This window comes from Pleurodeles waltl, chromosome 9 (assembly GCF_031143425.1).
Source record: "Pleurodeles waltl isolate 20211129_DDA chromosome 9, aPleWal1.hap1.20221129, whole genome shotgun sequence".
Classification (NCBI taxonomy): Eukaryota; Metazoa; Chordata; class Amphibia; order Caudata; family Salamandridae; genus Pleurodeles; species Pleurodeles waltl.
In genome coordinates, this window is record NC_090448.1 from 966,348,056 (window position 1) to 966,492,234 (window position 144,179).

At 46.7% G+C, this 144,179-nt stretch overlaps 1 long non-coding RNA gene across 1 annotated transcript; it reads left to right on the forward strand.

Annotated features, from left to right (window-relative positions):
- Positions 1 to 29,106: 29,106 nt before the first annotated feature.
- Positions 29,107 to 117,013, forward strand: LOC138258747 (uncharacterized). The gene is made up of 3 exons (XR_011198545.1): positions 29,107 to 29,142; positions 46,854 to 46,907; positions 116,979 to 117,013. It is a non-coding gene; the product is annotated as an uncharacterized lncRNA (long non-coding RNA).
- The last annotated feature ends 27,166 nt before the right edge of the window (positions 117,014 to 144,179 follow it).

Consider the following 144,179-nt stretch of genomic DNA (forward strand, 5'->3'; position numbering starts at 1 on the left):
CAACAGATTGTGGCTACCACAAGTATAAATCTTGAGGCATGGTACAGAAATACATTAATTTAAATTAGAGACCCAGGATGAAGGCTGCCCATCAGGCTCAATAATACCCTGGACAGGGTATGAATAAGAGTAGCTTCCTGGCCGTGAGTGTGTGATGTTATAACAGCCCAGGAGACATGCATTATTTGGCCACTGAAGCAGACTGATACATTTCCAGTTTGTTTCAATATTCAAGGGAGACCTGATTGAAGAATGTGATAAAATAAATTGGTTTAAAAGACAAATAAACCAGTGCCATAGATAAGGATGGAAAGGGATGAATTCACAAGAACAGAGAAGAGGAAGACCAGAGAGGACCACAAGATGAGCCTAAATAAACATAATGATGACAACAAACTATAGATCACACATTAGATGCCTACATAATATTATAAAATAGTGAACAGATTATGCAGTTTTCACAGAATCAAAGTTATATACAAATTTAATTTAAAAATGGGATATTTCTTGGAAAAGTGTAAAAACTACATTATCCATTTGAGGGAGATGTTGAAAAGGATGGTTGCAGTGTATTGCTGCCTAAAACAAGGGTCCATAAAGTATTGATGCAATTCATATTGATTTAAAAAGAGAATAATACTGTCCAATAAAAGCAACAAAACACACAAAAATATCTATTCAAAATTAGGGTCCAATGGGAAGTATGTTGTCATGGCTTGTCTTTCCTTCAAGTGAGTGCAATGTTATTCCAGTCTTCTAAAGAGTTAGTGTCATGTTGAATGAAACTGATGTGCGGAAATCTACCCCGCTGTATGGCAAAGTCAGCACTTCAATTATCTTCCGTTAAATATCCTTTTCTTTGTGAATTCCACAAGCTGCCTTGTCGCATGTTCCCAGGTACACTTCAGGGAAAGGCAAGTGACCTATCTTGTTGTGTCCTATTTCCCCGAGTGGGATTCTACATAGCGTAGAATGCCATAAAGGAAAAATATTGCCCCTGTGCAAAACAACACATTTTTTACCTTATTCTCCAAGAGGATAACATTTGATCTGAGATGTACTCCTTGGTTGAATTAAATCTGAAGCCATTCCATGAAGGGAAAGAGTCGGGTGAGAGTTTAAGAATGCCCAGCCACACACGTTTGGTACAGTTTTTATTGCCAGAAGTGTGGGGACAGTAGGTGGCAGGAATTATGTGGGTCAACACAGATTCCAGAGCTTTATCGTACAGAAATCTGAGGAAGAAAATGGGTGATTTTAGCCAATGTGTGAGGTTTATAGATCATTCTCAGTAAGGTAACGGAGTGGTGTCTGTGATGGTCCCCATGGTGTTGAGTTTTCAGAAACTTATGGTCTTAGTAGGCACATCTTTAGAAATATTAAAAGTCAAAAGAAAAATCTTGATGTCTCCACATTTCATAATGAGGACCTTTGTGCCGCAGGTGATAAGTTCACCCCCACAACTGGGATACCATTTTTATTTGAAAAAGGTTATATAGTAGTATAAAATTTGTTAGTATTTATTGAATTTCTCCCCATTTGTGGCTTTGAAATGGAGGTCATTGTGCAAGAACGGATTTTGCAAACAACCTCTGAATTACATGATGTTATGATGCTATGAGTGACCTAAAATTCAGAGCTGAATGAATATTCATTATTTCAAATTTCAGGTTCTAAAACACATTTAAAAAATGCATAGCTTTCCTTCATACTCTTTTTTCATTCAATGAATGTTACCTTATGAGTTGATGCATGGCCAGTATATGGTGAGAAATCATTATAAGCTGCAGCTTGGTAGATGGCTCTAGGTATTAAGGTGGTCATTATGATCTTGGCGGTATGGGCCGCCATGCCGGCGGCCCACACCGCCGCAAGATGAACCCCGGCCCTCACTCACCGACTGGCTGCCTCAGTCAGGCGGTCGGCATCATCATCCGACAGGGCAGCGATGCTGCCCCTCGGATAATGATCCCGCAGTCCCCAGACTTTCCCTGGCTTGGTTTCCCTGCCAGGGAAAGGCTGGCAGAAGGGGCGCACCGGGGCACCCACGGGGGCCCCTGCAGTGCCCTTGCACTTGGCATGGGCAGTGCAGGGGCCCCTGTGCAATTCCCCATTGCGCAGGTCACTGCCCGATTTATGGGCGGTGATCTGCGCGACAGGTGCAGCTGGCACCCGCCGCACAGAGGCATTGGCGGCGGCTCCATGTGGAGCCGCCGTCAATGTTCCGGCCAGGCATTCCTCGGGGCTGGCGGGCAGAAACAATGTTTTCGCCTGTCAGCCCAGAGGAATGTTCTGAATATGGCCGGTGGGGTTCTGGAGGAGCTGGCGGTCACTTGTAGGACCGCCAGCATGAAAACGGTGGTTTCAACCGCCGTGTTCATTATAAGGGCCTTATTAGTGTTTTTTCACAATAAACAATCAATGTGTATCTCTATGGCCAGAAGTATCTGATGGACTTAAGTGGGTAGTACTTTTGTAGATCCGTCATTGTAACAAAAAATTACAGATGAATACAGCGTCACCTATTTTTTTTTTTCTCAATTATTTTCATTAGTTTTTTAATTTAACAATTAGTTATTTTGGAAAACCATGCACTATCTATATAAATGACCACTTGCTGCATACAGACGTTTGTCTACTTTTCTGAAACATAGAGCTTTACAGTTTCACCCAGGTGTTTCACACCTCTTTTCCCTACAAACTGCAAGAATATAGAAAGCACAAAATGAGGAAATATTCACTGTAATGTAAAAAATTCCAAACGCTGTGCTGAAAAAAAAAACATTTTTTGCAACTCTCCCTGTTCCTGAAAACTGGAAAGATAGCAACCCTTGTGTTAGAAATGGGTTTTTTGGTTGGCAGTCAGGTTACCCTATGTCCAAGGAAGAACCCTCACTCTAGTCAGGGTAAGTCACACACAATCCAAATTATCCTGTGCCCACCCTCTGGTAGCTTGGCACTGAGCAGTCAGGCTTAACTTAGAAGGCAATGTGTAAAGCATTTGTGCAATAAATCATACAATAACACAATATAGCACCACAAAAATACACCACACAGTGTTTAGAAAAATATATAATATTTATCTGGGTATTTGCAGGTCAAAACGATAAAAGATGCAATATGAATTTGTAAAGATATCACTGAAAAGTGATACAAAGGGGGTCATTCCGACCCTGGCGGTAGACTACCGCCAGGGCCAGGGACCGCGGATGCACTGCCAACAGGCTGGCGGTGCATCCTTGGGCATTCTGACCGCGGCGGTACAGCCGCGGTCAGAAAAGGGAAACCGGCGGTGTCCCACCGGTTTTCCGCCGCCCTAGGGAATCCTCCATGGCGGCGCTGCAGGCAGCGCCGCCATGGGGATTCCGACCCCCTTACCGCCAGCCTGGCTCTGGCGGTTTTGACCGCCAGAACCTGCGGTAACGGGTGTCGTGGGGCCCCTGGGGGCCCCTTCAGTGCCCATGCCAATGGCATGGGCACTGCAGGGGCCCACTAACAGGGCCCCACCAAGATTTTCAGTGTCTGCCAAGCAGACACTGAAAATCGCGACGGGTGCAACTGCACCCGTCGTACCCCTTCCACTCCACCGGCTCCATTCGGAGCCGGCATCCTCATGGAAGGGGGTTTCCCGCTGGGCTGGCGGGCGGCCTTCTGGCGGTCGCCCGCCAGCCCAGCGGGAAACTCAGAATTACCACGGCGGTCTTTTGACCGCGCAGCGGTATTCTGACGCCGGGACTTTGGCGGGCGGCCTCCGCCGCCCGCCAAAGTCAGAATGACCGCCAAAGTGTCTTAAGTCTTTAAAAAGCAAACAAAGTCTCTTTCAAGCACAAAGTACCTGGTTTGGAGTGGCAAATCTCCGCAGAGGGCCGCAGAGGAGGAGATACGTGGAAAAATGGTGTGTGCGTCGGTTTCGCCCCGTCACACATGGACTTGCGTCATTATTTATCACTCGGGGAAGACGTGCGTCGTTCTCCGGCACGCGGACCGTCTGCTTCTGTGGATCGCGGGATTACCAGATGTCCCAGGGTCTGTGCGTGGATTCCTCGGCTTGTTATCCGGCTGCGCGTTGTTCCGGGGGGGCTGTGCGTGGAATTTTCTTTCTCACAGCAGGCGTCGCGTCGGTTTCCTCTCTGGAAGTCGGACGGCGTTGTCCATGCGAGGCCGTGTGTCGAAGTTCCGGTCGCACCGCAGGCATCGCGTCGAGCGGCGTCTTTCCGGATCGGCGTACGGTGAATTTTTCACCGCGGAGCAAGCTGTACGTCGAAATTTTCGGCGCACAAGGAGTCCAGTTGAAAAAGAGAAGTCTTTTTGGTCCTGAGACTTCAGGAAACAGGAGGCAAGCTCTATCCAAGCCGTTGGAGAGCACTTTTACAGCCAGACAAGAGTTCAGCAAGGCAGCAGGCCAACAGCAAGGCAGCAGTCCTTTGTAGAAAGCAGTCAGATGAGTCCTTTGAGCAGCCAGGCAGTTCTTCTTGGCAGGATGCAGGTTCTGGTTCAGGTTTCTTCTCCAGCAAGTGTCTGAGGTGGTAGGGCAGAGGCCCTGTTTTATACTAAAATGTGCCTTTGAAGTGGGGGAGACTTCAAAGAGTGGCTAAGAAATGCACCAGGTCCCCTTTCAGTTCAATCCTGTCTGCCAGGGTCCCAGTAGGGGGTGTGACAGTCCTTTGTGTGAGGGCAGGCCCTCCACCCTCCCAGCCCAGGAAGACCCATTCAAAATGCAGATGTATGCAAGTGAGGCTGAGTACCCTGTGTTTGGGGTGTGTCTGAGTGAATGCACAAGGAGCTGTCAACTACACCTAGCCAGACGTGGATTGAAAGGCACAGAAATATTTAAGTGCAGAGAAATGCTCACTTTCTAAAAGTGGCATTTCTAAAATAGTAATATTAAATCCAACTTCACCAGTCAGCAGGATTTTGTATTACTATTCTGGCCATACTAAATATGACCTTCCTACTCCTTTCAGATCAGCAGCTACCACTTCAACAATGTATGAGGGCAGCCCCAATGTTAGCCTATGAAGGGAGCAGGCCTCACAGTAGTGTAAAACGAATTTAGGAGTTTTACACTACCAGGACATATAAACTACACAGGTACATGTCCTGCCTTTTACCCACACAGCACCCTGCTCTAGAGGTTACCTAGGGCACACATTAGGGATGACTTATATGTAGAAAAAGGGGAGTTTTAGGCTTGGCAAGTACTTTTAAATGCCAAGTCGAAGTGGCAGTGAAACTGCACACACAGGCCTTGCAATGGCAGGCCTGAGACAAGGTTAAGGGGCTACTTAAGTGGGTGGCACAATCAGTGCTGCAGGCCCACTAGTAGCATTTAATCTACAGGCCCTAGGCACATATAGTGCACTCTACTAGGGTTTTACAAGCAAATCAAATAGCCAATCATGGATAAACCAATCAACAGTACAATTTACACAGAGAGAATATGCACTTTAGCAATGGTTAGCAATGGTAAAGTGCCCAGAGTTCAAAAGCCAACAACAGCAGGTCAGAAAAAATAGGAGGAAGGAGGCAAAAAGTTTGGGAATGACCCTGTCAAAAAGGCCACGTCCAACACCTTGTTAATGCCATTTTTTTTTAGAAAAAACATGCTTTCCTGCACAGCACTTTTCCCCATTTTCCAACCAAAAAACCCTTAAAGTTTGCTAAGTTGTGGCTATTTTTTCCAGGCCTTCTAGGAGAATCCAGAAACTCTGGGTACTTTTAGAATCCCAAACATGTGGGGAAAAAGGGACGCAAATTTGGCCTGCATATCTTTTGCAGAAAAATGTTATGATGACCTCAGTACAAACTGCCACAAATATACACACACAGAGGGCTCAGAACCTAAGGCTCAATATTAAAGGGTTAAGAGATTAATGCCCTCATTACAACCCTGGCGGTAAATGTTGCTGACCGCAGTGCTGACGGCCGCCAAGATAACGTGACCGCGGCAGTATTCCGTTACAGCTATTATGACCCACACAGAGAAATCCGCCACTATACAGACACCCACACAAGTTCGCCAGACCAAAGGTCAGTGATAAACTGGCGGTACCAAAACCCACACCGTTACGCCAACAGAAATATGCCCACAGCATCAGGACCCACGAATCACTGCGGCGGTCTTTCAACCGTGGTAAACCATTGGCTGTTCATACCGCCGAGCTCAAAATACACACACTCTTACAAAACCACACCACATTGGACAATTCAAACTACACACTCCTGATATACATACACACACCACACCCACACACCCAATCCAATATAAAACACACACCCACAATACCCACAATCCCTTACAACGAAAAAAAATATTGCCAACTGACAGAGAGACAAGCCTGGAGCACCCACTCACAAAGGTGCGTTCCATCGTTGCAAGACACCAGGTAGCCGTACAGAGGACTGGCGGTGGACCCCTACCTCCTCCCCCGCAACTAACAACATGGGAGGAGCAAGTTTTGGCGATCATGCATCCTGAGGGCCTCGCAGAAGTAGCAGGAGGACTGGACTCTGGTAAGTCAAACTTTTTACTACCTTATCCCCCCCACCCTACCTGCATGCCGTCACTAACTCCCAACCCTACCCTCACCCCCATCACTCCACCACCTCACATATACCCCACCATCACAACCCACCCATCCCAATACCAAGCCATGCATGCAACAGCAACGCATGGACCCCCATCACAGACCTGCATGGACACCTATCACCACAGCATGCACACTAGTGACAATCACTTAGCCAAACCAATCACAACTCACACAAGCCAAAGCTGCCTTGCTAATAACAACCATAGAGGGACACATACCCATGCAAAAGATGGCACACGCAGAAACAATAACACTGCATTTACATCCCACAGGACTCCCACTCAACGTCACCGGAGAGGAGGTGCCAGCCACATCCAGCCCCCTCCCCAGAAGAGGCCACAGTGATGACAGCAGCTCTGCACGCCTGGATCACGATGACCAACCTGGCCCATCAGGGACCTCTGGACAGTCGGTTACCCTGCCACAGTCCCAACCCTCCACAGAGCCTTCCCACTCAGGAAACACCAGTACAGCACCCATTCAGCGGGCCCATACCTCTGTCCCCAGGACACATCAATCAGCAGTGTGTCCACCACTACAGGGACCCCAGGCAACCCCACAAACCCAAGACAATCAGAGACCTGGGGTCAGTGGCAGTGGGCACACGGTTCAGGGGACAGCGGCAGAGGACAACAGGGAAGCTGGGAGGACTGCTTTGTGATGGGGAGGACAGGCCCAGGGAACCCACTCTCCTCGAGGCACTTGCAGGGATCCTGGGAACATACCACCATTCCCAGGAGACCATGGGCCAGTTAATGTACAAGTTGCAGGAGACCCAGCGGCTGCAGGAGGGACAGTTCCAGGGGATCAGGGAGGACCTGAAGGACATCCACAACACCATGGTCACCATTGCAGGGGTGCTGGCAGACATGGCTAACAGCATGAGGGAGGCTATGGCACACCAACGGGCCCCTGACACTAGCCAAACTGAAGACCAGCCCTCCACCTCCGCTGGCGCTAGTGGACAGGAGGCTCCGCCACAGGAACAACAGGCGACCAGAACCCCTCCCCCTGTAGATCGCGAACCACCACGCAAAAGGTCCCTGCGATCCAGGCAGAAGCCAGAGAACATTGCCAAGACCCCCGCCAGGAAATAAGACTCTCCTGATTGTCACCCTTCTGTCCCACTCTGTTACCCTGTCCACCTTGAACTGCTATTGCTCCCCTTCCTATGCCCCATAGGACAATGCACCTGTGATACCAATAGACTGGGCTCTAATCTGGACTATCCTCCATCATCAACCCAGCCCATTGCAATACCCCTTCCACTTATTAGCACATAAATAAACACACTTGGAACTAATACAAGTATGGAGTCTGTCAATTGATTCAAATATGTATTCATTTAACAAGCTGTAAACATTGCAATTCAAATGTACAGTCATGTATACATAGGTATAACTTGTAGAGGGTAGCAAGGAACACACCAGGAGCCAGAGTGGGGCACAGAGATCTAAAAATAGAGATGCCAAAGGGTACAGTAGGTGGGCAGAGAATATGGAAAATCAGGCTGCCATGTACAATGTCCAACACAAAACTGCAATGGAAAGTGAAGTTACAGTGTCTTACCTGTGTGTCACTGGAAGTACTGTTGAATGAGTAAACTTCAGTTGTCCACATCTTCTTCCTCTGCCTCCTCTTCCTCACTGTCCACAGGCTCCACCGCTGCCACAAGACCTCCCCCAGGTTCATCTTCCTGCAGAAAAGGCACCTGGCGTCTCAAGGCCAGGTTGTGCAACATGCAAGATGCAACGATGATCTGGCATACCTTCTTGGCTGAGTAGTACATGGATCCACCTGTCAGATGTAGGCACCGGAACCTGGCCTTCAGGAGGCCAAAGGTTCTTTCAATTATCCTCCTTGTTCGCCCATGTGCCTGCCTCACTGTAATGTTCCTCTGCCCTTGTCCTGGCATTCCTCACTGGGGTCAGTAGCCATGAGAGGTTGGGGTAACCAGAGTCACCTGCAAATATTCGAGGGATACCTGTTAGACACGCACTTACCCTTAGGGATAACCCCACACCCATATACCTACATCAACTGGGTGGGGACCATGGGCTCACCTATTAGCCACACCCGGTTCCTCAGGAGTTGAAACATCACATATGGAATGCTGCTATTCCTCAAGATGAAGGCATCATGCACAAAGCCAGGATACTTGGTATTCACATGGGAGATGTACTGGTCCGCCAAACACACCATCTGCACATTCATGGAGTGATAGATTTTTCCATTCCTGAACACTTGTTCATTCCTCCGGGTGGGGGTACAAATGCTACATGTGTACCATCAATTGCACCAATGATGTTGGGGATATGTCCCAGGGCATAGAAGTCAGCTTTCACTGTGGCCAAATCCTCCACCTGGGGGAATATGATGTAGCTGCGCATGTGTTTCAGCAGGACAGACAACACTCTGGTCAACACGTTTGAGAACATAGACTGTGACATGCCTGATACCATGGCCACTGTCGCTTGGAAGGAACCACTTGCCAGGAAATGGAGCACTGACAGGACCTGCACAAGAGGGGGGATACCTGTGGGCTGGCGGATAGCTGAAATCAGGTCTGGTTCCAATTGGGCACACAGTTCTTGGGTTGTGGCCCTATCAAGTCTGTAGGTTAGGATAATGTGTCTGTCCTCCATGGTCGCCAGGTCCACCAGGGGTCTGTACACGGGAGGATGTCTCCATCTCATATTCATCCTCAACGGTTGAAGTCTAGGGAGAAAAATGGTGAGCAGAGGGTCATATTCACACATCTATTGAAATAATGATGCATTTCTTCCTTTACAGAAACAGTATGTGAATTTGAGAGTCAGTTGATGTGCCAATATCTAAAGTGACGCAGTTAGGTGCCATGGCCTGTGCCCCTCTGAAATGGTGGCTGCCTGACCTCTGAAGAGAGAAAAGTGAAAATGAGGTAATTCCACTGGCGTTGTGCGCCGAAGTGGTAGGCGGTCGACGACCGCAGCGCAACTTCGCATTAGTTAACATTAGGCCCTATGGGTTCCAGAAGCCAATGTTGATGTACGCGGGCGGTGACGGTACGCACCGCTGTGGACGTGACTGCCATTTTCTATCTGTACACTCACTTGCTACCTGACCTTCAACAGGAGACGACCTACACTGCAAGTGCTGCTGTGACCTGTGTCTGGAAGCGACAATGCCCCAAGTGCCTGGGGAAAGGGCCCCAGCCTTCACTTCGGAGGAGTTGGAGAAACTAGTGGATGGGGTCCTACCCCAGTACACTTTACTCTATGATCCTCCAGATAAACAGGTGAGTACACTGTGAGCCTGATGTGTGGGTCATGAATGAATGGAGTGCTGTGTGTGTAAGCCTCATGTAGGAGGGGGCTGAGGGGTCCTGGGCAGAGTGCTGCATGTATGGTGGTCAATGTCTGTACGTAAGGTGATGGAGGGATATGGTGGGCCATGAGTATGACAGTCTGGACGGTATGACTAATCCCTTTTCTGCTGTATTTTTCCTGCAGGTCAGCGCCTATCAGAAAAAGGGTATTTGGCGTGCCATCGCCAAGTAGGTGCAGACCCTGGAGGTCTTTAATAGGCAGAGCACCCACTGCTGCAAACGGAGGGATAACCTGCGCCGCTGGGCAAGGAAGACGGCGGAGTCCCAGCTGGGAATGGTCTCCCAACGAGGAAGATGTGCCCATCGTACCCTGACCCCCCTGATGTTCCGCATCCTGGCAGTGGCCTATCCGGAGTTGGATGGGCGCTTGAAGGCATCACAGCAGCCACAAGGGGGAGAGTACAAATTCAGAATCATGACTTTGCGCGCTTTAAGGTTTTACCTGGGTGGGGAAGGTGGGCTGTGGGTGTCCCTAGGCCAGGGCGAGCACTCCAACCACAACAGTGTAAGTGGCCATCTACTACTGGGCAGGGTCCTGATGGTTTCAGGTGTGCATCTGATGGCGTTATGCTATGTACCCCATGGGCTGGTGACTAGCTTTGTAACTGGTAGTGCATGGCCTAGTGCATAGGGCTGCTCCCTGTGTGTTGTGTACGCCAACAGTAGTGTTGCTGGCATTGACCAAGTGTATCCTCTGTCTCTCCCCCCTTCTTGTTTTGTCACCCTGTCCTTGTGTGCATTAGCATCATCTGGCGGAGGAGCAGAGGCACCGGCGACGGAGGGAGCTGCATCCCACATGGGCTTGGAGGCCGAATCCACCGACGGTGAGGGCACCAGTAGGACGGAGGGCGAGGGAGCACCACGATGGAGACAGGAGGGGACACTACAGACAGCGACTCCTCCTCCGATGGAAGCTCCCTGGCGGTGGCGGACACCTCTGTGCCCACCCCAACAACAGGTACAGCCGCCACCCCCGTACCAGCACTGCCCTCCCAGCAGCCCCTCAGCGTGTTTCCCATGCCCGCTTACCCAGGAGGGTGGGCATCTCCTTCGCCCCAGGCACATCAGGCCCTGCCCCAGTCTGCCCTGCTGCCCTCGGTGAGGAGGCTATTGACCTCCTGAGATCCCTCACTGTTGGGCAGTCAACCATACTGAATGCCATCCAGGGTGTCGAAAGGCATTTGCAACAGACAAATGCATACCTGGAGGGCATTCACTCTGGCGTGGCAGCCCAACAGAGAGCCTTTCAGGCTCTGGCCTCCGCACTGATGGCAGCCATCGTCCCTGTCTCCAGCCTCCCCCTCCAACTTCCTCTACCCAGTCCCAATCCCCCTCAACCCCAACCTATCCCAAGCACACCTTCAGACCAGCATTCACCCAAATCAACACACAGAAGTGGCTCAGGCAAACACAAGCACCACACTTCATCTCACAGGCACTCACACAAGCACCATCCCCATGCAGACACACCAACATCCACTGCCTCCACTGTGTCCCCTCCACCTCCTTGTCCACCCCCCTCCCAGTAGTGTCTCCACTCACACCTACATGCACTACATCCTCATCCACTACCTCCATCACCAGCACGCCTATCACCACACGCCCTCACTGGCAGTCACCACCCCCACATCCATGCACACGTCCCCTGTGTCCTCTCCCACTGTGTCTGTGACCCCTTCTCCCAAAGTACACAAACACAAGCACACACACACCCGACAGCCATCCATCTCACAAGAGCATCCAGCTCATGCACCTGCACCCAAACACAGCAGACTGACACCTCCTAAAACCACTCCCTCCTCCTCCACTCCCAAACCTTCACCCTCTTCCAGCTCCAATATCCCTAAGAGGCTTTTCCTAGCCAACATTGACCTCTTCCCTACCACTCCCCTCCATCCTTCACCTTGGGCCAGGGTGGCCAGAACCCAGGCTAGCACCTCAGCCACCAAGTCCACGTCTGCTGTGATTTCTGCAGCTGTCAGAGGCTCTAAGGGGGCACCCGTCATCCCAGCCAGTGTGCCACCAACCCCGGTCAAGACCAAGAAGGTTATGCCACCTGGCAAGGGCAAGAAGGGGACAGCATGTAGCAAGGGGGAAGGAGCCACAACCACCCAGCAAGGCCACATCAAAGACTCCAGCTGGCAGACCCAATGAGGCACCACTATCTGCCAAGGGCTGGAAGGGGCACAGAACACCAACCAAGGCACTTCAGGCGTTGGAGCCTGCAGGTGAAGGGCTGGTAGCTACCAGCACAACCGCCAGCACCGCCACCTGCACCGCGGCCAGCACCGCCACCTCCACCGCCGGTAGCACCACTACTGGCAGCAGCCCCAGTTGGCAGCCGTCCGAGACTGCAGGGGTAGGGGTGGAGCCTCTCCCCACCACTGGCAGCATCAGCACCTGCACCACGGCCAGCACCGCCATCTGCACCGCCGCAAGCACTGCCACCTCCACTGCCACAAGCACCACTACTGGCAGCAGCAGCCCCAGTGGGCAGCCGTCCGAGGATGCAGGGGAAGGGCTGGAGCCTACCCCCACCACTGGCAGCACCCCCACCAGCACTAGCACTACCACAACTGAGCAGCCGTAGCCACCGGCGGATGGATTGTAGTCCTACCTCCATGGAGTGTCATGCATCCTACCCATTGCAAATCTCGTGGGTCTGACACCCAGGTGAGGGACTGTCACCTGGCACTCCCCAAGTACTGCATCATTTGGCACACAGCCCCCTCCAGAACCAGTGGAATAAGGCAACCACTCACCCTATCCTTGGCAGGATGAAGTACACTGGGCACAAAGCCCCCTCCCGAACCAGTGGAAGAAGGCATCCACTCACCCTATCCTTGGCAGGATGAAGCACACTGGGCGCAAAGCCCCCTCCAGAACCAGTGGAAGAAGGCATCCACTCACCCTATCCTTGGCAGGATGAAGCACACTGGGCACACAGCCCCCTCCAAAAACCAGTGGAAGAAGGCATCCACTTGAGAGACTGTGGCTTTGCACTCCCCAGGACCAAGCAGTGGGCAAACCACTCACTTGAGAGACTGTGGCTTTGCACTCCCCAGGACCAAGCAGTGGGCAAACCACCCACTTGAGAGACTGTGGCTTTGCACTCCCCAGGACCAAGCAGTGGGCAACCCACCCACTTGAGAGACTGTGGCTTTGTACTCCCCAGGAGCAAGCAGTGGGCAAACTACCCACTTGAGAGACTGTGGCTTTGCACTCCCCACGGCCATGCAGTGGGTATGGAGCCCCCTACGGGATCAGTGTCGTAGTACCATCTTCCGGCTGAGGTGCCCTCTTCTTCCCCATCCCCCTGAGGTGCCTGTGTGTTTTTGACCTGATGCCCCTACAGTGTTCTCTCCGTTTTGAGGCATGAGTCAAATATGGGCTTGGCCTATGTATTATGGCCCAGTGGGCCATGGACTATTTTTGTGTGGACATTGTCCCTTCATTTTTTATATGTTGTACATATTGTACATACTGTTTATTCATTTCTGAACGTATTTCTAAGTATTTCGACTATTACACTCATTTGATTCCATTCCTTTTGTCCTTGTGTTATTCCTGAGGGTTATGGGGTGTATATGTAATGTTGTTGCATGTGTTTATGTGTATGGTGTTGGGGGTGGAGGTGGGGTTGTTGCGTGTTGCATGTGTGTCACTCTCTTTTTCCTCCCCCTCCCTTGTGTGCTAGGTGCAGTACTCACCGTGGTCGTCATCGCCGGCGTTGGTGCTCCCGGTATATGAGAAGATAAACCAGCATGGGGAAGATCTGCAGCTCGGGCTCCATGGTGTCCTGGTTCTTCCTTGAGTGTCGAGGGGTGAGTGGTTTCCCTTCAAAGTACTGTTCCCGCCGTGCTTTTGATGGTGTTGGTACCACCCTGGAAAAGCTGGCAGATGGGCGGGTTGTAATGGGGTGGGCGGTACATTGTCTTCCGCCTATCTGTTGCCGGTTACCGCCGAGGTGTTTGTTGCTACCGCCGTGGCGGTCGGAGTGTTAAAGTGGCTGTATGTGTTGGCGGTTTACGCTGTGGTCATGATTCCATTTTTTTTACCGCCGGCCTGTTGGTGGTATTACCGCTGCTTTAACACCGACCGCCAGGGTTGGAATGAGGGCCTAAGTTCTTTTTGAAACTTTGTTTTAAGTATCTGCACTTCTTATTTATGACTTCTTAAATACATGCTAGTCAAATATAAAAAGTACACTAATAACAATTCATTATAAAACCAGTAACAGTAATTCCAGGGCCACTGGATTTAAATACAACATTCAGTTCAGGATCACTAGATGAGTGTTGACACCGGAATGCTCCTGACAATAAGATTAAGAAAACAAACAAAATGCAGTCTGTTTTAAAATAGTCAGATGCACAAGTGAAAAACACAAACATAGCAGCCTAATCCCTGAAACATTTTTGAGTACAAAAAACAGTACTACTTTACAAATTCACAATGGCTATTCATTAACCATCAGGTGAAGATCTGCTCCTGCAGCAGCCCTGTCTCTTCGGAAAGGAGTTCTCCACCCACATGGGTAACTCCAGGTTCAGAGGTCTCCATTTTTGTTTGGTGTAGATGTGGGAGGGGCAAGGGGGTGGCTGGAAAATGTTGAAAATCTACTATAAAATGGGAGAAATACATAGAAATCAAAGGCAGACATAGGAAGGCATATATAAATAGTAATGCATACCCGATAAAAGTATAAGCCACTTGCTGTTCACATAAGTTGCAGCCCACATCTGTCCAGACTGTATTACTGAACACACATGCTCAGGTCTAATCCTGCCAAGCATTGGGTGAGTTACACACCTCACCTGAAATATCACTGCTACTGCAAGACTAGAAATCAATGTGTGGGACTAGCACTAACATTGCATAATGGGAACTAAAGGAAAAACATTCTGCATCAGAAAATGATATGGTATATTGATATGTTTCATTTACAATTTGTATTTTTAAAAGGTACACAAACATGCAACAGAAAATGTAATTATAATTAGAAGAGAAAAGGTAGTGCTGCAAGGCTTCTTTCAGTTCCATCACCCCTGCTAAAGGAAAAGGGTGGGGTCACCAGAGCAACCATCAACAAGTCAATCTCACTGCACCATCAATCACTCTCAGATAGTGTGCACATCTAAGAAGGAAAGTCAGAACTGATACCATTTTTCATAATGTTGTTGAATATCATTGTTGCCAAACCACTGATTTTGCGGAACTATTACATGTTTTCCTTTGCTGGCAATCTAAAGGCTCATATGGCAGCAGCAGAGCAGGAATATACCACTGGACATTGGATACAGCAAGACATGATTCCCAGTGAAGAGCCAGCTTGAAGGGCAGGGCCAAGATTAAGAGGAAGCCCCACCTCATGCTCACTGTCAGTCTTAGAAATTGGGTCTCTAGTTGGCAGTGGTTTGCACCCTGTCCAAAAAGGGACCCTCACTCTAGTCAGGTACTGACAGATGAAGTCTTTGATGTCCCTGAGACTTCTGAACAGGAGTCAAGTTCAGTTCAAGCACTTGGAGAACCTTGGAAAGCAGGATGGAGAGAGCAAATTCCAAACCTCTCACTCCCAGAACAGAAGCTGCAAGCATCAGGCCAGAACAACAAAGCAACAGGCAGATGGGCAGTCCCTCCAACAGCAGCACCCAGCTCTTCTTCCTGGCAGAATGTCCTCAGCCTAGAGGTGTTCTAACTATGTGGTGTCAGAGGTCTAGTACTTATTCCTATTTTTATGTTTGAATTAGGCAAATTTCAATGAGAAGTCTTTGTAGTGCACAAGACCCTGACTTTTCTATTTCTGGCCTCACACAGACTCCAGGGTGTCGGAGACTGATTTTTGTCAGGACCGGCACAGCCCTATTGAGGTGCAAGTGTCAGCTCCTCCCAGTGCTCTAGGTCAGGAAGACCCATTAGCCTGGTGATGGGCCATCAGGATACGCAAGGTACACCTCAGCTCCATTTGGGTGACTGTCTAGAGTGAATACAATGTAGTGAATCCTATCTGTTTTAAACGGAAGCAGGAGTTAGCATAGCATTCTGGCTTGTAGACACGTGCCCCCGTGCCCCCGTCACCCAGTGACTTTTACCCTACTTAGCTTGCTCTATTGTAGCACAATTATTTAATTATATCTTTCAACATGGCTGCATTGTTTTTACTTAGGCCAATGTTTTAGTTTCATGTTATCAGTGCCACTGTGCTAAGGCGTCACTATCAAGTGACAAAGATAAACAAATTGTAGGTATTCACATTAGGTACTTTCCCTCTTTGTGCTTTTGAGAGAATTGTTTATATAAATTGCCACCCCAAGCATGTCTTGTTATCTATTGTTTGGAAACAGACCTATGTCAGGTGTCCTATCAGATCTGTATAAATACATCTCACACAGACAGACAGTCAAAGGGATTCCTACCAGATGCCATTGCTGCTATCAATGCTTCACATTGCCTTGACGCTGGCCCAGTCTTCGTGTCCCCACAGAGTCTGATCTAAAGACCTCATTCCAAGGTAATGAGGGCTGGGAGACTCTTCTCATGGACACCGCATTGGCAGATTAGGTTTAACACACAGAGCTCTCTTTAGGTTAGGGGTTAGGTTCATCATGTTAGGGTATTAGGACATATCTCATATCTCATGTCATTTCATGTTATTTTAAGATGTTTGGGGTCTTTGTACTAATTACTCTCGTTTTCACAATTCTGTTTCTTGCACTGTTTATTTTCCTTATCATTGCAGCCCATGCAATTTATCGTAGATGGCAGTATTGTTAATAAAAACCTATTAAGCTTTTACTGCATCTCTCTCATTGCCTGTGTGTTTGATTGAGACATGTTCTTCATGTGAGAAAGGCTTAATGTCCATTTAACCATGACACGCCCTGAGATGTCACACTTTTGAGTCCATGCGTAAAGACTTCCACAAATCACCTTTTACTATGTGGGTTTTTGGTGGGGTGCTGCTGTGAGCCAGAAGGGTTGGGACAACAGTTGCGACTTGCTGTAGGATTGGCATAGTCACCTACAAACATAAGTACTGTCATCTTAAACCAGTAGTCTTGCCTAGAGCAAGAGTCAAACTATGACAACACAAACAGCCCAACTGTCATCCTGACCGAAGCGTGTATTCAACAGGCAGGCAGAGAATGGTTAAGCAAGAAAATGCCCACTTTCTAAAAGTGGAATTTTCAAATTCACCGTTCAAAAACCAACGTCACCAAAAAAATTTTTTTTAAATTGTGAGTTCAGAAACTCCACATCTCTATCCTCCCCCAATGGGAAATTAAACTTAAAAGGTATTTCAAGGCAATCCCCATGTTACCCTACGGGAGAGACAAGTCTTGCAATAGTGAAAAACAAATTTCGCAGTATTCACTATCAGGACATGTAAAACACACCAGTACATGTCCTACCTTTAAATGCAATGCAGCCTGCCCATGGGGCTCCCTTGGGCCTACGTAAGGGGTGACTTACATGTAGTAAAAGGATAGGTTTGGGCCTAGTAAGTGTGTGCACTTGCCAGGTCAAAATAGCAGTTTAAAACTGCACACAGAGACACTGCAGTGGCAGATATGAGACATGTTTACAGGGCTACTCATGTGGGTAGCACAATCAGTGCTGCAGGCTCACTAGAAGCATTTGCCTTACAGGCCCTGGGCACACATAGTACACTTTGCTAGGGGCTTACTAATAAATCAAATATGCCAATCATGGATAAACTAATTGTCAGTATATTTTAGACAGATAGTATGTGCACTTTAGCACTGGTTAGTGGTGGTAAAGTGCTAAAGTCCTCAAAGCAAATAGGTCAGAATGAAGAGGAAGGCAAAAAGTTTGGGGATAACCGTGTAAACAAGGGCCAGGTACAACAGTCAGCATCTTGATAGGTCTGGAAGCACAGGTCTATTAGAAGTTGGAACAGTGCTGAGGATCCTGCACTTGCTGCTGTAGGTGGCTTCTCAATGGCTTGAGGGGTGCACCAATATGCACGTTGACTGCCCCATTTTAGCGGATATACTGTGCTGCCTGAGGCATGCACAGTATGTCGCTAAATAAAATAGATTGGGTCTGTATGATGCGATCGTAGTCCAACAACACCCCTCACAAGCGCAATTCAGATATTCAACTACAGAGTGCTATGTTTTTAAACAATACTCTGTAGACGGATCGTTGTTCAGCCTGCGCCTCTCCCCCACCTCCTTCTCCTATCATCAGGAACTTGGATTAGAGGCCAAGAGGGCTGACTTGTGTACCAGCAGTATATAGATATACACATAGATAGATAGATATTATATATATCACACATCTTACAGCTTGGGTGCCAGTGAAAACAAACCAGCAGAGAAAAATTGTTATTTTATTTTAGACGCAAAACAAAGGATGCCACATTTTGACCACAATATGTGTGTGTGTGTGTATATATATATATATATATACATATATATATATATATATATATATATATGCATGCTATCGGCAGTTGACACTCGGTAGTTATGGTTTGGACCTAGTTTCTTTAGAAAAAGCATTTTTTTGTTTTGTTAATAACTTTGCCACCATTAGATGAATCTACACGAACCCAAAAACATTCAGTGCTCACTTCAGTATCTCTCTGGAAAGTTTTGGGGTGATCCATCAAATGGGGACTGAGAAAAAAAGCGGGGTGCCAAACAGCTTTTTCCCAATGCATTTTTCACCGCCCTGGGGACCACCACCTCCCCGCGGCTAGCAACTTTAAATGAGAAGGGGGTCAGTTTCAGGGTCCTGGCAACCGCCATCTCCCCAGGCTAAGTGTTAGCTGTGTGCAGGGGGCTGCACGCCGCCCCTCAACCCCACCTCACAGCCCCATAGTCCACCACCTTCCCAGGGCTAAGTTACAATTGTGTGCGGGGAGGCATGGATACTTCGGAGTGAGCTGGCTCAGTTTCATCCAGCGCCCCCCATCTCCTTGTTCTGGAGCACTGTGACTGGTATATATATACTTATATATGTTTTGACCCCGTTTGTCAAATCTTCATGAAACTTTTTTTAAAAGGTTGGTCTACCTCAGCTCCTTCTTGGAAAGTTTTGGAATGATCCGTCAAATGGTGGTCTAGAAAAAAGTGGGGTTCCAAACTGTAAAATTCCCATGCAGTTCCACAGACTTCTTTAGACACAGCTAGCGCAAAAACTGTCGAACGGAATTACACCAAATTCAGCAGGAAGCTAAATCTTGGTCTGTAGTGCTTTTTGTGATTTGGTGTAAATCTGTGCAATGTTTTTTGAGAAATTAAGGTTAAATAATAACTGTATATTTAGAGAGTTGGGCTCATGAGAGTCCGCAGTCCTCTTGTAGGAGCGCAAATAAAAGAATGGAGCCTGGTGATTGGTCGAGAGGCCAGTTTTTCACGTAATCTTTCATGCTGTCTTTTGAGAGAAAGCACTCTTATTGGCTGGCTGTTGGAATGTTAGAAATGAAATGGCAGACATTACTGTTTACTGTGTAAAACTGGATGTGTGGTGGAAATGAAGTAAAAAAGCCTTATAAGGGAGAAGAAGAAAGGCATGACGTCCCCTCAGATTTAGAAAGAAGGTGCCTAAGGGATAACAACAGTGATAAAAATAAATATATATTGTGTTAAAATAATTTGTATGATCTCATGGGACTCTCGCAGAATCGCGAATAGTAAAAAAGGGATAGATGAGTTCTGACTACTCTCCCTTAGTAGAAATGCATATTATGGTCATTGTTTTGAGAAGAAGTGTGTAAGAGATAAGTACTGTGATAAGTGGATGGTTCATTCCTCTTTTCCAAAAAAGTTACGATCTCACAAGTCTCTCACAGGATCTTGGACAGTAGAAAGGAGTAGGTGATTTTTGAATAGACAGTAGTATGCACAGTTGCTACTGTAAGAAGGAGTATTACTGGGGATGGTGTTTGTCAGAGAGTACTATTTACACCCATTGGCTTTGTACGACTTGTGAGTATGGTATAGTCTTTTCCCACACCATAGAATGAACATCCAATTTCAGAGAGAGGGGTTTTAGCAGGGAGGACAGTCTCTGGACAAAGCATTCTATACACACGTCATCCAAGAGAGAGGACTCAGTGGAAAGGCCAGTCTTTCTCCACACACCCTCCTACTCATACCCGTTATCTGTGACAGAGTTCTAACAGAAGAGGCCAGTCCATGTACACAGCCTAGTACACACACTGTCATCTGAGAGAGAGGTCTGCCAAGAGAGGCTAGTCCATGTACATGCTCTACTATGCACAGCCATCAACTGAGGCAGAGATCTGACAGAAGAGGCTAGTTCATGTACACATCCTACAAACCACACTTATCATCTGAGACAGGTCTCACTGGAGAGGCCAGTCTTTCTCCACACAGCTTACTCCGCACACTTGTCATCTGAAAGAGAGGTCTGGAAGGAGAGGGTGGTCCATGTACACATGCACCTACTCACAGCTATCTTCTTAGACAGAGGACTGACAGAAGAGGCCAGTCCCTGTACACACCCTAATATGCACACCGTCTTCTGAGAAAGAAGCTTAGAGGAGAGGCAGTATCTCAAGCCTAAGCATCTGGGATGGTCACAGAAGCAGTGGAGGCATTCATAATGGGTATGACTATGGCACTGATCGGATGCAGTCCTTTGGAGTTGGCATGGTGGGGCAGGGATCCGATAAGAACCCAGACTGGATAAACTTCATGTCACGACCTGAGCGCTTCTTACCACTGTATTCGGCCAGTCTCTGGGCACCACCAGGTTTCTTGCTTGTTCTGGATTGACCAAGATGGGGGTGACCCTTTCTAGTAGCCACGGTGCTGCTGATATTAGAACACCAAGCAGGCTGTAACCGCCAGGAGTCCCAGAGGAGAAAAAAACAAACTTGGGAAAAACCTCAGAACAAGGAGCTCCTGGAAAAGATATAAAGGAAAGAAAAAATGAGGCACAAAAAGTCTGGAACAAAAACTGCAGACAGGAAAAAGCAGGTGAAGTCCAAAATCACAGGATACAGGAGCACAACCGGAAGGGAAGTGTTTGCAATGCAAGGAACAGAAGACCACTGTGCTTATATACTGACAAACAGAAAGTGACATGGAGGAGGTATGAAGACACCATCTTGAATTGGAAAAAGCCACATTAAAGGAAATGGAAAAATAGCTGCCGTATACAAAGTAGGGAGCAAAGCATGCAGGGAAGGAAACACAGACCCCTGGGAAAGAGAAAAATGGCAAAGAAGAAACAAAAAAGAAAAGGAGAAAAAAAGAAGAAAAGAAAAGAAACAGTAAGAAACAGGTAAGTAAAACTAGGGGGGGTAAAAGGTGGGCGCAGCGTGAAACAGAGCCCAAAGGGAAAGTTTCAGGTTGATCTGGGCCCAAAAAAAACAGGTCGCTGGCCAAAAACAGCCCACGCAGGTGGAACGCCACTGGTCTTCGCGGCGTCACACTTCATGGTGGAGGCATTTTTTTATGAGGTAGTGACAGGCCATCTGGTTAGCACTGGTTCTTTGGATAAGATCAGGAGGTGTTTGGTGAAGCCTGTATGGTCTGGTTTTGGACTAAAGTTGCTGTAACTGGGAGTGATTTTGTTGCTGAAGAATTGAGAGAGATTGTTGCAGAAGTCCCGTGGTGGAGTGATCAAGTTCCAGGCGGCCAATGGTGAGGTGAAATCTTGCACATAGGTAAAGATTTATTTGCTTTTTTAAGCTGGTATTGATGCAGTCCGCCAGAGCAGTTCGTTTGGTGGTCCGGATCATTTGGTGGTAGAGTATCAGAGCAGATTTAAATGTCTTGTCTACATTGTCCTGGCCCCTTTGACATTTCTTTAAGGTTTGTAGACTTTTTTAAAATGCCTATGGCATTTGTTTGCTTACCCAAGTTGGGCATTGTATTGTATATCAACAGGCCCCTTGACATTACTGACATGTTTTTATTTGTTGCCCTCCTGCCTTTAATTTGACACTTTCCCGGTGGATGCAGGCACTATTTTTGTTTTTATCTCAACTTAGTTCAGATATGGACTAATGTGCATAAAATCACAATATTGCTCTCTGCAGTTACAAGCACCTATCTGGAACAAAGATGATTTGTATACTTGGTCAGATGATTAATTGTATGCGGAGGGAACAAAGGGAATACTTATTACCCCCATGGAAGTCCTCCTTGCCATAGTTATGAGTGGGCAGTGAGCTTCACTCCGCTGGTGGAGTTAACAGAGTTTTTCGCACTCCCCCCTCTGGCAGAGTGCGGAGTTTGGCAAAAAACTCAGCTACCCCTGGCAGCAGAGTGGAACTCACCGGCGTGTGTAGTGTCATGTGGCCCAAGGCAACAAAGTAGGCTTCACTTTACACTCGATCTAAAATGAAGACATTTCACATTTGCCCTGGGTAAGGAGGCCCCTACCTGAGGCTTTGCTTTCTGCCGGTCAGCATCTATTGCTGTAAGTTGCTGCTGAGGGGGGGTTGCAATGGCACCAGCTCTGGTTCCAGTCCCTCCCTCTTTTCACCATCCTCAGCAGCCCAGGAGCATGGGGCAGAAGGAGGCAGAGTATAGACCCTGGACCCAGACAGCAGTGAGACCCTCGTTTTGCTTTCTCTCCTACTCGCGAGCACACAGGGGCCGGGACTGGGCCTGGCGATTATTTGCATATGAGAGGAGTGTGTGCTTGGAAAAAAGGAAACTTACAGGCAGTGCTTCACAGAAAAGAACCTGTCTCCCCAGACTCCCCGAACTTTCTCAGATGGTCTGGGGAGACAGGTTCTTTTCCGTGGAGCTCTGACTGAAAGATTCCTTTTTTCCAAGCACAGACCCCCACCACATATGCAATAATGTCCAGACCCATTGTCCTCGCCTCCTGTGCCTCTTGTCTATGGGCATAGGGGGTGGGGGCCCTGGGCCTGGACATTATTGCATATGTGACAGGCAGGGAGATGGGGCTCTGTGCTCGGAATAAAGGAAACTTGCAGACAACTCCTTCGAAAAGAGCCTGTCTCCCCAAAGACCCTGAGAAAGAAAGTGGTATATGGGGGTATGGTGCTGAGGCCAGCAGGGAGAGCTGGAGACCGGGTGAGTGTCAGCTGGTGCTGGGCCCTAAAGAAAGGGCAGTCTGAGGCTGTGTGTAAGTGCAGAAAAAGCAATTGCAAGGCTGATGCAAGACAGGGAGTGTGCTTGGCCCTCAGTAACAAGTTTGTGAAGGAAAGCAGTTGGTGAAGGGAAGTGTGCAGGTGTGGTTAAGAGTAGCAGGCTCCAGGCCAGTGGGCTGTGTCAGAGCAGAGTCTGGAAGCTTTCACTACCTAGGGCCCTGAATGCGCCCGATCTCGGAAGCGCTAAGCAGGGTCGGGCCTGACTAACCAGGCTCGACCCTGCTTAGCGCTTCCGAGCTCAGGCGTATTCGGGCCAGGGTGCCACCAGGGCAGATCGCACTACGAGGCACGTGGTACTCTGCGGAATTTCACAGAGCTCTTAGTGAACTCTGACAAATTCCATGGAGTTGAACTCCGTGAGCTCTGCCCACTCCTAGTCATAGTCACATGTGAGGCCGTTCTGACTACCAGCAGACCTGCTCCGCTAAGCTTTATTTTTTTAATAAAATCCCTCCACTGCCCCTCCAGTTCCTGTTTCTGTAACCATAGGCTGTCCACTTTCCTGTGGACAACAAGTAAGACCCGATAGAGGGGTGTTTTGTACTGACAATGGGACCTGCCATAGCAGTCCTAATTAGTGCTTATGGCTTGCATTGTGCTCCCTGCTCAGGTGCTGTAGCTGGTACGGGGCCGGCTGATACAAAGAGGGTTCCACCGAGGAGCTTGCGAGTTCACCCTGCTTGCTAATTTTACCTGGTTCTCGTGTGAGCTCATGCATTCGAAAATCAGGACAGTGCATCGGCTGCAGCTCTGCTGGAGGAGGAGGAGGTTTTGACTGTGTTAAAGGCAGATCTCCAGCAGACGATTGATTAGACAGTGACATCTGAGATGTCTCAGCTGGCTGCTAAAAAGCAGAAAGCGATGGAGGAAGAGGAGGATGCAGATTCCTCCTCTAAAGGCAGATATATTCAAGGGGGACTATTTTCTGAGTTGTTAAAAAATATCAGAGCAATGTTGGAATTTCAGTCCAAAGTTTTTTTCTCGGGAAGAGTTTGTTGCCCAGTATACTGCTACTCCTTTTAATGGCTTTCCTATGCATGATACGATAAAGACTCTGGTCACCAAGGAACGGAATGACATTGATAAGACAGCTTTTCTGTGTTTTATTTTTAAACACTATCCTCTGGAAGGATATGAGGAGAGGTACCCTCAGGCCCCTTAAGTGAATATGATCTTGGCCAGCATGACATCTGCCACTTCTCTGGCATCTGTAGAGGCATCGCTGACTGGTTCAGCAGATACAAATGTGGAGAGTTCTTTAAAAAGGCCCTTTTTGCAGCATCAATTTTTGCCTGAAGAGCAGCAACCTATGCAGCCTATACTTCTCAAACTTTTTTGAAGGACTTTCAGCTAATTTTTTATTGTGTCCAAGAACAGAGGGGTCCTACAGAGATTTTGGCCAATATGGACATTTTAGCACAGTTTATTTCTGATACCTCCTTTGATTTTCTGTGGTCTTCGACGTCGGCAGGGGCATCCATTGCAGCTCAGCATATTTTGTGGCTTAAAATGTGGAAGATGGGGCAAGCACAAAAGTCACTCCTTTCAAAACTTGCCTTTACGGGGGACAAACCTATTTCTCCTCAGATTGAAGACCTAGTAAAGAAAGTAGAGGAGGAAAACAGCTGCTGCAACCTTTCAGGCGATTTCAAACTACAAGTTCCTGTTTAAAGAAGATTTTTACTCAGTCTCTTCAATATAAACAGCCCTTAGGGGCTGGGCTCGAGGTCAGGGAGCCGCTCCTGCTGGAAAGTCCCGACCACAACAAACACAAGGACTTCAACAACCCCAGGCAAAACAATAATTACTTGCCAACTGTGGGAGGAAGCATAAGCCTCTTTTTCAATCACAGGCAAATAATGGTGTCCGACAGAGGGGTGTTGCCAGTAGTGGAACACGGGTACCAGATACAGTTTCTGTCATGGCCACGGGATCCATTTTTTCTAAAGACATCTCTGTTCATCGATCCTGCAGGCTTTGACTTTTGGGGTCCAGTCACCATTCTGAAAGTGATAATTCGACCAGTTACTAAGGCGGAAAGGGGAAATGGGTTTTATTCTCATCTGTTTTTTCGTTCCAAAGGTGGACAGCAGTTTCCAGTTCTGGATCTGAAGTCTCTCAACGGATATGTGAGAAGGTGTATGCTCAAGTTGATGAATCTGATGAGAATAATTCCCCTGGTATCAGAAAAAAAAACAAAAAAAAAAAAAACCCACATCCAATTCAACAGCTTTAACACAATGAGTCCTTTTACATAACACGCAAATTTAGGAATACGCATTCATAATTTGCTTTGCTTTATTTCCTCTTATTATTGATTTTCTACACAATCAAAAAACATAGGTATAATATAAACTAATCAATATTGAATGATAAATCACTAGAAACCCTCCCCCAATACTTTAGAAAAAACTGCCAATTGCCTTTTCACACTTCACTCAAACACGCCAATCATACCTCATACTCCCTTAAAAACACATTATATAGCACCACACACAGACAATAAAAATATTTAAAAATTATTCATAATGTATACATTCACAATATTCTTTGTAGTGCAATCATTGAACTGGACTACTTATACTGCCCAACTTCTTTTACTTCCAATCACATAACATTGTACAAACAAACAATGACATCATGGATATTATGTATATACACAATCTTAGTGGTGTAAATCAGAAGAGTAGAGTGCCCTACTGCAGACACCCGTTTTGGTGCTAAGCAGGGAAGAAAACCGCGCATCTTCTTCAGGTCACATGCAAATGAACCAGTGATAATTCCTTTAGCCTTGAAACTTCTGACGACCTCTAGGTTGAGGAAGCCGGTTGCTTCATGTCCAGTATCGTGCTTGGATTTGTCAGTGGTGTTGGAAAATCTGCAAAAATCTCATTTTGAGCATTTGGAACCGGCAGGCATGGCTTGGCTTTCAGCTAAAGTAGCGTCCTCGTGGCCATCACCTAGCCTAGGTGGATTAGGGAATCCTCTTCCTTGGTAATCACCTATCCTTACCTGAAATGTTTCCCAGATAGGGTTGTCTTACGGCCAGATCACAGTTTCTGTCCCAAATTTCAATCAGTTTTTCATTGCTCACAAGAAATTGTCCTTCCGTATTTTCAGTCTGTGTATGACATTCCTTCTATGTTAGATGTACTCTGAGCTTTGCTGGTATACTTGGAGCGTATGAGGTAATTTCGATCTTCTCAGTACCTTTTTGTGTCACATGCTCCAGCATGTAAAAGGAAAAAAGCTTCAGGTTCAGCTATCAATAGATGGGTTAGGTGGAAGATTGCTCAGGCATGTTCTTCCATGAATGGTGCGTTACCGGAAGGTGCTGTAGCTGGATCTACCAGAGCAGTGGCTGCCTCCTTGGCAGAGGCAGGTCGGGGTTCACTTCAAGAGATATGGAGGGTGCCACTTGGGCCGGCTCTGATACCTTTTTGTGTCATTACAAATTGGATGAATGCATTAATTGTTGTAAATATATGTTTTTTCAGATACATATATGTGTGTCTTAATATTGTACTTGGGTACATCCTCACATATGACTGTGACGAGGAGGTGTTCCGGAGGGCTAATTAATTAATTACCAGTGATCTTATTACCATTAAGAAGTCCTCATCATCATGGCAGATTACCACCCTCCCATCCTTCCAGGACACAATTCTATGTGCTTGGAAACTACAGGAAGTGGAGAGGGAGGGGAGGGGTTTTATTTAAAAATAAATAAAAAGCTTTGGTCTATTGGGAGGCAGAACGGCTTCACATGAGACTATGACGCGAAAGACTTCCTAAGGGTAATGAAAATCACCACTAAGTAATTAATTAATTCTAGACCATGTCCCTAAAGTCCTTTCAGGACTTAGGCTCGGAATACCCCTTGTCTAACACATATCACCTAAGATACCTCCAACGACGAAGCTGTTTCCTGGGCAAATTTGAAAAGGAGAGGGTATGTATAATATTTGCTGATACATAACTATTTACAAACGTGGGGTAGCTAAAAGAAACTAACATACAGTATCTATGGAATACTGCTCGAGGAAAAAAATCTCTAAACCAATATCTAAAGTTCTTCGATCCAAACAGAAACCTTGTGTGCAGGCAGAACTAACAGGTCAGGATTGGTTTATTATCCAGTCATGATCGCAGCCTCAGTGAGACCAGATTTAAATTCAGCTAATTTAACATAGTTCATCACCAGCACTGGTTGCCATATAAACAATGCAGAGCCAAAATATCTGCAGATGTAATGTGCTGGAAATTATAGCAAAAAAAGGCAAGATGCCACATATCCTATGGTCCTCTGTAGAAAAGCAAGAATTTTGAACCTCAAGATGGAGAAGTCATCTACCTTGGCAGGCTTCACAGGAACTTGCCCTCCTACATTACACTTAAAACATACTTGGAATTAGTAATTGCAAGAAGTGATAGCGGGCGTGGTTTTACCAATAGCATATTACGCTTTTGGAAGTCGACACATCCACCATCCATGAAGGTCTGGAAAGAGGCAACGGCATTAGTTGCCTCACATGAAAGACTGATTTATAAGCTCAGTGACCAATTACGCATCTTTGAGGAGGTCTGGGGTTCATTCCTTATTTGATACTGGATATGCTTCCAGGCCCGACCCTTTGTAGATAGTTTGTTTGACTCTTTTCTCTTGTCACTATCAGAAGCAATCTGTGTTGATTTGGAGGTACCAGTTAGAGAGACTCAAAATTATTGACATCATTTTACAAAGAAGATGCAACCTGCCTTGAGATATTACCATATGCTACAGCACCAGCATGAGATTTACATGCATTTACTATCTCAAAGGCATGTGATTACTTTGTATAATACTCTGTTTTATTTTCTTCAATTTGCTTACAATTCAATAAGAATGATTGAAATAGAAAATATATTTGACACATGATTAATATGACGTCCATATTATGTTATAAAGTAATATGTTAAATATCCTGAGACTTATGCACAGAAAAATATGGTTATAAAGACTACATTTGATTTGGCTGAAGACATACCAGGATATGCCATCCAGCTGTTGTCTGTGGCCATTCCACATGTTGGTGCACTGGTTGGAGAAGAAGAGGAGGAGTGGGCAGGTGGCAGATGGGAGACAACACAGACCTTCAAACTAAAAGATGACTTGACATTGATGAGCACATTTGAAACTCATTCAATTTATTTGTCTCAACATATATGATGAAAATCCATTAATGGCTGTGTTGAGGTATGACAAACAAATACATTTTTCTATAGTGCGGGCTGACATTCATAGCAGTGCAGTATATCTGAGCAGCTGACAGGATGTATTGGGGGAGTGGCTAGGCAGTGTGAGAGCTCCGACGGATCGGAACCTAAAAGCGGCAGAGTCAGAGCATCCTGGCCCCTGGATGCCGGTGATGTGACGGGTACGGCAGCGGGGGGTGGGGGGGGGGGGGGGGCAGCGAGGGCGACAGCACCACTGGAGCGAGTGCTGGGGCCCGCAGTAATCAGGGTGCATGATGCCTTGCATGCCGGCCTTATGCCTCGGAGGCCCTGCAGAGATAAGGGCTGCCGGTGGGCCTGAGGTGCAGGTTGGCCGAGCTGCGCGGTGCGGTTTGAACAGTATAGCTTGCCAACCGCCCCCACCCCCCCATTCTTCTCTGGTGCTGATCGGCTGGGAGCTGGCTGGGTTTTGCCGCCGGGCCACGGATCCTGCTGGGGGCGATGGCGCCCTTGGGGTGAATGCTGAGGCCCAAAATACCCCAGGGCCTGTGACACTCTAAACTCTGGTCTTGTGCTTTGGAGGCCACGGGGCAGCAGGGGCTGCGGGCGGGCCTGAGGCGCAGGTCGGCTGACTTGCGTAGTGCAGCTCAAGAACTACCACTGGCCAGCCCGCCCCCCATGACCCTCCCACACTGCCCCGCCCTTGGAGGGGCCCTCTGGGGGAGCTCGACCCTCTCTCCTTCCAGTTGGCTGATGCGAGGGGCCTGAGATGGCTTGTGCTGGGACAGACTTGGTACATTGGAGGCCCCATAGCGGCGGCCAGTGAGGAGGAGGCCCTACAGGTACTCTGCAAATTTATAACTGCGACTGGCGAAGTGGGGGAGAGATACTTGGCTCTGGGGCAACAGGCATGGTTGCTTGAGTGCTCGCCCTTGGCACAGGCGCCCCTCCCCCCCATGGCCCTGGCCACCCCCGAACCCTATTTAGACAATGGGCAAAGGCGATCCCAAACAACAGAAGCTTGCATTTGACAAGCAGAAGCAGGCACCCCAACATAACGTGCCCACAATGTCTGAGACGGGGGCCTGCGCGGACGGGGACTCTGAAGTGCCCTACAACACCAATGCAATACTGATGGAGCTGCGCACCGGTTTCAGGGCCATCGTTGCTAGGTTTGATACCATAGCTAGCTGCTTGGATCGGAAGGGGAAGCGTCTTGACCTACACAATAAGAGAATGGCACATTCAGAGGACTGAATCTCTAAGATCGAGGATGCCACTGTCAAAATGGCCAAGAAGTTAGAGGTAGTTAGAGGTTTACGCACAGTCACCATAAAAAATGAAGACCTGGACGCACGGGGCAGACACAATAGTCTTCTAATCTTGGGGGTGGCGGAAACTACTAATATAGGGCGCATGGACCTCTTTGTCGAACGTCTGCTTACAGAATTGTATGATCGTGCTAGCTTTACCTCCACATTCATGGTAGAACAGGGGCACGGGTCCCTCTTGGCGCACGTGTGCCAGGAGCCCCCTGTGTCGTATTGTTGCACGCCTCCTACACTACAGAGATCGCGGCACAGCATTCCGCTTGGCCCGCGAAAAGACCCCACTGCAATATCAAGGAACCACAATCTCCATTTATCTGGACTTCACGATGGCGGTGCAGGAGGCCAGACGGAAGTTTCAAGATGCTAAGCCCACCCTTCATGGTCTGGGTCTCCGATATGGTATGCCGTACCCAGCCAGACTCTGTGTCGATGTCCAGGGCAAGGCAGGTTTCTTTGATAAACCAGCAGAGGTACTTGAATTTTGTAAAAAGCAGTCCAAGAAGAGCCCACGTTCAGCTCACTCATCACCTCAAAGGTCCCCAATCTGTACCCTGGGGGCATCCAGTCAAGACCTGTTCTCAGAGACATGACTACAGTCTGGCTCTTGGGGGGGTGTTGCTGCTTGGACAGCGGTGAGGCCCACTGGTACATTGTGTATCATGGCCCTCTCCTGCCGCCCCACCCACTGCCCTCGCAGGGGAACCTTAGACTCCTCAATAATGCTTACAATGCTTAAATATACCTATGCGACAGGGGTTCACCCTCGGATGTGTTGTCACCCCTCATGGTTGATACCACATTGTTTGTTGTAATGGGGTTGTTTTGTTTTTGTTTCACTAAGTCACTTGGCAACTTCTGCCAGGTGTGGGTGGGGGATTTGGGATAGTTGGGATTTATTTAATGTAGCTATTTTTAGACCACTGCTAGTTTGTTTTTCTGTGCACTCCCAGGGGACTTATGTGCACACATTTACCTCGAATCAATGACTGCTACACAGACTATAGGGCAACCCACTTTAAATATCACATTTATGTCCTGGAATATTAGGGGTTTAAATAAGTCACGCAAAGGGAAGCAAGTTTTACAATATTTAACCAGACATGGCACGTAGAAAGTCTTTCTGCAAGGGACTCATTTAGCGCCCACTCCTAGCTCTACATTTGCTAAACAATGGGGCCCTCACACATTTTACTCTGCCTCTCTAACTAAAGCTTCTACTCCCGAGGGGTCTGCATATTGATCCATAAAAAATTACCATTCCACCACCAACACACTATTGCAGACCCACAGGGCAGATTCATTTTGGTATGTGGTGTGCTGGCTGGTCATTTGATCGCCCTACATTAATATATATGCTCCTAATGTAGACAACCCAGATTTCTTCTCCACACTCCAGATGCACATAGACAGGGAGCCCGCGGACCATCTGATACTTGGAGGTGACTTTAATCTACTCCAGGATACAAGCCTGGACACCACACCCATGCACCCTGTGAAAAAAAACAATCTTTGAAAGTTCTACAAGATATATGCCATACCCACTCCTTGCGGGACCCCTGACGGTTATCACCCTCTGCCGCACTAACCTATACATTCTACTCTGCCCCTCATGACACCTGGTCCTGCATTGATTTCTGGCTTATGTCACCACAGACCTTGCCCTGACTTTGCTCTGTCTCCCATCTCCCTCGGACTCTTTCAGATCACTCTCCAGTTCGACTCGATTTATGCATTCCCTGAAAGGGCTATTTTGAGCACCCATGGCACTTTCCTTCTATGGCCCTACTAGATGAGGTGTTCTGTTCGGATCTCCGCACTGCTATTATAGAATACTTTACTATTAACACAGCCTCAGATACATCTAAAGCTACACTATGGGAGGTGTTCAAGGCCTACATAAGAGGGATCTCTATATCTAAGCACTCAGGTGTTCTGCGACCTATCCACCGGCATATTAGCCCTATTGAAACTGCACTGGCAGAGACGGACAGCGTGGCAGTCTCATGATGCGTGGGGGCAGATCAGCTTGCCCGAGCTAAGTTGCTGGACACATTTCGGGACTTGGCGGAACGTGGGGCCAACTTCTTGGGTAAATATGCCAGGGCGCGTTGGTATGGCAAGGGGAGAGGCCCAACCACACTTCTGCATGCCTTCTGCACCCCCCTAGGTCGATCTCTTATTTTCCTGAGTTGCAAGGGCCCTGCAGCTCGAAGACTTCAATGCCCTCTGAAGTACAAAGTCTACTGTTTAATTATTATCAGCAATTTTACATCACCTGCGTACAGAGTCACCCCCCTGAGATGCAGCGGTATCTGGAGGAGGTAGCCATGGTGTGGTTAAGCTCACCACAATAGCAGTATCTAAGTGAACCCTTCACGCCTGAGGAGGTTACGCTGGCAATTGATTAGTTGAATGGCTCTAAGGCGCCAGGCACGGATGAATTTGTTGATGTCTTTTATCAGGCATAAAAGCACATCCTGACCTCCCACCTTCTGAACATGTACCTGGAGGAAATGGAGGAGGGAGTGCTCCTGCCCAAGCTACGGGGGCCGTGGTCACTTTACTGTTAAAACCGGACAAAGACCCCACCCTCTGTGGCTCATACCGTCCTTTGTCACTTCTGAATTTTGATAATAAAATTCTGGCATAGATGGGGGCTAATCGGCTGTCCCTTTTGCTGGACCAGATAATCTCAGCAGCTCAATTGGGATTTGTGCCACACAGGTCCACGTCACTGAACTTGCGTACAGTGTTCGCGTCTCTTCATAGAGTTTCACCAAAGATACTAGCAGCGGTTGCCTAATTTGACTTGGAGAAGACTTTTGATTCTTTAGAGTGGCCCTTTCTAGAGGCCAGTCTCCATAAGCTCAGTATGCCCCGGGGCTTCATCTCATTGATAATGATACTGTATTCCTCTCCTACTGCCCGTATCCGGGTGAACGGCACACTGTCACATGCCTTTCCCATCACCAGGGGAACTCAGCAGAGATGCCCTCTCTCGCCCCTCCTTTCCATAGTTGTGATGGACCCTTTGGTCCGTCACCTCCAGGAAAAACATATACGTAGAGGATTGCAATTCATGACCGGACCTTTGTTGGTCTCCTTAAATGCAGATGACATCTTCTTGTTTTTCTGCCAACTCGTCACCAATTTGAGCCCGTTGATGGCAGAGATAGCTCGGTTTGGTGATTTCTCTGGCTTGCGGATTAACTGGCATAAGTCTGAGCTGTTTCCCCTCACCGAGGTGACTACCCCAGTGAACTGCAAGCTCCCTCTCTCCTGGCGTGAGGACCAGGTTAAGTATATACATCGGGAGAAGGATCATATACTCAGACTAAATTATGGACCAGCAATGGTAAGGCTAAATATGCAGATAGACCACTGGATCTGCCTCTCCTTGTCAATGGCCGGCCCCATTGCATTAATTAAAATAGTGGTACTTGTGCGGTTTTTATATCTCTTTATTAACATACCGATTCCCCTCACCAACACATTTTTCACTACACTACAGAGTTCTTTGACGCAGTTGATTTGGGCTCGGAAGTGCCCCCGTGTGCGCTAGGAGGTACTGACACTTCCGTATGAGTGTGGGGATTTTGTGGTCACCCAGTTTCAGTTATACTATCTAGCTGGCCCAATGCCACTAGGCGTACTATTGCTACCACCCGGATGCCCGGTTACCATATACAATACAAGAACGGGACTCTGTGTTCCCGATTCAATTGCAATCACTTTTGCCACTTGGGCATCCATTAGATCCTGCAGATGCCCAGCCGTTGGCCATGACATGCTGGGCTTGGCATCGATTGGCTCGCCCTCTATCTTATAACTTGCTATACTCAGCGGCGCTCCCTCTAGGCAACAATCCTCGGCTCCCCCTTATGGCGGAGAAGCTGGTGTTCTCTCCAGCTTGCCACCATGGGTGACCTCTTCCCCCATGATCATATATTCCCGCAAACAGAGGCCAGTCATTTTTAATCCACCACATACATGGATCATTTTGTCCTCCAACATTTGCAGAGCACACTGCGGGCACTTTTGCCTACTTACCCAGTAGCGGCCTCTGATTTTTTACCACTCACATTAATTATAACAGCAGACTCCAGCGCTGGCTTGGTTTCCGTGCATCCCTTGAGCTTCTCCCCATTCAGCACAGGAGGGTGCGAGAAGCCTGGGAGGTAGACCTGGGGCATCAGCTGTCTGATAAGATATGGTATGATTGTTGTTCTCAAACACGCAAGGTGTCTTTATTTCATAGACACAAACTTGTACCTTATAAATTTCTTTGTAGAATCTATGTGATGCCTAGTGCCTTGGCAAAAATAGACCCCTCCCGATCTTCTGCATGGCTGAAGTGTAAAGCAGAAAATGCTCATTTAACATGGACATGTGGCGGGGTGGCGGAATATTGGAGAAATGTTTTTAATACATTGTCATCTATGGTGGGTACCACTGTTGCCCCTGACCCCCTGATGGCATTGTTGGTATATGTTCAAAATATTGCTACACCTCTCCGACGCTTCACAGCCATAGATCTTCTCTTGGCAAGGTGGGAGATAGCTTTCATTGGGGTTCTGGGATGCTGCCTACGATGCGGGTGTGGCTTCAGAGCCTCATATACTGTGACACAACTAGCGAGATATATGCCTCTCTGCAGCCAGGGACCACTTGTCAGCCCTGGATGACACCGAGATGCTGGGCGACTCTGCCCATGAGCACCCTGCCGCCAATAGTGTGAGGATATTCGGAACGGAGACATTGCCGATGATTGCCTCTTTGACCTCTCAGTAAAAATAGTGCATAATATATGTCATCCTCCTATAACTCATATGCTACTGCCCTTTATGTGTTACACTTCTCTTTGTATGAGCTTCTTATGTGTATATGTCCCCCAAATGCGACTGCAAAGCGACACGGGTGGTGCATGGTTCTGTCCCTACTGGGTGCACAGCCTATTTTTTATATTCTTTTGGTTTGAAAAGCTGATAGGATGTATTTAGATACAGGGTCAGGTTGTCGCCTAGTCACAGTAGAGGCTATGCTAACCTTGTATCCCAAAGAGGAGGGTAATTCTTAGTGTGAGTGACATGCGAGTGATGTGTGCCTAAATGTGAGAGGGAGGGTAGTGTGACACGTGTGGGGAATTGTAATTTAGTGAAAAGATAGAGGGGTTAAAGTTCTCGTGTTGGGATATCCTGGAACAAGTTAAGCAATGTGCATGGTGGCGAGGATACGCTTAACAAGTAGGGGGGTGAGATGGAGACAGCATCAAGGTCTGCCTACAGGAAGAGCGTTTACCACCTGTGTCTTACAAATCTTGTCCTTCACCCATCTGCTCTCATTTTGGCACTTTTTTCAGGTCCCCCACACTCCATACCTCCACCCTCAAAGCACTGATAGAGTCTATTAGCACCTGCCACATGACCACCTTCTTTGGCCCACTGAGTGTGTATGGAAGCAGGTAATGCAGTTCCTTGTGGTTTCCTACAGCAAAGGCACATTTAATTTTATATCCTTCTGAGTGTAGTTCCTCATTCTCATTTGGGTGAACTGCATTGTAAGGTTGTAGTAGGTCGATGGGAAGTCAGCAAATTCACACAGTCCATGAGGAAAATGTAAAAGCTTGGGAGTGGCTGTATTGTTACATGCTTGGTGGTTGTTAAGCTACAAGTAGTAATTTTATGGTCATAACCTAAGTCATAAGATCTCAGTCCCTGGTCTAAGGGAACGTTATTTCCACCTGGAAATGGTGAATACCATATGACAGAGATTTCTGCAAAGGCGTGGGTAGATTGTTACATGTGCAAGGATCTTCACAGGTATATTTACTTATGTAGCTAGGGCCCATAATGTGTTTGATTGCTACCAGATTGTGAACAAATAAATGGGGGAACAATACATTGGAGGACTACAGTCTTCCTTACAAAAACGGTTTGCAAGCCTTATTGATCAGAGCTCTGATGACTGCTAACATTGAACAGAGCAGAAAGAAAAATACTATGGAAAATCAATATATACTATTACAGTAACTTTTCAAGTAAAAACAAAAGCGTTTAAGAGTTTAGAGAAGTGAGTTCAACAGGAAGGAATATAAGCCTATATTCAGGTTCATTATCAGTGATAACTGATATCCTAAAATTGGGGTGTCTCACAGACAGCGGTCCCTAGAGACCATGGATCAGTGACTCCACATTCAAGGGTCTACCAACACAAATGATAAGAGGGCAGTTCACAATCGTCCCGAAGACAATGGTGTGTGATCCCAGTGGGACAAAAGGCACACTCTAGGGCTACTCAGACTTGTTTGACCTGCCTCGCAAGAAGTCCAAATGGAATACTAGCCTCTGCAGCAAAGCTAGGTTAGAGGGCAACAAAAATGACAAACACCTAGGCCCGCAGGAAAGGTGCTCTCCATTTATATTATCATTCATCTCACCTCCCCTTGTAGCAGCAGTATCTGGAGGCAGCCCTTCGCCACTCTCTTGTGGAGGAAGGACATCTACGTGCTGTGTGCATCTGTGGAATACTTAAGCTGGCTGAGGGCTTCAAGGCATATAGATCAGAAGCAGCAGTGCGCGCCAAGAGCCGCAGCTGGCCTGAAAATGGGCAGTACTCGGTTCCGAATCCTGGTAGAACAAGCAGGAGGATCCACTCAGGTTTGTCTCCAATAAGTTGTACTGTACACCGGTGTAGAGCATCAGCTTTTTGTTAACAAGTCTTGCCATTTCGGCTCAACCTACTGCCAACCAAAGGCTACGCATATTTATAGTTCAAAAATCCAGTAAACCAGATTGGGACCGAAATCCTCTCTTCCAAGTGGATTCTAGGAAAGACATCATTTGCCTTCTTCCCAGACTGTACTTTATAATGGGCCAGAATGTGGCCACTACCTATATGCAAAGCACAAGGCTGTCTTTGGCAGGAACACTTGTGTCTTCCCTCCAGAAATGTCTTGAAGACAAAGGAAGCAGACGAAGATGAAATGAGGGATGGGCTGTCCTTGTTCTCTTTCTGCAGTAGCCATTGTCCATCTAGCAATTTCCATTTGCACAAGTATTAGGATGTTCGGGTTGAGCTAATGATAGTCCTAATGACAGTTGTCCTACTAGTGATAGGAAACCATCCCATGTGGCCATATCTTCTTTTGTTATCAATCATTAGTGCTAAGGCAATCCATAAAAACCTTTGCAAGCATGTACAATCATACAACAGAAAAATATGAAGTGATCTCATCTGTCACAGGCCCATGGATTTAGGCCCACATTTATCATTCTTTCGCGCAAGGTAATGCAGCAATACAACTGGACAGAGCAGAAGTGCACCGTACCTATCAAGATACATTGCATTCCTGCCCTCTTCCGGCTCTGGCACACAATCAGCAGCCTAGTGTCAACGCAGGTACGCTTGCATGATGGAGCAAGGAGGCCTGTGTTACAGGTAGGATTGTTTTTGTGCAGGAATGGGTACCTTCCTGCACAAAAACAATCCTTAGAGGAATATTCCTCTAAGTGTGCTGCAGAATAGAGCAGATATTTAAAGAGGAAACAAGGAGACCTCTGGTGGGAAACAAGTGCCAACTCATCAAACACGTGAAAGGTGATGGAAGAAATGCTTCAATAAACCTAACACTGGTAAACACTTAGGTTAGCATTCTATCTCCTCCCTCTTTTGCCCGCTACGTTACCACAGATTAGACACAGCCACACGCAAATCAGTCTTGGTTCTGCTTCAATAGTAAAATTCCAGCCCAAGCTGCCAAACAGGTCATCTGTGAACTGGATCATAAACAACTCAAGATCGATTTTGGCCTGACAGTGGGAGGATGGACAGCAGGATGGGAGGGACAAGCAAAGTGGGACAGGGTGGTAGGGGGATGGAGGAAGGGCACAAAGCAACAGACAGCTGGAAAAGAGTGGTATGGTTAAGCAACATGAAGGATGGAGGTGGGGGACAAGCAAGACCACAGATGGCAGAAGGGGGGAGGAAGGAGCAAGCTACACCACAGATTGCAGCAGGAGGAAGGGAGGGAGCAAGTAACAGCATGGACAGTGGGAGAAGGGTAGAAGGGCAATGGGGCAAGCAAGGATGTGGAGCGGGTTGATGGACAGCAAACACAAGCTTTCTTATGAAGTGCAACAAAGAAAAAAAACAATAACCTCCAGAAGCATGTGGCTAGAGGAAGGACATTGACAGCAGACACAAAGCTGCACTTGGTCTATCCTCCACGGACTGGACAAACACAAGAAGAGAAAAGGAAAGCAGGAGGCATTGACCAATGAGAAACAAGGAAACAAGAGTGACATTGAAGCTGACCAATGGTAAGAAATGGGAGAGCCTTGTGTTACTCCAGATTTACCAAGCACTGCAGGGCTAATCAAGGTGGCCTTGCATGGCTTGGTAAATCTGACTTTAGGGTTGAGTTGCACTTGCATTACCTTGGATGACACAAGGGCAATGCAACATTTTGATAAATCAGGCCCTAACTTTGTGTGTGCACGCATCCATTCACATGTATGGTTTGTGATGCAGTGGAGTGGTGTTGCCACATCATGTTGTAGTAGTTGCACATTTCTATTGATTTAACAGTGACACACCTAGTTTGTCATTGAGGAATGGGCAAATCCTCATACTCCTGTTCCTGGTGTCTGCAAGTCATCCACTTGTATTACTACAAATGAGTGACCAACACAAGCCTTCTGGCTCATTCCTGCTGCCTTGAATGTACATTCCATGTCTTGTAGCCCATCTCCCCTTAAAGATATGGTGGTAAAATGGAAAACATGAACTGGCCTAACCCGATGGCAATTAACACTTCATATTTAGCATGTAATAATGTTAGGGAAATGTAAATTATGCACTTGCATATCTGCATTTTTCATTCATGCCATGTGTTCTAAACATGACCTTGACTTGATCGTACTGATTTACTTTTGCTCTATTCATATAAAACCTACATAAGGAATCCATAAGCTTCTCTTAATTGCACTCCACCATACACAATTTATATCTGAAAGTGCTTCTTCGTTAACTGATAGGTATGTGTGTCTGCATGCATTCATGAATGTATGGCTGGAGGACTGTAAGAATGAAGGAATGGTTCACATAGGCAGACAAAATAGCAAATTAGTGAACTTAAGAAAAGGCTAGATCCATTGGCTTTTTAAAATTAAGATGAGAAGACTTGAAGACTCAGCGCTTGCCTTTTGGGAGTTCAATCAGCACAAGAATGTGTGTAATATTTTTCACTAGTACGCCTACAATGTCAATATGTGCCTGGATAGTATACAACTTTTGTGTGGTTCCTCGCTACATGCACTGTGCAAATGTCAAAGCTAATTGGTTTTTGCCAATACTTGGTTTAATTTTAGAGGGTGTGGCAACTTCCAGACATAGGCCCTCATTATGACATTGACGGTAAATGCCGCTTACTGCCACGCTGACCGCCATCAAGTTACCGCCGCGCTGGCGAATATCCGTTCACCATATTATGACACACACACACCAATCTGACAGAATACAGCCGCATACACAAATCCGCCACACCAAAGGTCAGTGATAAACTGGCGGTCCCAAAACCCACACCGTTACGCCAACAGAACAACACCCATCACATTATGACCCACGAATCACCACGGTGACATTCAACTGCTGTAAACCATTGGCGGTACATACCGCCGCGCTTAGAATGGACACCCACATACAAAACAGCACTACATTGGCCCATTCAAACAACACACACCTGACACCCATATCGACACCACACCCACACCACTGTAAAACACACACCCACATTACCCACAACCCTTTACCAACAACTATTGCCATCATGAGACTGAGAAGAGGAGCACAGAGACAACTAGACACACACACTACTCACACCCATACACCCCTCACGCACTCCACATCACACACCCCACCACATTACCCAACAAACCCTCACCAACACACATCACACAACACCTATTGCACCACAAAGGCAACCCCGTTTCACTCAGGAGGAGTTAAGGGTCATGGTGGAGGAAATCGTGAGGATAGAGCTACAGCTCTTTGGAGCACAGGTGCAGCAGATATGAATAGCAAGGAAGATGGAGCCATGGCGGAGAACTGTGGTCAGGGCCAACGCCGTGGGACAGCATCCAAGAACAAGGGACGACATCAGGAAGAGGTGGAACGACCTACGGGGGAAAGTACGTTCCATTGCAGCAAGACACCAGCTTGCCATACAGAGGACTGGCGGTGGACCCCCTCTTCCGCCCCCACAACTCACACAATGGGAGGAGCACGTACTGGCAATACTGCATCCGGAGGGACTCACCGGAGTTGGTGGAGGACTGGACACTGGTAAGACTACTTATAACAATTATCACCCCCATACCTGCAAGCCATCACACACCCTCACCCTCACTCCCATCACTCCACCACATCTCACACACTCCACCATCACATCTCACTCATCTCAATGCCACACCCTGCATGCTGTACCAATGCATGGGCACCCCCCCAGCCCTGCTTGGACACTCATCACCAAAGCATGCACAGCATAGGGAAACTAACAAAACCACAATACACCAACATACTCAAGCAAAAGCTGACAGGGGTACAACAACCATAGAGGGGAAGCTACAGAAGTACTAATGTCCGACTCCTGAAGCATAATACATCATTTACATCCCCACATGTACCCCAGCCAATGTCACTGGAGAGGAGGTGCCACCACTATCCAGTCCCCCAACAGAAGAGGCCCACAGTGATGACAGTAACTCTGGACTTCAGGATCTGGACGATCTACCTGGCCCATCAGAGACCACTGAACAGTTGGTCACCCAAACCCACTCACAGACCATCACAGAGCCTCCCCCATCAGGAACCAACACCACAGCACCCACTCAGCGTACCCACACCTCTTTCCCCAGGACACGTCAATCAGCAGTGTGCCCACCTGTACAGGGAACCCAGGCCACACCTTGCACACAAGACAATCAAGGACCTGGGGTCAGTGGGCACACAATTCAGGGGTCAGAGGCACAGGCCAACAGGGACACTGGGAGGACTGCTGTGTGCCGGGGGAGGACAGGAGCAGGGAACCAACTCTCCAGGAGGCACTCTCTGAGATCCTGGGAGCCTACCAACATTCCCAGGACACAATGGGCCAGATCCTAGACAACGTGATAGAGAACAGGTGGCTGCAGGAGGGACAGCATCAGGAGATCAGGGAGGACTTGCAGGGCATTAACAACACCCTGATCTCCATAGCAGGGGTGCTGGCAGACATGGCCAACATCATGAGGGAGGCAACAGCACACCAGCGGGCCCCTGCCACTAGCCAGTCATCTGAACAGCCCTCCACGTCTGCTGCCGCTAGTGGCCACCAGCATCCCTCCCCCTGCAGAAGGTGAACCGCCCCACAAACGTTCCCTGCAAACCAGACAGAAGCCAGAGACACTTGCCAAGACCACGGCCATGAAATGAGACTCTCCTGATTGTCCCCCTTGTGTCCCACTCAGTCACCTTGTCCACCTTGAACTGCCATTGCTCCCCTTCCTATGTCCCCATGGACAATGCACCTGTGCTACAAACAGACTGGAACAATACCCTGGACATTCCTCCATCATCACCCCATTCCATTGCACTTTACCCTCTATATATTAGCACAACAATAAACACCCTTGGATAAAACTCAACTACTAGTATTTCATGTATTGCAAATTTGTATTGATTGAAACAGCTACAACCATTGCAAATGAACAGTAAGTTGCATGAGCATAGAATTAATGACCTGTAGCTGGCTGTTGTGATCACACCAGGAGAATGTTGTCATATCACCAACATCTGCAAAATGAATATCCATAGGTAACAGTAAGTAGGGGAAAGAAGTGGGTAATGCCAATGCCACACAGAATACACAAATAGTCATAGAAATGTGAAGTTGCACTGTCTCACCTGTGTGTCATTGGAAGTACTGACGTATCACTGATGTTCTGTTGTCCACATCCTCATCCTCTGCCTCCTCATCCTCACTGTCCACAGGGTCCACTGCTGCCACAAAGGCATCTCCAGTCTCTTCCTACAGAAAAGGTACATGGCGTCTGAGGGCCAGGTTGTGCAACATGCAGCATGCCACTACTATCTGGCAGACTTTCTTGGGTGAGTAGCACAGGGATCCACCTGTCAGATGGAGGAACCTGAATCTGACCTTCAGGAGGCCAAAGGTCCTTTCAATGATCTTTCTGGTTCGCCCATATGCCTCATTATAACGTTCGTCAGCCCTTGTCCTGGCATTCCTCACAGGGGTCAGCAGCCATGATAGTTTTGTGTAACCAGAGTCACCTGCAAATATTGAGGGAAAACATTTAGCCACACACTATCCTATATGGCCAACACCATAGGCATACACCAACATATACTGGGTGGGAACGAGGGCTCACCTATAAGCCACACCCCGTGCCTCTGTAGTTGGGACATCACATTTGGGATGCTGCTATTCCTCAGGACAAAGGCATCATGCACCGACCCTGGATACTTAGCATTGACGTGGGAGATGTACTGGTCTGCCAGGCACACCATCTGCACATTCATGGAATGAAAACTCTTACGATTCCTGTACACCTGTTCATTCTGGCGGGGGAGGTACAAATGCAATATGTGTTCCGTCAATCACCCCAATATGTCCCATTGCATAAAACCCGTCCTTCACAGTGGTCAAATCCTCAACCTTGGGAAAACAATGTAGCTGCACATGTGTTTTATCAGGGCAGACAAGACTCTTGCTAGCACGATTGAGAACATTGGCTGTGACATTCCTGCTGCCAAGCCCACTGTCACTTGGAAAGAACCAGTTGCCAGGAAATGGAGCACTGATAGAACCAGCACAAGAGGGGGGGGATCCAAGTGGGCTGATGGATAGCTGATATCAGGTCAGGTTGCAATTGGGCGCACAGCTCTGCGATTGTGGCCCTGTCCAGTCAATAGGTGAGTATTATGTGCCTGCAGTCCTGTGTAGCCAAGTCCACCAGGGGTCTGTACACGGGAGTATGTCCTCCCCCCGTCCTGCACATAGGGGCAGGGTAGCAGGGACCCAGCCTAGCACCTCAGCCAAACAGTTTACGGGGACAGTGGTAGCACCACCTACTCGGGGTGGTAGGGATAGCAGACCAACAATACTGAAGGGGAAGGAGGCAGCACAACCTGGGATGAAAGGGAAGAGTCTGGCACCAGCTGGGAAGAAGGGGAAGGAGCCTGCACCAGCTGTGAAGAAGGGGAAGGAGCCTGCACCAGCTGGGAAGAAGGGGAAGGAGACTGCACCAGCTGTGAAGAAGGGGAAGGAGCCTGCACCAGCTGGAAAGAAGGGGAAGGAGCCTGCACCAACTGTGAAGAAGGGGAAGGAGCCTGCACCAGCAGGCAGAGTGAGGAAGAGCCCATCCAGCCCTGCTAGGAAGGGTAAGGGATCCCCAACCCATGACCAGGAGGAGAAGAGGCACTCTATGCCAGCGGAAGCTGTCAGCCAAACACCGCCACCACCACCAGCTGTCACAGGGCTCCCACCACCAGCCCTGATTGTGCTGCCATCACAGAGTGCAGGGGCTGACCAGGAGCATTCCCCAACCACCACCACAGTGCAGCCATCACAGAGTGCAGGGGCTGACCAGGAGCCTCCCCCAACCACTACCACAGTGCAGCCATCACAGAGTGCAGGGACTGTCCAGGAGACTCCCCAAACCACCACCACAGTGCAGCCATCACCGCCAGCAGACGCCATGTAGTCCACCCTCCCGGGGCTACTGTGTGGGCGGCCCCCTCCAGAACCAGTGGGCAAGTCACCCACTCAACAGCTTGTGGCCTTGCACTTCCCAGGACAAAGCTCAGGGCATGTTGCCCCCTCCAGAACCAGTGGGGAAGACACCCACTCAAGAGACTGTGGCCTTGCACTCCCCAGGACAAAGCACAGGGCATTTTGCCCCCTCCAGGACCAGTGGGGAAGACACCCACTCGAGAGACTGTGGCCTTGCACTCCCCAGGACAAAGCACAGGGCATGTTGCCCCCTCCAGAACCAGTGGGCTTGTTCCCGGATCCGGCTGAGGTGCCCCCCTCACCCCCTGAGGTGCCTGCCTATTTATCAACTGATGCCCCTGCAGTGTTCTATCTGAATTTGGGCAATATTCGAGTTGGGCCTTGGACTGTGCGCTGTGGCCATGTGTCCCCTTTGAACTATGGACTGGGCAGTGTCCCTTTTTTATACAAGTTTACATATCTGTTTCATGGCCAAATCGGATTATTGATTTTTTTGTTGAACTGATTACAATCACTTTAGTTAATTCCTGTTGTCCTTGCATTATTCTGCTGATTTTCAGGGTCAAATTGTTTTTGTACTGCAGCTGGTTGTGTGTATGGGGTGTGTGTGTCGGGTGTGTGTTGTGGGTGTGTATGTCACTCTCGTTTTCCTCCCACCCGCCCTTGTTTGCTAGGCGTCTGTACACACCGTTGTCGTCTGCGCGTGCGTTGGTGCTCCAGGTGGAGCATAACGTAAAAGATCATCGGGAAAACTTGCAGTTCGGGTTCCATAGCGGCGTGATTCTTCCCTGTGTCTCCAATGGTGAGTACTTTGACTTTTGTGCTCTGTTTCCGCCAGGCTTTTGATGGCGTTGGTACTGCCCCACAAAAGGTGGCGGTTTCCTGTGTCAAAATATGGTGGATGGTACTTTGTCTTCCGCCAGTCTATAGACGGCTGCCGCCGTGGTGACTGTTGTTTCCGCCTTGGCGGTCGGTGTGGTACATTGGCTGTCTATGGGAGATATCACCGCCATGGTCATAATTTGGTGGTAATTACCGCCAGCCTGTTGGCGGTGTTACTGCCACGTTATCACCCACCGCCAGGGTCGTAATGAGGACCATAATTTGCTACCACACACTTGCTATCACTTGCAGTTTACCCCATTCTGTGTGAGCATTGCGAGCAGTACCCAGCTTCAAAACTTCATAAGACAGGCAGTGGTAATGCCAATAGAGCTGCTCCTTTCAAATATACAAATATTTTTTAGTTTATTATTTTTTGCAAAAATATACTACATATGCTATGGGCACTAATAAAAAATAGAGTTGTTCTGTCTAAAGGTCGCATGCATATGTTTTCAACAAAAAGTTAAAACCCCATTGCAAAAGAATAATACTAATTTATACATATATCTTTAAGATATTAAAGAATATTAAATCCATACTTCCCTATGTGGACTTAACTTTCGATATTTTGTCCCTCGATATTAGTATGCCACAATGTTTTTGATGTTGATATTCAGTAGTACAGTCCTTCTTAGGCAGATGTGCACTTAGCAAAGGTGCCATCTGTCACAATGAAGTGGGCCAGTGACTGAAGGGGGCTGTTCCATGCTGTGTGCTGTGATGGTGGAAGCAACATGTGAATGATACCTAAACAGAACGATGGATGTAGAGGGCTAACCAAAACCCATCTATACATATACAATTGTTTATTATGATTTTTTTTGGAAAACACAATGTTGATAAGGCAGCTATTTCTGTCTGTAAACCAGACCTAACAATGATTCCAAGATAGCTGCTCATACATCTGTACCCATGCATGAAAACAGGTAGCCATCTTTGACTGGTGTTTATTATAGTTTCCTAAAAAAAAATCAAAGAGAACAAGCACTGATACAACCAATAGCTTGACAGCCAATGCCAGACAACTTGCCGTTTTAAAATATGGAACTACTTAATATTGTATCCAAACATACTAGGATGGGATCCTCGCAGCAGCAGATCAAAACTACTATGACAACTTACAGAGCTGGAAAGTGCTAGGCAACGGGCATTTGTAGTTGGAAAAACGTACACACTTCGGCCACAGCTGCTGCCCTCACCTTCACCATGCTCATCCACAGGACAGAAACAGAGACTAATAAAGCCTGCAGTCTATAACAATTTTTTATTATTTTATTTTATTTTACTTTTACATGGCAGTGTATTTTTTGCTGCTTTTAAATTGTAGTGTAAAATGAATAATATGGCAGCATTTTCTTGAAAGACACTCTTAAGGGAAGAACCCTCATGTTACCTGTTTTTTTTTTAGATAATATGCATCTTTGAAATTCGATTTTAAGTGCTTCAATATTTCAAACATTTGAAAAGGTTGACCAAACTGCAGCAAAGTAAATTGTATTTAGTAAAAATTCCCAAGAATCTTCAAGTATTACAGTCACAATGCTTGGAACAGACTTATTTACAATGTTGTCTTGTCAATTCAAAAATTCACTGGTTGTACTGTACTACAGTCGCTTGAAGAGCATTTTTAATGTAGAACGCTTTGAATTTCTCCATGTATTCTTGATTTTAATTGAAAAATTCCAATCATATGTTTTCTTGAGCGAGTTAAAAATATCACCCCAATGGCAGCCTCCGCCTGCCTGCAGCAACTAGGGCAGTAGCTGGGTGTTGTGGAATTTCGTTTGTCATATGGCCTTGAATGTATAGGAATGTTGTAAGGAAGGAGGGGCAAAGATACTCCCTAGTTGATCTTGATTGCAGGTAATCATAGGATAAGTAGTAGAACGACATTAAGAATTTTGAAGAAACACCCAGCGAAACTAAGCAGAAAACCAAAATAGGAAACACGCTTATGAGAGTACATAGCAGTCTGTGTAGGCAAACTAAATTTCATGAGGTCTGGAATGGTATGATACCTGGATACTCGAAGGTCTGTCTGTTGTCAAGATGCAATGTTGAGTCACTAGGTTAAACGCTCGTCAATCATGTCATTCTGGTCAGAGTCAGAAACAAAAGTATTCAGTAGGTACTCAAATAAGGTCAAGCCAGGGTCTCAGCCAAAACTTTCTGTGGACTCATATTGGAATTATTGGAATTTGGGGACCCTAGCCTGGTCATTTTCGATAATTTGATCTGCAAAACAATACATAGAAAATAGAGAAACAAGCATTCATCAAACAAATATACAACTAATTAAATATTGCATTTAATTCACAAACAAATAGAAAGGAATCTAAAGGTTATTTTTAATGGAAAGGTTGAATCTTTTCTGCATGATACACCTGCACTGCTCCTATCAATCTATCTAAGGAAACTAACTTACCTTTTACCATCCGATTTAAAATACCTTGACATTTGCAGAATGTTTTAAAAGTTTCAATTGTACATTTTGCTTCTTTACTCATATGCACTTTATTAATCTGTTAATATTATTTAATTCTTTAAGCAGTCATGGACCCTCTGAGAAGACTTTGCAGACCTCCGGGGTACCTGAACACAGGTTAGAACCACTGGAATATCAATTGTGGCATTTTATATAATCTGAAACAGAAAGATGGCAGCCTGAATGATTCTGTCACATGATTGAGTACAGTTTCAAATGGTTGTGTTGATTTGGGTTTTCTGAATATCTATAAAAGATTAATTGCTCTACATTTACTCCTTCATGTATGTGGAGTGGTCGAGTGGATGACCCCATGAGTAGTGCAAATTGCTTTTGTACATTGTACAAACTCACCGTTGCCTGGTCTCCCATGGACACATACTGCATGAGCTATGCTAAGCACAGCAGCATTATGGGCCTGATTTTGACCCTGGCGGACGGCGGAGGCCGTCCGCCAAGGTACCGCCGCTGAATGACCGCACCGCGGTCAAAAGACCGCAGCGGCCATTTAGACATTTCCTCTGGGCCGGCGGGCGCTCTCCAAAAGAGCGCCCGCCGGCCCATAGGAAATGCCCCTGCAACGAGGACGCCGGCTCAGAATTGAGCCGGCGTAGTTGCAGGGGTGCGATGGGTGCAGTTTGCACCCGTCGCGTTTTTCAGTGTCTGCTTAGCAGACACTGAAATACTTTGCGGGGCCCTCTTACGGGGGCCCCTGCCGTGCCCATGCCGTTGGCCCATGCCAACAGGGGCCCCGCGGCACCCCCTACCGCCATCCTGTTCCTGGCGGGCGAACCGCCAGGAACAGGATGGCGGTAGGGGGTGTCAGAATCCCCCATGGCGGCGCAGCAAGCTGCGCCGCCATGGGGGATTCTAAGGGCAGCGGTAAACCGGCGGGAGACCGCCGGTTTGCCTCTTCTGACCGCGGCTGAACCGCCGCGGTCAGAATGCCCTGCAGGGCACCGCCGGCCTGTCGGCGGTGCTCCCGCCGACCCTGGCCCCGGCGGTCTTAGACCGCCGGGGTCAGAATGACCCCCTATGTGTATATTTTTCATTACTGAGGCCATTCTGTGCTTTAGTTGCAACCAGTGGCTGATAGAGTTGTTATTGTCATCATCACCATAGTTTAATGGATCCAAATCTGCTTACTTCAGCAGGTCACCAATAACTCTAATAGCCACGACTCCTAATATTGCTTAGCTGCTATTCTATACTTGAATCCACTTAGAGTCCTAATTATTTACACAGATTATTTTGTCGGTTCTTATAGTACGTTATTACTGTAAAACATTTACAGCTGCCCATGCAGGACCTTTTATACATTTAGTCACTGTTTGTTTCCAGGAAATGAAAGATGCACAGGTGACCCCAACAAATGGGCTAAAGCCTTTTTCAAGGTAGAAAATGCATGGCAGTCTTTGCACCAATGTTCTTGCACCCGGCTCCCCCATCTTTGGGGGCGACGTACATACAGCAGATCATGCCAGGCTGGGTGCCTAGGTGGGGGCGGAGGCGCAACGCATCTCCAAAGTCGCCAACAAGGGACACAGCAAGTATACCTTGGGCCAGCATGACGCCAAAAGCACTTCTAGTGCTTATGGATCGTGAAACATTTTGTGCTCGTCGGCCCTGCCCATAAAACGGGCCACGGGGCAGCAAGCAGGTCTTTTCACTCCTGCTCGCTGAGAGCCCCATCTCACCATTGCACACCTTGTACATTGAAATTGTTGTCTCACCTACCTCCCCATGGCAACAGAGTTTTAGGCGGTTCATGTTATCTTGGATGATTTGTCTTTGACTTTAGTGAATCTTGGTCTAACCATTTGTTTCCTGGCAGGTCAGATGCCACCGTCTTTAAAAGCACATTGGCATTTTGCAACTGTCTTGCTAACTTGATGTCTTTTAGAGGGAGGTCAAGTTTTATATTATTAAGTGCATTAGCGTGGCAGGGTGAGATCATAATTGGTGGGGCAATTCGGTTGACCTTTCTTTACCTAAGCATCACAGCAATGTCACCTGGCCCTCCAAGCAGTGCTGGAAGGGAATCGAATCGAGCATCCAGGGGAATGGGGACTGTGAGTGGTCGCTGGCATATGGCCCTAGTGACCAACTACCCACGCATGTGCAGTGGGCATGACGTCAGCACTGCCCTTGGGAGGAGGACTGAGGGGTGTAGGGGGTGCACCGAGGTAAGTATCCTAGCATGCCTCCTGCACAAAATTTGCCCCAGGGTTCTCCAATAAGGAGGGACCCACTCCAGGTCACTTAGAAGGTGGATCCGAGACCGGGTGACCCCAAGGCGACCAGTCATGACCTCATCTGCAGCCATTGAATTATGATATGCAGGAACATGGTTAGATAGTGTTAGGTAACCAGATATTTTAGCGTCTCTGTTAAGGCTCTACATCTGCACATGTAAATAAAGCTGTAAATACTAAGGGTTACTGCGTATAATATTGAAATGTTGAGTGATTTTAAAGTAATTGTTTTTTGTTTTGTCAAAACAAAATGTGGCCGCTGGTTTATGACTCCTGACCCCAAAGATGTGTGTATTATTGTTTATTATGAACGGGGAAACGTTGGAGGGGGGCTGATTATGGGACTGGGAGCAGAGGCCTCGGCAGTACCGGGCCGTATAAAGTTGTATTCACAGTTTCAAGATCTCTGGACAGGTTCCTTGATTCTCAAGAGAGTGTAATGACACCCTTAGCATTTGTATTTCTGAGTTACAAATATCAGCAGCAAAAGGAATACATATCATCAGTAGAAAGTGCAAAGAAGTGGTAGAAGTGCTAGACCTGGAGGAGAATTCAATACTACCATCAAATCCAGTTAGCAGACAAAGAACCACCATAGGAATTTCCGTCAGTGTCAGACATTGAAGGATTTTCCATTACCACTCACCCTGAAATCATGCCCTAAGGATTTTACACCTACTATGAATTATTTTTCTCCAACTGATGAGGTTTTCATTATCATGAGTTAGTGCTAGCAAAAGCTAGGAATTCAGACGAATTAAAGTCCAGTTCCAACCTGACATGCTAATTATAATACCAAAGTAAATAAACTAAATAAGGGTGGAGGCTTGGCTCCACTTCCAAAAAAAACGTCAGTCACGCAAATGTTCTGATTGACTTGTTTAGACTTTAAATATTCAGTACTTAAAAGTCAAACAATCAGCAACGGCGGTGTTGGTAACATTTGACAGACAGGGTGCAGTAAATGCAATTAGTTTTTGTTTGCATAGTTCAAGTGGGTAGGCCACATTCTTGCCAATTACCTGCAGCTAAGTCACCATATAATTAATAGTCTACATTTCTATGATATCATCTGCAAGTATTGGGTAAGTGAGAAGTACTAAATAAGAATATAAAAGTAGGTCAACTGTAGGAGTGCTGAATGTCAATAGAAAAGTAGGTCAACTGAAAAGTAGCACATGTTGCAACAACCTTCCATCACATGATGTTTGGAAATATATTCCAGTTTTGATACTTTTCCAGAAACTGCAGAACAGGAGCAGGGAATATTTATTTTTAAATATTATGATTAGTAATTAAATAATTCCTGTTGTAACTCTCCTTAAAATTGTGTCTTGCAGGACTTGTTACTCTTCTTTAGACATGCCACCATGACTGCTTCCTAGACCTACACCCTTTGAAGGTTGGGACCAAACTAGCCAGTCCACAGCATGTATGTTCACCAGCAATTTTGGAATATACTGTTCCTAGCAGCTTTACTTCAGCGTTCTACCATAAAATTGATGTTTTAATTTGGACCTCCACGTACATTGACTTGATATTATCAGCTACAACAATGGTAAATAGGTGAGAGTTCAGAATAGTTAATCTATACGTCCCCATGTATGTTTACCTTAATGTATTGGTAGTCAATATAAGTGGAGCTTGACATTTTTGAACACTGTATTGTGGCATACAGCCCTGCCCTCACCTTGATGCCTACTGTGCCTCAGAAACCCCACCACCCAATGTGCACTCTCTAGGGTTGACTTCAGCCAGAAACTTGCTTGGATACCTTTCTGAGCTCACCACCAAAATGAGTGGACTTTTGGCATCTCTGGAATAGAATCATCTGATGCTGCTGCCCATGGTGACATCTCCGGCTGTGGCCTAGTAGTATCCAGTATAGTTAGAAAACTGGAAAAACAACATGCAGACCGACTATTTGTATGTTCTTTTTGAAGATAATTACTATAGACAAGAAGGTAGTACTACAACTAACCTCCTCTTCTACATCTCAGTATTGGGTGGAGTCTTGTTCAAGGTCTCCTTTTCCTCCATCTTAAAAGGGCTTCCAGAAAGGGGTGGCAGTGATTGTTGCTTCTATGATAACTCTCAGTCTCCGGTTCACCATCTAAATGTGCAACAAATGAAAGGTGAAGTTAAAAGGAAATAACTACAACCTTCAATCGTCTTTTACGTGCATATAGCTACTCTCAAACCACGCATGTGTGCCAAGGACACCCAGAGACTTAAACCATAGGAATACGCTAGAAGCCACCAGCATGATTACCCAAGCCACAAGAATAACCACATGCATGCTTATACTGTTTTGTTCAATGGATTCTTTCCCAAGTTAGAGAAGTTCTTGTCAATAGGTCCTCAACCTGTATAATCTTATTTACTGAAGGTCTAAAATTTAGGCATAACTTTTGATGCTGACCTATCCTTTATCCATTTAAAATAGAATAATTCACAGCATGATGCTACTCTGGGGATCCTTTAACTGCTATACGTTGTATAGAACATTAATATTGTCCCACCTGTGGTGATGCCCACCTTATCTATTGGAAATAAAAGCTATGTTGGCTTACACACCAGTGTTACCTCCAATCTAGAGCATGCCCCAAACTATGTCACCCACAATAAATTTTGACTAAAGAACCCTGTTTGCTTTTCAGCAGCCATGATATGCCCTAGAGAGGCTGCCAATCAAAGCTCATGGAAAGTGCAGTTCATATTAATTTATTTGTGGGTGATTCATAAAGCGTAAAATTGTCGTCTTATAGTCACTTTAGGGCGCTTTGGTTTTTAGACTGCAAAGCCTTTAATAAGAATGCCAAATTCACCTCTTAAATGTTTTCCATTGGTAAAAACACCCAAGAAGAGTGCTTGTTTCCAGGCTTGTGCTTCCCCTCCCCTACCACCGAAAGTGTATTCAGTTCTTTCAAAAAAATAACTTCGTTTCCAGTGGATGGGAGCAGACGTTTTCAAATTTATGAAAAAAGTACTGAGTCGATCTTGAAATTATATTCATTCTGTTCTTCCCATAAAAAATAATTGCATTTGATGCATCTTCATTAAACTTCAACACAACTGCTAGTCTAGTCATTTAATCAATTGGAAAATATGTTTTTCCAAGATTATTGCACTTCGACAATTTTTTAATTCTTGATCAGCAAGCTTCACACATTTTAATCAATTAATACTGTCAGGGCAAAGCGTCTGCTACAGTGTTCTCGCAAAAGTTTTCTTAACTCAGATCTTACATTAACAAGATTTAAATATTAAACATTGCTGCATCATTAAGTTAAATTCTACATTTAACCTCTATTCATCTTTAGTTCTCGAAGCCATTCTCTATGCTCGTCTATTGAAGTTTACTCGTCTGACAGGGCCAGAGGCTCAGGTTATGTTTTATTTTCTGAGCATTCACAGCAGGCAATTGAAAGCTACAACACCCAGCAATAAAATGTCATAGTAACAACTAACACATGATCTAATTAACCAATCCCAATCAGCACATCAGTGCATAAGCATTTTCTCCATATCCATTAGTCCTCTATCTTTGCTGCTTGTAACAGCTAAGAGCACTACCTTTCCATTATTTTGATATTTTAATATTATTATATTGAATATCATCTACTTATTACTGACTTTACCTGCTGGATATGAAGCACATGTCCTACGAGTGGCATCTGCCTTACTACAGAGCCCAGATGTGAGCAGATGCGCTGTGTACTGAAGAACCTGAGGTGCAACCACTACCACAGTATTAGCATGCAGTGTTCATATTTGAGCAGCACACACACAAAGTAGAGTGAGGGGCCACACCAGCCTGATATAGGTGCCCCTGCCCCCCACCCCCCATGGGAACAATCCCACTCCTCTATAAATAACTGGGGGACAGCTCCCCGAGGGCAACCACTGCACTCCAAGAGAAGCAATGCTCACTTAGGAGCAGTCCCCTATATACTTCTGCCTCCTCCATCATTGGACTGAAGGTCGGCCATTTTAGGAATATGCGCCTGTGTGCATTTCAAACACAGGAGAGGGTCATAAAAACCCAAAAGCCAGACTCCATTTTCTCTAGGCCAAGAATTCATTTCCTGCTCGATCATTGGCATGTTTAACTTTGACCTAAATATCATCTGTCCTTATTCTTCAAAGAACCTGTCAAAGTGTTTACTCATCGAGACAATGTGTAGGAAAGTCCCCTCTTTTTAGCATGGTTACCACCACTTTTTGCCTGATGTCAGTGTGCTTAGATCGTTTTCACTGGGATCCTACTAACCAGAACGCCAGTGATTGTGCTCTATCCTCCAAATTTAGTTGATTTGGTACTTCTTACGCCCCACAATTGGCATGACCCCAGTAAGTCCCTAGTATATGGTTCCTAGGTGCACGGGGCATTGGTACACCAGGGGTCCCCCATGAGCTGCAGCATATATTATGCCACCCATGGGAGCCCATGCAATCTGTGTCTGCAGGCCTACCATTTGCAGCCTGCTTGAAAAGATGCATGCACCCTTTCACTGCTAGTCACTACTCCAAGTCACTGTAAGTCACCCCTATGGTATGCTTTTCCAGCCCAAAAGGCATGGTGCAGGTCCCTGTGTGTGTGTGGGCACCCCTGCATGAGCAGAGATGACCCTCACAAACTCCAGTTCCAATCCCCTGGAATTCATAAGTGCGGGGAAGCCATTTTAGCTATGTACTGGCCACAGGTCACTACCTACGGTCCAGCTACATAATGGTAACTCTGAACCTAGGCATGTTTTGTATCAAACATGTCAGAATCATACCCCATTACTGATGACGGTATTGGTGGCATGATTCCATGCATTCTGAGGGCTCCTTAGGACACCCCAGTATTGCTTCTACCAGTATTCCAGGGTCTGTGAGCAGCCCATGCTGCTGCAGCTCCTCAAACAGGATTCTGCCCTCCTGCTGCTTGACCAGTTCAAGCAGGGGAAGGCAGAACAAAGGATTTCCTGTGGGAGAGGGATACTACCTCCTCTCCTTTTGGAAATAGATGTTATAGGGCTGGGGAAGGTTAGCCTCCCCACGCCACCTGTTGGCTTTGAAGAGCACATGTGGTGCCCTCCTTGCATAACCCACTTTGCACCAGTGCAGGGTCCCCCGGTCCCAGCTCTGGCACTAAACTGGACAAAGGAAAGGGAAGTGACCACTTCCCTATCCATCACCACCCCAGGGGTGCTGCCCAAAGCTCCTCCCGGTGGCTATTGGTTCTGTCATCTTGAAATCAAGATGTGTAGAGGCACCTGGGAGCATCTGACTGTCTAGGTAGCTGATGTCAGCAGAGTGACTAAGCCCCTTTTTGGGCTATTTAGGGACTCCCTTGCGGGTGGGTTCACATGCAAAATTCCACCAAGACTCCTCTGCAAAGACTTCTTCTTCTCCAGGTCACTGGAACTGCTGCTGGAGTTAACAAGAATTGAACAAGACTGCAACACAGAAACAACCTCTCCTTGCAACATTGTTTCCACGGCTCCTGTCAGCGACTTACAACATTTCCACAGCTGTGCATCCTCTGGGGTCAGCAAGACTTCTGCTGCACCAAGGAAGCAAGAAGGAATCTCCCTTGGAGTGAAGGAGTCACTCCCCTGCACACGCAGGCACCTAAGGCAACAACATCTGGCTGGTGGGATCTGCTCTCCTCTGGACTTGGGAAGATTCTCCAACGCAGGGGATGGTTCTGAGGGGTCCTCTGGGTCCTCTATGCCTTCTGTACAACTTGGGAGACAGTGAGCCCTTACGTCTTCCTCCAAGACAGAACCCCTGTGCACTGTGTCTGTTGTAGAACCAAGGCTTGTTGACACCTGCTCCAAGTGATCTTCAAGCTCCAAGTAGCCCTGGCTCCCACCACTACACCTCTGCAAAGGCAGTCTCCTCTCTGGTGCTCCAGCGATGTGGGACTCCTCTTCAGTTGTGCTGAATGGGCCTCACTGTGACTCACTGTGCCTGCTGCCAGCGGGTTGCTTGTGGGAACTGCTTTTTACCTGTGTACTTACCTATGCTTCTGCTAGCTGATTTGTCTACTCACGCTCATCCCAGACTTTCCTCCAAGGGTCGAGTTCCCAGGACTTTGCTGGTCCTCTTCAGCTCTGCAAATCTCCAGCAGCTCCAGTTGCATTGGCTTGTGCTAGTTGGTGGTCCTCCTGACCACTGACCTGTCTGTAATCCGGGGACCAACAAGTGACAGCTCCTACGTGACTTCAGGGACTTCTCTGCAGCTCTTGGACTCCGCAGCTGGGCTTCCTCCATCACAATCAACCCAGATCATCACAAACAGAAAGGTGGGCATTGCCTCCTGCCCCACCTGTACAGTCCTGCATGGATTGGACTCTATACCCTTCTTTTACATGTCCTCTTCATCCAGAATCCACCATTGGGTTCCACCGGCCTGGTCCTGCTTTTGCAATATTCTATTTACGAGACCCCATGTTTGCCTATGGGACCACCAGGTAACTCACCTCTTCTCTCCTGGTCACTGGTGGTCGTCTAGATACTTACCTCTTGGGGTTCCACTCTCTCCCTGCACTTGGCTGACTACTCCATATCCTCTGGTGGGGTACCCATTCTTGAATTCCACTTTTTTAGTACATGGTATGGCCCCCCTATAGGGCCCTTGCTATTTTATGCTATTTTCTAATACTTACCTGTGTATATTTTGTGTGTACTTACCTCCAGAAGGGAATTTGCATATAGTAATCTAGTTTGGTGGTCCTCTACTAAAGTACCTTTATTTGTGCAACACTGTGTGGTTCCTCTAATGTGTGATAAGTTACTGTGTGACTACTGTGGTATTGCAAGTGCTTCACATTCCTTCCTAGGTCAGTCTTGCCTTCTCACCACAGCTACCACTAGAGAGCCCTGGCTACCTGGACACTGTAACACTATCTTATAAAGGGTGCCTGGACCCAGGATAAGGTGTAAACCCATAAGTGTCCACCACACTCTGGGCCAGCCTCCTACACAATGTATTGGACAAAACACCTAATGCGACATCAGTCTGGGACAAGTTTCTTGTTTTCTCTATTTGAAGGTCAAATAGTGAATATTACATACACAATGTAGTCTGAATTGATGCACTTTTGCCATACTGGTTTATACTGATTTGTCTTAAGACTATCATATTGGTGCATACAGGTTGTGTATGAACATTAATGGTAATTCCCCCAAATTCCCCTTGTAAGGTAAAGGTCAAGGGCCAAGACTAAAAAAACCTCCATAAAGTGTGCACCGAGACAGAGAGGTACTTTGCCCCAGATTATCGCAAGAGATCCTGCCAGTGATCCTAACAGGGGCTGCCATACTGCCATAGCATCTATTCTTATGCTGAGAGCTGGTAATGAGCCGATTCCAAGTGAAGGTGAGCCCAGCTGTTGTGTGTTCTTCATCTGGGGGAACACTTTTTCTCAGCTTTCTGATAACTACAGCTTCTTGCTATAAACAGGTATGCAGTGAGCTAAATCCCACAAAACTCTAGATGCAAGTTAAGCTACTCCATGCTTTAATAATCTAGAGCCTAGATGTAATCTTTAGGGCATTAGGTTGCCAAATGACCATCCAACCATGTTAGAGCAACTTTTGCTTCCTCATACTAGATAGGGCCAACAGTGCCTATTTCCCCTGTTAGGAATGTTTAAATCAGCTCAAAGAGAAAATATACTTCACTGTTCACAATAACACTGTGAGATAGTGATATGGCTAAAGATCACGCTTATGTCAGGCAGGCCTGTGTATCTGAGTCCTTTGGAATGGATCTAGGCATTGCTGCTATGCTATGCTGGACATGTCTATATCCATGTCAGTAGAAGCAGCCACAACCAAGATCCTTCAAGAAAATAGAGGACTCCCAATGTGACCCCTTTAGGCTCTGAAGGTGCACCAGGCTGACTTATGCTGTGGGTGCAGGTGAATCGCCAAAAGGAAATCAGGTTTCCAAGCTACACAAAGAAAGATGAGCCCCTTCGATAAGCTGTGAAAGGCTTTCCAGAAAGCAAGGGATGACCAAGGGGGCAGAATTGCTGGGCACATCATTATCTTTTCACCAAGCAGAGACATTGATCAAAATCAGCTTTTCGGCCAGTACACGAGGGACACGTATGCTGTGACATTGGATGACTCAGATCAGAGGTACAAAAGATCAAAGGACTGGTATCCCTTGATGGGACCAACCCATACCTTAGACACAAATGGGCAAGCCATCCGAAGGACTGATATTTGAGAAGGACCTCTTGATCCTAAAGATATAAGAGATCCTTGTTCTTCAGAGAGTCAGCCAACCCCCAAAGTGACCTGCTACCTACAGCAAAGACTTTGTCAATCTCAGGACAAGGAAGTGAAGAACGGGCTGAGGGTGGAATGCCTGCGACCGTCCACAGAATGTAAACTGCAAGCCACACCAGAGCTTGGCAACAAAATGGTGACATTCCTGGGGAAGCTGATCAAACACTCTAAAAGGGGGTAGGTCCTGGTGCTCCTGATAAGACAATGTTGGACATCGCATGGCCCTAGCAAAGATTTGGGAGATGACAGAGGTGGCCAAGGGATCTGGAGAGCAAATTCACCCTCAGATCCTTTCAGGTTTGGCACTGCACATGATTTGCATGCTGGGCAATGTGAACTGTGCCTTGCTCGTAGATCACACATGTTCAATCCTGAGGCTGAGACTTGATAACAAGTTTGGGAGAATTAACCTCCATGGAGGTGGGAGGTGAAGCCAAAGATAACTTATTTAGTGAGCCCCTATCAAGGACATATCAAAATTTGTCCAGGTCTCTACAGCAGCTGAAAGGGTTTTTACACTGATCCTAGATCAAATCAAAGTTTCAAGGTGATCAAGGCCCCAGAATAGCAGACTCCATTCTCCACTCCAAGTTCAACAGGAGTCAAACTGGCAAAGGTGTCTGCAGAGGAGCCTTTAAGTCTCGAGGTAGATTTAAATATTCTTGCCTAGTAAAACTGGGCAATCAAATTGCATAATTCTTTCACAGATGGCAGGAGATTTCATCAGAAGCATGGGTCCTTCAGACTGTGAAGTGGTGAAAAATAAAGGTTTAGAGCTCCCCATTTCCGATAGTACTTCTGAACCCCATAGCTTTCTCTGAGGATATAGAGAAACTGATGGATCAGGAAATACTAAACCCAGAGGCCAGAGGGTCAATTGAAAGACTTTTTCTTCACCCATGATGGTTCCTAAACAATACCTTCTTGGTGAAGAGAAAGGCAAGGGAGTTAGATCAGTCATTAATGAAAGAGAATTCAATGGGTGGCTGGTACACAGGCATTTCAAGATGAAGGGTATCCCTTTTCAAAGGGATCTCCTCAGACAAGAAGGTTGGATGATTTGTCTTGACCTGAAGGAAGCCTTCTTGTCAGTCACTGATTTTTCTCCATACTGATATTTCCTTCAGTTTGTTTGGTGAGACCAAGTAAGGGAGTACACTGAACGTTTGTTCGTTCTTTGTTCTGTCCCACATTGCTTCTCAAAGCTTCTCAGAATTGTAATAGTCAGGTTGCAGATTGTGAGGTTCAGTCACTATTTTCTGTTCACTAATCTGCACATCACATATACAAATATATAATGTGTGTTGTTCATGCTAAGTTAGCCATTGTTAATGTAGGCCTGAGTTTAAAGTAACCACGGTAACCTGAAAATGTGCTTTTGGCTGCTGGGTCCTTTCTCTCTTTTCCTTGTTTCAGAAGCCACGCTGGATTAGTTCACGCTAATTAGATCGTTGCAAAATGTTTTGGTTTCCGTGAGAACTGATTATTTGTATGCATTCCATAGAGAGTGAATAGTGGATTTTTACAACTGCACCAGGGACAAGCTGACAGATGTATCTTGTTGTAGATATCACTTTCATAGCGTGATGGATGGTAAGAGGGTTGATGCCTGATCTTATGAAATATTTGACCCTGATTGGTCTTGTCTCCTTAAGAACTGAGGGGGGTGTTGCATACTGTCAAGAAATGTTTTAATTGTGCATTGCTGAGCTAGTTTGATTCAGGTATCCCTTCCCGCGCTCTTGAGATCAGATGCCTTATTTGCTCCTGCACAGAGAGTTAGGGGGTTATTACAACTTTGGAGGAGGTGTTAATCCGTCCCAAAAGTGACGGTAAAGTGACGGATATACCACCAGCCGTATTACGATTTCCGTAGGATATAATGGACTCGTAATATGGCTGGTGGTATATCTGTCACTTTACAGTCACTTTTGGGACGGATTAACACCTCCTCCAAAGTTGTAATAACCCCCTTAGACTCCTGCGCAAATCCATTCTTATTTAACTAATTAAATTTTTATTTGGTTCTGGCTTTAGAGGCTTTTATCGCTGACACCTTCTACTCTATTTCCCCCATTCAGTTTGCTTCTCAGTTTAGCAGCCTTTTCTCGATTTGCTAATAGCTACTGTAAGAAATTGTGTTGATGGTTGACTAAGGTGGGAGCCCTGGTCAAGCAGTAACCACAATCACTGTCAGGGTGAGGCACAAACCAACTCTAAATTAGCCTGTGCTCAACCGTCTGGTAGCTTGGGACAGAGCAGTCAGGCTTAACTTAGAGGCAATGGGTAAAATATTTGTGAAACACTTCAAACAGAAATTAAGTGAAAACACCACACTAAAAGGATCCCATGCCAATTTAGAAAAACTGAAATTTCTTTAATAAATTAAACAAGACCAAAACAACAACAATTTAATCAGTAGAATGAAAGATATGCCATTTTAAAGTTTTTAGTGAATATGGCACCAAAAAGCAAAAAGTGCCAACTGTGGCAATCTGGTCACGCCAGACAGGGAAAAAGTCACAAGTTCAGGCCAACTGCAATGGTGCGTGGGTCAGCTACAAGGACCCAGTTAGGCCTCCTGAAAACAGTACCTTAAATTCTGGTTTACAGATTGTTGTGACGATCCGCGTTAAAAACGCATCACACACTTGAAGCAATGCACTAGTTCCGAGATGCAGCGGTGGTGCTAGGTCCTGCATCATCACTAAGGATCCCATCAACAAGGGCTTGCAATACAAAGGCTGTCATTGAGGCTGTGTCATGCAGCTGAGGTGATGTGTCAGTTCCGAGGAGCGGTGAGTCTGCGATGCGTAGTCCAGCATTGTCATTGTGGCTGCTGTCAACAAATTATGCATAGGCCTGCACCGAGGATGTGTTATGCATTGCGGCTCCGATGGACTGTGATACAACACAGGCTTTTGCAACAGGTCCAATCCACGCAGCAGCAATGATTCATCGGTTCTGCTCGGGTTTGCAGAGCAAAGGAGATGCGTCAGTTCCCCTCAATACATAGAGCCTGGCAAAGCACCTTACACCCACTTCCAAAAGTTCAGGACTGGGGTGGCACCACTTGACCGGGAAGATTCACAGATGGCAGAGTCCAGGTGCAAGGTTGTTGAAAGCCTGTTGTGTCCCTGACGCTTCAGATCAGAAGGATTCTGGGTTCAATAGTTGCAGGTTGAGCCCTTCTCACTCAGGCAAGAGGGCAGCAGGTCAGCACAGCAGGACAGCAGTGCTCCAGAGCAGCAGTCCAGCAGAGTGGCAGTCCTTAAAAGCAGCATAGCAGTCTTTCCTCCTGGCAGAGTATCCACAGGTCCATAAGTGCATTGAAGAGTTGGTGTCTGAGGTGCAGTAGTGATACACAGTTGTGCCTTTGAAGTGGGGAGAAGCTTCTAGAGGCATTTCTTTGAAGTGCACCGGGACCCTGCCTTCCTGCCCTGGCTTCAGACTAACTACAGGGGGGTATGCAGCCCTTTCTGTGGAGGCAGGATACAGCCTATTCAAGTGTAAGTATAAGTGGAGCTAGATCCAGCTCCTCACGCCCATTAAGTCATACCTAAGCTGCCATTGTTTGTGGCTGTCTAGGGGGAATACACAGAGTCCAGCTGCTGTTAAATACACCCAGTCATGTGACCAGAGACATTCTGCAGGCACCAAATGATTAAGGCAAGAACGTGCCAACTTTAAAAAAAATGGCATTTTCAGAATTGAATTTTTAAATCTTATTCCACTATAAGTTAGGATTTGCAATTGTGATTCCAGAGACACCAAAACTTCATGGATTTATTTGCCTTCTGGCAGACCATGGCCTACCCTAGTGTTGTCTTATATGCATTAAAAGGGAGGGTTTAGGCCTGGCAAAAGGTTTATTTTACCAGGTCAAAACGGCAGCTTAAAACTGCACACACAGGCTCTGCATTGACAGGCCTGAGACATGTTTAAAGGGTCACTTAACTGGGTGGCACAATCAGTGCTGCAGGCCCATTAGTAGCATTTATTTTAGAGGTCTTGGTCACATTTAGTGCACCTTACTATTGACTTATAATTAAATTAAGTACACCAATTGTGGATAAGACAACATTACTATGTTTTTAGAAGAGAAAGCACAAGCACTTTAGCACTGGTTACAGGGGTAAAGTGCATGGATTCCTAATACTAGCAAAAACAAAGTCAGAAAAATGAAGGAGGAAGGCAAAAAGTTGGGTGGAAGACCATCCTAGTGCTGACAGGTCTACACAGGGTGTTTTTAGAGCTCCTAAAAAACAAGACCATGCATGGTGTGAGTAACAGAGCCAGCATGATTGTTGTTCATTAACAATAGCTACCACCAAGCATTACTTTATTGTTTGTTGTTTGTTGTTTCTTGAAATTCAAAACCTCCAGGTTTTATTTGAGATATTTTTTTGTAATACAATTTGTGTTTCATGCATTTTATTATGTTATCAGTTAAGAAATTGTGTGGACATTAATTAATACTTCAAGTTGTGGTACGGGATATGGTATTTGATTATGGTGTTGTAAAGATGTTTAATTGTAGTGCATTCATTAGCGCGACTTTAGACTAGTTTTGTTTGGTTTTATTCATTGTGCTGAGGTACTAGTTGTTAGCTTTAGTCAGAAGGTGTTACCAATTGATCATTTTTGTACTTTTGTTATAATGTTTAGTTGCAGTGTGGTTATTGGGTGATGTCTTTAGTTGTGATTTGGTGTGAATTCAAATTCTTGGCTGTGTTATGTGTGTTTGTTGGATTTTCTGCAGCTGTTGTATACTACTTTAGCCTTACATTATAATTCTGGGTGTGGACTGGTGCTGTTGTCATGTGGGAACTAGTTGATAACTTGTTTATACAGTGACTATTATTGGCATGCGGTTGTGGCCCAGATGTTCAGGTTTCATGTGGTAATTTGTTATGTTGTTTTATTTCTGGCACAATACCTGACTAAAGGGGCAAGGGACCACACCTCTATGTTACAGGCTTTCTTTGGCCTTCAAAGTCATCTTTATATGAGCGGCTCAAAACAAACTGGTCCAGTGTCCCCGTTGGATATAAACCAAAGGCCTGATTTATACTTTTTCAGCGCCACATTTGCGTCATTTTTTTACGCAAAAGCTTACAAAATATAATTGAATTTTGTAAATTTGTGCCACTTATGTGTCAAAAAATGACGCAAATGGGGCGCTAAAAAAATCAGGCCCCAAGGTACATAATGAAGGCCATAGTCTGATTTTCGATGGGTCTGACTTATTAGTCGGATAATGTTTATATTCTGCTTGGGCAGAGAGGCCCTGTAGGTTAAATGTCTTAAACAACTATTCTGGGAGGACCCTTCCCCCCGAAAGTTTAATTATTTTAATGCAGACATCCGCCTTATTTTTCCTTGTAGGTTTCCCTTATGTTTGTGTGGTTTTCGCCTTAACCATGAATTTTACTTTAAGATTTGATATTATCTTTAGAAAGTACAAGGATAGCCCTTTACGTTGGATAAAACGTGGGATGCAAAATAAATACTTATAAATAAGAAACAATGAAAGCAAGGGCTTTAGAATCCATGCATTTAACAATTCAGTACCTCACAACGAGGTAAAGTTTGAAACATGCAATGAAGTGAGTTTAAATTGTTAAACATACATAGGGAGTTTCCAAGAAAGAAGCATGACTACCATACAAACAAATGCTGTCCTATCAGCTGCTGAAACGTTCCAACGAAAAGCTACACCATAGAGCTAGAAGAAGGGACAGTGTTGAACCTTGGGAAGCCTCACACCTGCGCTATCCATTAAACATGGTTTTCAAACACACTAAAAACGCTTAGTAATATTAGAGTAATATGGTTATTTGATAATCCATGAAGAACAGACATCTGAACGTAAATCAGCGGTCAGCTCGACCAGATCCAGGTTATCCCAGTGTAAAATAATGTACCAGAATTTAGCTGTGCTAATAATGCCTTATTTTTTTACTTTCTTATATGTGAAATCCAACAGACATTTGTAATAATGGAGAATGAATACACACGTTCTATGCTTCTTCCTTTGAAGACTGTCCAAAATACACATTTGTGCAGCTTCAGGAAGCCCCAGAGATTTTCAGCATCTCTAAAAGAGTCCAGCACCCGACTGAATTAGATTTGATGGTCAGTGGCACAAGTGACAGACAGACTGAAAGGACACATTCAAAGACTTCCAAATTCACACAACCACTGAGAATTTATTTTTGTAGAATAAAAGTTCCACAGTCCTTCTGCAGTGTTATTAAGTGAAAATGTTTATATGAAAAGATCAGAGAAATATTTCATGAATTTCTTTTAGTATAAGTAGCATAGATTTACTGTATTTAACTCCACAAATATATAGGTTAGTTATATATTACCTTCTGTTGTTACCCAGTAGGTAGTTATATAAGGGCCAACTTTTCCCATAGACAATGTGCTTTTGTTTTGCTAATAACTTTGGCGCAGTTTGACGAATATTCACGACATTTTCGAAAGAAGGTTGCCACTAGCTTTAGTTGCTGTTTAAAAAGTTTGTGGGTGATTCATCAAGCAAGGGCCGGGGTAAGTGGAGGGTCCCAAAAACCTTTTCCCTATGCAGTGTCTTTGGGGATTTTAGATATGGCTATAGTTCGAACCGCTAAACAGAATTACACAATATTTGGCAGAAAGCTAGATCTTGCTCTACAGAGTCCTTTGTGTAATTTGGTGTAAATCTGTCCAGTAGTTTCAGAGTTATTAAAGATAAAAAAATATAGATATTTAGCAGGGCCAGACTGGGAAGCCAAAGCAGCCCTGGCAAATTTTGTCAGACCAGTCTCCATAGGGTGCATAGCAAGCAAGCCGGAATGCTACAATGGGGCTGGCGGGGTTCTTCCGTCTACAAGAAAAGTTTGGTAAAAATAGCAAACATAGTGCATTCTGCAGCATATTTTTATAATATATTCAATTGTATTTGTTTTTAAAGCATAGGAAATGATGACCTTACAGTGCACCAGGATATGGCAATCTTTATTGGGGTTCTTCACTGACTCTCTCAACATCACCCTCTAACAGTGCCTCTCATCTCTCCATAGCCCATCCCCATATGTATTCCATTTGTTTTATAGTTCCTCTCCTACCAACATAGGGTGCTGGAGCACTTTACATCACACACATATACAGAAACAATGAATCATATGTATGTAAATCAGTGTATAGAAAATGTTGACAAAGTGAACTTCAAGGTGTAGGATTCACACGCCATTCATAATGGTAGGCATTTATGAGAGTGCTTGGTCTGGAGATGTATAAACTTATGATTCAGAATGTAACACATTGGTTAGCATTGACTTTAGTAATAATTAAATTCTACTTTTTAGCAAAATTAGGATAATCAAAGACTGGTAAAAAACATAACTTTCTAGCCTGCACCATGCAGGTTGCATGCAGCTCTTTGCTAGCAGCTCATAGCTCACTGTGCTAGATTACGATTGTAACTTATGAACTGCACAGTGTAGGAGGCTGGACTGGCTTGTAGTGAGTACCAAGGGGTACTTGCACCTTGCACCAGGCCCAGTTATCCCTTATTAGTGTATAGGGTGTCTAGCAGCTTAGGCTGATAGATAATGGTAGCTTAGCAGAGCAGCTTAGGCTGAACTAGGAGACGTGTGAAGCTACCACAGTACCACTTAGTGTCATATGCACAATATCATAAGAAAACACAATACACAGTTATACTAAAAATAAAGGTACTTTATTTTTATGACAATATGCCAAAGTATCTTAGAGTGTACCCTCAGTGAGAGGATAGGAAATATACACAAGATATATATACACAATAGCAAAAATATGCAGTATAGTCTTAGAAAACAGTGCAAACAATGTATAGTTACAATAGGATGCAATGGGGAAACATAGGGATAGGGGCAACACAAACCATATACTCCAAAAGTGGAATGCGAACCACGAATGGACCCCAAACCTATGTGACCTTGTAGAGGGTCGCTGGGACTATTAGAAAATAGTGAGAGTTAGCAAAATAACCCTCCCCAAGACCCTGAAAAGTGAGTGCAAAGTGCACCAAAGTTCCCCTAAGGACAAAATAGTCGTGTTAGAGGGAAAATGCAAGGAAAACACAAATCAGCAATGCAACAACGATGGATTCCTGACTGAGGGTACCTGTGGAACAAGGGGACCAAGTCCAAAAGTCACAAGCAGCTCGGAGATGGGCAGATGCCCAAGAAATGCCAGCGGTTGGTGCAAAGAAGCTCTTACTAGACTGAAGAACTGTGAATACTGCAGGAACGACAAGGGCTAGAGACTTCCCCTTTGGAGGATGGATCCCCCACGCCTTGGAGAGTCGTGCAGAAGTGTTTTCCCGCCGGATGGACGCCAACAAGCCTTGCTACACGCAAATCGTGCGTTTGGCGTTTTTGGACGCTGCTGGGGCCCAGGAGGGACCAGGAGGTCGCAAATTGGACCTGCAGAGAGAGGGGACGTCGAGCAAGACAAAGAGCCCTCACTGAAGCAGGTAGCACCCGGAGAAGTGCCAGAAACAGGCACTACGAGGATGCGTGAAACTGTGCTCGCCGAAGTTGCACAAAGGAGTCCCACGTCGCCGGAGACCAACTTAGAAAGTCGTGCAATGCAGGTTAGAGTGCCGTGGACCCAGGCTTGGCTGTGCACGAAGGATTTCCGCCGGAAGTGCACAGGGGCCGGAGTAGCTTGCAAAGTCGCGGTTCCCAGCAATGCAGCCCAGCGAGGTGAGGCAAGGACTTACCTCCACCAAACTTGGGCTGAAGAGTCACTGGACTGTGGGGGTCACTTGGACGGTGTCGCTGGATTCGAGGGACCTCGCTCGTCGTGCTGAGAGGAGACCCAAGGGACCGGTAATGCAGCTTTTTGGTGCCTGCGGTTGCAGGGGGAAGATTCCGTCGACCCACGGGAGATTTCTTCGGAGCTTCTGGTGCAGAGAGGAGGCAGACTACCCCCACAGCATGCACAAGCAGGAAAACAGTCGAGAAGGCGGCAGGATCAGCGTTACAGAGTTGCAGTAGTCGTCTTTGCTACTATGTTGCAGGTTTGCAGGCTTCCAGCGCGGTCAGCGGTCGATTCCTTATCAGAAGGTGAAGAGGGAGATGCAGAGGAACTCGGCTGAGCTCATGCATTCGTTATCTAAAGTTTCCCCAGAGACAGAGACCCTAAATAGCCAGAAAAGAGGGTTTGGCTACCTAGGAGAGAGGAAAGGCTACTAACACCTGAAGGAGCCTATCACAAGGAGTCTCTGACGTCACCTGGTGGCACTGGCCACTCAGAGCAGTCCAGTGTGCCAGCAGCACCTCTGTTTCCAAGATGGCAGAGGTCTGGAGCACACTGGAGGAGCTCTGGACACCTCCCAGGGGAGGTGCAGGTCAGGGGAGTGGTCACTCCCCTTTCCTTTGTCCAGTTTCGCGCCAGAGCAGGGGCTAAGGGGTCCCTGAACCGGTGTAGACTGGCTTATGCAGAATTGGGCACATCTGTGCCCAACAAAGCATTTCCAGAGGCTGGGGGAGGCTACTCCTCCCCTGCCTTCACACCATTTTCCAAAGGGAGAGGGTGTCACACCCTCTCTCAGAGGAAGTTCTTTGTTCTGCCATCCTGGGCCAGGCCTGGCTGGACCCCAGGAGGGCAGCTGCCTGTCTGAGGGGTTGGCAGCAGCAGCAGCTGCAGAGAAACCCCAGGAAGGGCAGTCTGGCAGTACCAGGGTCTGTGCTACAGACCACTGGGATCATGGAATTGTACCAACAATGCCAGGATGGCATAGAGGGGGCAATTCCATGATCATAGACATGTTACATGGCCATATTCGGAGTTACCATGGTGAAGCTACATATAGGTAGTGACCTATATGTAGTGCACGCGTGTAATGGTGTCCCCGCACTCACAAAGTTCAGTGAATTGGCTCTGAACAATGTGGGGGCACCTTGGCTAGTGCCAGGGTGCCCTCACACTAAGTAACTTTGCACCTAACCTTTACCAGGTAAAGGTTAGACATATAGGTGACTTATAAGTTACTTAAGTGCAGTGTAAAATGGCTGTGAAATAACGTGGACGTTATTTCACTCAGGCTGCAGTGGCAGGCCTGTGTAAGAATTGTCAGAGCTCCCTATGGGTGGCAAAAGAAATGCTGCAGCCCATAGGGATCTCCTGGAACCCCAATACCCTGGGTACCTCAGTACCATATACTAGGGAATTATAAGAGTGTTCCAGTAAGCCAATGTAAATTGGTAAAAATGGTCACTAGCCTGTTAGTGACAATTTAGAAAGAAATGAGAGAGCATAACCACTGAGGTTCTGATTAGCAGAGCCTCAGTGAGACAGTTAGTCACTACACAGGTAACACATTCAGGCACACTTATGAGCACTGGGGCCCTGGGTTACCAGGGTCCCAGTGACACATACAACTAAAACAACATATATACAGTGAAAAATGGGGGTAACATGCCAGGCAAGATGGTACTTTCCTACACAACCCCCCCCCCCAAACGAAGGACAATAAGACTAGCCATTACCTGATGAGTCTTCATTGTCTAAGTGGAAATATCTGGAGAGTCCATCTGCATTGGAGTGGCTACTCCCAGGTCTATGTTCCACTGTATAGTCCATTCCCTGTAGGGATATGGACCACCTCAACAATTTAGGATTTTCACCTTTCATTTGTTTTAGCCAAAGTAGAGGTTTGTGGTCTGTCTGAACAATGAAGTGAGTGCCAAACAAGTATGGCCTCAACTTCTTCAGAGCCCAGACCACAGCAAAGGCCTCCCTCTCAATGGCAGACCAACGCTTTTCTCTAGGGGTCAACCTCCTACTAATAAAAGCAACAGGTTGATCCTGGCCCTCAGAATTAAGTTGTGATAGGACTGCCCCTACTCCTAATTCAGATGCATCAGTTTGGACATAGAATTTTTTAGAGTAACAAGGGCTTTTCAGGACAGGTGCAGAGCACATGGCCTGCTTCAGCTCCTCAAAAGCTTTCTGACAGTTTGCTGTCCATAATACCTTTTTAGGCATTTTCTTGGATGTGAGGTCATTAAGAGGGGCTGCAATGGAGCCATAGTTCTTAATGAACCTCCTGTAATACCCAGTGAGGCCTAGGAAGGCTCTCACCTGAGTCTGAGTGGTAGGGGGAACCCAATCAATAATAGTTTGGATTTTCCCCTGAAGTGGTGCAATCTGTTCCCCACCAACAAGGTGTCCCAGATAAACCACCTTACCCTGCCCTATCTGGCACTTTGAAGCCTTGATAGTGAGGCCTGCCTTTTGCAGAGCCTCCAAAACTTTCCAAAGGTGGACCAGGTGATCATCCCAGCTGGAGCTAAAGACAGCTATATCATCCAAATATGCTGCACTGAAAGCTTCCAGCCCTTGCAGGACTGTGTTCACCAACCTCTGAAAAGTGGCAGGTGCATTTTTCAGACCAAAAGGCATTACAGTAAACTGGTAATGTCCTCCAATGGTAGAAAATGCAGTCTTAGATTTAGCATCTTCTGACAATTTGATCTGCCAATACCCTGCAGTCAAATCAAAAGTGCTTAGATACTTGGCAGATGCCAGTGTATCTATGAGCTCATCTGCCCTGGGTATAGGGTGAGCATCAGTTTTGGTTACCAAGTTGAGACCTCTATAGTCGACACAAAACCTCATTTCCTTCTTTCCATCTTTAGAATTGGGTTTTGGTACCAGTACCACAGGAGAAGCCCATGGACTGTCAGAGTGCTCAACCACTCCTAGTTCCAACATCTTCTGAACTTCTTGCTTTATGCAGTCCCTGACATGGTCAGGCTGCCTATAGATCTTACTTTTGACAGGTAAACTGTCTCCAGTATCTATAGTGTGCTCACACCAAGAAGTGGTGCCTGGCACAATGGAGAAGAGTTCTGAAAATTGTCCTAGGAGATTTATGCAATTATCTTTCTGCTCAGCAGTAAGACAATCAGCCAAAACTACACCTTCCAGAAGAGCATCTTGTTCTGTGGAAGAGAAGAGATCAGGTAGAGGATCACTGTCTTCTTCCTGTCCCTCATCTGTTGCCATGAGCAGGGTGAGATCAGCCCTGTCATAGTAGGGTTTCAGGCGGTTGACATGGAGCACCCTAAGGGGACTCCTGGCAGTGCCTAAGTCAACCAAGTAGGTGACTTCACCCTTCTTTTCAACAATTGTGTGGGGTCCACTCCATTTATCTTGGAGTGCTCTTGGGGCCACAGGCTCCAAGACCCACACTTTCTGCCCTGGTTGGTACTGAACCAAAACAGCCTTCTGATCATGCCATTGCTTCTGGAGCTCTTGGCTGGCCTGAAGGTTTTTACTGGCCTTTTTCATGTACTCAGCCATCCTTGATCTGAGGCCAAGTACATAATCCACAATATCCTGCTTAGGAGCTTTTAAAGGTTGTTCCCAACCCTCCTTTACAAGTGTGAGTGGACCCCTAACAGGGTGTCCAAAAAGAAGTTCAAAGGGGCTGAAGCCCACTCCTTTCTGGGGTACCTCCCTGTAGGCAAAAAGGAGGCATGGTAGAAGGATATCCCATCTCCTGCGGAGTTTTTCAGGGAGTCCCATAATCATGCCTTTGAGAGTTTTATTAAATCTCTCCACCAGTCCATTTGTTTGTGGATGATAGGGTGTTGTGAACTTGTAAGTTACACCACACTCTTTCCACATGGCCTTTAAGTATGCAGACATGAAATTGCTTCCTCTGTCTGATACTACTTCCTTTGGGAAGCCCACCCTGGAAAATATTCCCAGGAGGGCCTTTGCCACTGCAGGAGCTGTAGTGGTCCTTAAAGGAATAGCTTCAGGATATCTTGTGGCATGGTCCACTACCACCAAGATAAACCTATTGCCTGAAGCAGTAGGAGGGTCAAGGGGGGCAACTATGTCAACCCCTACCCTTTCAAAGGGAACCCCAACCACAGGCAGTGGGATAAGGGGTGCCTTTGGAGTGCCACCTGTCTTGCCACTGGCTTGACAGGTTTCACAGGACTTACAAAATTCTTTTGTGTCCTCAGACATCCTAGGCCAATGAAACAATGGTACCAATCTGTCCCAAGTTTTCATTTGACCCAGGTGCCCAGCTAGGGGAATGTCATGTGCCAGTGTTAGGAGGAACTTTCTGTACTCCTGAGGAATCACTAATCTCCTGGCAGCTCCAGGTTTAGGATCCCTATGCTCAGTGTACAAGAGGTTGTCCTCCCAGTAAACTCTGTGTGAGTCACTGACATCCCCATTAGCCTGTTTGACAGCTTGCTGTCTGAGACCCTCTAATGTGGGACAGGTTTGCTGTGCCACACTCAGCTCCTCTCTGGCAGGCCCCCCTTCACCCAAAAGCTCAGCAGTGTCTGCTTCCAGCTCCTCTGGTGTAGGTTCTGCACAGGGAGGGAATTCTTCTTCCTCAGAAGTAGAATCCACTGTAGAGGGAGGGATAGTAGGAAGTGGTTTGCTTCTACTAGCCCTAGCTTTAGGGAGCACTTGGTCCATTGTTCCAGGATCCAAGCTTCCCTGTCCTTTTTGCTTTTTGGCCTGAGCCCTTGTCAAAGCAAAAATATGCCCTGGGATGCCCAGCATTGCTGCATGGGCCTCCAACTCCACATCTGACCAAGCTGATGTCTCCAAATCGTTCCCTAATAGACAGTCTACAGGTAAATCTGAAGCTACCACAACTTTCTTTGGACCAGATACCCCCCCCTAGTTGAGATTTACAACAGCCATGGGGTGGCTTTGTGTTATGTTGTGAGCATCGGTTACTTGGTACTGGTGTCCAAGTATGTGTTGTTCAGGGTGCACCAGTTTCTCAATCACCATTGTGACACTGGCACCTGTGTCCCTGTAGGCCTGGACCTCAACACCATTTATTAGGGTTAGTTGCTTGTACTTCTCCAAGTTATGGGGGCAAGCAACCAAAGTGGCTAAATCAATAGCCCCTTCAGAGACTAAAGTAGCCTCTGTGGTCTCCCTAATCAGACCAACCCCAACTAAATTACCAAAAGTGAGCCCAGCTACTCCCTTGGATTGGCTATTAGTAGGTTTGCTCCCACCACCACTGCTATTAGTAGGGACACTAGGTGTAGCAGTAGGGGTTGTAGTGGTAGGAGCTGTGGTGCCTTTCTTTGGACAACTGGGATCTGTTGTCCAATGGCCTTTTATCTTACATAAATAGCACCATGGTTTCTTTTCCTTGTTCTGATTAAAGGAGGATTTGGACCCACCACCCCCACCAGAGTGTTTTTGTGGGCCTGATGAAGACTCATTTTTAGATTTGTCCCCACCCTTGTCAGAAGACTTACCATCCTTCTTTTTGTTGCCATCTTTGTCACCCCCTGTATGAACTTTTCTGTTCACTCTTGTTCTGACCCATTTGTCTGCCTTCTTTCCCAATTCTTGGGGAGAGGTCAGATCAGAGTCCACCAAGTACTGGTGCAACAAATCAGACACACAATTATTAAGAATATGCTCTCTCAGGATCAAGTTATACAGGCTGTCATAATCAGTAACTTTACTGCCATGTAACCACCCCTCCAAGGCCTTCACTGCCTGGTCAATGAAATCAACCCAGTCTTGTGAAGACTCCTTTTTGGTATCTCTGAACTTTATCCTGTACTGTTCAGTGGTTAAGCCATAACCATCCAGGAGTGCATTCTTAAGAACTTGGAAATTGTTAGCATCATTTTCTTTTACAGTAAGGAGCCTATCCCTACCTTTTCCAGTAAATGATAGCCATAGGATAGCAGCCCACTGCTTTTGAGGGACATCCTGTACAGCACAGGCCCTCTCAAGTGCAGCAAACCACTTGTTAATGTCATCCCCCTCCTTGTAAGGGGGAACTATCTTATGCAGATTCCTGGAATCATGCTCTTTTGCAGGATGACTATGGGGAATACTGCTGCTGCCACCATGGGTATCTAAACCCATTTTCTGTCTTTCCCTCTCTATTTCTAAAGACTGTCTATCCAAATCCAGCTGTTGCTTCTTGAGCTTCAGTCTGGTTTGCTCCACTCTCAATCTATTGAGCTCCCTTTCTAACAATCTGTCATCAGGGTGGGTGGGAGGGACATTTCTAGATACAGAGGTATGATGGGAATGAACAGAAGGAGACCTGTCCCTTACCAAGGGCACCCTAACAGCTTGGCTACCAGCATAATGTGAGAGCACATCATCAGTATGATGTGATTCAACCTCTGTACCAACTATGCTAGACTGTCTAGTAATGGGCAGGCTGAGAAGTTTCTTTCCTGAACCTTTTCCTGGGGGAGTCCCTGGATCAGATTGAGAACCATTAGCTACTTTTTCTACAGATTGGGCACTTATGGCCTTATCCTGTACTCTAAGCATATTAATTAACAGTTCTAAGGAAGGATTCTTCCCTACACTCAAACCTCTCTCTATGCAGAGACTCCTTGCTCCTTTCCAGCTAAGGTGATCATATGCAAGTTTGGACAGTTCAACTTTTTGGCCTGTGCCAGACATTTTTAGAGAGAGTTAAAGTGATAGACAAAGAGAAAAAAGTTTTCAGAACTTTTTGGAAAGACAGAAAAAAACTTTTTAAACTTTTAAGAACTTTTTGAAAGTTTAGAAGTACTTTTCAGCACTTAGAAAAGAGTGAAAAGAGGAAATGCAAAACTTTTTGGCTATGTGTATATACACTGACCTTGTTTTGTATATTTTTCTCTTATGAAAAGTACAATGACAAGAGTGGTAAGTAGTCTCAAAGCACTTATCCCACCGCTGCACAACCAATGTAGGAGGCTGGACTGGCTTGTAGTGAGTACCAAGGGGTACTTGCACCTTGCACCAGGCCCAGTTATCCCTTATTAGTGTATAGGGTGTCTAGCAGCTTAGGCTGATAGATAATGGTAGCTTAGCAGAGCAGCTTAGGCTGAACTAGGAGACGTGTGAAGCTACCACAGTACCACTTAGTGTCATATGCACAATATCATAAGAAAACACAATACACAGTTATACTAAAAATAAAGGTACTTTATTTTTATGACAATATGCCAAAGTATCTTAGAGTGTACCCTCAGTGAGAGGATAGGAAATATACACAAGATATATATACACAATAGCAAAAATATGCAGTATAGTCTTAGAAAACAGTGCAAACAATGTATAGTTACAATAGGATGCAATGGGGAAACATAGGGATAGGGGCAACACAAACCATATACTCCAAAAGTGGAATGCGAACCACGAATGGACCCCAAACCTATGTGACCTTGTAGAGGGTCGCTGGGACTATTAGAAAATAGTGAGAGTTAGCAAAATAACCCTCCCCAAGACCCTGAAAAGTGAGTGCAAAGTGCACCAAAGTTCCCCTAAGGACAAAATAGTCGTGTTAGAGGGAAAATGCAAGGAAAACACAAATCAGCAATGCAACAACGATGGATTCCTGACTGAGGGTACCTGTGGAACAAGGGGACCAAGTCCAAAAGTCACAAGCAGCTCGGAGATGGGCAGATGCCCAAGAAATGCCAGCGGTTGGTGCAAAGAAGCTCTTACTAGACTGAAGAACTGTGAATACTGCAGGAACGACAAGGGCTAGAGACTTCCCCTTTGGAGGATGGATCCCCCACGCCTTGGAGAGTCGTGCAGAAGTGTTTTCCCGCCGGATGGACGCCAACAAGCCTTGCTACACGCAAATCATGCGTTTGGCGTTTTTGGACGCTGCTGGGGCCCAGGAGGGACCAGGAGGTCGCAAATTGGACCTGCAGAGAGAGGGGACGTCGAGCAAGACAAAGAGCCCTCACTGAAGCAGGTAGCACCCGGAGAAGTGCCAGAAACAGGCACTACGAGGATGCGTGAAACTGTGCTCGCCGAAGTTGCACAAAGGAGTCCCACGTCGCCGGAGACCAACTTAGAAAGTCGTGCAATGCAGGTTAGAGTGCCGTGGACCCAGGCTTGGCTGTGCACGAAGGATTTCCGCCGGAAGTGCACAGGGGCCGGAGTAGCTTGCAAAGTCGCGGTTCCCAGCAATGCAGCCCAGCGAGGTGAGGCAAGGACTTACCTCCACCAAACTTGGGCTGAAGAGTCACTGGACTGTGGGGGTCACTTGGACGGTGTCGCTGGATTCGAGGGACCTCGCTCGTCGTGCTGAGAGGAGACCCAAGGGACCGGTAATGCAGCTTTTTGGTGCCTGCGGTTGCAGGGGGAAGATTCCGTCGACCCACGGGAGATTTCTTCGGAGCTTCTGGTGCAGAGAGGAGGCAGACTACCCCCACAGCATGCACAAGCAGGAAAACAGTCGAGAAGGCGGCAGGATCAGCGTTACAGAGTTGCAGTAGTCGTCTTTGCTACTATGTTGCAGGTTTGCAGGCTTCCAGCGCGGTCAGCGGTCGATTCCTTATCAGAAGGTGAAGAGGGAGATGCAGAGGAACTCGGCTGAGCTCATGCATTCGTTATCTAAAGTTTCCCCAGAGACAGAGACCCTAAATAGCCAGAAAAGAGGGTTTGGCTACCTAGGAGAGAGGAAAGGCTACTAACACCTGAAGGAGCCTATCACAAGGAGTCTCTGACGTCACCTGGTGGCACTGGCCACTCAGAGCAGTCCAGTGTGCCAGCAGCACCTCTGTTTCCAAGATGGCAGAGGTCTGGAGCACACTGGAGGAGCTCTGGACACCTCCCAGGGGAGGTGCAGGTCAGGGGAGTGGTCACTCCCCTTTCCTTTGTCCAGTTTCGCGCCAGAGCAGGGGCTAAGGGGTCCCTGAACCGGTGTAGACTGGCTTATGCAGAATTGGGCACATCTGTGCCCAACAAAGCATTTCCAGAGGCTGGGGGAGGCTACTCCTCCCCTGCCTTCACACCATTTTCCAAAGGGAGAGGGTGTCACACCCTCTCTCAGAGGAAGTTCTTTGTTCTGCCATCCTGGGCCAGGCCTGGCTGGACCCCAGGAGGGCAGCTGCCTGTCTGAGGGGTTGGCAGCAGCAGCAGCTGCAGAGAAACCCCAGGAAGGGCAGTCTGGCAGTACCAGGGTCTGTGCTACAGACCACTGGGATCATGGAATTGTACCAACAATGCCAGGATGGCATAGAGGGGGCAATTCCATGATCATAGACATGTTACATGGCCATATTCGGAGTTACCATGGTGAAGCTACATATAGGTAGTGACCTATATGTAGTGCACGCGTGTAATGGTGTCCCCGCACTCACAAAGTTCAGTGAATTGGCTCTGAACAATGTGGGGGCACCTTGGCTAGTGCCAGGGTGCCCTCACACTAAGTAACTTTGCACCTAACCTTTACCAGGTAAATGTTAGACATATAGGTGACTTATAAGTTACTTAAGTGCAGTGTAAAATGGCTGTGAAATAACGTGGACGTTATTTCACTCAGGCTGCAGTGGCAGGCCTGTGTAAGAATTGTCAGAGCTCCCTATGGGTGGCAAAAGAAATGCTGCAGCCCATAGGGATCTCCTGGAACCCCAATACCCTGGGTACCTCAGTACCATATACTAGGGAATTATAAGGGTGTTCCAGTAAGCCAATGTAAATTGGTAAAAATGGTCACTAGCCTGTTAGTGACAATTTAGAAAGAAATGAGAGAGCATAACCACTGAGGTTCTGATTAGCAGAGCCTCAGTGAGACAGTTAGTCACTACACAGGTAACACATTCAGGCACACTTATGAGCACTGGGGCCCTGGGTTACCAGGGTCCCAGTGACACATACAACTAAAACAACATATATACAGTGAAAAATGGGGGTAACATGCCAGGCAAGATGGTACTTTCCTACACAACCCCCCCCCCAAACGAAGGACAATAAGACTAGCCATTACCTGATGAGTCTTCATTGTCTAAGTGGAAATATCTGGAGAGTCCATCTGCATTGGAGTGGCTACTCCCAGGTCTATGTTCCACTGTATAGTCCATTCCCTGTAGGGATATGGACCACCTCAACAATTTAGGATTTTCACCTTTCATTTGTTTTAGCCAAAGTAGAGGTTTGTGGTCTGTCTGAACAATGAAGTGAGTGCCAAACAAGTATGGCCTCAACTTCTTCAGAGCCCAGACCACAGCAAAGGCCTCCCTCTCAATGGCAGACCAACGCTTTTCTCTAGGGGTCAACCTCCTACTAATAAAAGCAACAGGTTGATCCTGGCCCTCAGAATTAAGTTGTGATAGGACTGCCCCTACTCCTAATTCAGATGCATCAGTTTGGACATAGAATTTTTTAGAGTAACAAGGGCTTTTCAGGACAGGTGCAGAGCACATGGCCTGCTTCAGCTCCTCAAAAGCTTTCTGACAGTTTGCTGTCCATAATACCTTTTTAGGCATTTTCTTGGATGTGAGGTCATTAAGAGGGGCTGCAATGGAGCCATAGTTCTTAATGAACCTCCTGTAATACCCAGTGAGGCCTAGGAAGGCTCTCACCTGAGTCTGAGTGGTAGGGGGAACCCAATCAATAATAGTTTGGATTTTCCCCTGAAGTGGTGCAATCTGTTCCCCACCAACAAGGTGTCCCAGATAAACCACCTTACCCTGCCCTATCTGGCACTTTGAAGCCTTGATAGTGAGGCCTGCCTTTTGCAGAGCCTCCAAAACTTTCCAAAGGTGGACCAGGTGATCATCCCAGCTGGAGCTAAAGACAGCTATATCATCCAAATATGCTGCACTGAAAGCTTCCAGCCCTTGCAGGACTGTGTTCACCAACCTCTGAAAAGTGGCAGGTGCATTTTTCAGACCAAAAGGCATTACAGTAAACTGGTAATGTCCTCCAATGGTAGAAAATGCAGTCTTAGATTTAGCATCTTCTGACAATTTGATCTGCCAATACCCTGCAGTCAAATCAAAAGTGCTTAGATACTTGGCAGATGCCAGTGTATCTATGAGCTCATCTGCCCTGGGTATAGGGTGAGCATCAGTTTTGGTTACCAAGTTGAGACCTCTATAGTCGACACAAAACCTCATTTCCTTCTTTCCATCTTTAGAATTGGGTTTTGGTACCAGTACCACAGGAGAAGCCCATGGACTGTCAGAGTGCTCAACCACTCCTAGTTCCAACATCTTCTGAACTTCTTGCTTTATGCAGTCCCTGACATGGTCAGGCTGCCTATAGATCTTACTTTTGACAGGTAAACTGTCTCCAGTATCTATAGTGTGCTCACACCAAGAAGTGGTGCCTGGCACAATGGAGAAGAGTTCTGAAAATTGTCCTAGGAGATTTATGCAATTATCTTTCTGCTCAGCAGTAAGACAATCAGCCAAAACTACACCTTCCACAAGAGCATCTTGTTCTGTGGAAGAGAAGAGATCAGGTAGAGGATCACTGTCTTCTTCCTGTCCCTCATCTGTTGCCATGAGCAGGGTGAGATCAGCCCTGTCATAGTAGGGTTTCAGGCGGTTGACATGGAGCACCCTAAGGGGACTCCTGGCAGTGCCTAAGTCAACCAAGTAGGTGACTTCACCCTTCTTTTCAACAATTGTGTGGGGTCCACTCCATTTATCTTGGAGTGCTCTTGGGGCCACAGGCTCCAAGACCCACACTTTCTGCCCTGGTTGGTACTGAACCAAAACAGCCTTCTGATCATGCCATTGCTTCTGGAGCTCTTGGCTGGCCTGAAGGTTTTTACTGGCCTTTTTCATGTACTCAGCCATCCTTGATCTGAGGCCAAGTACATAATCCACAATATCCTGCTTAGGAGCTTTTAAAGGTTGTTCCCAACCCTCCTTTACAAGTGTGAGTGGACCCCTAACAGGGTGTCCAAAAAGAAGTTCAAAGGGGCTGAAGCCCACTCCTTTCTGGGGTACCTCCCTGTAGGCAAAAAGGAGGCATGGTAGAAGGATATCCCATCTCCTGCGGAGTTTTTCAGGGAGTCCCATAATCATGCCTTTGAGAGTTTTATTAAATCTCTCCACCAGTCCATTTGTTTGTGGATGATAGGGTGTTGTGAACTTGTAAGTTACACCACACTCTTTCCACATGGCCTTTAAGTATGCAGACATGAAATTGCTTCCTCTGTCTGATACTACTTCCTTTGGGAAGCCCACCCTGGAAAATATTCCCAGGAGGGCCTTTGCCACTGCAGGAGCTGTAGTGGTCCTTAAAGGAATAGCTTCAGGATATCTTGTGGCATGGTCCACTACCACCAAGATAAACCTATTGCCTGAAGCAGTAGGAGGGTCAAGGGGGGCAACTATGTCAACCCCTACCCTTTCAAAGGGAACCCCAACCACAGGCAGTGGGATAAGGGGTGCCTTTGGAGTGCCACCTGTCTTGCCACTGGCTTGACAGGTTTCACAGGACTTACAAAATTCTTTTGTGTCCTCAGACATCCTAGGCCAATGAAACAATGGTACCAATCTGTCCCAAGTTTTCATTTGACCCAGGTGCCCAGCTAGGGGAATGTCATGTGCCAGTGTTAGGAGGAACTTTCTGTACTCCTGAGGAATCACTAATCTCCTGGCAGCTCCAGGTTTAGGATCCCTATGCTCAGTGTACAAGAGGTTGTCCTCCCAGTAAACTCTGTGTGAGTCACTGACATCCCCATTAGCCTGTTTGACAGCTTGCTGTCTGAGACCCTCTAATGTGGGACAGGTTTGCTGTGCCACACTCAGCTCCTCTCTGGCAGGCCCCCCTTCACCCAAAAGCTCAGCAGTGTCTGCTTCCAGCTCCTCTGGTGTAGGTTCTGCACAGGGAGGGAATTCTTCTTCCTCAGAAGTAGAATCCACTGTAGAGGGAGGGATAGTAGGAAGTGGTTTGCTTCTACTAGCCCTAGCTTTAGGGAGCACTTGGTCCATTGTTCCAGGATCCAAGCTTCCCTGTCCTTTTTGCTTTTTGGCCTGAGCCCTTGTCAAAGCAAAAATATGCCCTGGGATGCCCAGCATTGCTGCATGGGCCTCCAACTCCACATCTGACCAAGCTGATGTCTCCAAATCGTTCCCTAATAGACAGTCTACAGGTAAATCTGAAGCTACCACAACTTTCTTTGGACCAGATACCCCCCCCTAGTTGAGATTTACAACAGCCATGGGGTGGCTTTGTGTTATGTTGTGAGCATCGGTTACTTGGTACTGGTGTCCAAGTATGTGTTGTTCAGGGTGCACCAGTTTCTCAATCACCATTGTGACACTGGCACCTGTGTCCCTGTAGGCCTGGACCTCAACACCATTTATTAGGGTTAGTTGCTTGTACTTCTCCAAGTTATGGGGGCAAGCAACCAAAGTGGCTAAATCAATAGCCCCTTCAGAGACTAAAGTAGCCTCTGTGGTCTCCCTAATCAGACCAACCCCAACTAAATTACCAAAAGTGAGCCCAGCTACTCCCTTGGATTGGCTATTAGTAGGTTTGCTCCCACCACCACTGCTATTAGTAGGGACACTAGGTGTAGCAGTAGGGGTTGTAGTGGTAGGAGCTGTGGTGCCTTTCTTTGGACAACTGGGATCTGTTGTCCAATGGCCTTTTATCTTACATAAATAGCACCATGGTTTCTTTTCCTTGTTCTGATTAAAGGAGGATTTGGACCCACCACCCCCACCAGAGTGTTTTTGTGGGCCTGATGAAGACTCATTTTTAGATTTGTCCCCACCCTTGTCAGAAGACTTACCATCCTTCTTTTTGTTGCCATCTTTGTCACCCCCTGTATGAACTTTTCTGTTCACTCTTGTTCTGACCCATTTGTCTGCCTTCTTTCCCAATTCTTGGGGAGAGGTCAGATCAGAGTCCACCAAGTACTGGTGCAACAAATCAGACACACAATTATTAAGAATATGCTCTCTCAGGATCAAGTTATACAGGCTGTCATAATCAGTAACTTTACTGCCATGTAACCACCCCTCCAAGGCCTTCACTGCCTGGTCAATGAAATCAACCCAGTCTTGTGAAGACTCCTTTTTGGTATCTCTGAACTTTATCCTGTACTGTTCAGTGGTTAAGCCATAACCATCCAGGAGTGCATTCTTAAGAACTTGGAAATTGTTAGCATCATTTTCTTTTACAGTAAGGAGCCTATCCCTACCTTTTCCAGTAAATGATAGCCATAGGATAGCAGCCCACTGCTTTTGAGGGACATCCTGTACAGCACAGGCCCTCTCAAGTGCAGCAAACCACTTGTTAATGTCATCCCCCTCCTTGTAAGGGGGAACTATCTTATGCAGATTCCTGGAATCATGCTCTTTTGCAGGATGACTATGGGGAATACTGCTGCTGCCACCATGGGTATCTAAACCCATTTTCTGTCTTTCCCTCTCTATTTCTAAAGACTGTCTATCCAAATCCAGCTGTTGCTTCTTGAGCTTCAGTCTGGTTTGCTCCACTCTCAATCTATTGAGCTCCCTTTCTAACAATCTGTCATCAGGGTGGGTGGGAGGGACATTTCTAGGTACAGAGGTATGATGGGAATGAACAGAAGGAGACCTGTCCCTTACCAAGGGCACCCTAACAGCTTGGCTACCAGCATAATGTGAGAGCACATCATCAGTATGATGTGATTCAACCTCTGTACCAACTATGCTAGACTGTCTAGTAATGGGCAGGCTGAGAAGTTTCTTTCCTGAACCTTTTCCTGGGGGAGTCCCTGGATCAGATTGAGAACCATTAGCTACTTTTTCTACAGATTGGGCACTTATGGCCTTATCCTGTACTCTAAGCATATTAATTAACAGTTCTAAGGAAGGATTCTTCCCTACACTCAAACCTCTCTCTATGCAGAGACTCCTTGCTCCTTTCCAGCTAAGGTGATCATATGCAAGTTTGGACAGTTCAACTTTTTGGCCTGTGCCAGACATTTTTAGAGAGAGTTAAAGTGATAGACAAAGAGAAAAAAGTTTTCAGAACTTTTTGGAAAGACAGAAAAAAACTTTTTAAACTTTTAAGAACTTTTTGAAAGTTTAGAAGTACTTTTCAGCACTTAGAAAAGAGTGAAAAGAGGAAATGCAAAACTTTTTGGCTATGTGTATATACACTGACCTTGTTTTGTATATTTTTCTCTTATGAAAAGTACAATGACAAGAGTGGTAAGTAGTCTCAAAGCACTTATCCCACCGCTGCACAACCAATGTAGGAGGCTGGACTGGCTTGTAGTGAGTACCAAGGGGTACTTGCACCTTGCACCAGGCCCAGTTATCCCTTATTAGTGTATAGGGTGTCTAGCAGCTTAGGCTGATAGATAATGGTAGCTTAGCAGAGCAGCTTAGGCTGAACTAGGAGACGTGTGAAGCTACCACAGTACCACTTAGTGTCATATGCACAATATCATAAGAAAACACAATACACAGTTATACTAAAAATAAAGGTACTTTATTTTTATGACAATATGCCAAAGTATCTTAGAGTGTACCCTCAGTGAGAGGATAGGAAATATACACAAGATATATATACACAATAGCAAAAATATGCAGTATAGTCTTAGAAAACAGTGCAAACAATGTATAGTTACAATAGGATGCAATGGGGAAACATAGGGATAGGGGCAACACAAACCATATACTCCAAAAGTGGAATGCGAACCACGAATGGACCCCAAACCTATGTGACCTTGTAGAGGGTCGCTGGGACTATTAGAAAATAGTGAGAGTTAGCAAAATAACCCTCCCCAAGACCCTGAAAAGTGAGTGCAAAGTGCACCAAAGTTCCCCTAAGGACAAAATAGTCGTGTTAGAGGGAAAATGCAAGGAAAACACAAATCAGCAATGCAACAACGATGGATTCCTGACTGAGGGTACCTGTGGAACAAGGGGACCAAGTCCAAAAGTCACAAGCAGCTCGGAGATGGGCAGATGCCCAAGAAATGCCAGCGGTTGGTGCAAAGAAGCTCTTACTAGACTGAAGAACTGTGAATACTGCAGGAACGACAAGGGCTAGAGACTTCCCCTTTGGAGGATGGATCCCCCACGCCTTGGAGAGTCGTGCAGAAGTGTTTTCCCGCCGGATGGACGCCAACAAGCCTTGCTACACGCAAATCGTGCGTTTGGCGTTTTTGGACGCTGCTGGGGCCCAGGAGGGACCAGGAGGTCGCAAATTGGACCTGCAGAGAGAGGGGACGTCGAGCAAGACAAAGAGCCCTCACTGAAGCAGATAGCACCCGGAGAAGTGCCAGAAACAGGCACTACGAGGATGCGTGAAACGGTGCTCGCCGAAGTTGCACAAAGGAGTCCCACGTCGCCGGAGACCAACTTAGAAAGTCGTGCAATGCAGGTTAGAGTGCCGTGGACCCAGGCTTGGCTGTGCACGAAGGATTTCCGCCGGAAGTGCACAGGGGCCGGAGTAGCTTGCAAAGTCACGGTTCCCAGCAATGCAGCCCAGCGAGGTGAGGCAAGGACTTACCTCCACCAAACTTGGGCTGAAGAGTCACTGGACTGTGGGGGTCACTTGGACGGTGTCGCTGGATTCGAGGGACCTCGCTCGTCGTGCTGAGAGGAGACCCAAGGGACCGGTAATGCAGCTTTTTGGTGCCTGCGGTTGCAGGGGGAAGATTCCGTCGACCCACGGGAGATTTCTTCGGAGCTTCTGGTGCAGAGAGGAGGCAGACTACCCCCACAGCATGCACAAGCAGGAAAACAGTCGAGAAGGCGGCAGGATCAGCGTTACAGAGTTGCAGTAGTCGTCTTTGCTACTATGTTGCAGGTTTGCAGGCTTCCAGCGCGGTCAGCGGTCGATTCCTTATCAAAAGGTGAAGAGGGAGATGCAGAGGAACTCGGCTGAGCTCATGCATTCGTTATCTAAAGTTTCCCCAGAGACAGAGACCCTAAATAGCCAGAAAAGAGGGTTTGGCTACCTAGGAGAGAGGAAAGGCTACTAACACCTGAAGGAGCCTATCACAAGGAGTCTCTGACGTCACCTGGTGGCACTGGCCACTCAGAGCAGTCCAGTGTGCCAGCAGCACCTCTGTTTCCAAGATGGCAGAGGTCTGGAGCACACTGGAGGAGCTCTGGACACCTCCCAGGGGAGGTGCAGGTCAGGGGAGTGGTCACTCCCCTTTCCTTTGTCCAGTTTCGCGCCAGAGCAGGGGCTAAGGGGTCCCTGAACCGGTGTAGACTGGCTTATGCAGAATTGGGCACATCTGTGCCCAACAAAGCATTTCCAGAGGCTGGGGGAGGCTACTCCTCCCCTGCCTTCACACCATTTTCCAAAGGGAGAGGGTGTCACACCCTCTCTCAGAGGAAGTTCTTTGTTCTGCCATCCTGGGCCAGGCCTGGCTGGACCCCAGGAGGGCAGCTGCCTGTCTGAGGGGTTGGCAGCAGCAGCAGCTGCAGAGAAACCCCAGGAAGGGCAGTCTGGCAGTACCAGGGTCTGTGCTACAGACCACTGGGATCATGGAATTGTACCAACAATGCCAGGATGGCATAGAGGGGGCAATTCCATGATCATAGACATGTTACATGGCCATATTCGGAGTTACCATGGTGAAGCTACATATAGGTAGTGACCTATATGTAGTGCACGCGTGTAATGGTGTCCCCGCACTCACAAAGTTCAGTGAATTGGCTCTGAACAATGTGGGGGCACCTTGGCTAGTGCCAGGGTGCCCTCACACTAAGTAACTTTGCACCTAACCTTTACCAGGTAAAGGTTAGACATATAGGTGACTTATAAGTTACTTAAGTGCAGTGTAAAATGGCTGTGAAATAACGTGGACGTTATTTCACTCAGGCTGCAGTGGCAGGCCTGTGTAAGAATTGTCAGAGCTCCCTATGGGTGGCAAAAGAAATGCTGCAGCCCATAGGGATCTCCTGGAACCCCAATACCCTTGGTACCTCAGTACCATATACTAGGGAATTATAAGGGTGTTCCAGTAAGCCAATGTAAATTGGTAAAAATGGTCACTAGCCTGTTAGTGACAATTTAGAAAGAAATGAGAGAGCATAACCACTGAGGTTCTGATTAGCAGAGCCTCAGTGAGACAGTTAGTCACTACACAGGTAACGCATTCAGGCACACTTATGAGCACTGGGGCCCTGGGTTACCAGGGTCCCAGTGACACATACAACTAAAACAACATATATACAGTGAAAAATGGGGGTAACATGCCAGGCAAGATGGTACTTTCCTACACACAGTAATAAAAGGAGCTTGGTGACAAAAGCAATATCCCACTGAACTATGCACATAAAATACTGTTCTGTGATCTGCATAGTACATGTCCTTTGCAGTAGGCATATTAACCATCTGCGTTACTTTAGATGAGTCAAAACTGCCACTAGACAAAACCCCATTCTCTCTCCAGCAGGTATATAAATCACCTGAGTTATCTTGGCACTTTTATTATTATCTGAAAACTGGAGGATATACAAGGAACTCTGCAGTGCTTTTAAAACTGCTTCACTGCCACAAAACCGTCCCCTGTAACAAAAGCATCCCACCCTTCCAGCCTCCTGGGGAAATGCCCGATGCTTGCTACAGCCAGTCCGGCCTTGATATTTAGGGATGCAGGTCCTTTTAGGATACACCTGCGGAGGTTCCGCAGATCCAGACGAACAGCAAGGCCCTGATTAGCTGGCCTCAACCTGAAAGAAAAGTTGCAGCTGCCATTTTGTTTGTCGCTTGGCCCAGGGGAGTGAAAAATAAAGTGGGAAATCACATAAGGGGTCAAGATACAGGTATCCAGACCCCAGAGGACACATGGAGGGGTCCCTGAGGGACCCTTCATGGAAAAGAATTACCCCAAAATGTTTTTTGGGCAGATCCATGGAACTGTGGATCTACCATGGTGCTCAGTGTGGCCCCAGTGTAACTTCACCAAGGATCCACGGATCTTAAGCACAATGAAAAAAAATACACCCACTCACACACCAAACCCCTGCGGCGCATGGCCAACATGGAGTTGGGTAGATGACTGCAGGACAGGACCTGAAGCCAACAGCCGCCGTGCACAGCCTTAGGTGGTTGTATTCACATTCAGTAATTATATATTACTTTACATAAAAAAAAATACAAATTCACTGAAAAAAAGGTTACAGGGACGTTACTGTTAGGTTCACATTTTACCCACATAAAACCATAGAAGTTCAGCGGTTACAGTTATAGCTATACTAGTCTGAAGAAACTATGGGGGTCATTCTGACCTCGGCGGTAAAAGGCGCTTACCGCCGGTCAGAAGACCGCCATAACACCGCCGCGGTCGCGGTAAACCGCCACGGTCATTCTGACCCGCAACTGGCAAACCGCCAAAAACCCGACATCCACAAAAGTCCGCCACACCAACGGGCAGCGCAAAACAGGCGATGACCAAACCTCCACCGTCACGGCAACAGAAATACGCCCATGCCATTCCGACCCACAAATCCCCGCAGCGGTCTTTCAACCGCGGTATTCCATTGGCGGTACACACTGCCGCGGTCAAAATACACACACCTTTACAAAACACTACCACATTGGACAATTCAAAATACACACACCTGAGACACATACACACACCACTCCCAAACACCCAATTAAATATAAAACACACACTCACATCACCCACAAACCCTTACGACCACAATTGCGACTGAAGGACAGAGAGAGACAGCACAGCATAGAGTAGACCATCACACAGAGGCAAATCACAACATCACCCACACAATTTCCACGCACAAAACACCATACACCACCACACTCACCACACTCTACAACATATACACCACCCCTCACCTCATCCACACCACCCCATGGCACCCCAAAGACACCCCAGGTTCTCTGACGCAGAACTCAGGGTCATGGTGGAGGAAATAGTTTGTGTAGAGCCCCAGCTCTTCGGTGCACAGGTGCAGCACACCACCATTGCCAGGAAGATGGAGCTATGGAGCAGAATAGTGGACAGGGTCAACGCTGTGGGACAGCATCCACGCAATCGGGACGACATCAGGAAGCGGTGGAACGACCTACGGGGTAAGGTGCGTTCCATGGTATCAAGGCACAACATCGCGGTACAGCGGACTGGCGGCGGACCCCGACCTACTCCCCCAGAATTCACAGCATGGGAGGAGGAAGTCTTGCACATCCTGCATCCTGAGGGCCTCGCAGGAGTAGGCAGAGGAATGGACTCTGGTAAGGCAAATCTCCACTACTTCATTCCCCCACCCCACCTGCATGCCAAATCATACCCCCACCCTCACCCCCACCCCCATCACACCCACTCCTTGCAAATGGCTCACCATCACAACCCACCCAGCCCAAAACCTAGCCCTGCATGCCTCCCCAAAGCATGGACACCCATCACCAAAGCATGCCTACTGCACACACCCATCACCCCCACAAGCCACCGTCACAAAAGCCCCCACAAGGGAATGCCAGCCCTGGGGTACACGGCCACCCACCCATTACACGAAATGCCACACACAGAAGCAATAACCATACTCTTATACCCCTGCAGGACCCGAACGCCACCATACCGCCACGGAGGGTCCAGAGATGTCCATCCCACCCCCAGAAGAGGCCCCCAGTGATGACCGCTGCTCTGTCTCCCTGGACCCAGATGACCAGCCCGGCCCATCGGGGACCTCGGGACAGTCGCTTCCCCACAGACAGCCACAGGCTACACCAGACCTAACCTCCTCTGGGAACACCAGCACAGCTCCCACCCAGCGGGCCCATGCCTCTGTCTCCAGGACACGTCAATCAGCGGTGTGTCCACCACTACAGGGCACCCAGGTTGACCCACCACCCCAACAACAACGGGGACCTGGGGGCAGTGGTAGTGGGCACACCGTCCAGGGGACAGAGGCCCAGGGAAACAGGGGAACTGGGAGGGCTGCTGTGCGACAGGGGGAGGACAGGCCCAGGGAACTGACTCTCCAAGAGGCCCTCTCCTCCATCATGGGAGCATACCACCGCTCCCAGGAGACGATGGCTACGGTACTGGCCAGGTTCCAGGAGATCCAGGTACTGCAGGAGGAACAGTACATGGGGTTCAGAGAGGAACTGAGGAACATTAGTTCCGCAATGGGCACCATCGTCGTGGCCCTTAACCAGATAGTCACCACATTGCGGGACCATGTGGCACCACAAAGGGCCCCTGTCACTAGCCTGGACCAGGAACAGCCTACCACCTCCGCCGGCGCTAGTGGACAGGAGGCCCCCACACAACGACAGGCCACCAGAACCCCACTTCCTGCAGAAGAAGAACCACCCCACAAGCGGCACCTGAGATCTCACAAGAAGACAGAGTAGGATGCCAAGACCCCCGCCAGCAAAGGATACCCCCTGATGTCATCCCACTGTCCCACATTGTCACCCTGTCCAACCTTGAACTGCCCCTGCTCCATCCTTCCACAGGCATATGGACAATGCACCTGTGAGACTGAAAACTGGACTCTGCCATGGACATTACTCCACCATCACCCATCTCCGTTTTACAATCATGTTACTAAATGTAGCACTTTAATAAAATCACTTTTGCACTTAAAAAATCTGGAGTCTGCTTGTATTTTGAACAAATGTATTAGACATAACGGTGCAATAATGTTCAGTCACATTGTGATGACAACATACCACTGTCACACAGCTGCAGTCCATGGGCAAACAAAGCAGAGGTCACGCAGTGGGGCCCACAGCTCTGAAAACGGAAGGGAAAGTCACAACTCAGTTAACAGGAACTGGGGGGAAACTCAGACATTAGAGAGGCAGGAGACTTAAAGTAAATGTAAAATGGCGTGGTTGATTCGTACCTGTGTGCTACTGAAAATACTGTTGTATCACAGTGTCCCTGTTGTCTGTGTCGTCCCCGTCGTCTTCCTCCTCTTCACTCTCCACAGGCTCCACAGCTGCTACAACACCACCATCTGGACCATCCTCCTGCAGGAAAGGCACTTGGCGTCGCAAAGCCAGGTTGTGAAGCATACAGCAGGCCACGATGATATGGCACACCTTCTTTGGTGAGTACATTAGGGATCCACCTGTCATATGCAGGCACCTAAACCTGGCCTTCAGGAGGCCGAAGGTTCTTTCTATAATCCTCCTAGTTCGCCCATGGGCCTCATTGTAGCGTTCCTCTGCCCTTGTCCTGGGATTCCTCACTGGGGTAAGTAGCCACGACAGGTTGGGGTAACCAGAGTCACCTATTAGCCACACACAGTGTCTCTGTAGCTGTTCCATCACATAAGGGATGCTGCTATTTCGCATGATGTACGCGTCATGCACTGACCCAGGGAACTTGGCATTTACATGGGAGATGTACTGGTCAGCCAAACTGACCACCTGGACATTCATCGAATTATAACTTTTTCTGTTCCTGTACACCTGCTCACTTTCACTGGGGGGAACCAAAGCCACATGAGTCCCATCAATGGCACCAATGATGTTGGGGATATGTCCAAGGGCATAGAAATCACCCTTCACTGTAGCCAAATCGCCCACCTCAGGGAAAACAATGTAGCTCCGCATGTATTTCATCAGGGCAGACAACACTCTGGACAAAACCTTAGAAAACATAGGCTGAGACATCCCTGATGATATGGCCACTGTTGTTTGGAATGATCCACTTGCCAAAAAATGGAGTACTGACAGAACCTGCACCAGAGGGGGAATCCCTGTGGGTTGGCGAATGGGGGACATCAGGTCTGGCTCCAGCTGGGCACACAGTTCCTGTATAGTGGCTCTGTCAAGCCTGTATGTCAGTATGACATGTCTTTCTTCCATTGTCGACAGGTCCACCAGCGGTCTGTACACGGGAGGATTCCTCCATCTCCTCGCAAGTCCCAGCGGACGGTGCCTAGGAAGGACAACATGGACCACAGAGTCAAGCAACCCACAGGTACGTAACCACAGCTTGCACAGTACACGATTCGCTATGCATTGAATGGCTTGTATGATTGGCAATGCAAGGCCTAGGCCTGTGTGACGCTGTAGAAATTAAGCCATGTGGGCCCTTGAAATGGCGGCTGCCTGACCTGTGAAGTGTGACAATGGGATGTGAGGTCAATGCACTGGCGTGGCACACCGTGGCGGTACGCGGCGCAAAGCATCATTGGTTAACATTGAACCCTATGGGTCTCAGGAGCCAATGACGATGTGAGCCGGCGGACGCGGTACGCACCGCCGCGGGCGTGACCGCCATTTTCTATCTGCTTAATCACTCGAGACCTGATCATCCACAGGAGAGGACCTATACTGCAAGTGCTGCTGTGACCTCGTCTGGAAGAGACAATGGCTGCTGCGACTGGGGAAAGGGCCCCTGCCTTCACATCTGAGGAATTGGAAAAACTTGTTGATGGGGTCCTCCCCCAGTATGCGCTACTCTACGGTCCTCCAGACCAACAGGTAAGTACATAGGGAGCACGTTGTATGGGCTATGCCTGTGTTGAGTGGGGTGGATGTAAGATGGTGGGGAGGGGAGCGAATGAGGAATGCAACGCACGACTGATGAGAGCATGTGCCTCATGGCAAGGTTGGGGAGGGGGGACCACTCACATCGACCATGCAGAAAAGTGATGATGTTTCTTTTCCCACCCTGTCCATGTCACATAGGTCAGCGCCCATCAGAAGATCGACATTTGGCGTGCCATCGCCAAGGACGTCCGGGCCCTGGGGGTCCACAACAGACGGGGCACCCACTGCCGCAAGAGGTGGGAGGACATCCGCCGCGGGAGCAGAAAGACCGCCGAGGCTCTGCTGAGGATGACCTCCCAACCTAGGAGGGGTGCCACACGGCAATTGACCCCCCTGATGTCCCGGATCCTGGCGGTGGCCTACCCCGATTTGGATGGGCGCGTGAGGACATCACAGCAGACACAAGGGGGTGAGTCTCAGCACATTCTGCTATATCAGCGCACAGTGGAGGTGTCTGGGTGGTGGAGGAGGGCTGTGGCTATCTCGAGGCCAGGGCGGTTTCTGTAGGCTAGGCCCCTCCGTTAGGCATGGCCCTGTGCCCCCGCCCCCCACGTCTGTAGGGTGCTAAGTACAGCTATCCATGGGACGGGCTCACCTATGTGTTCAGTTGTCCTCCATAAACTTGTAGGCCAAGTCACAATAATTGAGTAGTGTACCCCAAGTGCGCGGCGTAGTGCAGGGGGCTTCTGTGTCTGTCCTCTCCGCCAACGGTGCCGCCAATGCATGCACTCAACATGTCTTTCTTTCTTATCCCCCCCCTTTTTTTTGGTTTTCCTGTTCATGTGTGCATTAGCATCATCAGGCGGAGGAGAAGTGGCATCGGCGCACGAGGGAGCTGCATCTCACATGGCCCCGGAGGGCCCTGCAACCGACTTCGAGTTCACCAGTGAGACGGAGGGCGAGGGGAGCACCACAACGGGGACCCGTGGAGACGTCAGCAACACCGACACGTCCTCGGAAGGGAGCTCCCTTGTGGTGGCGGCAACATCCGTGCCCACCGCAACAACAGGTACAGCCGCCACCCAGCGCACCAGCTCCGCCCTCCCAGCAGCCCCTCAGCGTTCGCCCCGTGCCCGCTCGGCCAGGAAGCCGGGCATCTCCTTCGCCCGAGGCACCTCAGGCCAGCCCCAGTTACCCCTGCTGCCCTCAGTGCGGAGATCATTGACCTCCTCCAGACGCTCATTGTTGGGCAGTCTACCCTTTTGAATGCCATCCAGGGGGTGGAAAGGGAGGTGCATCGGAGCAATGCATACCTGGAGGGCATTCATTCGGGTCAGGCTGCCCATCAGCGATCGTTCAACGCTCTGGCCTCAGCACTGACGGCAGCCATTGTCCCTGTCTCCAGCCTCCCTCCTCCAACTCCCTCCACCCAGTCCCACTCCCCTGTTCCTCTGCCTATCCCAGACACACCTACAGACCAGCCTGCACACACCTCAACACCCAAGGGCAGCTCATCCAGACATAAGCACCACAGATCACACAAGCATTCACTCAAGCAACATCCACATGCTGACATGCCAACAGCCACTGCCTCCTCTGTGTCTCCCTCCTCCTCGTCTCCCTCCTCCCTCCCTGTGACGTCTCCACTCACACATGCATGCACAACATCATCAGCCACTACGTCCATCACCAGCACACCCACCAGAACACTCCGCACACGTGCAGTCACCACCCCCACTGCCATTTACACGTCCCCTGTGTCCTCTCCCAGTGTGTCTGTCACCCCCTCTTCCAAACCACACAAACGCAGGCAGCCACCCACCCAACAGCCATCCACCTCACGACAGCCTCCGTCACAAGCACCTGCACCCATAGACAGCACACTTGACTCTCCTACAACCACATCCTCTTCCTCCACTCCCATACCCACTGCGCCTACCCTTCCCATTGCTCCTAAAAAGTTTTTCCTCTCCAAAATTAACCTCTTTGCATCACCTGACCCACCCCCTCCATCTCGTAAGAGTCCAAACAGCACCTCAGCCACCACAAGCCCTGCACCTACTAGGACCATAGTTCAGGGCTATTGGAGTCCACCAGCTCCTAGGGCCGGAACATCGGCCAGCAGCAAGGGGACAGCCAGCCCACCCCCTGGGAAAAGAACCAAAAAAAGGAAGGGCCGGCGCGACAGGCCTGAGACGGCTGCCCCCAAGGACACTACCCTTGCACCGTCACCTGGCACATCCACAAAGGGAGGCAAGGGCCCCAGAGATTCGGCGAAGGAGGGCAAGGGCAGCAGGGCGGACAAGTCCGAAAGCAGGCGAGCTGCCCAGGAGGGCCCCACCAGCCCCATTTCGGGTGTGACGGAGGACACCCACGGGCCCAGGACTCCAGCACAGGAGGGCCCCGCTAGCGAAAGGTCGGATGGCGACTGAGCGGGAATTATTGGCCAGATCCGGTTCCCCAGGAACACAAGACAAGCACCGCTGAACAGGGCCCCGCCGTGACAAGCACCGCTGAACAGGGCCCCGCCTTGACAAGCACCGCTGAACTGGGCCCCGCCGTGACAAGCACCACTGAACAGGGCCCCGCCGTGACAAGCACCGCTGAACAGGGCCCCGCCGTGACAAGCACCGCTGAACAGGGCCCCGCCGTCTCAAGCACCGCTGAACAGGGCCCGCCGTCTCAAGACCCGCTGAACAGGGCCCCGCCGTGACAAGCACCGCTGAACAGGGCCCCGCCGTGACAAGCACCGCTGAACAGGGCCCCGCCGTGACAAGCACCGCTGAACAGGGCCCCGCCTTCTCAAGTACAGCTGAACAGGGCCCGCCGTCTCAAGAACCGCTGTACTGGGCCCTGCCGTGACAAGCACCGCTGAACAGGGCCCCGCCGTGACAAGCACCGCTGAACAGGGCCCCGCCCTCTCAAGCACCGCTGAACAGGGCCCCGCCGTGACAAGCACCGCTGAACAGGGCCCCGCCGTCTCAAGTACCGCTGAACAGGGCCCCGCTGTCTCAAGAACCGCTGAACTGGGCCCCGCCGTGACAAGCACCGCTGAACAGGGCCCCGCCATCTCAAGAACCGCTGAACTGGGCCCCGCCGTGACAAGCACCGCTGAACAGGGCCCCGCCGTCTCAAGCACCGCTGAACAGGGCCCCGCCGTGACAAGCACCGCTGAACAGGGCCCCGCCGTCTCAAGCACCGCTGAACAGGGCCCCGCCGTGACAAGCACCGGTGAACAGGACCCCGCCGTCTCAAGAACCGCTGAACAGGGCACCGCCGTCTCAAGAACCGCTGACAGGGCCCCACCGTGACAAGCACCGCTGAACAGGGCTCTTCCTGTCAAGCACCGCTCCGCTGGGCCCTTCCTGTCAAGCACCGCTCCGCTGGGCACCGCCGCCTCTGAACTGCTCCGCTGGGCCCTTCCTGTCAAGCACCGCTCCGCTGGGCCCTTCCTGTCAAGCACCGCTCCGCTGGGCACCGCCGTCTCTGAACTGCTCCGCTGGGCCCTTCCTGTCAAGCACCGCTCCGCTGGGCCCTTCCTGTCAAGCACCGCTCCGCTGGGCCCTTCCTGTCAAGCACCGCTCCGCTGGGCACCGCCGTCTCTGAACTGCTCCGCTGGGCCCTTCCTGTCAAGCACCGCTCCGCTGGGCCCTTCCTGTCAAGCACCGCTCCGCTGGGCACCGCCGTCTCTGAACTGCTCCGCTGGGCCCTTCCTGTCAAGCACCGCTCCGCTGGGCCCTTCCTGTCAAGCACCGCTCCGCTGGACACCGCCGTCTCTGAACTGCTCCGCTGGGACCTTCCTGTCAAGCACCGCTCCGCTGGGCCCTTCAACTCAAGCACCGCTCCGCTGGGCACCGCCTTCTCTGAACTGCTCCGCTGGGCCCTTCCTGTCAAGCACCGCTCCGCTGGGCCCTTCCTGTCAAGCACCGCTCCGCTGGGCCCTTCATCTCAAGCACCGCTGGCCCATTGGCAGGGCCGGATCTGTGTCGGGCAGGGCTTCACGAAGCACTCTGGCCAACATGCCTCCTCCATAACCAGTGGAGTCTGTAATCCACCTGATGGACTGTGGCTTTGCACTTCCCAGGATGTGACAGTGGTCAACCCACCCACTGTAGAGACTTGAGAGACTGTGGTTTTGCACTCCCCAGGATGGTACAGTGGGCAATCCACCCACTGTAGAGACTTGAGAGACTGTGGCTTTGCACTCCCCAGGATGGTACAGTGGGCAATCCACCCACTGTAGAGACTTGAGAGACTGTGGCTTTGCACTCCCCAGGATGGTACAGTGCGCATGGAGGCCCCTTGTGGATCTGGCGTCGTGGACTCATGTGGCTGAGGTGCCCCCCTTCCCTTCCCCCTGAGGTGCCTGTAGTTTTATTATCTGATGCCCCAGCAGTGTTCTCTCCAATGGAATCGGGTCTCGTGTGTGGGCTTTGCCCATGTGTTTATGCACATTGGCCCACGAACAATGGAAGGTAGCCAATATGTGCCGGACTTTTGGGCTATGTATATATTGTTCATGTTGTAATATATTTTATTTAGATATTTCATATTTCACTTAACTTCAAATATGCTATAATATACTTCAATTTTAAGGATCAATTTATTTTGTCTTTGCATTCTTCCGGGGGTTTGGGGGGGTGTCACTCTGACTTGTTGCTCTGCATTGGTGTGTAGGGATTTGGGGGGGGTGGGGGGGTGGGTGTGTCGCGTATGTGTGTGCCCGTAACCTTTTCTCCTCCCCCCTCCCCTGTGTCGTAGGTGCAGTACTCACCGTTGTCGTCTGCGCCGGCGTTCGTGCTCCTGGTAGAGGAGCAGGTAGACAATAGCTGGTAGGATGTTTAATTCGGGTTCCATGCTGTCCAGATTCCTCGTGGAGTGTATAGAGGTGAGCGTTTTCCCGTTCGTAGTCTGTTTCCGCCGTGTTTTTATCGGCGGGGCTCCCGCACCGGAAAAGGTGGCGGATTGGTGGGTAGTGATAGGGTGGGCGGTACATTGTCTACCGCCTGTCTGTTGGCGGTGACCGCCGCGCTGTTTGTTTGTCCCGCCGTGGCGGTCGGAGTGTTAAAGTGGCGGCCTGTGTTGGCGGTTCCCACCAGGGTCAGAATTCCATTTTATTTACCGCCTGCCTGTTGGCGGGTTGGCCGCCGCTTTAACACCGACTGCCAGGGTTGGAATGACCCCCTATATCTTGTACCATTAAGTAACTTTAGCCCACAAGTTATAGTTTCTTAATATAAGTCTAACTATAATGTCCCTGTGACATTTGTTGTTATCATTGAATATATACACTGTAATTCGTGCCCTTGTCATGTACAGTTTTCATATTAATAATGTTATTGCAAGCAGTGACATCAAAGATGGCCTACAAGATCTCATCAATAACATAATATGTTGAGTAAATAGCTGTTTATGGCAAAGGCGCAAGTTATAGTTACGTTAGGGCACGAGTTATAGTTACTTGAAAGACTTCTAATTATAACGGCTGAATGTCTATGTTTTTGTGCGAGTAAATTCAGAACCTAACTATAACTTTCCTGCAACTTTTGTTTTTTTCAGTGAATTTCAGTTTTTTTAACATAAAGTAATTTTAATTAATATAACACTATGCCTTCAGCCTTGTGCGGCGGGGGTTCGTCGCAAGGCTGGGCTTTGCAACCAGGCCTTGCAGCCAAGTCCTTATAACCACCCAACCCTGTGCCTGTCTCAGTCAGTGGATATGTGAGTGGGTGTGTGAGTGTCTGAGTGGGTCTGAAAGTGGGTGTGTGAGTCTATGAGTGGGTCTGAGTGGGTGCATGAGTGTGTGAGTGGGTGTGTGAGTGGATGCCTGAGCCTCTGAGTTTATGTATGAGTAAATATATTAGTGTATGAATGAGTCTGTGGTTTTTTTTTCAAATTTTTCCATAATAGCAAATATTTTGCAAAATAATTGTGGAAATTAGGCCCGTATTTATACTCCGTTTGCGCCGAATTTGCGTCGTTTTTTTCGACGCAAATTCGACGCTAAACTAACGCCAACTAACGCCATATTTATACTATGGCGTTAGAGGCGTCTAGCGCCAAAGTTCCCGGAATGTGCGTCATTTTTTAGCGTGAACCCCTTCCTTGCGTTAATGATATGCAAGGGAGGCGTTCCCGTCTTAAAAAATGACTCCCAGGCCTTTACGTGGTATTTATACTCCCGGGCAAAAGAGACGCCCGGGAGTGGGCGTGGCTAAAAACGGCGCATTTGCGCCGCTTTTTAACGCCTGGGTCAGGCATGGCGTTAAGGGACAAGTGGGCTCAAAATGAGCCCAGAGTGCCCTCCCCTGCCCCCAGGGACCCCCCCTGCCACCCTTGCCCACCCCAGGAGGACACCCAAGGCTGGAGGGACCCACCCCAGGGACATTCAGGTAAGTTCAGGTAAGTATTTTTTTTTTTTTTTTTATAATTTTTTTTGGCATAGGGGGGCCTGATTTGTGCCCCCCTACATGCCACTATGCCCAATGACCATGCCCAGGGGACAGAAGTCCCCTGGGCATGGCCATTGGGCAAGGGGGCATGACTCCTATCTTTACAATGATAGGAGTCATGTTGATGGGGGATGGGCGTCGTTAAAAAATGGCGCAAGTCGGGTTAAGACGATTTTTTTGCCTCAACCTGACTTGCCCCATTTTAAGACGCCCTAACGTCATTTTTGCCTAACGCCGGCGCTGCCTGGTCTACGTGGTTTTTTTCCACGCACACCAGGCAGCGCCGGTCTGCTTGCGCCGGCTAACGCCATTCCATAAATACGGCGCCCGCATGGCGCTTCAGAATGGCGTTAGACGGCGCAAAATTTTTTGACGCTAAACTGCGTTAGCGCAGTTTAGCGTCAAAAAGTATAAATATGGGCCTTAGTCTTGCCAAATTATATTAAACATATTATATATATATATATATATATATATATATATATATGTATATATATATATATATATATATATATATGTATTACATCACATATTACATCACTCACGACATCTTTGATAACGTCATTGATGATATCAATGTAACATTTGCGCAAAATTTATTGCGAAGAAAACTCTGCATGGTGGGAGTGGGATTTATAGTTACCTTAGGGTACGAGTTATAGTTACTTGAAGTAACCATAACTATAACTGCTGCATTTCTATGGTTTCGTGCGAGTAAACTCAGAACCTAACTATAACCTCCCTTTGGACCTTTGTTTTTTTTAAGTATATGCATATATAAATCTTTATTTGCCTATATATATTCCACGATATTGTAGCTGCGGATATTCTAGCTACGATTTGGTGATATTTTTGAACACACATTATTCTGGCATGCCTCAGGGAATGGTGTTTTGAAGAAAATTCCTGTGTCCAAATAATGGCACATGAATAAAACTTAAAAAACATTTTAATGATATTGATGTTATAGACACCATTGCTGACTAAAGTGATGTGTCAGTATAGTCTGCAAACTCACAGAAGAATTATTTCCCCTGGAAGCACGACTGCACTTTATTTACGGGAAACCAAGTTTACTGGCTACTACCCTGGTGTGCCTTTTGGTATCCCTAGAATTACCCTTCATACCTGTAGTCTGAGGGGGTCCTGAAATCACATACAGGATCAGGAAGAAAGCACGGTTATAAAAGCCAAGCTCTGTATGGCTCTCATAGGGAGCAATTTGTATGGATGCCTGGATTCTAAATCCAGTAATTCACTGCTATAAGGCAGCACCAGTGTGTTCTCATTGCTTATTTGATGCAACTTAGAACTCATTGGTGAAAAACATCCCGTAATTCAATGTTACCCATTCATAATTCTATATGCGTTCTTGCTCCAGACCCATTTATAATTCTATATTATATTATCTTGCTCCAGTTTCCACTCCTTGTCCTTTCTCTAGCCTCTCAGTGGCAAATAAGAGGCTACTGGAAGGTGTCCAAGGAGTCCAATATGGGATCCCATCGGGTATCAAAGGACACATAATGGCACTTCTGCTACCCCTGCCATTTTGATGTATCTGTGTACATTTGCACAGGAAGGGCCCTAAGCCGTTTCTTTGGCCTAACTCCCCCATTGTATAACCAAGCTCTCCGGGAAGGCTCTGTGCACTGAGTGGGTCACACATTGTCCCTGATTCGGAGTAAAGAGTGAAATTCCGATCCCCGAACAAAATATGGTTTGCACAAGTATAGTAGTTGCAAGTTGTGAGGTAATATTGTGTACACTATGGGGCTCATTCCTAGATTGGCGGGCGGCGGTCGCCGCCCGCCAAGCGGGAACCGCCAGAAGACCGTACCGCGGTCAAAAGACCGCAGCGGTCATTCTGAGTTTCCCGCTGGGCTGGCGGGCGACCGCCAGAAGGCCGCCCGCCCGCCCAGCGGGAAACCCCCTTCCACGAGGATACCAGCTCCGAATGGAGCCGGCGGAGTGGAAGGGGTGCGACGGGTGCAGTTGCACCCGTTGCGATTTTCAGTGTCTGCCACGCAGACACTGAAAATCTATGTGGGGCCCTGTTAGGGGGCCCCTGCAGTGCCCATGCCGGTGGCATGGGCACTGCAGGGGCCCCCAGGGGCCCCACGACACCCGTTCCCGCCAGCCAGGTTCTGGCGGTGAAAACCGCCAGAACCAGACTGGCGGGAAGGGGGGCGGAATCCCCATGGCGGCGCTGCTTGCAGCGCCGCCGTGGAGGATTCCCTGGGGCAGCGGGAAGCCGGCGGGAAACCGCCGGCTTCCCTTTTCTGACCGCGGCTTTACCGCCGTGGTCAGAATGCCCCCGGAAGCACCGCCAGCCTGTTGGCGGTGCTTCCTCCGTCACCTACCCTGGCGGTCATAGACCGCCAGGGTAGGAATGACCCTCTATGTTTTCTCAAAAACAGACTTGGGCAAGTCATACCTACTGTTCTTTATTGCAGTAAAACACATAGGAAAAAAATGGAAAACGTGAAACCTGGTGCATTCATTTCCATTCCCACAGATTATATTTCCATTTGAAATTTTGAAATAGGATGTATTTACTGTAGGCGGTAAATAGCTCACCTTGTTCCACCCCTCTTGGAATCAGGGCCTTCTTTATTCTTGTCATGTCATGGTTCCAGGCAGAAAGTCGATGACAGAGTCTGCTCTTCTGACACCATTTTGAAAAGCTTATGTCATAGATAGAGATGCCTCAACTCGGCTACTAGGATGGTAAATTAGCCAGTGCGTGGTCTGATGCGGACTGAAGGTGTAAGCTGTTATGCCACTGCATCTCCTCTCGCAAACGATTTGGCAGAGAGTGGGGCACCCCAGCAGTTTCACACTGTACCAGATTTCTGGCACCCTGTCTGCGAGTGAGGGCGTCCATCCAGGGGTCTCTCCTAGTGCCAGATCTAATTCTGCGGGGATCGACAGCAAACAGGCGCCCGTTTCGGAGCTGGCAACTGCCATTGTATCCATACAAAGGGCACATGCTTTGGCATGCCCACTGCAGGGCCTGACGTTCCTCTGGTATAAACAGATAGCCTTTGAGTGCCAGGTTTCATCCTCAAAAGACACAGTGAGACAGAGTAGTAATTCTGCAAATATTTGTTCAGATGACAAAGCAGAACTCACCCCTGTAGGAATCCTCTTCTTCAAAGCAGAATTTGCTCATTTGTTTTATGTACTGTGTTCAATAAGAACTGTCCATTTGAATGTAATCCATGAGCATTGTATCTTTTCAACTTTCAGTTGTGTTATTTTCTGATCCCTAAGCGTTTGTGTGCCTGGGGAGGATCCTATACAACATCTCCCCTTAATTACTTAGTAAACAACCAGCCGACAGCATGCTTGTTTTTTATTTTTTTCTGACCATGTCAGCTATTTACTTGATTCAGGTAGAGGTAGACTGTAATCTTGAAAAGTGGTGGGGCGTAAATACCTGCAAGCCCAACTTTCTTTAGCAGCATTTGGAGGACAGGAGATTTTTTTTTTTTTAAACATGGTTAAGTTATGCATTTTAGAGGACTTCTCCAGCTGAGAATTTTTTTTTTTTTAAACTTGGTTAAATAGTGCATTTTATAGAACAATGTGATATAAACTGACTAAAAATCCAGTGATTCTAAAGGGGCGCTAGTGAAATATTATGGTAAATTTGCAATGAGCTAGCCAATTCTTGCCCTCCGAAGAGATGTTAAAGCTCAAACGGTCCAAACAATCTTTTTTTAAAGAAATTGGGAAATCAGTGGACTTTTCTGCACAATTTCCTAATAAATTCATTGATGGGTTGCATGTAATTTAATTAGTACGCCTGATTATGCTATTTCAAACAGTGTTGCATTGTCTTAAGGTGTATAACATATTTTCTTCACATCATTTCTCCAGCTTGCTCTGATTCATAGTAATGTACTATGACTGATTGACCGAGAATCTAAAATGATACAAATCTCATAATTACAGGCAGTAAACAGAATGGTAAACAAATCTGACCAGCTGAGACAGTAATGCTAATCATAAGTAAGATTAAATTTACAGGATCAGATAGCAGACTGGTTACACCAATCCTACATGTTCAAGGCCCAGACAGCAGCAGCAATACGCTAGAAAGCTTTATCAATAAAAATAATTAAATGCCTCCACACAAGCCAAGGAAAACTGAAGCCAGAGCAGTAAGTGACCTATTGTTCCAGGGAAACAACATCAGCGCTAAGCCTTTCAAACCCAGCAGGCATTATTCTTCAAATATGAGCATTAAACATATTTCTAAAATCCAATTATTTTTTCAAGAATGTTTACTTGCCCATATCTATAAGAACAGACCATTAATATGCAAACTTTGAATGTTGGTTTAAAAAAAGTCTCAATTCTCCAAGCAGAAGGTTTCAATTTTCATGACATTTTTTTAATCCTAAAATGCTAGATTCAAATTTTTAGAAAAAAAATGTTTGGTCCCCAAACATCGGTTTATCAAGAACTCACATTTACAACTATCACAAATGGATACATGCTGCCCTTGATGTCCATTTACCTTCGCCATCAACTACAATCAAACTCAGTCACATTACAAGGATGTTCATGACCAACGTGCCAGGGATATCTGTGGCCCAGAGATGTAAGTGCCCCAGCGGACCCAAATTATTGCTATATTTTCATACCCAAAAGTGGGGGTAAGGGCCACTTTTTTGTTACAGGACTGGGGCCCTTGCTAGACCAATAGGCTCTGGATTTCATAATGGAGAAATGTCTGGAACTGCACACACTAAGCATAAAGTATTTTTAAGGGAAACTTAAGCGAGTCTAGATGAGTGGATTGCTAATATGTCTGGGCAATTGTAACATATTACATTATATTTTAGACCATTATTTATATTTAATATTTGAAAGTCTCCTTTGCATCAGACACCCAGCTCCTCAAACACTGCTTGCACCTCATTGATACCAGCTTGTCCAGCACATACCTGGAGCATATCCAGAGCAAAACGGAACTCCTTCTGTTCGCCAAAAACTGCCACCAGCAGCTAATCAGAACATTGCTCAAGGACATGAATCTGAAGAGATCTAGATTCCCACTTTCACCCAATGCAAGTCACTCGCAGTCACCATGAACAACAACCTCACCATCAAGGAATACATTGTGAATAAACCCAAGATGGCCTGGTACCAGCTCTCTACTAAACTAAAACCATTGCTCCATAGAAAGGGACTTTAGAATATCCCTTTATGCCCTTGTATTCACACAATTCCGTTTCACAACCTCCCAAACTCTACACAGAGCCCTTAATGGCATCCTGCATGACGCAGCAACCATCATCAACAGGCTAAAGAAATATGACCACTGATGGAGCTCCTCTGGCTTACCTTGCTGGTCCACTCCATCTTTAAAACCAGCTAGAGTATCTGCAAAGCCCTCACAGCCAGCACCATGCGAATCTGTCTGACAAGTTCTCTAGTGGCTGCAGTCACATTCACAGCCATGACGCCATCAGACTGGAGACAAAGAAGAGCTAAAAAGGGCTAAAAGTCTTTCTCCGCCTCTGGTCCTAGGATCTGGAATTCTACCACTGCATCAATCAGAATGCCCCAATCCTGCTGTAATTTAGGAAAGACCTGAAGACACACCTCTCCAAAGAGCACTCCATCTCAATGCAATAATAGTCCACTTTTGCTCATACAAACAGCTGTTCCTCCAGTCACATATTGGTTGTATAATTTCCTTTGACCTACATACAGTGCTACACTTCTTTATGGCTAGGTTTGCACTACACAAATGCATACAAACTTATACCCATTACACCTGAAATAAAATTATGCATCTTGTTTCTGATAATTGTGGTGGCATTAGCAAGTGAGCTCCTCTAGTTTTTACGCATCTTCTTAGTATCACGGAAAGAAGAAAGTAAGGATTCCTCTACCAGTCAGTGTATTTCCTAGCCTTTCCCCTCAGGCTTAATCAAATATATTTCTCTGTGATCCAAATAGATTACAAGGTTCTTAGATGAAGTTAACTAATACCCAGCTGGGCATAGTATGTTAAGCAGTGGCCGAATTGAGGCAACCATATTCATTTCACATATTCACATGGATCAATAGTTGATGGAGATTTCACCAGAATCTGTGTTGATGGAGATGAAAGGTTCGAAGCACAGTGGCATTCGCGTTCACATTACACAGTTCCTCAGGTTTGTCTTAAAACAGACCATTACCAGTTGTGGAAAACATTTTAGATGCCACTCTTTCCCAATCAATCAAAACTGACTTGGTGGACTATTCGTAGTTTCTGGTGACATTGTTGGTAAAGAGACTATAGGAATAGAAATTGTAATAGCTATAAATGATGGTGTTTTACCAAATCGAGCAATAGCCATATACGTATTCCAAGGAGCACTTCTAGAACGCTTCTACTCTTCTGCCAGTCTTCTTCCGCACATGCAGGGCTCACTTGCTACATTTGCTCTTTATGCAACACTTGGATTTTTCACAATCACTTTTCCTTTTGCCAGATGATGTTGAAGGCCGGCGCCCCAACTTTGAAAATTGTTCTAGCAAGCCTGCTGAGCCCTTAGCAGGTCAGTCATATGCTCGTCATTTCACGGGTCCAGGCAGACACTTTATATTCGAGTCTGGGTGTCTGACAGCATGCTTGTGCCTCCGGTACAGAGGCCTTAATTTTATTGATATGATGGTAAATCGGGCAGTGCCTAGTCTGAGGCTTCAGACACTACTCATTTGGAGACTGTGGCACAGTTCTGCAGCATCAAGCTAAACAAGAATGCTGGTATTTATCCCTTAGAGTGGAGGCTTCAATCCAGTTGTCCCTCCAACCTCCAGGGACTGGGAGGAAGCAGACACCCGTTAATGAACTGGCAATTGGCACTTTCACCACTATCCCAGAATATTGCATGTGAACACATTTAGAATTTGGACGAGTGTGCCTGTGAACTGTCAGTGACCTGGCCACAGAGGGCATGAAATATCCAAAATGGGATCATAAATTCAAAACTGTTCCTAACAGGGGCCCCCAAAATGTGCTTGGCCCAGGGCCCCCAAAATCCTTAAGATGTCCCTGGCACATTTGCGCAAAATTATGATTGTAATTACCACATCCTGGCATGTCTATGCCCATTGAAAAGACATTTTGTGTACAAAGTTCATAAAACAGCATTGCAGCAAAGGTACAGAATGTTTAAACTCTAAGTATTCCTGAGGTTATATGAAATGCTACTGGCACTGTACATCATTTCTCTTTGTATTACAAGTGTACTCACATCACTTTCCCTCCAGTGGCTTACCAAAGGCCTCCATAGCCACAGTGGTGCTGGGCACGGGAGATGAGCTCCATGTGGCCCCCTCCACACAGCACCTGCCCTGAGTGAGTCCGGACAGGGCCCCCCGCCTTGTTCTTTGAAGGGGGGGCACCCTCCAGTTTTGTTACGCCCTCTGGCGCTTAGAGCATATTAATGTCACTTACATTGACATGTGTACTGAGGGGCCTGATATTTGCCTTCTGAGTGACATATTTTGTCTTACCCAGACACAGTGAGCCTGAGAAGCAATTCAGCAAAGGTCTAAGTTCCAATGAAATAGCATCCCTATAGAATTCTTCTGCATAACTGAATTGGCACATTTTATTCATTGCAGCGAAATAGAATAGTCCAGCAAAACGACATTCAAGGGTGCTGTGCCATTTTATGTTCTCTGTGTTGCAACCTGACCCTCTGGTGCATGACGTTTGTCACCATCCCTCCATGCCTGCCCAGTTGAAAAACAAAAACAACACGACTGACAGTTGCAATCACTTTTTCAGACCATCTGTGCTCCCGGCTCTTCCTCCATTCTTCAAAGCCATCTATATCTCCACTCTGTTAAAACACAACAAAGTATTAAAGGATCTGGGGTCATATCATCAACTCTCTATTCTAAACAGAGATTACAAAATTCCCTCCAGGATTCTGGCTTCCCAGTACTCCTGATACTGCCTGACTGCATCACAATTTCTGTATTGCCGATCAGATTACAATGGCAGATAAACATCTAACAGGCAAAATTAGATAAACGAAGGAATATATCTGCAAAATATTGCATCCAAGGCCTTCATTTCTTTCCAAATGTATTTTTACAGGCTCTGCTTGCTGGTACATATCTTTAGCAATGTAATCCATCTAACCCAGCCCTACCCTCACTAGGGAGATTCTTCTAAATGCCGGAATCATGCAATGTCTCGTCTGGCTAATAGGAGTCCACTCACAATGAGTACTTTTGCTACCAGGACCATTCCACTTCCTCAATGATACCCAGAAGCGCTATTGTGAGAGATGTGGGACCTGGCCCATCTTCCAGAGCCGTTCAGGCTAGTAGTTGGAACTTTGACAGTATTTAAACTCTATCAGTAGTAGTCGGGTCGAGATTGCAAGAGACAAAGGGGCCATTTTGGCCTCCATCCATTCTTGTGGTTTCTAGTTCACCCACACCCGCTTCGCACTTAGGTCCATATTTATAATTTTTTAGCGACGCATTTGCGTCATTTTTTGTACGCAAAAGGGGCGCAAACTTGCAAAATACAATTGTCTTTTGTAAGTTTGCGCCGTTTTTGCGCCAAAACGCGGCGCAAATGCAGCGCTAGAAAGGTATAAATATGGGCCTTAGTTCTCAGTTCAGTCAATGGATCAGGCTTATTCAGGATTAAGGATGTTACAAACGTTTTACAAAGCAGTTCCACTGCAAGTTAATGTTCAAGAGAATGGAGGTCCAGAGCAGGTTTTGAACTATTTTCATGTGAGGCAAGAGTGTTTCTCACCGGCAAGTATTTGAAGAATTGTTCCATTTACTGATTATTCTTGGGCAAGCTGTTCACATGATTTAATATGACTATATCTTCCTGTGTCACTCAAATACCGATTTGGTCCCTTTATACAAACCCTTTGAGTTTAGCAACCTATGGCAATCAGCTACTCTGCCAACAAGTAATTTCCTGTGTAAGTTGTTTTTACCATTTTGTCCATTACGGTGTTTGAAACCAACTCTGTTTTGGGTAGCGGGGGCCAGAGATAGTGTGTTTGTCAAAGGGACAATGAATGAATGAATGCTGAGTTTTGTAAAGCACACTGCTACTCCGGAGTGTCCTGGCACTGGAATAGAAGAGAGAGAGAAAAGGGATCCATTAAAGAGTACAAAGAAAGGTTTTAAGTTTCTTTCTGAAAGACCTTTCATTGTCTATTTGACGCAACTCAACAAGCATACTGCTACAGGCTTGCGCACCCAGGAGTGAAAATAATCTGCTTCCAGATTTTGCTTGTTTAACCCTTGGCACTTTGGCAAAGTGACTGAGGAATGATAGCAGAATTCTGAGGTGGGAGTAGAATTGAATCCTGGAGGACGGATATACAGGTCCAGAATGGTGCAAGGCCCACTGTATAAGGGTCAATATCTTGAACTGGATCCTTTTCTTAAAAGGAAGTCAGTGTAAGTTTCTCAAATGACACAAGATCATGGCTCACCTGGGTAGTAGAAGAGCCAAAAAAAGCTGATGCGTTCTGAACAGTTTGTAATGTCTGCAGCAGGTACTGTGGAAGTCCTGCATAAACGACATTGGCGTAATCCAATCTGGACATCACCAAGGCCAGGAGGACAGTGATCCTAAAAGGTAGGGAGAGAATTTGAAAATATTTTTTGGCGGTTCGAAGCAGACCGAAACATGTACCAACCACGGTATTAATTTGAGTTTGTAGAATCAGTTTGTCAATTTTAGCACCCAAAGTTTTTACTACTTCTAGCATTGTGCGTTGGGTGGAGGAACAACATCCAGTCAGTGGGCTTATAAATTGAAAGTGAAGTTGTGCCCAAAGCTGAGATTTTCAGTCTTATCAGTATTGCATTTAAGATGAATAATACCCATCCACTGGAAGACCACAGATAAGCAGGATTTGATGGCATCATTGTGGATTGGCTCGTCCTTCTTACAGGAGAAGAGTAGCTAGAAGTCTTCAGCAAAGGAAACTATCTTGGTCCTAAAAGACTCAACCATTGTTAACATAGGAGTCATATAGATATTAAAAGAAATTGGACTGAAAGCCGAACCCTGGGGCATGCCCACTGAGACACTACTCTTACTAGACGAGAAAGGTGGCAGCCAGACCTGTTGGCATCTGTCTTTAAGGAAGTATCTCAAACATTTTAGAGCTGTGCCCCTGATGCCTGTGTCACAAAGATGGGCAATCAGTCTAGAGTGTGGTACCATAGCAAAAGAGGCAGAAAGGTCTAGCAAGACCAATACTGTTTTTCCGCCAGCATCTGAAGTGAGTTTAAACTCTTCAGACCCTTCCAAGAGCACAGTGTTGGTGCTAAATTCAGGTCTGAACCCTTACTGGCTAAAATTAAGGAGTTTTTTAGACTAGGTAGTTGGAGAGCTGCCGATATGCAAACTTCTCTACTACTTTATCTGAAGCTGGCAACAGGGAGATGGGTCTATAGTTTTTTTTGTTAAATATTTTTATAGTTTTTTTATTGACAACATATACTGACACAATCAACATCTTCTGTTAACTATCCCTCCTCATTTCCCTCCCCGTATCAGCTCCTCACATTATGATTTCTAAAGTGTTCAGTTAGGGTTTCATCTCACTCGATCGGCTTGGATCAGAGTCAGGGTCGAACAGCATTCAGCTGGTTCTGCTGGTTAAGTTCTTTGTTGCTGTCTGGTTCATCAGATATTGGGTACTGATTCCGTTTCTGCATTTGGTTCCTTAAGGCAGTCTACCAAGCAGTCCTACGTCCTTGCTGACTCTACGGGGCCGCAGCCCCTCCCGCTTCTTGGTGTAGTGCCCTCCCTTCTGCTTCGGCCCATTGTATTAATGTGCTTTTCCAACTTTGTAGCTGTGGACCCCTTGGGTCCTGCCAGTGCAATGTAATTTCCCTTTTGGGCAGGATTAATGCGAAGTCAATATACTTATTTGTAATCTTTTTGGTTTTGGGGTGAGGAAATTCCCCTAGTAAAACCGCCATTGGTGAGGCCAGCAGCCCTCGTTCTGTCACTGCATTTATGCTTTGGAACACCCCTTCCCAGTAGTGTCCAATCTCTGTGCAACTCTATTCCATATGGACGAGTTCTGCATCTGGTTCAGAGCAGAGGGGGCATTCCCCACCTCTGGTTTTAAACATCTTTGCTATCTGGTGAGGAGTAAGGTATGCTCTGTGGAATATGTAGAGATGAATCAGTTTGAATTGGGCATTTCTAGATACTGTGTATATATGTGCTGTGATTCTTGCCCATTGATGTTCGTCTATGGGCGCCCCAATATCCTCTTGCCATACCATTCGTAGTTTATCGGAAGGGAGTAGAGTGTCATTTTGCAAGGCTTTATAAAGGGTATAGACCACTTTCCCCTCCCCACCAACCGTGCAGATAGCTTGACATCCTATGAGGGTGGGCGGTTCGGACATCCCTTGTTTCCAATGTCATTGTATAATTGCTACTAGCGATCTGTGTAGCAGAAATAACCCTGGGGGGACATCAAATTTTTCCATTAGGGCAGTGAAGGACAGCAATTCTCCATTGCTGTACCTATGCTGAGTGCAGCTAGTTTGGTAATGCCCGACACATCTTGCCCACCCGGGAGAGTGGCCAGACCGCATAGTGGTATGTCCGGTGTATATGGGGAGTTGATTCTTGCACGCTGTAGGCTGCGCAGCCAGCAGCTGCGCAGTACATGCAATTCTGGTGATTTCAGTGGGTGTTGCCCTATGGGGTTCAGTAGGATCCCTACAAGGTCTTGGTTCGTGGCGGATTCCGACAGTGCAGCATGGAAAGCCTTCGCTAACCACTGTAGCTGGCATGCCATATAGTAGATTTCAACATCTGGTGCTACCATTCCCCCTTCTACTGTGGGTCTTTGGAGCTTATGTAGTGCTAATCTGTGTCTGCCCGCTCCCCAAACAAAACCAGTCAGGATGGAATTGATGTCCCAAAATACTGAACGAGGGACGAGCAATGGCAGAATCAAGAAATAGTACATCAATCGAGGTAGGGCAACCATTTTTATAAGCGCTATTCTCCCTGCCACCAACAATGGGAGCGTTTTCCAAAACAGGACATCAGTGCGTAATCTCCGGGTCGCCCAGCCCACATTCCCCTCTAGCAGGTCTTCAGGTTTGTGGTATATGTTCACTCTCAGCTATCGGAAGGTGGCCGAGGTCCATTCAATCCCTTGTGTATTTCCCACCCTCGCTGTCCCCTCCTCCAGGGGGAAAATGTGAGACTTCTGCCAGTTGATCCTTAGTCCAGACATTTCTCCAAACTTCTCGAGGAGAGCCATCGCTCCCGGTAGTTCCCTTCCTGCATCATCTAAAAAGAGTATCATGTCATCTGTGTATAGCGCGATTTGGTGAGTATGTTCCCCAATGTTTAACCTCTTGTAGTAGGCGCCTGTTCTCGCCGCCTGCGCCAATGGTTCCATAGCTATGGCAAATAACAGTGGTGACAGAGGGCAGCCTTGTCTGGTGCCCCTGCCGACCACATATGGCTCCGATATTATGTGGCCTGTGCGGACACGCATTGTGGGTTTTGTGTATAGCAGGTTTGTCCATTTAATGAAACCCTAGCCCAAACCCATCCGCACCATTACATGTTCTAGGAAATTCCATCGAAGACTATTGAAGGCTTTTTCAATGTCTACTGCTACGATCGCTGCCCTATGCAGATTCAGGAACTTAGACTGTAAAATCGAGACCAATCGTCTGATATTGGTAGCAGTGCTACGGCGAAGGATAAACCCTGTTTGGCCTGGGTGAATCAGTGTTGGCATATAAGGCAGAAGTCATGTGGCCAGGATGTGGCTGAGTATTTTATAGTCCATATTTAGCATGGACAAAGGACGGTAGGAGTGCACATCGAGTTTTAAGTGGGATATCACTATGGCTTCATTAGTGTATGGGGCAGTACTCCGCTTTGTAGCGCCTCTGAGTAGAGTGCACCAAGTTGAGGTGCCAGTAGGTCTATGTATGTAATATAAAACTCTGAGGGGAGTCCATCTGTGCCAGGTACTTTCCCTTGAGCCATCGCTCCAACGGGCCTGGCCATATCCGTGGAGGAAATCGGTTCCTCCAGAGCTTGCAGAGCCGCCTCCCCCAGTCCCAGGAAGCGAAGGTCATCCAGGTCCTGCAAGTGGGCAGAGGGTATAGCCTCCTTCAGCGGGCATATAACAGGAAATAATAGCTTGCAAATCTATCATTTATTGCCCCCTGTCGGAAAAGCTGCTTCCCCGCCTGATCCTGAATTTCCATCACCAGGGAGTGCTGCCGTGGCGGGGCGGAGAGCCAGGCCAGTAGTGTTCCAGCTCTATCCCCTTCTGTATGCTGCCTAGTTATATATTCTTTATAGTCATAGCATCTTAATTTTTCAATCGCCAGTGCAACTTTTTCCCTGGTCTCTGCAAGCAGAGGGGCCACGTCCAGGGAACCAGGCCCCCTTTGTTCCAACTTTCTAAGCTCCCCCTCACTTTCATCAATTTCTGTCTCTAATGTCTTCCTGATCCCCACTACCTCTGCCATGCACTGGCCCCTAATGACCATTTTAAAGACCTCCCATTCCAGCGTGTGGGATGATGCGGTTTCGCAGTCGTGTGCAAAATAATCTTGGATTTTGTCTTTAATTGATTGTTGGAAGGTGCTATCTTCAAGTGACTCCACTTTGAGTCACCAATCCGGTATACAAGGGAGGTCCCTTCTCCAGGCCAGCATTAGCAATAAAGGATTATGGTCTGAGGCCATTCAGCATAGGTATTCTGCTGCTATTACTGTGCTACTGACTTCAGGGGATGCTAAAAAGAGGTCTAAACGGACATGTAGGTCATGTAAATGAGAGTAAAAGGAGTAGTCCCGCTCCGTGGGGTGTAGGTGTCTCCAACCGTCTGTGAAGCCCCAGTGTTGTTGCCAGTTAATGAACGTCTTGGCCAACCTATGTGTGGGGGAGTGTTGTAGCAGAGGATGGGACCTGTCAAGCTCTGTCCCATCAGCAATACAATTAAAATCGCCGCCTATGATGGTTGTCTGATTGAGGTGTGATCCCATTGTGTGTGACAGCGATGTCAGGAAGGCGCCTTGTTCCTTATTTGGTGTGTAGATTCCCCCCAGTGTAATGTTTCTACCCTCTAATCTCCCAGATACCAGGACAAAGTGGCCCTCTTTATCTATAACTTCCTTCTGTTTGTGGAATGGGACTCCCGGTGGAATCCAGACGAGGACCCACGTGGCGTATGCTGAGTAGGTTGTGGCGTAGACTTGACCGCGCCATCTTTTGGCGATAGCCTTAACCTTCTGACCTGTTAAATGTGTTTCCTATATAACAGCTGTATGTACCCCTCTTCTTTTAAGTTGGCTGTAAACTTTATATCTTTTATTCATGCTGTTCAATCCCCTGACATTCCAGAGTAGACATTTGTAGGTCAGGGGGCAGACCATAATTTGTTGTCAGGCAAGGTATAACTATCTGCTCTTCCCCGTATCCTGGATCCGCAAACCAGTGAGGATGTACCCTTATATATTGATGAGTGTTGAGGAGCCGATATGTCTATAGTTATCAGAACAGTAAGAACCAAAACAGTTTCCCCAACTTCCCAACTCCCTCCCCCCAGGGCCGGCATCAAAACTATCCCCATCCAAACATTCAATAACTTTGTTAACATTGTACTTGGGATGAGATGCGAAAGACCAGGAGCAGGCCCGCCGGCGTACCCCCACCACCCAGTAGTGCAGATTAATTCTCTGTGTCCCAGCCATGGTGTAGCCAGTTCTAATGCGTATTCGAGGTGGGACATATAGTAACAAGGTAATGCTTGTGATGCCATCTTAGTACACTTTGCAAGTTCAGTATGTCTTCCATCTGATCAATGGCATAAGATCAAGGGTTACCACTTGCCCTCTATTGCGTCCGTGTGGATTCACTCAGTCTCCCCGTCCATAGAGGGTCGGTGTTGGTATTTACAGTTGGTGCCCATTATAGAATTTCATCAGAGGTCCCCGGAGTCACTTTCGGCAGGATGTCTGAGGCGTCATGAGATGAGAGGGATGAGCTTCCAGATGTGAATTTGTGGTCTGAGAGGGCCTCTTCCATGCAGAGATGCCGCGATGTTCACTGCTTCCCGCATTTCCTGTAGAGCATGTTTTCGAGGCAGCGCTGCAGTCGTGGTCAGTTTCCCGATCCTTCTTTGCACCCTGGTCCACGATCGATTTGTGTTTTCTGTGGTCTCAACTGGGACAGGATCCATTGTGTCCAGCCAATCCCACAACCGTTGCAGGGTCATGAAGAAAAGAACTTCATTATTAGTGGCTACTCTTAGTTTAGCTGGGAACAGCATGGCATATTGGATTCCCCGCTCTCGAAGTTTTTTCTTTGCTTCAATAAAAGACTCCCTTTGCTTCTATGTGTCTTTGGTGAAATCCAGAAATATCATTATATTTTGGTCTCCCATTTTAAACTCCCCCTTCAGCCTTGCCTGGGTGAGGATGTGATCTTTATCTTTGAAGTTTAGCAGCTTAGCAATTATTGGTTGCGGCTTCGTCTCCGGAGGCAGGGGTCTCGCCGGCACTCTGTGGGCACGTTCAAAGAAAGTTTCCATATTTTTTGCTCCCTGTTCCGCTCTTTCTGGAAGTTTCAGATTGCCTCTGCGAGCTCTATTTTCTGCATCTTCTGCTCGAGTCTCTAAATTTTTAATTTGTGATGTTAGTTCTGACATTTGTTTTGTTGTCTTTTGACAGTTCGGGGCAAGTTGCTCGAGGGATTTTTCATTCGTCACAACTCTGTCCTTCAGTCGGCGGTGGTCATCTCTGAGAAGGGTTAGGTCCAGGGTTAATGTGTCGATCTTCAATTCCAGGGCTTCTCGGATGCTTGTATTGCTTCAAGTATGGTGTCAAGGGTGGTCTCCTGGGCTAAGTCTCGAACAACTCACACACTCAAGGGAAATCTACTGGCATTGGCGAAAGTGCTCAATCGACCAACACCTCACTGCAGGCAATAAATTAACGAAGTGTCTCCATACACTTGTACCATACTTTGGGCAATTTTTGAGCACGAAGTGCAACATTTACTTGGAGTACATCAACTCTCCATTGTATTGCTTGGAGTATGCAAACTCCCTACTCAATTACCTACTCACTTCATACATCACACTTCACCGTGATTTATCCAAAAGCATTACAAGTGCAAACCCTATTCAAAGCATATACCGTACACTTGTAATACAATTCTGGAATTTCATCAACCCCCACACTACACCAAGAACAACACACAATCTGAGCAAATTCTGACTCACCTCCTCACAAGACAAACCATAACTCTGCAACCAAAACCTGCTGGTGTGCTCGCAGAGGTCTTCTTCCCTCCTCGGGTTCAAAAACCACAAGCGTGCTGGCAAGACATCATCACTATTACCACACTACAGGTCAACTAGATCTTTGGACTTGGCGAAGAGTGTAGTAGTCAGATTCATTCAATCACAAATCAATGACATAAGACCATCAACAGTCCTAGACAGCATTAAGAAAGTAAACACTAATTAAACTTCAAACCAAATAAAGTTTTAAAGCTTTATTACAATCCCAAAATCAATGTCACCTATATGGTGAGCAAAATTAAGTTAGAAACATACTTGAAAACCATTGGTTGACCAAGACGTCAAAAGAGATTTAGCTTACTAAACATCAACACTGTTAAACACTCCAAAAGAATGACTTAGATCAGCAAAACCACAATATGCACATTAATTTCAGATTTCAAAGCATATCAAAATACAATTTTAGCAGTCAATTGTGGAGCTTAGCCATCTTTATCTCTAATATAAATTGGGACTTTCGTTTGTGGGAACATGCTAACACATGTGGGCAAACCCAAAAGAAAGACAAAAATAATTTGGAGACATCATCTAATTAGGGCAACTCACTAACAAATATGCTGGTGCAAGTACCAATGCTGAAAAGGATACAAGAAACCACATTTAGTTATATTTCTCCTCATGGAACAGCAGTTATGATAATTCATGAGATGAGCATTCACCTTCTTCTGACATTAATAGATTGCAGCGTCAGGGCAGTGCAGAACAAGGGCTGCACATAGGACAGATCAGAAGTTCTGAATTAGTTGGGCGTATTAGTACTGAACAGCATTAGCAAATCGGGCAATTAAGACTAAGAGGAAACTCATCAGAAGACTTTGAGAAGGCATGGGCAATAGCAGCAGACTTAAGGCAGGAGTAGACTGACTCTGACAGAGTTCTGGACAGACTAACAGACAAACTAAAAACTAACTCCAATTTCAAAGTCTTTCACTAACTAGAAATAGCCTTGGTCCTTTTAATTGGTCCTTCAGGTGGGCTCATCTTACGCACAACTTGCGTTGTCCAATGGTTGTCGATAGCACCATCAAGTTTGTGACTATTCCGGATTTTCTCGGCAAAAGCGTGTTGTCATTTTGATTATTTCGTACAGTTCCACCAAAATACTACATTTTCTAATTGTTTGTTACTTCAGAATTCCGTCACACCACACACAAAATAAGCTAAGCCTTTCTCACATGGGAATTATGAGTTCCCAGTCTTGTTCGACAGCTAGAACAAACATTGTTACATAATTAGCATTGAAACATTTTCTTGGCCTTCAATACAATAGGACATTCAATACCACATCAGGAACCTAAGGAAATAATTCAGGTGAGAGGGAACAGAATAAGCAAGTCGTTTTCCTTTACTGCTCTAAGAATGAAACTCTCTGGCCTAGCCAAGCTAAGAAAGCCTAAATGCACATTATTACAATTAATACATATGAGGCCAGATGTATCAAGCTATTTTGCATTCGCAAACAGTGTGAATCGCAAAATTCAGCCGTTTGCGAATGCAAAAATGCCTTTCAAGGTGTATGAAAGGCATTTGCTGTGCAATTTTAAGGAATTGTAAAAATAGCGATTCCTTAAAATTGCGACTCCATTTAGAGAATCGCAAATTGCGATTCTCTAAATAGGAAGTCACAAATAGGGAATTCCTATTTGCGATTTCCAAAGCACATGTATCAAGCATTTCCTAAATGCGAATTAGGCATTTAGGAAATGCAAATCCAATTTGGTGGTAAGCATGAGCAATTTTTAAAAATGCATTCATTTTTATAAAAGCATTTTCAAAAATGACATGTGCACTTTACGTGTCCGCGAATATTTTTTTGGGGTGCATCAAAGGGGGCTTGGGCCCCCAGCACCCTGGGGTTTGCATTACCTAATTTGTGAATTCCTAATTGGAATTCGCAAATTAGGTAATGCAAAACCATTTGCACCTATGGGCCTAGGGCATGTGTGCGCTTTACGTGTCCGCTTTACATGTCTGCAAATATTTTTTTGGGGTGCATCAAAAGGGGCCTTGGGCCCCCAGCACCTTGGTGTTTGCATTACCTAATTTGTGAATTCCTACCTGGAATTCGCAAATTAGGTAATGCAAAACCATTTGCACCTAGGCCCATAGAGATGAATGGAATCCCAATCCCTAATTACGATTCGGTAATAGCAATTGCAAATTTTAAGAAATCGCTATTACCGACTTGCAATTTTCATACATCCCATTTTGCATTCCTTAAATAGCGATTTCTTAAAATTTGCTATTTAAGAAATGCCTGGGGAGCTTGAAACATCTGGCCCATAAATCCTATTGCGCCCCTTACAATTGAATCACATATGTAAAACAAATTATTTTATTGCAAATGTTATTTATGACATCTTAAAACTATTTAAATATGTATTTTTCTGCACACATGTAACTCACATTAACATCAATTAATCAGTGATTTTTAAAGCGCGGCTAATCACCCGTAGGGTCTCAAGGTGCTGTTTGAGGGCGTGCCAATCGAAGAGCCAGGTCTTGAGGCCCTTTCTGAAATGCTTCAGTGATGAGGTCTGTCTGAGTTTGAGAGGTAGCGTGTTCCATGTCTGCGCTGTGAGGTAGGAGAAGGATCTTCCTCCTGCTGTGCTTTTATGGATCTTGAGAACGAATGCGAGGGTGATCTGGGAAGAGCGGAGATGTCTGCTGGGTACATAGAAGGTGAGGCGGTGGTTGAGGTATGTCGGACCTTTGTTATGTAGTGCCCTGTAGGCGTGGATCAGGAGTTTGTATGTGATGCGCTTGTTGACTGGGAGCCAGTGTAGGTCTCTGAGGTAGGAGGAGATGTGGCTGTGTCGGGAGATGTCCAGAGTCTGGCTGCTGCATTCTGGATTCTTTGTAGTCTTGATTGTAGTTTTCTGGTGATGCTGGTATAGAGTGCATTGCCGTAGTCCAGGTTGATAGTGGCGAGTGCGTGGGTGACTGTCTTCCTCGTGTCGGAGGGGATCCACTTGAATATCTTTCAAAGGAGTTGGAGGGTGTGGAATCATGACAATGAGATGGCTCGCATCCTGTTGTGGAAATTTCTCTTGGCCTTTGCAGGGTCATCGGACAGGGAGAGGATCAGTTGGGTATCGTCAGCATAGAAGACTATGTTTAGCCCATGTAGTTTGATGATCTTGGCTAGCGGGGCCATTGAGATGTTGAAAAGTGTTGGGCTAAGTGATGATCCTTGGGGCACTCCCCAACATGTGTCTTTGGGTTTTGATGTGGAAGGCAGTATTCTGACACGCTGTGTTTTTCGATGAGAAAAGACATGATCCAATCCAGTGCTTTATCTTGGATGCCAACGTCGTGTAGTCTGGGGCAGAGAGTGGAGTGGGTGACGGTGTCCAACGCAGCAGAGAGGTCGAGAAGGATGAGTGAGGCTCTGCCTCTGTAAAATTCATCTAATTGAAAATAAGTATGATTAATTCATATTCATTTAATACTCATAATATATTATATTTCTAATATTTCGTCTTTAAAGACAATATTTTGAACATTCATTCATATTAGTAATTCACTCAAATATAAAAGCACAATGTCTTCATGATAAATGTGATGTCAAAACAGGAATGGCAATCACATTGCCCAGCATAATTTAAACGTGCACATTTTACATTTCCTTGTTAATTTCTCTGTTAGACTTTTAAAGAAACGTTTGCATATGCTAACTTCTATGCCACTAAAGTATTCGTGGAATTTGATCTCTATCACGAGTGTTAGTGCCTTGTAGTGCTATTTTTCCGTGATTGCAGTGAGAATGGACATTGACAAACAAATACATTTTCAATGTGGTCTCCCGTTTTGCTGTAGGTGGGTAATTTCCACTGTTAACACTCATTTTAACAATGAATAATCATGTATATTGAGTGTTGGATTTGCATTGAAATTGTATTAACTAAGAGAAAAATAATGCACGCATTTGAAAGTATGAACACGTGAGTGGCCGCCAATGTTCACGAAGTGCACTTATTAATGGCTTATAAACATGAAATGTTGAGCTTTTGTTTGATTACTGTAGTCATATGTCATATTGAGGGTTATGTATTAGCTTTATTAATTGCAGGCTTTAACTTAGCGGAGGTCTTGGTCTAGTCGCACTGCCTCATGTCAAGCTGCATTTCTGAGGGTTTAATAAAATGTCTGTTTAGAGAATTAAATTGTGATTTTCCACTGTACTGTCCATGTGCTCATCGCTAAAAGTCTTTCTCAAGAGAACTGCTTATTAGAAGATGCTGTCCTTGCTAATGCAACATTGTTTTATGTAATGCGTGTGAGACTCACTTTCTCAGGAGAATACAATGAAGACACTGACTGCAGTATAAGCTGCAACAATATTGTTACCTGACGAGCCGGATGGATGAGAACAGGACAAAAGGAGCCAATCATCGACATGTGAACTGTGTACTATTAGAAATGTAGATTTGAAATTGTAATTTATTGGAAAAAGTGTGAACACGCGATCCCTTGATCAATAGGGGCTTGGGAAGTAGTTTTAGGGAATCTAACTTAGCGGGACTTCACTGGGAGGAGACACTTCATTTTTGCCCATTTTTCTGTCTTGAGAAGAGACGTGCTTAACTTTATGCTTAAAAGACTTTTCCTTTTCAGAACTTTGATGCTGAATCCTGGTACCTTGTTGACCAGACTGATGTCCTGAGGATGAAGACTGTCACAGCTTGCTAATCCAAACTGAGGATATGAATATTGACTATGATGTTGTTTGCCATGTCTATTTGCTTTTGTTTCTAAGTACCAACTGCTACTTTGACAGAGCCATAGTTAGATATTTTTCCAAATTTGTGTTGACTAAAATGTTTTGCATGAAGCCCAACATGCTAATCCTAATCTGATGTTATTTAGCGTCCTCATTAATGAAGTTCGCTATCTGAAATAACAGCTGATGTTCATTCTTTGCTAAATCTAAATGTATTTGATATCAGTTGTTCAGTTATTCTTGTTATTGATTTTCACTGTTATTTTAGAATGTTTAGTAGAAAGTTTATCAGTTGATTTTTAGATTATCCTACGTGACATTAGCATTGTTAATATAGGGAAATTAATATTCTAACTTTTGCATAAAGGTGTGGTTATTCATGACTGCAAGGCCATGGTGTGTGTCAATTACTTACTCCTATTGATTACTAATGTTATTGTTTGTTATTGATTATTGATCTGCACATGCTGGATATATGGTGGGAACATCTTAAGGGCACGCGATCGCGTCATTCGAAGGAGAAGGACGCGGACGCGTGAGAGACGGTTGGGGCTTGGTGATCGATGGCTGAGGCGACATGGATTAAACCTACATTTGTGCCCTTAGACTTTGAGTGGAACTTTGTTACCTTTTCACAGTTGGCGACGAGGATGGTGAGAGTCGCCTCAACATCCAGGGAGTTGTGTCTCTCAAGATAGGAGAGGTTATTTTTGATCGTGTTGTGCTGGCGAACGTCTTGCGCATTTGGTAGAGAGGGCGGAGCAGCAGCACAGTTTGTTTTAGGAGGAGTTGAGAGGGCGGACTGCAGAGGAAGCACACGGTTCAAGGAACAAGCTTAAAACAGCATGATTATAACGAGTGTTGAAGAGAGCTACGCTGCGTGAACAACGTCTGTTTGGGGGCGTGCCCAACAACACCGATGTCCTTAAAGGGACGGTTAGTTCAATAATTTTAAAGGGAAGGTGTACTTGGCTACGAGCAGTAAAGCAAAATAGGGGACTACATTGAAACGGTGCAAGGTGAACAAAATACAAAAGAACAATCTTGATTGTCTATCGTGTGGATCAAACGGTGATAGGCACACCCAGACAAAACAGCGGAGAAAGAATAAATTATCTGTTATAAAGAAAGTTTCAATGAAAGGACATTGAAGGAGTGGTGATTCGCTAATACTGTTACATATTGGTTCACTTGAGGTTTGACATTCAGTGTGTAGTTCTGTAGGTTCGTCTAGTTTATCGGAATAATGCAGAACGTAACACCACCTCCATTTTTTTTAAGCAGTCCAGGTGAACCGATATATCCTTGGAACAAGTGGAAGAAGATATTTGCTCACTATGCTAGAGTGTGTGGACCGACACTGAGCGCGGAAAGAAAACATGCATTATTGTTACACTGTCTAGGGGGAGAGGGACAGGAGGTTTTAGAAAATTTGCCTGATTTATGTATTGAAGAAAGTAGGAATTTGAATGAATATGAAGCATGTATTATGAAGTTAGACAAACATTACTTACCAAGGGTGAGCACAATAATGGAGCGATATTATTTTGGGAAAAGGGAACAAGGGAAAGAAGAGTCAGTGGAAGATTTTGTAACTAGTTTGAGAAAGTTGGCGGTGTCATGTAAATTTGGGGCACTGGTGGACGAGAGAATTAGGGATCAGTTTGTGTTAAAGTGTTGTAGTGACAAAATTAGGGAAGAGCTGTGGTTGAAAGATGAACCACCTTTGGAAGAAGTAATTATGGTGGCGAAAAGAGTGGAACACATGCTGAGGTGTGTTAAGGAATTAAGTGGAAACAAATTAATGAGTGGAGAATGTAGGAAGGTGGAGGCGATAGTGTGTGAAGTGAAGAACAAGGGAAGTGGAGGTGAGAAGAAAAAAGAAGATATAGTGAAATTCAAAGGAGAATGCTATAGTTGTGGTAATAGTGGCCACAAAGCCAATGCGAGCAATTGCCCAGCATTGAATGTAATATGTAATGGGTGTGGAAAGAGAGGTCATTTCTACAAATGTTGCCGTGGTAGAAAGAATAAATTCCATAATAACAATATGAGGAAAGAGATCAAGGAAGTATCTCAGGAGGTAGTGTTCCAAGTTGATGCTCAGGTTAAGTGTGGAGAACATCCAAGTGAGGTGGTGAGAGTGGATGGTGTGGATTTACTAATGCGTTTCGATTCTTGTTCACAACTGACGATAATTTCAAAAACAAGTTTTGACAGGTTAACTTTGAAATCTAGAAAATTAAAGAAGATGGATGTATCTCCTGGGGGTTATGGTGGACAACCCATAAAAATGCTAGGGTACTTTGAAGGTCATATTGAGTTCAAAAATAGACACCTGTTGGGAAAAGTTTATGTGTCCAATCAAGGTGACAATCTCTTGAGTTGGACGCACCAAAAGCTTTTAGGTGTCATTTTGAATCCAAACGCACAACCTCAAGTTCAAATTCAGAGTGTGGATGGTGTAGACAGTGAGTTAGTAACTGAATTTCCTGAAGTATTTTCAAACAATTTGGGTTGTCTAAAAGGTTATAAACATAAAATTAGGTTAAAGGAAGGTGCTATACCCATGGTAGCGAAAATGAGAAGAATGCCGTTGGCTTTACAAGAACCGGTGAAAACTGAACTTAAAAGATTAGAATTGATGGGCATAATTGAGGAAGTAGAGGCAACCGAATGGTTGGCTCCCATAGTTGTGGTAAAGAAGGGGGATGGTGATATCAGGCTTTGTGTGGACCTGAGGGCTCTAAATAGAGAGGTGGTGGTGGATAAATTTCCCCTTCCAAACATTGAAGAGATAGTATCTATGGTTGGCGGAGCAAAGTACTTTTCCACTTTAGATCGTAAATCAGCATATCATCAGGTAGAGTTGGAAGAGAATTCACAAGAATTGACTGCATTCATAACACCTTTTGGTGCGTTTAAATTCAAAAGAATGCCATTTGGTCTTGTGTCGGCGGCCTCTGTATTTCAACGCATTATGTATAAAATTTTGAAGGAGGTCAAAGGGGTGAAATGCTACCAGGATGATGTGTTAATTTACGGCGGTGGAACATTGGGAACGAGTGAGGTCGGTTTTGGGATGTCTAAGTCGTGCTGGTCTTACTTTGAAGAGAAAGAAATGTCGTTTTGCTTTGACAGAAGTTGAGTACCTGGGACATTTGATTACAGGAGTTGGAGTTAAACCTAAACCTGATTTAGTTTTGACTATTAAGCGGTTAGTATCTCCTCGAACCAAGGAAGAAGTGAGTTTGTTTTTAGGAATGGTAGAATACTATGGGAGGTACATTAGGAATTTGTCAGAAAAAACTGTTAACATGCGAGATTTACTAAAGAAAGGAAGAGAGTTCAAGTGGAATTCCTTGTGTGAAGATGAGTTTGGAAAAATTAAAGAAGAACTAGAATATGCTCCCTGCTTACAAGCTTTTAAATCGGGTAGGTCAACTGCCATTGTCACTGATGCTAGTGCAAAAGGTTTGGGTGCGGTTCTGATGCAAGAGGATGGAGGAATGAGAAGAATGATTGCTTGCGTGTCCAAATCTTTGAGTGGAACAGAGAAGAATTACTCTGTAATTGAAAGAGAATCACTGGCCATATATTGGGCATTGAATAAATTTAGACATTTTGTGTGGGGCACGGAGTTTGTGGTCTTGTCTGATCACAAACCTTTAGTAGAAGTGTTTGGTAGTAAAGGTCTTAATTGTATTTCTGCAAGAATTAGAAGATGGATTATCGGGCTACAGGATTTTAAATTTAAAGTAGAGTATTTACCAGGTGCATTGAATGTTAGTGCGGATTGTCTTTCAAGATTAGTAGAAGAAAACAGGAAGGATGAAGAACAAAAAGATAGAACTTTTCAGGAGGAATTAGTGTGAGAAGTATGTTGTGATGTGTCAGAAGTTACTTGTGGAATAATAACCGAACAAGAGTGGAATGAGGCGTTGAAAGAAGATGTTGAGTTGAGTGGAGTGTGTGAGACTTTGGAAACTGGTAAATTTGAGGTTCTAGGGAAAGTTTGGAGGTTAGTGAAAGATGAATTGGCGGTGGATAAAGGTATATTGTTGAGAGGAACAAGATTGATTCCACCAAAAGTATTAAGATTCAGGATAATGAATCAAGCCCATGAAGGTCATCTTGGGATTGTTAAGACAAAGAAAATTTACGAGCAAATTTTTGGTGGCCAGGTATGGATGTACAAGTGGAGTGTATAGTTAGAGAGTGTATACAATGTGCACGGAGTGACAAAATTTTAAAAACTCGTAATGCACCTATGCTTTGTAGAAGTTTACCATGCAAACCCTGGGATGAGGTAGCAATAGATATTGTTGGTCCATTACAGGGAGAAAATTCAATGCCATATTTAATTGTGTTAATAGATTTGTATTCAAGGTGGGTGGAAGTCAAAAATGTGCATGAAGTTTCATCTTCCAGTGTGATGATTTTCTTAGAAGACATTTTTAGGAAAGAGGGATTTCCAAAGTCATTACTGTCAGATAATGGTCCACAATTTTGTTCGACAGTTTTTGAAAATGTTATGAGTAATTGTGGCATAACTCATAAGAAATCAGCAGTCTATCATCCAGAAACTAACGGTGCAGTTGAAAGATTTAACAAGTACATTAAGGAAAGCATTCAACTTGCAAAGGCGAATGCTCTGAATTGGCGTGCAGAACTTTTGAAAAGGATTACAGCCTATCGGTTCTCTCCACATTCAACTACTGGCAAATCCCCGTTTGAACTGTTTAGGAAAAGGATACCTAATACCAAGTTGTCTCCTGGATGGATGGAGTGGATAAAAAATGGATATAATTTGGTGAACACGGAGTGGAGAGATAGAGAAAAAAGGCTAATGGAGAAAAGGAAACAAGAATTTGATACAAGGAAGAGAGTACGTACGCATAATATAGTTGTGGGTGATGTGGTGAAGGTGAAGGCACCAGTTGGATGTCTTGAAGGGTCAAAGTTCACTAGACGTCTACATGTGATTAAACTTTTCAAGAATGCTGTAAAAACTTCAGATGGCAAGATATGGAACATGAACAGAGTGGTTCGGCTGAATGGGGTGGTGGAAATGGGTATTAGTAGTGAAAGGTACAGAGGTTTCGGAGACAATCTAGAGTTAAGAACATATAATAAGGGACGACATGAAACTGATGAATCGAATGTAATGAGGAGAAGTTGTAGAAGGAAAATAAGTCCGGGACATCTTAAAGACTATGGCCCTCATTACGAGCCTGGCGGTCTGTGACCGCCAGGCTCGCGGTTGGCGGGAGCACCGCCGACAGCCTGGCGGTGCCCCTTAGGGCATTCTGACCGCGGCGCTTTGGCCGCGGTCAGTGCAGGAAAACCGGCGGTCTCCCGCCGGTTTTCCGCTGCCCGTCAGAATCCTCCAAGGCGGCGCAGCATGCTGCGCCGCCTTGGGGATTCTGACACCCCCTACCGCCATCCTGTTCCTGGCGGTTCGCCCGCCAGGAACAGGATGGCGGTAGGGGGTGTCGCGGGGCCCCTGGGGGCCCCTGCAGTGCCCATGCCAATGGCATGGGCACTGCAGGGGCCCCCGTAAGAGGGCCCCGCTTGTATTTCACTGTCTGCATAGCAGACAGTGAAATACGCGACGGGTGCAGTAGCACCCGTCGCACCTTCCCACTCCGCCGGCTCGATTCCGAGCCGGCGTCCTCGTGGGAAGGTTGTTTCCCGCTGGGCTGGCGGGCGGCCTTAAGGCGGCCGCCCGCCTGCCCAGCGGGAAACTCAGAATGCCGGCCGCGGTCTTCAGACCGCGGTGCGGTATTCCTGCGGCGCAACTTTGGCGGGCGGCCTCCGCCGCCCGTCAAAGTTGTAATGAGGGCCTATGTTCTCATTTGACAAAAGGTGATGTTTATAGGGTTGTGTGATAGCATGTATTAAACGTATTTAGCGGATAGGTGGGGTTGATAAGATGTTTAGTTTATATGTTTGGTGTATACATAGTTTTGGCTACTCATTTGTTTGATGTCATGGTTATGTGGGAACATCATTTCTGTATTAACTTGTTCATTGTAAAAAAAGGAGATGTGTGATGTATCGGAACATGCGATCACCGCACGCGATCGCGTCATTCGAAGGAGAAGGACGCGGACGCGTGAGAGACGGTTGGGGCTTGGTGATCGATGGCTGAGGCGACATGGATTAAACCTACATTTGTGCCCTTAGACTTTGAGTGGAACTTTGTTACCTTTTCACAGTCCCCTTGTAAGTTTACTTATTAAGGTCAGACGCGCCAACACCACCTTCTGGTGTAGGTGCTCATCGTGGAGACTGCTTTCCGTTGCTGCATATATAGATTTATAGGATATTTTCCAGAATGCATCCTTCAACACTTTAGCCATTGTTCCACCGGACCCTTTGTATTTTAAAAAATCGGCTATTGTTTTTGCATTGCTGCTTGTTTACAGTGCAGCTAAATTAGTTAAAAGGCACACTTTAAAACAACGTTCAAATATTGTATATTTGTTGAACTGTAACATAGTCTTCTCTGCTCTCTCAATCATATGCCTTCTTGTCTTGTAAAACACCCATGGGAATTGGTGCCTGAGGACATTTGAATAAAAACACAATTTTTATTTATATTTTGAAACATATACATAGTTGTGGGCTCTCCTTTAAGGTAAGCAACGCCCTCCCGCTGAGGTACTCTGTTGAAGATGCTGGTTGAACACAACTCTCTCTTTTTGTTGTGAGCTATTGAGTGAGATATTTGCACTGAGCAGGTGCCAGTATTTATTGATCTGTTTGCACTGTTATTGCCGCAATAGTTACACGTGCTCTTGTTTATTTTTAAATGTTTGCTTTTCAAACATGCATTGCTGCATCTTTATTTACCTGACTCGGGGAATGTTTGAGAGGATGTGGTCGCAATACTATCCTGATAGGCTGGCCCTTAACATCCAATAAGGCTGTGGAATGCTCAGTCCCATGGCACACTCTGCCTTACCCATCAACAACACCAGTCGCTTGGCCGTGTACTCAAGGTCACGGCAAATGATCACAAGAGAGCCATAGAACGCTACAAATGGCCTAAAAATAGGATTGTTGATAATATAATGGAAATGGAGTGCCTCATTAGCGAAATGTATTTTTCTCTGAGGTCGGGAAAATGCTTGCAGCAGAGTAGCATGTACCAAATCCAAGCTCTGCATCACTGAGCTCAAAAGCCTTCTGGATGTATACACACGACGCACTGAAGCACTCACAAATCACACAAACAATGCTTTATCCTTACTGCATCTATCCCATATTCAAGTGGTTGCTTACACAATTTGTACCAGGTAAAATCTGGAGCAAATTGCATGGCTAAACAACACACATTGCAAGTTTGTGCCCCTCTGAATAGGGTTCTGACATTAAATTGCCACAATTGCAGTAACAGCACAAAACTATAAAACCACGCGTGATGTAAATAGTGACAAAAAGCCACACTAATGTTTGAGAGAACTCTGCAAATCTCAAAAATATAACATAAAATAATTTGTGTCCGAATTTGCCTCTGCCCTATCAGCGTTTACGGAGCACCAGGCTTTGGGGAAAGAAATGCTCATAGATGTTGTAGGGTTGGGAAACAGGGAAACTGAGTCTTGACCAATTCTTCCTCACATGACTATACTGTAAGATCCCTGACAAAATTGTGTATCCCTCCCATCTCTGAGCGTCCTAATGTACCAAAGGTTTATGTGTGTGTGGCACTTATACAGTGGAAAGCTAGCCCAGAGGCAGCAAAGGGTTAATGGCAAAGACACAGTCACGCATACCTATCACAGACACGTGTGATAGTAGGAGTAGCTCATTTGTGGACTGCTCCTGCCTCATGATTTCCTATTTTTAAAGAGTTGAAATTTCGGCCCCTTCCTAACCTGGAACAGGGATGGCGTAGTGCTAAAAGATAGAAGGGTGTTATTCGGGATGTTAGATGCATAGCTAGTGGAAGCCCGGTGTATTGTTTTTTCATATTTCACTCTCCTTCTCTTCGGTCTAGCAGCGCCCAGTCTGTGGGTGTGCTCAAGGCCACAAGAAATGGTGAGATTGAAAGCCAGGTACACAAGTATTTTGATTGTTATGGTTTTTGTAGATGATGCAGCAAATTTGCAGTGCAGAACATGGTAGTCGAGTCACCAAAATGTCAGCAGAAGCAGAAGTGATATCAGGTAGCCTTTGATCTATAATGACATCATAGGAAATGACATCGCAAGAACTGTGATTCTATTACATCACAGGAAGTGATGTCACAGGATCTTTGACCTGATAAAATACAGTGACGTTAAAAAGTAATAAGTGAAAAATAAGTAACATAAACATGTTTACAAAGTCAATGCTAGCCTAACAGATTTCAATTAACATTTTGCCATCATATACATAGTGCAGTTGTAAGTAAAAATAGGCTTTTGCATTATGCCATTATTCGCTTTGTCTTACAATACAGTACCGCTGGTTGTGCACTTGTGTTGTGATTTAAAAGAACCATTTACCCCTTCCCTCCCAGCTCCCTTAAGTTCCAACCACAGTACATTTGCAGGATTTACGTCTCTGGTTGGTGATCTTCATGTATCTCATAATCAGTAAGGAACCATATTGGGCGTGTAGGCAAGATGACAGAGGGTGACCAGATGGGGAAATCTACATATCTCAGTTATCTTAGGTCCTAACCCCCTACTACTAGTAACACAGAGAAGAAATATAGAAATCTAGGGAGGGCTACCATTTTGAGTAGGGCCGAGTGACCGATCATTGAGAGTGGAAGTGTATGCCAGAAGTCTATGCAGGACTTGAGGGACCGAAGAGTCTGCCCTGTATTCCCGTCCGTCATGTCTTGTCGGTCAATGTATATTTTCACCCCAAGTATTGGGGGCATAGGAGTTTCCACTGCAGGGGTCCTAGTGCATTTGCTGGTACATTATCAGGACTGAGGGGAGATTAGTCTGGATTTTTACCAGTTAACCTGTAAGCCTGACAGGGCACCAAAGTCTGCCAACATTTGTTTGGCACCTATCAGGTCTGAGGTCGTGTTCTTGAGGAAGAGTACAAGGTTGTCTGCGTATAACGTTATATGATGATGTGTAGGTCCCAGCTGAAGCCCTTGGAATCTACTCCCTGTTTTAGCCAGGCAGGCCAGGGTTCCATTGCCAGGGCAAACAGCAAGGGTCACAGTGGGCAGCCCTACCTCATTCCCTGTTCCACCCTATATCCATCTGAGATGACCTGTCCCGTGCAAACTCTAGCCGACGGTTTGGTATAAAGTAGGTGAACCCGGGCTAAAAAACCCTCTCCCAGTCCCGTCTGGGTCAGTACACTAAAGAGATATTACTGTCTAAACTATCAGAGGCCTTATCTATTCTATTGCGAAGACTGCTGCTGTAGTCTTGTCATAGGAGGTGTCACTCATTATCGCCAGATTCCAGCAAATATTGAGAGCTGTATTCCTGTCCGGTATAAACCCCGCTTGGTCATAGGGAACCAGGGTGGTCACGTGTGAGAGTAACCGAGTGGCTAGGATCCTGCTGAGTATTTTGTAATCCAAGTTCAAAATGGAAAGGGGCCTATAAGCCCTATGTTCAGAAGCTGGTTTTCCGGGATTCAACAAGGGCATAAGCAATGCCACCATTGGAGGCTGTAGGGGCTCCTGTGTCTCTGAATGCCAGAAAAGAGCAGCCAGTCTGGGAGACAGTTCAGCCAAGTATGCAGCATAGAATTTCATTGGGAGCTTATCTGTCCCTGGTGTCTTGCCATGGGCCATGCTCTCGATTTCCCCCCTTTATCACTTGGATCACTCTGTCCCTACCTAGGCTCTTTGCCTCATCCCCTGTTGAGGACTTGAGGTGCAATGGTGTCAGAAAGGCTTGAATTGCTTCCGTTTTAAATGGAGTGACACTTTTGTAGAGCTCCCTGTAGGAGTGCATGAAGTGATCACTGATCTCTTCTTGTCTGCATAGATGGTGACTGTTGTCTGTATGAATTTCTACTATAACCGAGCTTCTCTTGGTTGGATGAGCCAACCAGGCCAGCACAGAACCTGTTTTTATCTCATTCTGCATAAGCTCTGCTCATATATTGTTCATAGCCAAAGCAGAGGAGTCAATTGTCTTGGATCGACACTTGTTCTTTCGTAGCTAAGAGCATTCCCTGCACTTGTGGGTGTCTCGGCCTGCAGAGTTCAGTGTCTCTCAACCTCTCCTCAGCTAACTGTCCTCCCTCAGCAGTGTGTGTCTGACCCCCCTCTGATTCAGCAATAGATTTCTCTTGTATTACTGCTTTAAAGTCATTCCATTCTACTAACAGGGTAGTTGCTGTACTCTCGTTCTCTGCAAAATATTGTACTATATAATCCTGTATGGCCCCTTTAAACTGTGGGTCTTTGAGTGATTCGGGTTTTAACTTCCATGTGGGGATGTGTGGTTGGGATATTGTCCACTTCAAGTGGAGGGGACATGGACTGTTATTTGATATTGTTCTGGCCAAGTATTCTGCATCATGGTCTAGTCCGTGGGCATTGGTTGTGCAAAGAAAGGTGTTACATGTAATTTGTGAAGGCCTGAGAAATAGGAGTAATCTCCTGCTATTAGGTTCATGTGGCGCCAGGAGTCTATGAGACCCTACTGAGTCTGCCAGTTAGTGAAATGTTGTGCTGTTCTAATCGCTGATGAGTCAGGTAATGGGGGATAGGATCTGTCCATCTGAGGATCTGCCACACAGTTGAAGTCCCCCCCGATTGAGATTTGGACCAGGTATTGTTCTGTCCCCATAAGAGACCCGATAAGAATGACCCTTGGTCGATACTGGGAGCACATATTTTTTGTTAATGTTGTATCACATCCCTCCAGTCGACCTGTTACTGCTACAAATCTCTTTCTGGGTTAGTGAAGATTCCTGTGTACTGGAAGGGGAGTCCTGCTCCAATCCAAATTTAAATACCCAAGTGTAAGGAAATGCCTCCTTGGCATGATTACCCCCTAACGTTTTGCCCTTGCTGATGCTAAGTTTTAATTGAAAGAGTGCTGGGACCCTGCTAACCAGGCCCCAGCACCAGTGTTCTTTCCCTAAACTGTACCTTTGCTTCCACAATTGGCACAACCCTAGCACTCAGATAAGACCCTTGTAACTGGTACCCCTGGTACCAAGGGCCCTGATGCCAGGGAAGGTCTCTAAGGGCTGCAGCATGTCTTATCCCACCCTAGGGACCCCCCACTCAGCACATGCACACTGCCTCACAGCTTGTGTGTGCTGGCGGGGAGAAAAAGACTAAGGGGGTCATTCTGACCTTGGCGGTCCATGACCGCCATGGCGGAGTGCGGCGGAAGCACCGCCAACAGGCTGGCAGTGCTTCCTGGGCGATTCTGACCGTGGCGGTAAAGCCGCGGTCGGAAAAGGGGAGCCGGCGGTTTCCCGCCGGTTTCCCGCTGGCCCAGGGAACCCGCCATGGCGGCGCTGCTTGCAGCACCGCCATGGGGATTCCGACCCCCTTCCCGCCAGCTGACACCGCCAGAACCAGGATGGCGGGAACGGGGGCCCCTGCACTGCCCATGCCACTGGCATGGGCAGTGCAGGGGCCCACTAACAGGGCCCCACAAAGATTTTCACTGTCTGCTTAGCAGACAGTGAAAATCGCGACGGGTGCCACTGCACCCGTCGCACCCCTTCAACTCCGCCGGCTCCATTCCGAGCCGGCTTCATTGTTGAAGGAGCTGTCCTGCTGGGCCGGCCGGCGGTCTTCTGGCAGTCGCCCGCCGGCCCAGCAGGAAAGCCGGAATGGCCGCCGCGGTCTTTTGACCACGGAGCGGTCTTTCGGCGGGAACCGCTTGGCGGGCGGCGACCGCCGACCGCCGCGGTCAGAATGACCGCCTAAGTCGACATTGCACTCCCCTCAGAGTGCCATGCCAACCTCACACTGCCTGTGGCATAGGTAAGTCACCCCTCTAGCAGGCCTTACAGCCCTAAGGCAGGGTGCACTATACCACAGGTGAGGGCATATGTGCATGAGCACTGTGCCCCTACAGTGTCTAAGCAAAACATTAGACATTGTAAGTGCAGGGTAGCCATAAGAGTATATGGTCTGGGAGTTTGTCAAACACGAACTCCACAGTTCCATAATGGCTACACTGAAATCTGGGAAGTTTGGTATCAAACTTCTCAGCACAATAAATGCACACTGATGCCAGTGTGCAATTTATTGTAACATACACCCAGAGGGCATCTTAGAGATACCCCTGAATACCAATTCGACTTCTAGTGTAGGTTGACCAGTTTCTGCCAGCTTGCGACACACCAGAGATGTTGCTGGCCACATGGGGAGAGTGCCTTTGTCACTCTGTGGCCGGGAACAAAGCCTGTACTGGGTGGAGGTGCTTCTCACCTCCCCCTGCAGGAACTGTAACACCTGGCGGTGAGCCTCAAAGGCTCACCCCTTTTGTTACAGCGCCCCAGGGCATCCCAGCTAGTGGAGATGCCCACCCCTCCGGCCACTGCCTCCACTTTTGGCTACAAGGCTGGAGGAGATAATGAGTAAAACAAGGAGGAGTCACCCACCAGTCAGGACAGCCGCTAAGGTGTCCTGAGCTGAGGTGACCCCTGCCTTTAGAAATCCTCCATCTTAGTTTTGGAGGATTCCCCCAATAGGATTAGGGAGGTGCCCCCCTCCCCACAGGGAGGAGGCACAAAGAGGGTGTAGCCGCCCTTCAGGACAGTAGCCATTGGCTACTGCCCTCCCAGACCTAAACACACCCCTAAATCTAGTATTTAGGGGCACCCCAGAACTCAGGAAATCAGATTCCTGCAACCTGAAGAAACAAGAAGGACTGCTGACCTACAAGCCTGCAGAGAAGACGGAAGACGACAACTGCTTTGGCCCCAGCCCTACCAGCCTGACTCGAAAACCTGCAACCAATGACGCATCCAACAGGGACCAGCGACCTCTGAAGCCTCAGAGGACTGCCCTGGACTAAAGGACCAAGAAACTCCTGTGAGCAGCGCCCCTGCTCAACAACAGCAACTTCTTTGCAACAAAGAAGCAACTTTTAAAGAACTCACGTTTCCCGCTGGTAGCCTGAGACTTCACACTCCGCACCCGATGCCCCCGGCTCTAGATCCAGAGAACAAACACCACAGGGAGGACTCCCCAGCGACTGCGACCCCGTGAGTAGCCCGAGACAACCCCCCTGAGACCCCACAGCGACGCCTGCAGAGAGAATCCAGAGGCTCCCCCTGACCACGACTGCCTGTAAATAGGGACCCGACGCCTGGAACCAGCACTTCACCCGCAGCCCCCAGGACCTGAAGGAACCAAACTTCAGTGCAGGAGTGACCCCCAGGCGACCCTCTGCCTAGCCCAGGTGGTGGCTGTCCCGAGAAGACCCCCCCTCCTTCCTGCCTGCACCACTAGAGTGACCCCCGGATCCCTCCATTGTTTCCTATCTGAAACCTGATGCCTGCTTTGCACAATGCACCTGGCCGCCCCTGTGCCGCTGAGGGTGTGTTTTGTGTGCCTACTTGTGTCCACCCTAGTGCTCTACAAAACCCCCTGGTATGCCCCCCGAGGACGCAGGTACTTACCTCCTAGCAGACGGGAACCGGAGCACTCCTGTTTTCCATAGGCGCCTATGTGTTTTGGGCACCCCTTTGACCTCTGCACCTGACTGGCCCTGAGCTGCTGGTGTGGTAACTTTGGGATTGCCTTGAACCCCCAACTGTGGGCTGCCTATGCCCAGGAACTGAGACTTGTAAGTGTCTTATCTACCTCACAAACTAACCTTTACTTACCTCCCCCAGGAACTGTTGATTTTTGCACTGTGTCCACTTTTAAAATAGCTTATTGCCATTTTAACAAAGACTATATATGATATTGCTTTTATTCAAAGTTCCTAACTTACCTGTGTGAAGTAACTTGCATTTTATGTGTTTACTTCAAATCTTGAACCTGTGGTTCTTAAAATAAACTAAGAAAATATATTTGTTCTACATAAAAACCTATTGGTCTGGAGTAAGTCTTTGAGTGTGTGTTCCTTCTTTATTGCCTGTGTGTGTACAACAAATGCTTAACACTACCCTCTGATAAGCCTACTTCTCGACCACACTACCACAAAATAGAGCATTAGAATTATCTAATTTTGCCACTATCTTACCTTTAAGGGGAACCCTTGGACTCTGTGCACACTATCTCTTACCTTGAGATATTACATACAGAGCCAACTTCCTACACCAAGGCATAAGCAGAGTAGGTGGTGTAGTATGCCTGGCCTGCCAACATTTATGTAGTGCTGCTCCCTCATGACTTGTGTCTCCTATAGCATGGCCACCTGGAAGCCCTCCGTCGCAGATACGTGATTACCTTGTAACACTTCATCAATGTGTGCATCCCCCTTACATTCCACAATATTCGTTTGTATTTCAATGTGGATGTCATTGTTGTGTCACCCAATCTGTCACAGCCACTCCCCCACCTGTCTTATTGCCAATTGCATGACCATTAATACTGCAACCTCTGTTAGAATACGACACAAATATTTCCCAACATATTTCCAACAACAGTCAACCCAACTCCCACTCCCCAGGATAAGCAGGCAAACACATCCCATCCAAACGTTCAAACAGTTAGAAAAGCTTGTGGGTATGCCCACTTGCAAATCACTAATAGAGGTCATGGTGGCTCTCTAGCCCCCACACGGCTTCCCCATCCCACACTTGTAAATAGAAAAATAACGTTGACTATCTGGTGGCCCAAGAACAGTTTACTATCTCAGCTTTGGTTTCTGGATCTAAACGCCCATTACTATCTGACCATCTTTGGACTGTCTTTTGTCTAAATGATTTCATCACCAGTGCTCAGAGTCACCACTGGCATGGCAGCTCCTGAGGCCGCTGATGTACTAGACTCAAGGTCGGAGTATGAGGCTCTCTCAACTACTTCATCTGGTAGAAGGGAAGTGTTCATATCCGTGCATCTCAGGGATGCTGCCAGCGCCATCACCCTCCTGTGTTCCTGTAGTGTCTCCTCAACTGTGGGGGCAGATGGAATGGTCATGGCATGTCTGAGGCATGGGCGGGTTCTTTCTTTACCATGACTTCAGGGTCCTCGCTCAGGGCTGGGGTGTTGAGCTTTGTTATCGAGCCAGGACCATACCTCATCGGGGATGTGAAAGAAGTGTGTTGTTCTTATTGTTGTAACTCAAAGGCGAGATGGGAATATCATTGCATTTTGGATTCCCAGTTGGCAAGGTTTTCTATGAAATCCTTGAAGGTGGATCGTTGTCTTTGGAACGCCATGGAAAAGTCTGGAAAGATTCAAACCATGCAATTTTTAATGATAAGTTTCCCCCTCTTCCTGGCTTGGCTTAGAATGTGACCTCTGTCCTTATTATGGAACAGCCTTGCCACCACTGGCTGCGGTGGTGCTCCCAGGGGTGGGGGTGGGCACACTGGTACTTTACGCGCCCTTTCTAGTGCAAAGAAAAGCAAGAGCCATCAGTTGCAACCTCCGCTCTTAGCCATCTCTCCAGGTACTCCACCATGTAATTCCCTTCCATACTCTCTGAGAGTCCAGCCACTCGCATATTATTTAGACAGGATCTGTTCTCAGCATCTTCTGCTCTCTGTTCTAATAGATGCACCTTCAATTCCATTGCTGTAGATTTGCTGGTCACATCTCCCAGGGTATTGGGGTAATGTCCTGGATATCTTTTTCAGTGGTGGTGACTCTGTCCACTAAGCAACGGTGATCGTCGCATAGTATGTTCATGACTGTGGCCAGGGAGTCCACTTTGGCTTTCAAAGCCTCATGGAAGACTGTGATGGCCTGTAGAACATCACAAAGCATGGGGGTCACCTGGGGTCCCAGAAGTATCAGGCGGTTTGTCACAACCATGTGGGGGGTCAGTTGCCCTCTCTAACAGGCCCTCATCTTCCATCTGATCCTTTTTGCAAGCTTTCTTCCCCATGGTGGAATTGAAGGGGGGTTGTCACCTTCTCTTGGGGTGTCCTGTGTCAGGTGCGCTGATTAATACAAGCCGAGGGATCATGTACATTACCAAGGCCCCCCCCATGTTATTTCTTCACAAACGCATCAACCTCTGTGCCCTTGGGGTGAGATTTCAGAGGGTGGGACGTCCCTCGACACACACCTCTGATGATGGTATGTATCTGGGTTTGCGGTCTGTAGGTCCTTATTAGTGAGTATCAGCCAGGAGGGGGCCCTCAACTGTAATCTTCCGGCAGATTTAGCCTGAGTTGCAGTGGTGTACCCACAAAATGTGTGTCTCCCCAGGCTCCGTTCTACTGCGCGTCCCAGAGGAATTGCAATGCTACGTGACTGTACAGGTCTAGGGCTCTCCCGGAGGAGCACAAGGTCTCCAAACGTCTGCAGGGGCCCCCGGTACCGGTGCTTGACTATTTTGGTGATCTGGCACCTGTACATGTGTTTCATTTTGGTCTCTCCGCTTCCCAGGGATCCCCATTCAGAGCCAGCGGAGGGAGGTTAGAAGCCCCTGTCAGTTGCCCCACCTCCCCGCTCACCTTCAGACACTCCGGTGCTAATGGACAGTAATTTAGCAGCTAGAAGGGGCCACAATGGTGGGTTGACCCATTGCGAGCCTTCCTGCTCAGGACTTCCCTGGTCATGCATCTCTCACGATGGCCATCTCCACTAGGCCCAAGCACACGTTACCTAGTAGGCTGTGAGCCGTGAGGGGTTGCTCGCTGCCATTTTTCCGAGGGAGCCCTGTCTGCATGGACCACCTCAATATCCGCTGAGGTGTTTGATATCCACTGCCCGGAAGGAAGCAGCAATCGTTGGCTGCCACCCCAATTGGTATTTGTATTGCCATGCATCTTGCTGCTGAGATGCGTCCTCTTCCCTGGCATTGGCACGCACTGTGACTGATTAGTAAATGTCTCAGGCAAGAGCACAGGGCTGGCTAGCACCACTCGTTCTCCAACCAGCAGGCACCTGCAAGTTAGGCCTCTGGCTCGGAGTGGCCCGGAGCAAGGGCTGGTGAGTTCGGCGTTGGCAGCTGAGAGCAGTGGGCAGGACGTGGGCCATCTTTTCTGCACGGTCTTGGGAGGGCCGGATCAACCAGATCTTTTCCTACATGATTTGGCTCTCTAATTCATTGTCCTGGAGAGTTGTCGCCAGTAACCATTGTGTGGGGTCTCAGGGCTCAGAATAGAGGCCACCCAGGCCAGTTATGGGAGATAGAATGAGGCCGGATGGGGATTGCCGGCGGGGAGCGCCATGGAGTGTTGCCTACTCCATAAGTATTAGGCCATGCCCCTCCTACTTGCAATATCCTTATCATGTTTGCCAAGGGGTACTTTAACCCATATAATAAATAATCATACCTTCACCTTTCTCACAAACCACTTGAAACATTTGTGAGCAACCCTTTAGAAAGAGCGAGCATGTTTGCAAACATGAAGAATAAATATAAAACCTCTAGTTTGAAATTGAACGTATCAAAAACGTTAAATATTTGTTGCAAACATATATTAAAAACAGTTCACTACAGGATACTTTAAAAAACTAAAAATCTGCAGCAACTCAGAATGTGTATAAACATGCAGAAAGATTCTAGCTTTTCTCTATCCCAGGAATGCAAAAAATAAACATGTTCTCCCTGCTTGTCATTGTAAGCTATTAAAATAGAGCAGGAGAAAGAAAAGCAACCCTACATTTGTGTTGCTTTAAACAGTTGCTTCAATTATGCAACGTGACCTGACCTGCCTTTTACCTCGGCTGCTGGGTCTGGCAGCAGGCATTCTGACATCAGGACTCGACTGTAATAACTTATAATACCCAGTCACATCTCCAATTGTGCATGTACAACTACTATTGAAAGCTTACCTCTGAAACATAGATGAGACACAGCAACTGCCAATAGCAGTAAAATCTTTCCTCACACAATCGAAGCAGATATAGATTGGTCACAGTAGGGCAAGCACCAGGTTGAGGCCTAAACAAATTGTGAGGACCTGCCTCGGCTTCCGCCTACAGAAGAAAATACTCAATAGTGCAAACTCCAGATCACAACTTCTAAAACAAGAAAACACAGCAGTAAATAGTGCTTCAAACTCATTAAACTAAGGCACCTATTAACCATTTATGATACTGTAAAAATAGTAAGAAAGGGAAAAGCCTTCTTGTGGCCTCAGGTTACCAGTTCCTGCACCCATTTCCATTAGCCCAAAAAAGACACAGCGCTGGCATCATTATAGTTCAAGACTACCTACCAACCCAGTCCTGACTCCAGCATTTTTTTAATACAGATTATTTCTGGTGCCTGTACAGGACCCACAGGCCACCAGCATCCCTCCCCTGCAGAAGGTGAACTACCCCGCAAACGTTCCCTGTGACCCAGACAGAAGCCAGAGACAATTGCCAAGGCCACCACCAAGAAATGAGACTCTCCTGATGATCCCCCTTGTGTCCCTCTCTGTCACCTTGTCCACCTTGAACTGCCATTGCTCCCCTACCCATGTCCCCTTTGGACACTGCACTTGTGCTACAAACAGACTGGAACAATACCCTGGACTTTCCTCCATCATCACCCCATTCCATTGCACTTTCCCCTCAATATCTTAGTACTATAATAAACACCCTTGGACAAACTTTGACTACTATTATTTCATGTATTGCAAATTTGTATTGATTGAAACAGCTGCAACCATTGCAAATGAACTGTACATAGTGAGAGCATAGAATGAATGACCTGTTGCTGGCTATTGTGATCACATCAGGACATTGTTGTCATATCACCAACATCTGTAAAATGACAATCCATAGGTAACAGTAAATAGGGGAAACAAGTGGGTAATGCCAGCATGCCAAGGCCACACATAATCTTACAATAGTCATAGAACAGTGAAGTTGCACTGTCTCACCAGTGTGTCATTGGAAGTTCTGATGGATCTCTAATGTTCTGTAATCCACATCCTCATACTCTGCCTCCTCATCCTCACTGTCCTCAGGGTCCACTGCTGCCACAGGGGCATCTTCAGACTCCTCCTCCTGCAGAAAAGGTACATGGCGTCTGAGGGCCAGGTTGTGCAACATGCTGAATGCCACTACTATCTGGCAGACATTCTTGGGTGAGTAGCACAGGGATCCACCTGTCTGTTGGATGCACCTGAACCTTGCCTTCAGGAGGCCGAAGGTTCTCTCAATGATCCTTCTGGTTCACCCATGTATCTCATTATAACATTCTTCTGCCCTTGTACTGGCATTCCTCACAGGGGTAAGCAGCCACAATAGGTTTGGGTAACCAGAGTCACCTGCAAATATTGAGGAACAGCGTTTAGCCACACACTATCCTATTTGGCCAACAGCATAGGCATACAACAACATACACTGGGTGGGGACCAAGGCTAACCTATAAGCCACACCTTGTGCCTCTGTAGTTGGGACATCACATTTGGGATGCTGCTATTCCTCAGGACAAAGGCATCATGCACCGACCCAGCATACTTAGCATTGACATGGGAGATGTACTGGTCCACCAGGCACACCATCTGCACATTCATGGAGTGGAAACTCTTATGTTTCCTGTACACCTGTTAATTTTGCCAGGAGGGGGGGACAAACGCAATATGTGTACTGTCAATCGCCCCAATTATATTGGGGATATGTCCCATTGCATAAAACCTGGCCTGGGAGTGAGGTAATTCTGCTGACGTTGTACACCGTGGCGGTAGGTGGTCGTGAACATGACAGATGCTTGACTTTCATTGGATAATATTGGGCCCTATGGGGTACAGTGGCCAATGGGGATGTACCCCAGCGTGTGCTCCTCCTCATGCCTTGGTGACGAGCCATATCACTGGTAGTGCAATGCACAGTCCGTGGGCCTGTTCCCTGTGTGTGAGGGTGCTGTGTATGCCAACGGTGGTGTTGGTGCAGTCATTGACCCAGTGTATCCTTTGTCTCTCTCCCCCCCTTTCTTGTTTTGTCATCCTCTCGTTATGTGCATTAGCATCATCTGGCGGAGGAGCACAGGCACCGGCGACAGAGGGAGCTGCATCGAACAGGATCCTGGAGGCAGACTCCACTGACGCCGAGAGAACCAGTGGAACTGAGGGCAAGGGGAGCACCATGGCAAAGACTGAAGGGGACAACACAGACTCTGATATCTCCTCCGATGGGAGCTTCCTGGTGGTGGTGGACACCTCTGTGACCACCCTAGCTGCAGGTACAGCTGCCACCCCCGTACCAGCACCACCCTTCCAGTATCCCCTCACAAGTTGCCCGGGCCCACTCACCCAGGAGGGTGGACATCTCCTTCACCCCAGGCACCTCAGGCCCTGCCCCTGTGAGCCCTGTTGCCCTGAGTGAGGAGGCTAGTGACCTCCTGAGATCCATCTCTCCCCCTGAGGTGCCTGCCTATTTGTGAACTGATTCCCCTGCTGTGTTCTATCTTTAGTCAATTCCTGTTGTCCTTGCATTATTCTGCTCACGTTTTCAGGGACAAATTGTTTTTGTAGTGCAGGTTGTTGTGTTTGTGTGTGTGTGTGTGTGGGGTGTGTGTTCTGCGTGTGTGTGTCAGTCTCGTTTTCCTCCCTCCCTCCCTTGTGTGCTGTGCAGCTGTACTCGCCGTCGTTGTCTTCGTCGGCGTTGGTGTTCCAGGTGGAGCATAACGTAGAAGATCATCGGGAACACTTGCAGTTCGGGTTCCATGGCGGTGTGGTTCTTCCCTGTGTCTCCAATCTTGAGTCCTTTCACTTCTGAGCTCTGTTTCCACTAGGGTTTTGTTAGCGTTGGTCCTGCCTGGAAAAGGTGGTGGCATCCTGTGTCAAAATATGGTGGGCAGTACTTTGTCTTCCGCCTGGCTGTTGGTGGCTACTGCCGTGGTGGCTGTTGTTTCCGCCCTGGTGGTTGGTGTGGTACATTGGCTTTCTATGGGAGATATTACCTCCATGGTCATAATTTGGCAGTAATTACCACCAGCCTGTTGGCAGTATTACCGCCACTTTATAACCCACCACCAGGGTTGTAATGAGGGCCACAGTGTGTTTGGAAATATGTGGAACCGCAGCTTACAACACTACATACATATTAATCTCAACTCAGTTAGTGTCACCCTCAGAGTGTTTCTGTGTTAGTTGTGGTTTGCACTTCACAAATAACAAGTGTGCTGCATTGATATTGTTTCTTTCCACGTAAAACTATTTTCTCCGCTCTCTTTCCTCTCTCCAATAATCCCTTCCCTACCAACGTTCTTAAATATGTTTGCATCCACTCAAATATTTTTTTGCTACATAAATGACAAAGGATGTGCTTTGTCAATATTTGTTTAATTGGAGCGCACAGCAATACAGTGCATTGTTACCCCAATACCACGTGCATAACCTGCAGTATTCCCTTTTACAGAGAGAGCCCTACTCAGTCCCCATCCAAAACAAGCATTTGTAATGCCAATAGGTCTGGCTTTCAAAGAACGTTGTACGGCAACGTGAAGCATTGCAAGTAAATGGCATGGGAAGAGATATGTATTTATGTGGAAGCAAAGAATTGTAGAATAGTATTAGTGTAGGTGTAAAAGTCAGGTGACAGTTAAACTATCATGCCAGACATAAACGTCTAGGTAGGTTAATGACTGCCCAACTCCCATTGGTGCTGCTGCTGGAGGAAAAACAACAAACGTTATCTAGTTATCCAGGACACTTTAATAGCATTCCAATGTCATGTGTGTACCCCTAAATGTTCAAGCTTAGACAGCTGCATGGAGGGCACGCACTTTTTGTGGAAACACACAACTTCTACAAAGTCAAAACATGTACTCCTGGCTCCCCGCATGTGGGTGTAGACAAAGCCGCTCTCCAGTAATGATCATATAATTATCTGACAACAGCTTCATTGTGAAGCATGACCATAAAAACAGGCCTGAATGACTTTCAAAGCACCTCTGGTTAGACCATGTTCTCATAATTTTACTGCGGAGAAATAATGTGCTGATAGTTTGTCTTTTTAACTGTGGGTCCGGGGCCTACGGCTAGAGGCCCCGGACTCGTTGGCTAGAGTGGGGCCAGCGGCTATTAGGACCAGCTGCACCCTCCTTCTGACATCAGTGGTGTAACAAAATTGGAGGGGGCCCCCTGCAAAGAACATGAAGACCACCGTCCCTTCAGTCTCACTCAGGCCAGGTGCTATGCTGAGGGGGGCCCCCTGGAGCTCTCCCCCCTGCACCGAAGGGTGGGGGGCTGCAGGGGCATTTGTTACTCCACTGCCTGACATTCCTGGTGTCTCCCATGCCTATCCCAGCATTATGAGACATGGAGTGGCTTTAGAGTCTCATTCAAACAAAACAAGCATTTGCAATGGGTCTTGCGTTTGCTCGAGTTAGAGCTATTAATATTGTAAACTGCTAATCAGACTTTTCTTGCCATATAAATTGAAAGTGAAAAGTAAAGCAGATTCACATAATTAATTGGACTTTTCTTGCCACATAAACTGAAAAGTAAAAGTTTCACATAAGCGAGCCGACGGCCGCCATCAGTGCAAAACAGACACACAAAAGGAAACCGAAGTTCACTTGCAGTGTGACGGTCGCAGTAAAACGTGCAATTATCCATGTAACTCGCAAAAGTGCCATTCTGCATGTAACCAACAAAAGTGCAAATATCCATGTGACAGGGTCGATGTCATACAAAGCGCTCAACTACTGCCCAGCGTCCTCGCACTGCAAAATAAAGAGAAAAAGTAGTCCAGAAACCATACGGAAAACTTAGAGCCTCGTATGTTTTCAGTAGTTGGTCGGTGTGCTCGAGGAGGACTATACACTGGAAAAGGCATGACGGATGTTTGACTTTCACTAATGAAATCAAGCAAATTTTCAAAGGCAAGCCCACGAACCAACCAAACTGATGGAATTGGCATGGGTGTGGTTACAAGCCCACAGAGAGATTACACCAGGGACATAGCACTTTGCGCTTGACCCTAAAAATGAATAAAGATTCTTGGTGAACTTGCTGCTCTAGAGTTTTTTATTTCTCTTGTGATTAACTTGATTAAATTTCAAACCATTGTTGACCAAGGAAGAGCTTCTAACTAGAGCACCATTTTAATAATGCATACAATGAGCCTAATTGCCTTTAGGTGCTGACTACAACAAAATGTGATGGTGCAAAATATATCGTTGTTAGAAAGATAAGAGACACCCATGGCCATACCTGAAGCTCTGATTCTCAACATGTGTGCATTTCTCTGGAGCAAGGGCATTCATGCACTGACCTCTAGTTACACTTTTGAAGTCAGGCCTTTAGAGGAACAAACTTTGGTCAGACTTTCTGACCAAAGAAAAACAAGCATTTGCAAAGTCAATAGGTCAAGCCTCTGCAAGCTGCTATGATTATGTTTATTGCACTATGCGCCACAGAAATTAAACGAAAATAAGCTGACACCTAAACATGGACAACATAGGCTTCCAATATGGTTTTAAATAAACAAAAAAATTACTGATCTGACATTTCTACACAAGTGGTGTTTTTAATAACAGCCTTTCAATTGTTTCATGCATTTTCTTAATGTTATTTGTGAAAGAGACAATAAATCACCACCAAATAAAGCACCCTAACTTCAGGCATCATGAATGCCGTTTAAACACTTTAAAACAACAACTTTGAAAAGAAGACAGAAATAAATCACCAGGTAAGCGGGGTCTGAAGTGCAGACCATATAAGGAACCAGTGCTTATATTCAAAATACAGAACTATTTTAGGTGGATGTGAACCATATGCACAAGCTTTCTTCAGTCACTCAAAGTGAAGAGAGCCAGTTGGTAATGTTGGCTCACCCACTACCACATGTTGTATGCTTTAGAAACAAAATAGTCTGGTGTGTCTCAAAAGCCAGGCCTAAAAAATGCAAAAGCTCTCTCTAACCCCAGACCAAAGAAAAGACTCATCTTTTCACTGCTGTTTGTTACTTTCCTTACAAAAAACTGAGGGCTTCATTTAGGAGGCCCTAGCGGCACACTGCGTCATTGGAGCATCATTGTTTTATGCACTGGTGGTGTAGTGTGCCAGCCCATATTTACACGGACACGCAAAGCCACCTTGAGTGGCTTTTCATGGCCTTGTAAATATGGACCCCTTACATGCATAACTGCGTGAAGGGGGCATTTCATGGGTGTTGCTTGGTGTGTTCCCACGCAACACCCATGGAACCCGAAGGAATGTGATGCATTCCCAGATTTACAAATCTGGGAAGGCATCAGATTCTCACACCGCTTCAGGAGTGGCGTAAAAGTGACGCAACAGGGAGCATTATGCTTTATTCCCCCCATATTGTCCTCTTTTTATGTGTGCTGCATTACACATTGAAAGAGGAAAACATCTATAATTGTTTTTGTGCAGGTAGGTGTTCCTTCCTGCACAAAAACAATCATCTCCGCAAAGCAGGCACCCTTGTACCATGGTACAAGGGTGTGCCTGCGTTGGCGCATGGCAGCAATTCGTGCACCAGCGCAGGGGAAGAGGACAGTAATGTGCCATATCTTGTTGTTACAGCGCATTTCTGCCCTTTCTCAGTGGTGTTGCTGCACCGCCCTGCGCCACGGCCTTTCAAATGAGACCCTGAATGTTTATTTATTTCTTCACATAGCATAGGGTCCAATTTGGAGTGTGGCAGACAAGTCACTCAGTCACAAATTTAACAGAAATATCTGCTGCCGTATTAAAGTAACTTATATCCCATAGAACTTGTAATAAAGTAGATGGCATATACCTTACAGTTATGACCGAGTGCCTGTCCGTCAACCTCCAAATCAGGCCTATAATATTTGTTTAAGGAAGATGCATTCTATATTCTGTTGTGGACACGTGTACCTGATTCCATACATTTCAAACTTGTATTAATTTATACATCATATCAATGAAAACATAAATTATGTACAATGGTGGAGTTATGTGGCTCTATCAACGTTTTAATAATATGAACCTCAAGTTTATTACCATAACAAATAGACTAAGGAACAGCTTCCAACTGGAGCACAATTTTAATAATGCATACAATGAGCCTAATTGCCTTTAGGTGCTGACTACAACAAAATGTGATGGTGCAAAATGTGTGGTTGTTAGAAAGATAAGAGACACCCATGGCCGTACCTGAAGCTCTGATTCTCAACATGTGTGCATTTGTCTGGAGCAAGGGCATTCATGCACTGACCTCTAGTTACACTTTTGAAGTCAGTCCTTTTGCGGAAAAAACATGGTCAGACTTTCTGACCAAAGAAAAACAAGCATTTGCAAGTCAATGGGTCTAGCCTCTGCAAGCTGCTATGATATGTTTATTGCACTATGCGCCACAGAAATTAAACGAAAATAAGCTGACACCTAAACATGGACAACATAGGCTTCCAATATGGTTTTAAATAAACACAAAAATGACTGATCTGACTCTTCTACACAAGTGGTGTTGTTAATAACAGCCTTTCAATTGTTTCATGTATTTTCTTAATGTTATTTGTGAAAGAGACAATAAATCACCAACAAATGAAGCACGCTAACTTCAGGCATCATGAATGCCATTTAAACACTTTAAAACAACAACTTTGAAAAGTAGACAGAAATAAATCACCATGTAAGTGGGGCCTGAAGCGCAGACCATATAAGGAACCAGTGCTTATATTCAACAAACAGAACTATTTAAGGTGGATGTGAACCATATGCTCAAGCTTTATGCAGTGACTCAAAGTGAAGAGAGACAGTTGGTAATGTTGGCTAACCCACTACCCCATGTTGTATGCTTTAGAAAAAAAACAGTCTGGTGTGTCTCAAAGGCCATGCCTAAAAAATGCTAACGCTCTCTCTAAGCCCTGACCAAAGAAAAGACTCATCTTTTCACTTCTGCTTGTTACCTTCCTTACAAAAAACTGAGGGCTTCATGTACGAGGCCATAGCAGCACACTGCGCCACTGGAGCATCATTCTTTTTTATGCTCTGGTGGTGCAGTGTGCCAGCCCATATTTACAAGGCCACGCAAAGCCACCTTGCGTGGCTTTCCATGGCCTTGTAAATACAGACCCCTTAAATGCATAACTCTGCGTGAAGGGGGCATTCTATGGGTGTTGCTTGGGGTGTTCCCACACAACACCCATGGAACCCGAAGAAATGTGATGCATTGCCAGATTTACAAGTCTGGGTTGGCGTCAGATTCCTATGCCACCTCAGGGGTGGCGTAAAAGTGACGCAACAGGGAGAATTATGCCTTTATTCCTCCCATATTGTCCTCTTTCTATGTGTACTGCATTACACATGGAAAGAGGAAAACATCTATGATTGTTTTTGTGCAGGAAGGTGTTCTCTCCTGCACAAAAACAATCATCCCCGCAAAGCAGGCAGCCTCGTACCATGGTGCAAGGGTGTGCCTGCGTTGGCGCATGGCAGCAATTTGTGCACCAGCGCAGGGGAAGAGGACAGTAATGTGCCATATTTTGTAGTTACAGTGCATTTCTGCCATATCCCAGTGGCGTTGCTGCACCGCCCTGCGCCACGGACTTGGGTCCAATTTAGAGTGTGGCGGACAAGTCACTCAGTCACAAATTTAACAGAAATATCTGCTGCCGTATTAATGTAGCTTATATCCCATAGACCTAGTAATAAAGTAGATGGTATATCTCTTATAGTTATGACGGACCGCCTGTCCGTCAACCTCTAAATCAGGCCTACAATATTTGTTTAAGGAAGATGCATTCTATATTCTGTTGTGGACACGTGTACCTGATGCCATAAATTTCAAACTTGTATTAATTTATTTACATCATATCCATGAAAACATAAATTACGTACAATGGTGGACTTATGTGGCTCTATCAATGTTTTATTAATATGAACCTCAAGTTTATTACCATAACAGATTTTATTGATTTGTGAAACTACTTGGAAACATTTTACTGCTCAAAGTAATAGTTAAGCCTTTTTTCTTTTTTTTCAATCTAAATAGTATTTCTACTTTTTATTACACGCATATGCCAGTCATTCAATATAACAATTAGATTTGAATTAATTGGTACACTCTGAATCAGTGGTTCCCAACCTGTGGTCGAGCCTCCTCAGGGGGTTCACGACTGCTTAGAAAATTAAATAATAATCAC